The sequence below is a fragment of the Epargyreus clarus genome, unplaced genomic scaffold (assembly GCF_041222505.1).
Source record: "Epargyreus clarus isolate Ecla_fem2 unplaced genomic scaffold, WU_Ecla_fem_2.2 ptg000035l, whole genome shotgun sequence".
Taxonomy (NCBI): Eukaryota; Metazoa; Arthropoda; class Insecta; order Lepidoptera; family Hesperiidae; genus Epargyreus; species Epargyreus clarus.
The window spans coordinates 3951685-4095863 of record NW_027332240.1 but is presented as its reverse complement, the minus strand read 5'-3'; the positions used below and the strand labels follow the sequence as shown (position 1 = coordinate 4095863).

The following is a 144179-nucleotide window of genomic DNA, read 5'->3' as shown; positions in this document are numbered from 1 at the left end:
AAATTCGGTGAAAATCGGAAAAGTCGTTTCGGAGGAGTACGGTAACTAACATTGTAACTAACTTGTAACTAACAAACTGTGAGAATTTTATATATAAGATTATTATAATTTTCTGATCTAATTATTAATTTGGCCGAAGGAACCTTCCACGTTCGACATGCATTTGGCTGAATATTTCATAATATAAAAGTAGAAAACGGACATACAGTCCATCTGATGGTAAGTTGCTACTGCTGCACATGGACATCTGTAATCCACCTCAAATAAGGTTTAATTCCTACAAGAGGTCGGCCATAGACGCGTCGCTACCCCTGAGGATTAAGCTGGAACGCCTCGAATACGTCTTTCTTATCACACCCTTCAAAGCGGAACACAGCAGCGCTTAACACTGCTGTTATAAGGCAGAAACACGTGTGGCGGTGGTGCCGCCGGCGTCGAACCAAAGGTTCATAAACACTTCGTTTTGAATGAAAAATAACATAAGTTATTTTAAACCCAACTTGATGGAGCGGTATCATGCCGGTCTGACGGGCAAAGGGTTCCGGGTTCAATCCCCGGCCAGACAGACATCTGAATGACGAATTTGGATATCTGTTCTGGGTGTTTGTGTATTCGTCTTTGTGTGTCCATGGCACCCACGACACAGGGAATAGTAGTGGGAGGCTGTGAGTGTAGAATGCGTCTTTCATTTAAACTTTCTTTACAATATAATAAACACTCTGATCTTTATCTGCCATAGGCTGTAAAACCGGCTAAATGCCAGAGTAATGAAAGGATAAAGTTGCCTTACAACATCAATCACAAGGTTACGAATGCTTTGTACGCGCAAATTTAAACACACTTTTTTGTTTTATTATTTTTTATGTCCGTTTCTTTCATCGACAACCCATTACTGTCTCAATGATAGGCACGAGTCTCCTCTCAGAAAGAAAAGGATTAGGCCATAGTCCACCGCGCTGGCCTTCACATACTTTTGAAAACATTTTTTTAAGATAACTCAGGCATGCAATTTTTCTCATGATTTTTAACTTCAACATTAAAACACGTAATCAATTTATAATACGCACATAATTTCGAAAAATCAGCGGTGCGTGCCTGGGATTTGAACTTCGGACCCCTCGATTGAGAAAGTGCTTCTCAACCACTAAGCTATAACTGATATCTACACACCGCTTCTTTGCACGGGACAATGTTATACAGAATTTATAGGACCTTATAGTAGAACTGTTCTCGCCTAAAATTATTTGAGTTCCTGAATAACTTTACTCAGAAATACACTTTTCATTGCAGCTACTTGTACTCTTGGATGAGAGAGTTATTTTAAAGTTTGCAAGTTGCGTGTGTGCGGTAAAAAGACCCGTTAATATGTCTATTCATTCACTCTCTCAATTAAACAATAATTTTACTTATTATGATTACAAAATATATAAATGTGTACAAACATATTTGTTTATTAGGCCAACTTATCAACCTTCCTTGTTTCTTAATAAATATTTTAGGGACATAAATTAATATGCCAATTGAAAAATTCACAAAAAATCTTTGATTTTAATATTAAAGTCAAGGTACCAAGTGTTTTTATTTACACTTGTAAATTTTAAATGTATTCTATGAATGCAATTTAAGAAGCAATAAAACAGTAGGTATTTAACTAATTGCTTAGATTCAAATATACTTTGTACACTTACCAAAATACACTTGGTTTCGTTGTTATTCAAACACTGTTTTGCAAAGTCCACTTGATGTTTTATTTTTAGTCACTTTGTGTAATATTTCTTTTATTTACTGAACACTCATAAAAATTATGAAATTAATTCAAGTACATTATTTAATATACGGTATGGCATTTTTTAAAAATTCAGCTTTCTATACTGAGTAGGTAATGCATTTTATTTTTAAAATGTTAAACTGATATCTTCACATCACTTTTAGTATCCAATTCTGCCCGTATTTGAATGTCAATAATTTTTTATCGCACTTTTTATTTCCTCATATTTTTTATTAAATTACCAATATTTATTTATTTTTAATTTTGAAACTTTATTTTTATTTAATAAAATTTGAACACAACATTTTTTATTAAATGTTCATTTATCTTTCTTTAAATGTCAATCACTTTATTATACCGTGTTTTATTCTGAAATCTTTATTTATTTTAAACTTATTATTAATTTTTATTTAATAAAATTTAAGCACCTCACTTTATTTAATGTTCATTTATCTTTTTTTAAATGTCAATCACTTTTGTACCGTATTTTTATTTGCTTTGTATATTTTTGCTCACGATGCGTGCGATTCGTACCGCGTCGCTACCAAGTTTAAGGGCAAGGATGCATGCGTGGTGTTACGGCGGAGGTCGCCTAGTGTTACGTGGACTGATGATGATATAAAATATTTTAAAATTAATTTTGTGAGTTTAAGGTCGTTCGAATTTTTCATTGATAGTTAAATTTATGAACTTTGTCTTTTAATTTATACGACTTCTACACGTAGCAACATGACCAATTTATCTGATTGTAAATGGCCACTGCTAACCATGGATATCTGTGATCAGTTCCTTAGAATGGGTTCTACCTGGGGCTGATCACAGATCCGTTGCCACTTCTGAGGAATAAGGACGTCTCTTATGTACTTAAGTCAGCTGGCACCCATACCCACCAAAACGAAGAACTGCTTCCCACTAGAAATATGGGTGGCGGTTGTACTCCTAAGCTCTAATTCTAATTCTATACTATATGACAACTATATGAAATATAGTTGTTTATTAGTCAATCTATCATCCGTTGATATATTTTGTTGAGAATTATTTTTATAACTATCTGCCTTCAAAATACTATATTCCCTGACCCACTTACAACTTTTAGACAACTGTTTTAAATTTCAAAGTAGTCAGAAGTTGGTCAATGTCACTGATTAGTCTTCATTAGTTATTATGTAATATGCATTATTAGATTTTATAAAAGAACTTTACACATAATCTCCGTGGAGTCTCTATAGTTTTTTATTTCTGTATATATAAAATAGCAGTAGCAGATGAGCATGTACCACTTACCGTAGTACACTCACGGTAAGTGGCTACTGCCGCCCAAGGACATCCGTAATAAACCCCAGATAAGATTAGGTCTAGTTGAGGTCGGGCACAGATGCGCCGCTACCCCTGAGGACTAGGTTAGAATGCCTTGGAAAAATATGTCTTTCTTACCATATGTTTCAAACCAGAACACATCAGCGCTTAACTCTGCTGTTATTAGGCAGGAACAGACGTTGCGGTCGTGCCGCTGTAGTGTAATTACAGAGGCTTCTACCACCTTTAATGGAGGTATTTTATAATTTAAGTAGGAAAGATAGAATTGGGCATTATTTTTACAAACTTTTATTTTAACTTGCCTTGGTATTATGTATGTGAGGGTCAAATTTTGCAATTCTATTTTAAACCAGATAACCTAACCGATTGAGCTGAAATTTTGCATACACGTCTGGTTTGGATGATTTCGGGATTGCCTTAGTGACGTCATTCTAAATCCAACTAGACTCCCTTTAAACAGACTTCAAATTGGAACACAACAGCGCTTAACACTGCTGTTATAAGAAATGGTGGCAGCAAAGGGCAGTGGTACCTCCAGATTAGAACCACGACTGATTCCACGACCGGCTGACCCCATACTAACCATTTTTTTTTTTTGTTGACGAGGGGGAAACCCTCAAAAGGTACCCGACGCCATGGGAGTGACGCCGTGTTATGTGGGATTTTTACCGCACTAAAACCCCCCCGATGGCCGTCCTCAGCGTTTCGTGGAGAACTCCGGGATCTCCAACGGAACACAACCGGAGTCCTCCTAACGCGATGCCCTTCTATCGGGCTCTGCCCTGGGGGACCCCATACTAACCTATCATGGGTTCGATCTCCGGTTAGTCAGACATGAAAATAATGAATTTATTTTTTTTCTGGCTATCTATTTGCGGTATTTATGACGATCGCACACCACTAGTTTCATATTATGAATATTGTAAAGTAGACAGAGAGGAATTTTTCGTAAAGTAACCATAGACTTTTTATAGTTACTCGCTTCTCGTCCTGAATGGGACAACTACCTAATAAATATTTGTCATGAGGAAGTATGAACAACCGTTATGTTAATACCCTTGCATTACCGTTCATCTTGATTTTTGTTTTGTCAAAAGCTAACGGTATTTCACAAATCTAATGTACATTTAAGTAAATCTTGTCGATGCATTAGATATTTATACCTGAGGTCGGCCACAGATGCGCCGCTACCCCTGAGGACTTAGCTGGAACGCTTCGGAAAAGTATGTCTTCCTTACTACACCCTTCAAACCGGAACACAGCAGCGCCTAACACTGATGTTATTAGGTAGAAATAGGTGTGGCGGTGGTGCCGCCGGAGTCGAACCACAAAGGGTTCTACCACCTTCAATAAGTAAACAAAAATAACAACTTGATGTCGTTTTTTGTATTAAATGGCAGTAGGTAAGTTCATAACGACTTAATAATTATTATTACTAAAACTAATTAGATAATATTATAATTGATTTAATATTACGTTAATTACGGTATTGTTGTAGCATAATTGATGAATTAGATAATTACTAGAATATTTGAATTTTATTATTAAAATAACTTATATAATAAAGGAACTATATTAGGTAGTCTGTCTTACATATAAGGCGTCCCTAGCCCTCAGAAATGGATACAGATCTGTGATCGGGTAGGTAGAACCTATTCTGTCTCTGTAGTTCCGGGACTAGAAGACTAGAAGGGCTACGGTATCCCCTGCCTGTCGTAAGAAACTTTCGGGGTTGAGGGCGGCAAGAGTGGGAGCTCGAACCGTCTAGTAAGGTACCCCAGGAATGCGGTACGCGTGGCATACCGTCGTAAACACCAGATGTTGCGGGAGGAGCGAATGCTCCCTCAGGGCAGAACCCGATCGGGGCATCGCGCTTGGAGGACTCCGGTTATGTTCTGTCGGAGATCCCGAAGTTCTCCAACATGCGTTGAGGACGGTCACCCGGGGGATTTTAGTGCAGTAAAAATCCCACATAACTTGGCGTCGCTCCTACGTGGTCGGTTACCTTTTGAAGGTTTCCCCCTCGTCAACAAAAAAAGGTAGAACCTGCTTTATATGGAGTTGGTTATACATGTCTATGGGCGATATTAACAACTTACCATCTAAAAAGTAGGTAGTGTAGAAAAGTAGTCTAGGCGTAACAATATCGGTAAGATGCAAATATTACTTAAAAGTAGTAAATATTGAAGATAATAGAAACCATCCTAAAATCCACTATCGCCACACTTATACTCGTATAGTCCGCGCCAAGCTGCTTGTCCGCTCTGAAGTTGTTGCGAGCAGGTGTAGTCATACAATTTGCTATGGCGACGCGATTCATTTCTATATTCAAAGCGGACTAGCAGTTTTACGCGGTCTATGTCAACCTAATAACAGCAGTGTTAAACTCTGCTGTGTTCTGGTTTGTAGGGTGTGCTAAGGGACATACTTATCCGAAGCGTTCCAGCTCAGTCCTCATGGGCGGTGGCGCATCTGCGACCGACTTCAGGTATAAATATCTAATCTTATCTGGGGTTGATTGCAGATGTGGCAGTAGCCACGCATGGGCGGCAGTAGCCACTTACCATCAGGTAGACTGCATGCTCGTCTACTACTCCTATATTATAAAAATATATAGAACAGCCTTTTGTCCTTGTCTATTTATACATAAACGCCTTTGACCAATCGGTTACCCAAACATAAACAATTATCATCATACCATACACGAGTTTTTCATAAAACTCAATGCCATATGCTAATTTAATTGACTTCTTCTAACTACTGGTTGTCACACTTACAAATCGTGATTTTAAACAAAAGTTGTTATAGTTTAACATTTTAAACAATAGTTAGCACGCGTGGCGGAGAGATACCGGTCTGAAGCTGAAGGTTTTGGGTTCTATCCCCGGTCAGAGAGATGTTTAAGTAAAGAATGAATAGATTTCTGTCTGGGTGTTTATGTATTCGTCTATGTATGTGTTCATGGCAACCACAACGGAACTCTAGTGTGGGGCTGTGAGTGTAGAAAGCGTTTTTTTTATTAATTAGTAGGTATATTCAATGTTAAATACAACAATGTTAACTAACAATGTTTACTGTTAACTATGTTATAGATATTATCTTCAATGTTATGTTACATATGTATTATGTCATTGAATATACTAACGCATCAAAATACTAAGTATTGAATGACATAGTATGCCGTATACGCAATATGTAGGTATTTTATTACATATCAGTATATATTGTATAATTTAAATTTAAAAGATAGTGATTACATTACGACGTAATACAAGATGTTTTATTTTGTGGATTATTATTATTTTTGATCTTTTAATATTTTCTTTCATAAAAAGAAAAGTATTAAAATTGAAAGCAATTATGTTGCTTGCGACCAACAAAAATGTGGCCATTAAATTATCAATAACATTAAAAACCCTGATTTGGTTTTTAATGAACGAATTCTCTAATTATTGCTCGCTACTCGTCTTTCCTGTAAGTGTAAGTGATTAATCGCTACCTGGGATTTTCTTTAAGTTAGAAATGACCATTAGTGCAGATATACGTTCACTATTTCAAAAATTGAAAGGTAACTTAACTCTTAACTTGACTAAAATAAAACAAAATCGTTCGTGGTTTCCAAAAATAGCTCGTGCTGAAGAACATTCGAAATAAGTAAAATTAAATTTCTGCGACTAATACTTTTGCTATATAATATGTTACTACCTAGTAAATCTTCTTCTTAAAGTGCCTCCCCAACTAGTGAAGGATGGCTATCAGCCTTTTGCCCTCCTCCTTGCTTTTTAAAAGATTTCAAAAGGAGGAAGTTTCTTAATTTAACCGTATATTTTTATGTTTGTTCGGGGATAACTTCGTCGTCCATGAACCGATTTTGATGATATTTTTTTTGTTTGAAAGAAGATTGAACATTGAACACATCTTATTGTAAGGAAATCTGGGTGTGATATGAGCCTGATATGATGTGAGCCTTATATCGCTCATATTGGGCATGCTTTTTACGCGGTTATCCAACGCAATATATTGAGCGCCGACTTTAGAAATATGTACTAAACCAACATTTATTTCAATTATTGTGACATAGAAGTCGATTGTATTTTTTTGTTAAAATTTTTTTTAGCTCTGCGGAATAGCTCAGCGGCGCTGGCTAGTCCACTCTCGGATGTCGCATAACCTGGACTTCTTTCTCCTGCCAACGTTCCTTCTTCCAGCTCTCTCCCTCATTATCAGTTGGAGGAGATTGTATCGTAAGAACGTGGCTCAAGTAGATGTTCCTTTGTTTTACCGTAGATGTTCCTTTGTTTTACCATGAGCATAAGTGCTAGTAAATCTATTGAAGTGTAAGTTGTTGTGTCGATACTAAAATTCATACCTATGTCACTAAGATACAACTTGTGTTAAATGTTCTAATTATAGGATGTTAATTTAAATACAATAACTTGTGAAATATCACACGACCGTGGTTAAACCTATCAAAAAACCTTGTATGGATCTTCAAGATTTGTCTGCGGAAGCTCCATTGCCACACCTATCTTTTCAAAATTATCTTAATCTTTTTCATTTTGTCTTTTTCTTTGTTTTCTTTGTTTGACTCATGTTCCTAAGGTCACGAGGCCATGGCAATATAATCGTTACTGAGCATAAATTTTGTATGATACCATTGCAATTCTTTCGGCTTTACAGATGTGTTGTCATTCCTGATGATTAACATAGTCATTTCATATGTAAGTATTATTTTATAATATTGAAGTTGCAAACCACCATGCAGTCTACCTGATGGTAAGTGGCTACTGCCGCTTCTGGACATCTGTAATCAACCCCATATGAGATTAGATTCCTACCTAAGGTTTATATCATAATATGCGTTTCTACCCCTGAGGACTAAGTTAGAACGCCTCAGATAACTATGTCCCATGCGGCACTTTTCAAAGCGTATTAGGTATAAATAGGTATTAGGTATCATTAGGTATTAGGTATAAATAGGTATTAGGTATCATTAGGTATTTGGTATCATTAGGTATTAGGTATAAATAGGTATTAGGTATCATTAGGTATTAGGTATAAATAGGTATTAGGTATCATTAGGTATTAGGTATAAATAGGTATTAGGTATCATTAGGTATTAGGTATAAATAGGTGTGGCAGTGGTGCGGCCGGAGACAGACCACAGGGTTGTACACCAATCCTCGATAGGAGACTACGTCTCAGCAAAAGGAGTACAGGACGCCCCCCGGCCAGGTGGACTGGCCTGAAGCGGACGGCGGGTAACCCCTGGATTCAGACGGCTCAAGACCCGTCGGAGTGGCGCAGATTAGGGGAGGCCTATGTCCAGCAGTGGACTAGTAAAGGCTGATGGATGGATGAATAACCAAGCAATAACCAACTCAATATAAAACAGCTGTTCTACTTGAAACCACAGATGCATTGCCATTCATGAGTACTAACATGGTCGTGTCATACATAAGTCGGTAAAGCACAGTAAATACACATTATTGATATTTATAAACTCGCAAATCATAACTCCATTTTGCATGACGCCATTCACGTATCATTTATCACAATTGGGTACTTGACAGTTATAACAATAAAATATGAAATATGTTGGATATGATAGCTTATAAGTAAACATAAATTATGCAGTATTTCGTTTATTTTTTAATACGTTCTAAGTATTTTAATTTTTAAAAAGAAATTTTCGATTTTTTATCTGTGGAATTTAAAGCCCAAAACGGCGACAGTGCTGCCTCAAATGTCATGTGACGTCATTACATCGAAACCAAACAAGACAAATAATAATTAAATCGTTTGCTGTTAGAGTTGCTTGAATTTATGTTGTGAATCGAAATGAAGCCATACTATATTAAAGCTGATAGCGTGAACCTGCTTAAAGAATCTCCATATATGCAGTGCAATAAATCAAAATGGATACAAAAACTTCCGTGAGATAACCTATGGAAATATCAAATAAACAACGTAAGTAAAACATTCTTTATATTTACATTTAATCATATCTGACAATTAAAACATTTCTTAACTGACTTCAGACAGAAGAAAGGTTGTCTTCAAGTGATTATTAAGATTTTTTTAAATATACTTATATTCTTATGTGAACTGTTTTAAGGTTATTAATTGGTTATATTTATATTTACAGATCTTCCCGACAATCGTATAGTGACGACGTTATAGAGTATGTGCAGTTTAAGAGGAAGGCAAGTTTGTGTTTCATGAAAAGTAAAAGTTGTCCTGAACACAAGGTACATCAATGAAAATGAAAATGTGATGACTGTCCTGCCTAGAAGAAGTGACGAGCCAAAAGTGGGCACCAGTCTGAAATACATAAAGTAAAGTACACGGGAAATAGTACTTCTTTACTTGCGTAACCAACCCAACAAGATGAAGGAAGAAAAGTGACCATACAGTTCCTATTATTGCATTGCAATTTAATTCTGAAAATGACAGTGATAAAAATATATATCCATTTGTTACGGAAAATAATTTTAGTAATGAAGAAAAGCAGACACGCAAGCAGCACAAAAATTTAGCTTAGGTGATCTGTAGTAATTATTGTAACTGTAACATATGATAAATATATACAAAAGTTCTACTGTGTGTACTCACTAATAGAACCATATAAACCAAATAAACAAAGAAATCGGTTAATAAAATACTAATATTAGCAAATCATGTATTTTTAATTATACAGTCATGTAACTTAATCAGTGCACATGCACCATCAATAATAACACAGTCATGAAATATTTTAATTGTGTCCTATTAATTACAGAATGGGCCCTTAAAATAGAATTCTCATAGACGTCTTATAATTCTATTCTTATCATAGACATCTATATAATATATTAAATATATGAATACTTCCACTTGCTGTTTTGTTTTGATTACGTCCCGTTCCAATGATTTGGAATTGACGAATCACTCGAGAGTTACTAAATTTATTCCTTTTTTCAATAATACTTCTCTTACATAGATAGTATAAAATATCATTGCTTGCAAACAGAGGATTTAAACATATAAGAATCTGCAAGTTCTTTAACGTTTATGAGATTTGGGTTTAGGAACTTGTATAAGCAAATTTGTTAGGATATTTAGCGATCGTACTTGAACACATCGTCACTGCACACGCCTTGTAATTTGACATTCTTGCAATTGTACTAATAAAAGTTAAATAATTCCCAAGATTTCCCCTGAAGTAGCGTCGAAGTTTATTTCTATATTTTCAATGTTTTGACGTCACGCTACGAAATGACACTTGACCGCCTGTTTTGGCGTAACGTTCCGTTTACCGTAATAAAAATATGTTTTTTATTAATAAATAGCCCTTTTTTCGAAAAAATGATCAATGAAAGGCATATATAATACGTATATGAATTCATTAAAACAGTTTCCCAAAAAGTGTCAAGTAGCCAATTGCCTTGATCGCTAGGGACATTTATTCTACTAAACACTTTGCACAATAATAAATAATGATTGATGGATACTTGTACTAGTAGCTATAATAATATGTTCGTTTTGTAATTTAAATAGTCTTCAAAGAGTGAATCTGTATGTACCCTTAGTATGAGTTTTTACGCCCATACATTTCCAATCAGCGCCCCCAGAGGATTGTATCGGAACTGATTAGAAATGTATGGGACATACGTAAACAAATAGTCATTTTTGTAAAAACGTAAAAACTCATGCTAAGGATACTGGGCAATAAAAGGAAGTAAATAAACCATAATTTTAAAGCTTAGAACTCATGGAGCGTTTTGCTTTGGTTATGAAAATTTAGGTAGGTAAATTATAGTTGTCATTTTCCAAACAAAACATAGCTATTCGCCCGCGAGTGGAAGCGAAATAAAAAAACTGCCTATGAGTTCTAAGCCTTATTGATACTAGAATTCTGCGTCATTGACTGGAATACTATCTTCACTCATATTTCTGCCTAATAACAGTAGTATTAAGCGATGCTGTGTTTTGGTTTGAAAGGTGTGGTAAGGAAGACATATTTTTCAGAGGTCTTACAGCTTATGTCTCAGGGCTATCTGTGGCCGACCTCAGATAGGAATCTAATCTTATCTAGAGTTGATTACAGTGTGTAGTAGAATTAGTCTTCAAACGGTACGCACCAAGACTTCTCAATGTCGATCGCTTGCCTGCATTACGCGAGTCGTGTGCCAATCGGGCGGCAATTCCATGTATCGATATATTAAAATAATAATTATGACGTGTTGCGTGATAGAAATAATGTATTGTACAGTTTAAGACCCGACTGTATTATGCCCATCCGCTCTTAAATGAAAATATGATTAAATATGAATAAAAGGAACCCACAGTCAACTTGTATGGACCTAAGAGTCCTTCCTGAAGTCTTTTACACGTGCTTTGATATAATAATATAAACCCGAAACAGGACCGACCGAAATACTAGAAGAAGCAAACGACCATGCAGGCCACCACCTTGAACCACAAACGGATCTACCCTTTATAGTAGCTATTTTGTTACTTATAGAATTAAACTCCTAGTATACGGGTTTTAGGTTTAAGTCTTTAAATATGGATTGGTATACTTCATATATCTTTGAGAATTTTCCTTTTAAATTTCTCAGGTAGATGCAGCCGTTTTCTTCAAGTTTTTTTTCCTACATCGTTCAACAAGCAAGCGATAGTTAATTTCTAATTGCCACACATAGATTAGTAAAGATGCTTCGCCGCCTTGAAATTGAATGAAGCCACAAACGGCTTATTTTCGTAAGTTCTTTTTTTGAAATCTTGATAAATAAAAACCTTTTTAGAGAAAATTTACGAACAAATAACTAATACTGCGTAATTTACCTACGTAATAAATAAATAATTATTTCAAATATTTTAGGGACATTTTAGCACGGAGACGTGTCAAAACTTTTTTACGCAACTATTTCAATTCTCAAAACTGAGTACATTTTCTTGTTAGGAGTGAGTAATCTTTACTAATCTATGTTGCTACATAACTGTGAAAAATCGAATTCGTCCTTGTGATTCGAACCTGGAAGCCTCTATCGAGAGGCCCAGTCTCGACCATAGGCTATAACTGCTTAAAATTTAGTTACATGGTAATGAGTCATTTAAATTTAAAGTATAACGTAGCATCAACTATAAGGTAAATAATGTTACATGTCCTGATTCTTAAACATACACAAATGTCCAAAAGTTGTTTTAATGCGAGTAATTTTAACTCGAACGGGTAATACAGGAAACACTAATAATCACCAATTATGATGTTTATCTATCATAAAAGATATCTTGGAGTCTTGAATTTAAACTACCCGAATCAGGAACCAAAGCACGACCGCTAAGTTTACTTGCACGTGGATATAAGAAAACTAATGTGGCACGTCGAAATATATTAACTTATCTACTATTATTAAGGTGGGAGAGCCCTTTGTGGTCCGACTTCGGCGGTATCAGCGCCACGCCTATAGACCAGCCTCATAAGCAATGTAAAGCACTGCTGTGTTCGATTTGAAGTGTGTGGTAAGGGAGACATACTTTCCCGACGCGTTCCAACGTAGTCTTCAGCGGTAGCAACATATTTGTGTCCGACCTCAGCTAGAATATAATCCTATCTGGGATTGATTACGGGGTAGATAACCATGGGCGGCAATATCCACTTACCATCAGGTGGACTGTATGCTTGTTAGCTTCTTCGATCTTATAAAAAGCTAGTCTGCTCAAATCACTTCTAGCCTTCTACATCCATGTTTTTGATCTTGTTAACTCAACTACATTGCCAGACACTGTCACTTCAGTATTAAACTAATTCCACGAAATTATCCAATTTACGAGATCAAAGAAGTTTCGGGTTACGTCTTCCCGTAAGTACCTGAAGTTTTGCAAAAAGGTCTAGCACAAAAAAGGTTTTAGAAGAGATATTTACATAATTATTCTGAAACCTTTTTACCTAATTTGCTTGAATATATGTCATTGACTAATTTTCTAGGCACATCCCAAAAAATTACTTAGTAAAATAAAATTATGCTTAAAATAAATGCAACCCTTTGTGTTGTCTGCTGGGCAAGGGTCGCTGCCTATAACTCGGGAAGGTTTGAACTATAAAACTCTTCCGAGGCATTCCAGCTTAGTCCTCAGGGGTAGCGGCGTATTTATGACCGACCTGAGGTAGGAATCTAATATTATCTAGGGTTGATTACAGATGTTCATGGGCGGCGGTAGCCAAGTTCAAGTACGAGCAAATGGACTACATAGACGTCTACTACCCCTATATTATTAAAAAGAAAACAATAACAATGTAAATAACTTTTAATTAGATTTCAAACTACTCGAATAATGCCAACTCCAAAATCGTTTTCGAACGTATTCAAACGGCACATAAAATTTGCATTGAAAACTTCAAGTTTTCTACTTCGCACGAATTTTTATTCTAGTTGATACAACTTTCTTTACTTTTTCCATTTCTAGTTATGTTTTTGTTCTAGTTTACTGTAGTACCCAATAGCAGTTCCACAGCAGTGGCAGTGGCCACTGCCTTCTGATTTTAAAGTGTTGCAACGGATAGCAGTTTGACCCGATACCGGATATCCGGGAAGCCTTGTGGCCGGATATTCGGTATCCGGTATCCGGCTATTGTGCTACTATCCGGTATCCGGCCGGATAGTGTTTAGGTCGCCGGATAAGCCGGATACTGGATAGTAGCCGGATATCCCTTGTATCACTAGTCGTCAAAACTCAGAAAACCATCGAGGGGAATATTGCACGCATGTCTGATTTTTCAACGAGGTTTTGTACGTAATATAATTTACTTATTTATCACTTGCTTATAAGTTTTCAAGGGTGTGAGAAGTGTCCTATGGCAGTAAGGGATAAGTACAATCCACGAACCCTATTTTCCATGGATTGATTACATAGTTAATTTTATTATTTCTAGGTCATAAAAAAATTAACGATATAACCCTATCATCACTTTATTAATATGCATTAATTACCTTTTAAAGATCAATACTCTCTCTCTGATTTAATTATCAAGGTTACAAAAACAATGAAATTATTGATTACAACTACATAAAGAATATCTGTGTTAATGTGAGATAAGCATAGTTATGTCATTATACACAGAACACACATGCTAAGATATATCAACTATCAATAATTACAGCATTAAGTTACTACTTGTCAATATTACTAGACGTCAAGTACGAATAAACATGGCTAATAAAGTTGCAATCGTAACAGGCGCAAATAGAGGACTAGGATTCGCTATTGTAAAAGGATTGTGTTTAAAATTCGAAGGAACAGTGTACTTAACGGCAAGGGACGAAAAACGAGGCGTGGAAGCCCTAACAAAACTCCAAACAGAAGGTTTAACCCCGCAATTCCATCGACTTGACGTAAGTGACATTGACAGTGTAAGAAACTTTGCTGATTATATTAAAACCAAACATGGAGGATTTGACGTTCTGGTAAACAACGCAGCCATCTTAGAATGGGACGAAGTTTACCCAAGTTACGAAGCCGCGAAACGGAATGTTGACGTAAATTACAAAAGTTTGCTCACAATAGAAGAGTACTTGTTCCCCTTGCTAAGAGATGGCGCTAGGGTCGTGAGCGTATCGAGTGCGTGCGGCCATCTTTCGAATTTGAAAAATAAAAAGTGGATCGAAACTCTCAGCGACACACACTTGGAAACGGAATCGATAAATAATTTTGTTGATGAATATTTGAACAGTGTGAAATACGGAACGTTTGATAAAAACGATTTCGCCGATGAAGGTAAACATGCAGAGCATAGAGTTTCTAAAATCGCTCTAACAGCATTAACGATGGTGCAAGCAAGGAAATATAAAAATCGAAATATTTCTATAAATGCGGTACATCCAGGACATGTTAAGACTGACATGGCTGTCGGTGGTGGAGAAATAGACCCTGATAAGGCAGCTGAAGTTATCCTTTATCTGATACTTGATGCTTCGCCCAATTTAACTGGCACTTTCATGTGGCACAATAGAAAACTTGTCGATTGGTTAGATGCTGAAGGAGATTATTATTGCAAGGGTTTGTGGTGAAATCATCTTTGAGAGCTTTGCAGATATTTTTACACATTACAAAAACTTAATTAATTAACGTTGAATTCAAGTTACATAAAAATAATTATTATTATCTGATTAATTACTAATTTAATAATTATTAATGTTGTGTGACTTGAATTCAACGTTTATGTTAAGTTTTTGTAATTGGTAAAAATGCCTGCAAAGCTCTCAAAGAATAATACATAAATCATTTTATATTTTTTTAAAGGCACCTATTGCCTAACCATTTGTTTTATAACTTTAAAATTTAAATAAAGACGAAAATATTTATAATGTGTTGTTTTTTATTTGCGCTATACCAAGAAGAAATATTTTTATTACTAAAATTATTCCCACAATATACAAAATTCAAATATTAGATTAGGTGCACTCACGGAACAGCTGAACTGATTGTGTACCCTGCCATCTATTGCGCAATAGCCGAACTGTTTGAGGTTTTGTTGCCCTATCCAAAAACCCATTTTGCTTTTATTAGCGATTTACTTTAAAGCGTTAAAAACTCATGAATAATCAGGTTAGGCTTTTGTATAATCTTAAAAAAAACTGCCTTTAAATCAATAAAACGTTTTTTTCATGATATGATTCTTACTTATATTGTAAGAAATTTTAATAATTAAAACGGAACGTTTTTGTGTCACACATTCGAAAATGGGCGATCGAATTTCGGAATTTGACATTTACGTTTGACAGTCGTCTTTGAAATTCCGTTCATGGGTGTGCTTGAAGTTTCGATTTAATTCTTAAAATCGTAATTATTTAATAAATTAAAACCGTGTTAATTGTTCATTATCTGAATGAAACTCGTCAAGTTAACGTGAAAACCGGCATCTCATTCACTGTTTCTTCAGTTAGCCTGGTAAGTAAAATAACTTTTCATTTAAAATCTTATTCAAACGAGTATAAACACGGAGAAAAGGAATATGACTCGTTTAGTGGTAAACAAATCGTTGCATTATGTCCTCGAATTGTCAGAACGTTGTAATCTCGCTCAGTAGTCGTTGGAAGACTAAAAATGGTTGTATAGATGCCAAAAGACGATTTTCGTGCGCCTTGACCTAGCAAGGGACATTGGCATTCACAGTGCGGCACTGCGCAGTCCCAGATATTCCTAAAACCGCCATCCGTGTAGTGATATCCGGAAGAAATAAAAATATAGTGTCTAGACAACTTTTTTCGTAGTGGAAAGTGTCTCAGTGTAAACTGTTAAATCGTTGGAATGTGACAAAAAATCCCGCTAGTTTTATGTGACCTTCGGTGCCGCGGTTTCGGTCTAAAAATACTATAATTTTAGGTGTCAGCTGATATTATATTAGCAATATAGCTCAATGCCTTGCTAATGCTTCAACCTGTCAAATTCAAGAACATTACAAAAATAATTTCGAGAAATAATGTAATGTGCTTGTTGCAGTCTTCCAGAATGTGATTAGAAAGTGATATTTATCAATGAGAATATACACATACATATGTTAAACATAAGATGAATACATAATATTAGATTAGTGTATAAAATTAATTATGAAAATATGAAATAACTGTTAAACAAAAAAAAATGTACTAATGGAAAATATTTTTACAAAACTAATGAATAAGTAACAGAAACAAAGAAGGAGCAGATGAAATAATATGCAACAATAAAAAAAAACATAAAATATATTTCATTGAAAGGATGAAAGGAAAATCCAAATCCAAAAATGCAATACAAAAGCTTTAAAAAAATGTGCAATAATATTAAAATATACAATAAATAAAAAAAAAACCTAGAAGATATTATTTACAAAAATATGAAATAAAAACTAAAATAAATCTAAAAATGCAATATACTGCAAGCTTTAAAGAAATGTGCAATAATATTTAAATATATACTAAATAAATAAAAAACGTAGAAGATACTATTTACATATATAATATATAAAAATGTATATCTATAAATAAAAATAAAAAAACTAGTAAAATATAAGAAAACCTGCAAGATACAATTTAGACATAAAACAAAAAAATGTATATCTAAAACGAAGGATAATAAAAAAATGGTCATAAAGTATACAATTTCCAAAATGGTTCTAGTGCATTCCGTACGTATCATGGCGTCGTTCGCGGCGCAGGCTGCGTTGCGATCTCGCTGGAGTTCGTTGATAGAGTCTACGAGTGTGGACGTCCCGGGAGAAGTCACTGACGGTGTCCGCTCCGTCGTTGGCTGGCTGAAACAGGCAGGACGCTTGTAGTTCTAACTGGGCTTAATGTTCCACTCATATTTGACTGTTAATCCACAGTCATTTTGCTTAAAAAGTGGTATAATTATAGGGATAAAAGCCTTAACAAAGCATAGTTGATAAAACATATATATTGGTAAATTGTGTAGCATATTCCTAGGGAAAAAGACATTAAACATTGTAGTTATAAGGCGAAAAATTGTGGTAGTAATGCCATTCTAAAAGTAATGGTGTGGGGAGCTTTCTTAAGCAAACTAAATAAGCAATTATTATAAAAACTAAATCCCAACTACCAAAAATTATAGTCTACTGTTACCTGCCACAATTTAGACAAAATCAACAATACCCCATATTTTAGAGTTGTTTAGGCTAGATCACAGATTAATACAGTAAGCTAGATGACATGCCAAAGAGAATGAAAAATATTATCCTTCTCAATCGGTAAAAAGAAGCAGGTTTTTTTTAAAATATAATTATCTATATAGATAGGACAATTATTAGCGTATATAATTTTCTACATAACATTTTATCACTCACTTGTTCATTGCAGGTTAAGGTAAAATATAAATAATAAAATAGTCATAAATTTGACATATTCCAGAATTAATAATTTAGTAAATTATTCAAATGAGTGAAATTTTAAGCCCAGTTAATGTAGTGTAGTAGTGAATATCATAGTATACATATAAAATACACTATTTATATAATTGGTTCATTTTTAGTTTACATTAATATTTATTATTATTAATTATGTAGAACTTTATTGAAAAATATTTATTGTAACTGTTTTCATGCAATTTATTTAAACACACATATTATTTTATGAAACATTACATATCCAAAGATACCTAGAATAATATATTATGTAGTTATTACATAAAAACAAAGTTTCGACTGTGTACTAGCAATAGACGGTACACGAGGAGGAAAGTTTCATCCACCAATTAATTGGTAAATAGTTCATCTGAAATGTATGGCAAGTCTCAATCAATCGGAAATGGTGTCAATTATATATTTTTTTTTTTATAATATAGGAGTAGCAGACGAGCATGCAGTCCACCTGATGGTAAGTGGCTACTGCCGCCCATGGACATCTGTAATCAACCCCAGATAGGATTAGATATACCTACCTGAGGTCGGCCACAGATGCGCTGCTACCCCTGAGGACTAAGCTGGAATGCCTCGTAAAAGTATGTCTCCCTTACTACACCCTTCAAAACGGAACACAGCAGCGCTTAACACTGATGTTATTAGGCAGAAATAGGTGTGGCGGTGGTGCCGCCGGAGTCGAACCACAAAGGGTTCTACTACCTTAATATAAAGAGGGTTAAATATTATTCTATGAAAAATGCACACTATAACCACTTTATAATATTAATATATTTAATGTCTTCGCAGAAATGCATTTTTCTCTATATTTTTTTACATTTCGAAATTAAAAAGCTCAACATGAATATTTGAATGATGAAGGCTTAAAGTTTATTATATTCCAAAATAAATCATACTTATATTCAACAGATAAGTTTCACTCTAAGAGAACTTAGAACTCTATAAATTGTCTAATAATTCTACTGATGCAATTCATAGCAAGCTTGCAACTTAGACTAAAAATCTATTTCAGTCAAGGTTAGATGCAGTTAGGAACATACTGCAGTGACCATGATCATGGAAACCTGCATTATTTTACTTGCCATAACTTGATTTAAATTATTGCATATTTTGATTACTCATAATGTTTAACATCAAAACAAATTGGTTTAAGGCTGTTTTTATTACTACAATATATATTTTAAGTCACACTGCTGGACATGTTTCGCCTCATAACTGGAAGAGGTCTGAAACATACTCTATGCTTCTGTAATTCAAATAGGTGGTGACATGGGTATGTGGGCAATGCAAATGTTTCCAAATTTCCAACAGCCCATTAGGCCTTCAACAAGGTTTAAAAACTAATTTTCAAAGATAACCGGCTAAAGCCTTTGTAGCATAGAAACGTGCATTTTACCCACTAGCGGTCACCCATCCATTTTCTGACCGCACTCGGCGTTGCGTAACTTCGCAGATAGTAGTCATTTTTACTATGAAAAGATTTATATTTATTTATCGTATCGTATTGTATCTAAACATTACATATAGCTTCTAACATGTATAATTTAATAAGAAAACATTCGACTCGTGAGGACAGGTGTATAATCAGACAAACAGATTGTTCTATATTTAATTATTTATATATCGACAGCTGTAACTAAGTGATGCGTATCGCATTTGTATGTATCCGAATGAGACTATATTTTACGAGTGTACAACTTTATCGATTTTTATGTGTAGGTAGGTATTTCTTCATATACAGGGTTACTGATAATTCGATACATTCCCTTGGAGGGGTAAAAGTAGAGCTCATTTGCAATAGGTTTTGTCATTAAGTACCCTAGCCGATAGTGATTTGTTTTTGAGATATTCAAGTTTTTGTGTTTTTATTTCTAAGTACCGATTTCAGCCAAAAAATAAAATGCTCCTAAGTGAATGTCCTATTTTGATCCTATTTTTGTGCATAATCTTATACTTAACATCGCAACACTTCCTTAAAATGACAATACGTTGTAGTAGTACCCTTAAACTTTACGTTATGGAGGTCAATTTGCTAGAGTTCAATAAAAAAAACCCTTTTTATTTCCACTTCAGAGTGAATTTGCATATAAAGGATGTATGGAATGTGTCGTACAAATTATTAAAATAATAGCCCTATTTCACTAGCTATCCAAAATGGCATTAAACTTTTATCTACATTGACAATCACAACAATAACACAGTTTAAAGTGTTAACTAAGATAATGTGCTTTACCTGTGGCGAACAGTAAGATTCTAGTGCAGTATGCGAATCCGAAAATTACTGATGTTCTGAGTAGTTGTTTCTAGCTAATAACTTTTTTATTTAAAAAAATACCGTAATATTTCGTAGCACTTTGGATAGCTAGTGAAATAGGGCTATTATTTTAATCATTTGTACAATACATTCCATACATCTTTTTTATCCAAATTCACTCTGAAGTGGAAATAATAAGGGTGTTTTTATTGAACTCTAGCAAATTGACCTCCATAACGTAAAGTTTAAGGGTACTACTACAGCGTATTGTCATTTTAAGGAAGTGTTGCGATGTTAGGTATAAGATTATGCACAAAAATAGGATCAAAATAGGACATTCACTTAGGAGCATTTTATTTTTTGCCTGAAATCGGTACTTAGAAATAAAAACACGAAAACTTGAATATCTCAAAAACAAATCACTATCGGCTAGGGTACTTAATGACAAAACCTATTGCAAATGAGCTCTACTTTTACCCCTCCAAGGGAATGTATCGAATTATCAGTAACCCTGTATATGGCCTGTTTAAAATGTAGTAATGTTAGTATATGCCATCATGGCAGCCCTAGAAGTATATAAATGTATTGTGAAAAGTTGAAAAATAGCGGTTTGTTGTATGGCGACGCCATTTATTTATTTCCTTATGGCTCCATATGATCAGTGTCCTCAAAATGGCTACCGACCGCTAGTTTAGAGTAACGAAAATTGGATTAGTGGGCAACTTTCTATTCGAGAAATACAATCAAGTAACACTTTCGATAAAACGTTAGTTTGCACGCTTGGGAGCGTTCAGCGTTTGCTATGCATTTGTGTGGCAGATTTCGCATGAAGGCTGTATGTTTGGTCACTGCATCGACTACAAAGAATTTCGTGTAGTAATTAGAGAAAATATAAATAGAAGCAAATAATTGAAGGTGGTAGAACCCTTTGTGGTTCGACTCCAGCGGCACCACCGCCACACCTATTTCTGCCTCATAATAGCAGTGTTAGGCGCTGCTGTGTTCCGGTTTGAAGGGTGTGGTAAGGGAGACATACTTTTCCGAGGCGTTCCAGCTTAGTCCTCAGGGGTAGCGGCGCATCTGCGGCCGACTTCAGGTAGGAATATCTAATCCTATCTGGGGTTGATTACAGGTGTCCTTGGGCGGCAGTAGCCACTTACCATCAGGTGGACTGCATCAAGCATGCAGTCCACCTGATGGTATGTGGCTACTCCTATATTATAAAAAAAATGATTAGAACAGAAAAAAAGTCATATTACGCAGTCTTCATCAAAAAAAGGTTGTCCTATTTCGCCGATGTCCATAATTACCTTTAAAAATATGATATTTAATACTGCGCGGGTTTCTCAACTTTGTGGGCTTCTTCTAGTCCTGCTGCCGACCACCAATGGCCATGGACCATGAGTTCAAAAACCATTTTAAAGTTCTAAGTATTATTGTATGCTATGTGTTTCATACTTTTAATGGCTAAACCTCGTGTACCAACTCGCACATAGCCAGCGCTGAGGACTATGGCCTAAATCTTTCACTCTAAGAGACCCGTGCCCAGCAATGGGACAATGTGACGACGATAATGGCAATTTGTACTGCACAGTTTATGTATCATTTGTTATCAAACGATTAATTTACTTTCCGGTCTAGGAGTCATGGACACACAATGATAAAACTTCCTAATTTAGAACTGACCTAAATTAACCATTTTTTATTTATTTATTGTATCACTAACACAAAGTTATGTTAACACTATACAAAAGTGCAAACATAATTACTCTTAATTTAGGTCTAATTAATTTTAACCAATTTTGTTCTTCTACGGTTCGAAATTTGAGAATGATTGCGTAGATTTATTAAACTCGAATGTTGGCAAAATGGGTTAAGATTGATTATCAAATTACAACAGAAATGCTTACATCTTCGAGACTGCTCAACCGGGAATTGAACCCGCATTTGTATTCCTTTTTTACGTACATTTCCTTTAATTTTTTTGTCGAAAACCCATTAGTGACCCAGTGCTGGGGACATCCGAGGTTCACATCCACACTGGGATTCGAACCTCGGACCTCTCGATCGAGAGGCCAATTTTCAACCACTAGGCTTTCACTGCGGTATTATTTTAAAATATTACATTTTCATATTTAGAAAACCCGAGTGAATATATCTTAATAAGCTGTTCTACCGCTCAAAAACCCTCCAATCATGCCATACACATCCTTTGACACATTTTATATATCGTCGGTTGTTTGCAAAATCCGATCCCAGTGTGCCAAATTGCTTTGGCATTGCCTTTATTCAGCGTGAGAATGAATATCAAATTGAGTTGACCTTCCCACACCCCAGTGGCAATCAGAAGGTTTGTTGTCAATCAAATTTATTCCATTTGTATCCTTTTGGCAGTGATTCTCAACTGGTGTTTCGAATAGAATATGGTTTTCAAATATGTTTATTTTTTTTTGTTTTTATGTTGTCGGAAATTGTTATAATCATGAGCTGGCCAAGTGCGAATTGAAAGAAAGAAAGAAAACATTTATTTCGGTAAACATCCTGTTACATTAATTGGTAGACTTCACATAGCATTAAAAACTTTAAGATTTCTCTGGTATGCAGGTTCTTCACGATGTTTTCTTTCACCTTTTAAGCAAGTGATAATTAATTTCTATATTTCTAACACGCACATAACTTTGAAAAATCAGAGGTCTGGAATTTGAACCTCGGCTCACTCGATCAGGGGGCCTAATTTCTTAACCACTAGGCTATCACTGCTTTTTAAATTAATAACAGATTATACTAACCATTAACTGGTATTTTCTAGATACCGCACAGGCCTCTAAAAAAAATTCATTGAATTTTCTCTAAATGTTTCTAAAGCTATTTTGTTATCACTAAATAAAGGTAATCAAGAAATCCATTCTGGCTCTAAACCACTTCATTCTATTACAAGTTTTATAGTACTGTATCAATTTAAAACTAGTCGCGCTAATTACGCTAGACAATTAACTTTCGTGCTGAAAGAAAATCCGATCGGTAACTGTTTGATACCGATATGTCATATCGTAACTAACACTATATATAATTATACTTCGCTGCTCAATTCTCGCGATTAATATTAACATATGTAGTACTGTTTCAGTTCTACGGCCATTTACACGATGAGTTTAAAAAAATAACGATAATATTAATCTGAAAACAGATAAAAAAACACTAATAAATAGGTTTTACTTTGATATACATCACATTTCTTCCTTAGTGACAGGTTGACATATATAGCTTCATATTCTGTTTTCGTGTCGCGGCCTCAACACGCAAAAAAGTAATAGTGCTTTAAACGTGGGGAAGAAACACGGAAGATACCTAGATACTGATGGATATGCATTGAGAAAGATTCGCAAGCTGACAAAAAATAGTAATTATAACTGATACACACTTGGTAAGTGTTCAAGAGTTTTGAGGAATGGAAGGAATGTTGAAGTCTTATCTTTCAAAATGATGCGAACAATACATTGGGATTGTTACCTTCACGAAATACGAATTCTTACTTTTCCTGTATCGACTATTTATGGTGCGAGCAGTACATATGGGGACTGCTACCTCCATGGTAAAACCTTAATGGTTTATTGGTCGTATACAGTAATGTGATGCGAATGATATAATAGGATCATTGCCTTCACAAATCCGTACTAGGATTACTGAAATCGAATAAAATGTTAAAATAATCGGAAAAAATGCTGCATCCTGCACCTGTCCGGTACCTGGTACTAATGACAGTCAATGTTCAACTGTAGAGGAATATCCTCTTGATTATGGCACATTGCTCTTATTAAACAAGTCACCTACTGAACATTGGAACCTGTAATTGGAAAAGGGCTTCATAGTGTCATACCTAACAAACTCATAAAGCGTACTTTATGCCATGCAGTTTTTTTGATGTCAGATAAATCTGACACTAGTTAACATTAAGGAAGTACATATAACGCCTCTAGGCTAATATGTGATTCCCATTATATCGATACAAAAATGCGGGGCGTTTTTTTTCTTACTTCCACTTTAAATAATAAATTTAAACGAGACCAAAAGGCATTCTTTCCTATTTGGTGAAGCCTTATCCTGTCTTAGAAGTAACTAAGGTAGAAAAATAGCACCGGAGGTTCATCTGGCGGCGGAGACGACATCACCATCGCATCGACAGGACTTTCACGCAAAGAGACTGCAATAGGTTTCAATCTCAGCTATGTCCCTTACGGGACGCAAAAAAGGATTTTTTTGCCTTAGCCCCGCACTAGGTGCAGGGGAACCATGCCATGAACAGGCATGAACAAATATACAAATACCTAGATCCAAAACGTCAATTTGAGTTCATCCTTTGGATATGTGCTTGGCCAGGAACGGAACCTGGGACCTTCTGCGCATCAGACTGGTAACCATTTTGCCAATCGGGTCGTTATGATCCATCTTAGATAAAATCACAATAAATAATTTATTAGATAAAGACGCGATGTCTCCATGTCGCCGAGTAGATGCTGACTTTGAAGTTGTATTACATTTTTAATTAATCATAAACCTAATGACGACCTTAGGTTTATTTTAAGTTTGAAAACACTCAACTAATTTATTTAATGCATTACATTTCAAAAGATAAACATACCTGTGAACATATTAAAACCTAACAATAAGTCTTTATTGTTATAAATACGAATAATAATCCATACTTATTATTTTAATAATATTCTGTAGAATGTAAAAGACGCATTTCCATTTATTCGGAAAAATATTTGAAGTTACTCGAGATATATGTAATGAATTTTAATTTACATTTGGCTAAAATGTAGAGCCACTGGTATTTACTAAACTGATCTAATCTGTTATTGAATATAAAACAAACGTAATAAATACTATTCAATACAAAGTAATTTCGGTTTAATTATCACTTAAATAGCAAAAGTTATTTGAATCCGCATATGAACATTATATATTATATATATATTATATTTTACATAAGTCTACTTACAGGAGAGCATAATTGAAGTCAAGACGCATATTGGAAAAAAGTTGGTCTCTGTTAGATTTATAAGAATTTCAATATGGGTTTGTAATGCTGTAGTATATGGATGGGATACATTCGGAAGATTTTAAAATGTTGGTTACTGGAATTATAAACATATTTTTTTTAAATTATGTAACGAAAATCTTGAGTATGATATGGGTGGTATAATAAATATACATAATATAATCTGCATAATATATTCTTCTGTTAGTTGCGTTCGCAATACAATGTATGCAATACTGATATTTTCAGATGCTTCCAAAACTGGATAGGATAATGACCTATAGGTAATGGTAAAAGAGGTTATGGTTTCTTTGGAACAATGAAGAGTGTTGCTATTACATAAATGTTTTAGAGTTATTAATAACATTATTTACCTTTAATATTTTGGATAAAACATTCCTAATTGTCTTTTTTATTGATAATTAATTAATAACTTAACAGCTATCTCATACATTTATTACATGGGTAATTTACAATTTCCCCATTTTCTGTTGCCTTAAAAGTCAAGTATGTCTTTGTTTCCTACATATAATCTAATGATAATTTATTGCAGATTTTGAATTCCGAAAACACAATATCGATTCGGAATGGGAGTAAGCGACTTACGTTTTTTTTTCTAGCATTCTAGTAAATCTATATATAATACTTTACACATGACTGAACTAGTTTTTTAATTACAATTTTTGTAGTTCCACAAATAGATTTGTTTGCAATTACTTAGACGTAGTAGACGCTAAGTGTGACAAATATATGTCATGGAGACCTGATTGATCCATACGCGTATTACATTGATGCTTTCATAGCAATTCGATCGAATTTTATTATTTCTATGCATTTTCATATTCGATATTATTTTACAAAATGTTGAACAAAATTATAACGGATCTAGTAAAGGATAATATATTGTAACTGGAGGTACCAAATTTGCCTACTCGGCCATGGTCCCTTATTGTCGCTCCTAAATCGTAGCATTTATTCGAATTAATGATTTATTATTTTCCATTTACCTATTTCAAACAGCTCCCTCAGAAATCTTATTCTGGTGGCATGCATATTATCCGGGAATAATTAGTAAAAAGAATTGTTGCACCCTCTACAATTGATATAATGTTTTTCAAATCAAATATATATTTTTTTATTCAACATTGGTTCTTTATAAAGCTCCTTCGATGACAATACATCTACCGCCACTTCGCAAGTTGCAAGCGGCGAAATATACTCCATAACACATAACACATAAATGTTATTTACTATGATAAACTTAACCTAATGGTACACGTGTAGCTGGAGATACTTCAGACCACACCGTATTAATACTTTTGTCCCGAATACTCGGGAATAATTCACCTGTTACAACTATATAGCTGCTGTTATTTCACTGTGTAACGCAAAATATAGTTTAATTTCATGCATAAGTTTGAAACATTATAAGTACTAGTTTTTTACAAAACTTTATATTTCACGGAGGTTACTACCATCTCTTAAAACAATATTATTTTAATCATACATTGAAATTTCGTACCACGACCTCGTTAAAGAAAGTTTACTTTTTAAGCATAATATGGCATTTTCAGTTGTCAACAGTACTCAACTATAATGTTTTTAAAAGATGGTGGTAGGCCCCCAGGATGCAAACATGGTAGCCTTAACGGCTGTAAAAATCGTAAGATTTATGAAAGAGGTATCATTATAGATCACGTCCGCCGTACCCAAAAATACACTTTCACTTAGAACAATTTGTACCTCAAGTGACATGGAACAATATTTATTTATGTTAGTCTACCTGATTCCGAACGTAGAATCATGTTTACAACCGCTATTAAAGAAATTAATTTGCTAGCGCTCGTTACCAGACATAGAACGCAAAGATTTATAAAAATCAGTTTTTCCAATAGTATGCCCAGATTATTGCGTAGGTAATTACTAAAATATCAGAATTTAATTAACAACTAATGCAGTTCGCAAATTATAGCGTGATCACTATTTTATTAGTTTTGAAAACTCGGTAAAGGTTTGGGTAAAGGGCATTATTTCAATATGCTTAACTCTAAAACTGCTAGCATCGTCAACTTAATGTTTTTTAGGAAAATAATTGCACATAATTATATATCTGTGTGTTTCAACAACTGTGATAAATAATTAATGACTTTTTATAAATTATCGTCTTGTGTCTTATAGCATACGCCACGCGTCTATTTCAAATCCTAAATATCGGTCTAACTTTTCACGTTATTCGAAAGACGGCTTGATGGAGCTCGGCTTCGTTAATATTTTTCGAAATTAAATAATAGAAGGTTATGAGTACCTTAACAACATTTATTATATGCTCACTCGATTCGTAATAAAGTATTTGGCATATTATGATATGTAATAGTATAACTTAATTGTTAAATAAATCAAACGTTGGCGTTCTTAAATAAAATGAATTAAGTTACATTTAAATAAAGTTATCATTATAATATATTAAATTCTAATGTGATGCCTTGATTAACTTAAGAGTAACCTAAACTAACCTTTAATTATTTTGTACTTCATTGGATAGTTTGGGATCCTAAACCTAAACTGTTTATTTATATCATTATTGAAAAGTTACTTACGATGGATACAAACTAAACCTCAATTGTCTCTAAACATCTACATATGTTAATATTAATCGCGAGAATTGAGCAGCGAAGTATAATTATTGATAAAACGAACTTACCTGTATGTGAAGTTCTATCATAATTATGCGAGCTGCTCAATTCGAAGCGATTAATATGGTCTCCCTCCCAAAACCCCCCCTCGTGGTATGCGTCTAGTTTGTATCCTAAATCTTTAAACAAAATGAAGCTATATATGTCAACCTGTCACTAAGGAAGAAATGTGATGTATATCAAAGTAAAACCTATTTATTAGTGTTTTTTTATCTGTTTTCAGATTAATATTATCGTTATTTTTTTAAACTCATCGTGTAAATGGCCGTAGAACTGAAACAGTACTACATATGTTAATATTAATCGCTTCGAATTGAGCAGCTCGCATAATTATGATAGAACTTCACATACAGGTAAGTTCGTTTTATCAATAATAAATAATAATATACGAGTATCGGTATATTAGACACTCAACCGTTATAACAAAACCAAAGAATTGACAAAAGTTTGTTACTTAATTAGATACTAAGGGGAAAAATTAAAGTTGTTTTCATTAATTTTAAATTCGCTGTCTCTTTTCAACTTTGAAGACACAGTGAGATGAGAAAAAGACGACTGAAATTACTGACTTTGTGTCAAAACGAATGCGTTTATCGGTCATTCACAACTGAAAATATCAACTCGACAGTGATAACAAACTGCGCTTCTCATATCGATATCATACAGTTTACCATCTTTATATATATATATTTCTTATGTGCGTGTGTATGTCACTGAACTCCTAAACGACTGGACTGATTTTGATGAAATTTGTTGTGTGTGTTCAAGGGGACTTGAGAATGGTTTAGATTCACAATTTAGTCCGTGGGAAAAGGTTTTTTAATCAATTTTTAATTCGTAAGTAGTTGTTGATTTTGGAATGTTTCACATTGGATTCGACAGACTTCGCTAACACCGCAGTTTCAAATATTCTATCTATTTTTCAAACCCATAAGTAATAAGGGTTGTTCACCCTTAACATTTTTTTTATTTATATGGCAATACAACGTTTGCCGCGTCAGCTAGTATCGCTATAAAAATCAAATAACGGTAACCGTTAACTGTAACGCAATGGGACATTAATGGGTTAATAATGATACTTACTTCAGTAATTATACACTTAAGTCTGGACTCTGAACTACATAGTTACTGAAAACTCGTATCAAACTTGACAAATTAGATGTTCATTTAAAAACAATTAACCGTGAGAGAAATAACTGTTATTTAAGTGATTTGTTTGGTTAATACTCGTACTTATAATGCTTATAGTTTTTGAAGAAATATTTTTCTCTTGCGTGAATATTAAAGGCTGTATGTCTGTCTACATTAAATTATATTAAATATGAGCTTTTGCCCGCGGCTTCGCTCGCGTTACGAAGTAATATTTTCATCACCTATTTTATCCCCTTAGGGGTAGAATTGATCAAAATCCTTTCTTAGCGGATGTCTACGTCATAACATCTACCTGCTTGCCAAATTTCAGCTCGATCCGTCGAGTGGTTTGGGCTGTGCGTTGATAGATCACTATGTCAGTCAGTCAGTCACCTTTGAGTTATATATATTTAGAAGATTTTAGGAACTTCCTATATATTTTTTTATTTTTTTGGTTTAGTAGTTACCAATATAATCGCTTAAATAGGTCTAACAGACAAAAAAACATATCATATTATTGTTCTGTTTTTATATTTTACACAACCCACGTATTTAGACAATAGTTGCGGTCACTATACCGGGCTGACACACAGTGGTTTCGGATTCGATCCCCGGGCAGGCAGACATGAAACTGATGAGTGGTATTAGTGTAGTGTATTTTTATCTGTCCGTGGCACTTACGACACGGGAAAAATTCTAGTGTGAGACTATGAAAGTAGAATATTTTATTAATTTTTTTGTCATGGACAAACATATTTTTTTCTATTAAATAATTAGTATTTATAGATTTTTATGTGTAATATGCATGTTTGTAGATTATTTTGTAGTATTTATTGAGCTCATTTTTTGCTTAAAGTAGTGTCTTTTGGCCAATCGAATAATTGCTTAATTTTTATTTTACAACTCTTCTCTTATTGATTTTTTATCAACGCTATTTTTATAGTCAGTGAAAAATTATATGAAATTGATGATTGGTCGATTTTAGCTATATCTTTGAATGAATAGTTTTCCAGTACTACGCAGATCAATACTGGTCACAATGACTTATATATAAACTTGCTGACTTATATAATAATGATGAATTTCTCTTTCAGGCATCACTAGAAGTGAGGCAAGTGGGCAGGCGAGCTGTAAGCCAGTTGTCAGGACGAGGGATGGGCGATGAGGTGGTCATCATACACTTCAATGATGTGTATAATATCGAGCAAACCACAAGTAAGTTTTATATTTAAAGAATAGTAAACGAGCATGCAGATCGGATAGTAAGAGTTACTGCATTTCATGGACATTGTGTAAATAGCAATGTGAGGTTTACTGCAAATGCTTTCTATATCTAGTTTTAAAGGTGGTAGAATCCTTTGTGGTTCAATTCACCGCCACATCTATGTCTACTGAATAACAGCAGTGTTAGTCTCTGTTGTGTTCTGGTTTGAAGGGTATGGTAAGGGAGACTTACTTTTCCGAGGCATTCCAACTCAGTTCAGGAGGAGCGTCGCATCTATTGCCGATGCCCATGGGCAGCAGTTGCTACTTAACATCAGGTGGACTGTATGCTAGTACGCAGACGCAGAATAATAATCTAAATACGTCATTTAGATCTGTCTCGTTGGGTATGGAACCCGGAACTCCTAACCTGAACCTGAAACTCCAAGCCTGTTAGTCGTCTAAGCTTAATAATGTAAGTTCATTATGCCTGAAATACTATTTTATATAATAAAAGATTCAATTACAACTCCTTTATTTATTTTCTCTGACAATACATTCCATGACATCTTATTTCTGTAAAACATAATATCCTTCTTTCTTTTTATTTAGTTTCCCGCTACATTGCTTCCCACCAGCAATTAAATAGACTCTTATTAACATAAATTAACTAAAAAGTATTGTAATGAAAACATACCCTTACAATAATGTATTAATTATTTTCAGATACAGAGCCAGTGGGTGGTGCATTGAGGTTTAGTACAGCGGTGAAGGCCCTTCAACACTTGAATCCGTTGGTACTCTTCAGCGGCGATGTTTTCTCGCCTAGCATGTGTATGTATAACAATAATAATTATTATTTATTTACGTAACAATATTCTTATATAACAACAACACGTAACGTTACGTAACAATATTATTATATTTAGGAGACTCTTTCATAACCTATAAACAAACTTAAGAATAATTTGTTACAAATATAGTGATATAATTAACTTATTATAATTAATAACAATATTATTAAAAACATTTTAATTAAACAAAATTATACGTAGGTATATGTGTGTGCAAGAATGTAAATTAATGCGTGTGCGTATGTGTTTGTATGTATGCAGAAGTACTTTGCTTTGTATGTATAGTCGGCGTAAAACTGCTAGTCCGCTCTGAATATAGAAATAAATCGCGTCGCCATAGCAAATTGTATGACTACACCCTCGCAACAACTTCAGAGCGGACTAGCAGTTTGACACGGACTATACCTAATTACATCCTACGTAATCGTAAGTGGTAAGGATCAAGAGGACGGGAGTCATGTTATTTGAAAAATGATAGAACCAGTATGATTTGACTTACAATGAACCATTTCTAGTATGAAGTAGTTGTTCCGTTTCGGTGGAAAGGTGTGGATGCTTAAAATTCTATAAAACATGGTTTCAATTTTATTTGTAAGTTGGACCCCTTAGGGGATACATATTCAGTAATCCTTTAACACCTATATTCTATAATGAATTTCAGCAAATTTGAATGCTCCAAGATCGATATTGTGAGCTTGTTAGAATTATGAGTAGATATTATTATATTTTATGTTGTAATCGATAGTTTTTGTGTTTTTACAGTAAGCACATTCACAAAAGGAGAGCAGATGGTGCCAGTGCTAAACGAAATTGGAACACATTGCGCAGTCTTTGGGAATCACGATTTTGGTAAGATATCTTATGTAATAAAGGAGTTTATGTGAATTACATAAATATTTGTAAATATATTCAAAATCTCTCTATTTGTGCCCAAAGAAGCTTTTAAATGCTATAACTTTATGCTATAACTTTTTAGTTACGTTAAATCAATATGTTAAAACTCAGATTATTCTTTTAGATTTCGGCCTCGAAGTCCTCTCAGGATTAGTGGCTCAATGCAACTTCCCGTGGTTGATGTCGAATGTGATAGACAATGAGACAGGACGCCCCTTAGGGGACGGTAAGATCACACACGCGCTCATGTGCAACGGACACAAGATAGGTCTTATAGGGCTTGTGGAGCAGGTATGTGATTTGATAAATTGTTATTCTTTAATAAGATTGATGTAAAAATGAGCATGCATTCCACCTGATAATAAGTAGTCCTTTCCGCCCGTGGACGTCTATAATCAATCCGAGATAAGATTAAATTTCTTCTGAAGTTGGTCATCAACGCATTGCGTTGCTACCTGTGAGAGCTAAGTTGGAATGTCTCGGAAAAGTACGTCTCTCTTACCACACCCTTCAAACCAGAACAAAGCAGCGCTTAACACTATTATAAGTTCTTTTCCTTGTGATTTTTGTCTTAATAGTTTAATTTTGCATTACTATGCACATTTACCTATGTCTTAGTGATTAGTGAAAACTTTACTGATTTATGTATCATTTTTAAGATAGAATAAATGCACTATGTATTCGTTTGTTTCCTAAATAAATAACTAAGGGAGACATAGGTTATACAAAGGGTTCTCTCACTGTTCAACGCTTAGGACGCCCCTCAGGGGATGACAAACTAATTAAAGTCTATTTGATTACAGGAATGGTTGGAAACGTTAGCGACAATAAACCCGGAAGAAGTGACGTTCATAGACTTTTTGCAAGCTGGCAGTAAGCTGGCATCGCAGTTGAAACAAGAGGTAAGCAATGGATTCTACTAGTATTATGAAAGTAGAAATTTATAATTTTTTAGGGGACGCCCTTGGTAGTGAAGGTATGAAAAACTCCCCCGTCCCTTATGCTAAGAGACATTATACAGTAAAACCCGTTTAAGACGATTTCATAGGGACCCAACCAAAAACGCGTCTTAAGCGAGAAAACGTATTAAGCGGGATAAGGAAAATGAAAAATACTAATTCTAATTTAATATACCTAAATACATATTGTAAGGATCTTGATCCGTCGGTTGTAATTTGCTTGTCGCGTTTGGAGGTCAGTAAACAAGCTTGATTCTTTAGTTCAACACCTTTCGGATGAGCGGGACAATGGTCAACGAATAGAATTATGCGTCCAAAGATTTTAACCAGTCGATGAAACGAATGCCGGTCGAGATTGTGCATCATAAGTTACAGGGAGCAATCTTACGTTTTTAAAGCAACGTGGATTTTTAGCCTTACCAATAACTAGCAAACGTAGCTTTTCTATCCCATCAGAATTGGCACAGCCAGAACAGTCAGTCTCTCTATATTTGCTTTACCACCATCAAGCGTTCGTTCGGCCAGTTACAAATTAGGCGTATTAAACGGGATGACGGAGTGTGAGACGGGACGGAGCGGAGCGTATGAAAACATGTCTCAAAATGCAGGGACTGGCGTAAAATGGCGTACTAGGCGAGAAATCGTATTAATCGTGATCGTATTAAGCGAGTTCTACTGTAATTAGTCTAAGTTGTTACGAAATATCCAGACCATCTCCCCTTCGGTCTTGTCATCAAGTAATTCGGCCCCCATGTAATCAATAAATTTGAATATTCACTATTCGAAGTTATGCACTTGCATACTAGCAATAAAGGATTCACCCGCGTTAAAAAGAAAACTGCGGGGCACAACTAGTTCTAAAGCATAAGTAGCCTAAGTTACTCCTTATTGTATCACCTACCTGCCAATAAAAGTCCCGTCAAAATCAGTCCAGCCATTTTAGAGATTAGCCAGAACAAACAGACAGTCAGACAGACAAAAAATGTAAAAAACATATTTTGGTGTATGTAGCATATGTATATTCATATGCATGTAGTAAAGAGCGGTTATTTTAATATTAAAAACAGACAGTCCAATTGTATTTATATGTATAGATTTTTTTTTTGTAGTAAATCTCGTTTAATAACTGAAAAATATTTACAATTATAATTAAACTTACAGAAAAAATAAAAATAATAAATTAAACTATAAATATAAAATAACTTATTTATTTTATATGCACCTATAGTTTAATTTAAATTTCATAGAAGCGTGAAGCCAACAATCCTTTAACCCTCTGATCTTTTATATTTTAGGGTTGTGAATATGTGATAGCTCTAACACACATGCGGACCCCAAATGACATAAAATTGGCCGAGGGTCAAACGGAAATTGACCTGATTTTAGGCGGACATGATCACGTTTATGAGGTTTTGGAGGTGAGTCTTTTATTCTTAAAGTCATAAAAGTACTTTATTCTGTGTGTTTTATGGTATAATTCTTTTCGAGTGTTATTTTTCCAAAAAATCATTAAATTGTCATGAAAAATTGGCTACTAAATATTGCTAGTTTAGCAGAAAAAATATTTTGTAGACACTTTACGATTAAAAAAGATCTTATTTATTAGACACTACACGACACGATATAGTATGTCGTGTCGTGTTTCATTTTGTACCAATGTTTTTTCATATAGTTTTTTTATTAAACGCTAAAGAATTATAACTTCTCGCGTGCCGACAAGAGAAACATCCTTTTTTTGTTTGAAATGTGATCCGAAGGATATCCCTTTACTATGGCTTAAGAATATCTGTTATGCTATTTAAAATCATCAGCCATAGATTAGGAAAGATACTTCGCCGCCTTGAAATTGAATGAAGCCACAAACGGCTTATTAGTAACTTCTTTTTTTAAATTCTTGACAAATAAAAACATTTTTACAGAAACATTACGAATAAATAACTAATACTGCGTAATTTACATAATAAACAAATAGTTTTTTCAAATATTTTAGGGACATTTTAGCACGGAGACGTGGCAAAACTTTTTGACGCAACTATTTCAATTCTCAAAACTGGGTACATTTTCTTGTTAGGAATGAGTAATCTTTACTAATCTATGTCATCAACTTTGTACTTGAAGACGAGATTTTGTTGTAACTCTTAATTTAAATTTTAATAAATAGAGTTTAACGATTCGCAGGTGAACAACAAATACATAGTGAAAAGCGGCACGGACTTCCGTCAGTTCAGCAAGATAGATATATGTTTCGGTGCCGAGGGTCCAACTGTGGAGATAACTGATATGCCAGTGGATAGCACGTACGCTGAAGACCAGGTGTTGAAGGCGAAGGTTGAAAAGTATTCTTGTAAGTATACATTTCGCGTGGAAATTGTCGCTTTATTTGTTTAACAGTTTCTCAAAATTGTATCGTATAATAAATATAATCATAATCAAATAAATTTGCGACAGCCCTATTCCAAAGGCAGCCTACAAATCTTAACTACAGGTCGAATAAATATACCTGAACGGTTTTTAATTTGACTACCTGACTAATACCATCTTTCCCTGGCAGTAATTCCAAAGACCGACCTAATTTCCATTTTAAAGAAGGAAAATTTTCTTCTTTCAATAACACTAAATTAAGTTAAGTAACTTCTTTCAATAACACTAAATTAAGCAAGTTTAATATGAAAAGGATTTTAATGTTTCTATTTTTGTGAGTACCATTAAACCGTAATAGGTGGGATTTTAATCTATTTTTAGAATCAAAGATTGTAAAAATGGGCCCGCGGATATTTCCTTGCGGCCCGCAGACTTTCCTATAACCTAATTTCTCACTTGCCTTATTTAGAATTATAGAGACCATTTATTCTTGACAGCAGTATAACATTATTTTGGTCAAAGAGCAAGACATTCTTTCGTCGAAACATTTTTTTATAATAGTTTGGTATGTTTATACTTCACGACTTTTCAACAATTTCATGGACTTAAATTATGATGGCAAAGCAAGACTGAATATTCCAAAAATATAGAAATAAAAAAGTATGCAAACGTGTCATAAATTATTAATAACTAACAATTATGTGGTCTTTACATGAATCAGTGTGATGTGATTGTAACACTTTAAATACAAAACCTTTTATAATCCAATCTTTGTCCCCAGCTATGATAGAAGGTAAAATGGACGAAGTTCTGGGCAAGTTCTGCGTACCTCTAGAGGGAAGGTTCTCGTGCATCAGGCGGCAGGAGTGCAACCTTGGGAACTGGGTGTGTGATGTACTGCTGGCGGCCACCGGAGCTGACCTGGTCATCCTCAACTCTGGTACCTTTAGATCTGATCAGGTAAACAAGGGTATAGTTTTTGTTTATAATATAGGAGTAGCAGACGAGCATGTAATCCATCTGATGCTAAGTGACCACTGCCGCCCATGGACATCTGTAATCAACCCCAGATATGATTAGACTCCTATCCGCAACTATTTTTGCCTAAAAACAGCAGCGCCAACCACTGCTGTTATTAGGCAGAAATCATTGCGGTGGTAGTGCCGCAATGATTTCTGTATGAAGATGTATATTATTCATAAGGATTAATAACTTAATAAGTTTCACGTCTACTTCAGAACCTCCGAAGAGCCTTTTTGTGCATGAAATCCGTAATTTTCTTGAGTTATTAAATTATAATTTCTAGGAAGAACCTGGTTGTCAAACTGATTAAATATTGATAGATAGACCTGTATACGAATGTATGCCTGCTGTTGATAAATACACACAGGTGCACACGCTACTAGTGTATAATAAAAATGTTGGGGAAACTTCGATAGCGTGATTCAGAAACATATAGCGCCATCTCTTGACCAGTTTCAGAAAGTTACCATAATTTATGAAAACTTTTGCATTTCTAGGTACACGCAGCTGGCGATTTCACCCTCCGGGATTTATCCACGATCATCCCCATGCGAGACCCGTTAGTAGTTGTGGAGGCGTCGGGGTCCGTTGTGCTCCAAGTACTGGAAAATGCTGTGAGCAAGTATCCCAGCTTGGAAGGCCGATTTCCGCAGGTAAGGCTCTGTGCGTGAGAGTGGTTTATTTTTACCACTTGTATTTTTTTATAAATAATTATAATTTTAGAAATAATTGAACAACAAATGCTACTAGATAGTCGTTGTCTAGAACCCCTTGTCGTTCTTAATAATCTAAATAATCCCATAAAGGTAGCAAAGTTCCATCCATATTATTTCTGTGGAATAAATAGAACTTTATATATTTTTGATTTTATATATTTACTAACAGAACTTTGGCCTGGCTATAACTGTGACATTTTTATATAACATATCAACTTACTATACAAGAATAATTCATATTAAAATTGATAAAACATGCAATTTCATCTGTAAATTATAGTACCTTTGGTTTATAACTTACTCGTCTCAGTGATCATTGCTATATTATACATAATGTTGTTAAAATATATTCTTTTAAAACAAATAGTAAAACTAACATCCATTGCCTAATTATATCAAAATATACCCTTACAACAAAACATTCCCTTACAGGTAGCAGGAATTTCCTTCGCATTCGACCCCACGAAGCCACCGGGGCAAAGGGTAGCGGAACACGTGGTGAAAATAGGGGATGAATATTTACATAAGGACCAGAAGTATCGTTTGGCTGTCAAGCAGTACTTGTACAGCGGGAATGATGGGTTTAATATGCTGCCTAAGTGTAAAGTATTGGTAAGTATTGTTTAATGATTAAAGGTAAAAACTTAGAGAGAGTATTAGCTGGAACGACTGACAGAGGATGCATGTGTGTGTATGTACGTATGTATAGTCTGACAACTTATCTGTGTGTGTGACGAATTTCCAAAACAATTAAAGCTATGTTTTATATTGTCTACGATCATTTATCATTTTGCACACGTAAATCGTTTTTAAAATTTTACATTAATTTAATAAGACTTCTTAGTTCTTAAGTAGTTTTACATCCTAATAATACTAAGTATGTAGGAAACACACCCACAGATAAATTTAAAATTGTCAGAGTGAAGTATTAATGTATTCCTGCAGATATTTTTTAAAGATGTTAAATAATAGTTTGCTTAGCACAGTTGTTCCTAGATGGCATGTGATGTAGATTTATGACGTCACAACACGATCGCGGTTTTCGTACCAAATGGCTCTATATTGTATAGGTTTGCTTTACTCGCGGTCAGAGGTATTTATCTATCGCTGGGGGTCGGTAATATATTTTCGGTAAAAAGTACAGGCAGGTTACTACCATCTCTTAACACAATATTATTTTAATTATGCTTTTACTTTTTTGGGAGGAAATTTAACTTTTTAAGCAAAATATGACAATTTCAGTGGGTTTTATACAATGGATAAGCGAAAAATTAATAAGGGTTTAAGTTTGTTCAACTGTGTATGACGGAATATTTTACTGTTTTAAGGAGGAAATAAAACTTTCCTAAACTATGATGGTTTTTAAAAGATGGTGGTTTTATAAGATAAGGATTAAGATTAAGATGTCCTTAAACTTGTGGTTAAATCAAACTTAATATTAACTGTGTTTGCAGGTGGAAGAGGACATGTGCCCAGAAGTGGGCATGGCGGTGCAGAACCACTTCGCGGCCATCAATGTTCGTACCGGCAAGTCGCGGCCATCGAAACACCGTCAATCCCTAGTCACTCTCAGTCGGAGGTAAGAAATCAATAACAGTATAAACTTGATTAACAGGGCCAATTGCAATGAAACACTTGAATATGTCTACACAAAGATCTTCAAAACCAACATTGGTCGCGGTCAGTAGTAGGATGGGTTAGTACTTGTGGCCAAATACCATGCGTGGTTGTCTTTCGTGGTTCCAAGGGTTTCTTAGCTTGGTCTCGTTTGCTATGATCGAATAGCACTCACAGCTTAACCAAGGCCTTATTAGTTATCAGAAACATTAATTGAGAACTTTGGAATAATAAATACATAAAACTCATATGTTATCAGATATAATAACAACTTTAAGGTAGAGTCCGCGCCAAACTGCTAGTCCGCTCTGAATATAGAAACGAGTCGCGTCGCAATAGCAAATTGTAGATATTAGCGGGACGAAGACAGCGCGGAGCCCCCGGCATGGCTGCGTTAGTGTGTCCTTACGTTGCTACGGAGTATATGCTTGTAGTTGTGTTCGACCGGATTGGCTCTCTGACTGACACCTGCGCGCATTAACTTCAGAGCGGACTACAAGTTTGGCGCGGCCTATACTTATTTACATCAATCCCCATTTATGCTATTTAGAGTGCGTTCTAGGGCTTAGCCTTTTTTTGGAAGGGATCTAGACCTAGCAGTGGAACATGAAAAAGGTTGTAACTAAACGTTATCATATTTACAGGCACAGTCTGGTGAAGATGTTGGATGGTAGCGAGCTGGACGGTCCTCCTCCACTGCGCAGGGCATCTTCCGCCGCGGTGGAACCCACGTCACACAACACACATCACAGGTATGCTAATGCGAGTATTAAAAAAAATAACAAAAAATACAACCGACTTCTATGTCAGTACAAAGTAAAAATAATACAAATAAATGTTGATTTAGTACATAATTCTGAAGTCTCTAAGTCTTTAACGTCCGTAACGTTCTCTAACTATGAGTTAATATCCACTCAGAGTTGGTTTAGCTTTTTCCAACATTGGGCCAACAGACAGATAAAAGAAAAAACCGTAAAAGTAATTTGAAGTAATTTGAAAAAGTATTTTGAAGTCGAGGAAATAAATATGTTTTGAAAACCCTGGCATATTAATTTTTCAACTATTCGTGAAGATAAACCTAAAAATTATTTATAACATTTATCTATAACATAATTAAATATTATTGGCCGCCTCAGCGTAACGTTTCCATAACGAATAATATATGTTTCCAAGACACACCTAAAAAGTATAACTTTAAATATATTATTTTTATTTTCTCAGATTAACACGCAGAGCGTCTCTAGATGATTTGGAGCAGAACGCGTGCGAGTTGGCTCCTAAAATTGAGAACAGGATAATTGTTCTCGACAAACCAGAGGTATGTTTTATTTTACGTATTTTAATATTGATGGTAGTGATCGACAGAAGTTTTTGTTTCGGTGAAGTTTCGGCCAAAAAACGGGCGAAAATCGATCTAAACTTTTCGGCGCATCCAAAACATATGTATGATCTTTGTTATTGTGTTTTACTATAATCGGAATTTTGCATAGCATACGTTTCTTCTCTTCTTTACCTTCAGTATGCCGACGAATTGCATCTCGCAAGTCAGATTGAATTGAAAAATATAAAATTTATATAGGACACTCGTCTAAATGCTTAATAAGCGTAAAAGTCTAAATTCCAGGAATGGTATATTTTTTTGGAAAGTAAAAAAAAGTTACAAGGTTTCGACCGAAACAAGAACGGAAATTAAATGTTCGGTTCTAATTGAAAAATTATTGTTGTTTCGGTTGGTCACCAATTGAAGGTAGCACTTCGTTTTATATCCGTTGCGGTTCCCACAAAGGATTCTGCCACTTATGTGGTACCTATGTGGTGGTATTTTTTTAAAGGTGGTATAACCCTTTGTGGGCGACGCCGCCGGCACCACTGCCTCACGTATTTCTACCTAATAACAGTGTTAAGCGCTGCTGTGTTCTGGTTTGAAGGGTGTGGTAAGGGAGACTTACTTTTCCGATGTGTTCTAGCTTAGTCCTCAGAGGTAATGGCGCATCTGTGGCCGACCTCAGGTAGGAGTCTAGTCCTATGTGGGGTTGATTTCAGATGTCCATGGGCGGCAGTATCCACTTACCATCAGGTGGACGGCATGCTCGTCTGCCACTCCTATATTTTAAAAATATACGTTTAGATAAAGGTGAAATGCAAAAAAATGTATTCTTTCAGAAACTCCAAGCGCTGTTAGCAGAACGTGCAAGGTGGGAGTCCGACACGGTTATAAAAGAAGTCGACGATGAAGGCTCACCTTAAATGATTACAAACACTGCCAGGTTTCGTTCACAATTTTATTATATTTCACGTGTAATAACTACTGAAGTTTATTTATGATCTGATGATTGACTTACAAGCCAGAATAGAATGGGTTTGAAGCAGTAGAAAAATCAGTTTTTTTAGACTAGTGTATATTTTTTTCCTAGCATTTATTATATTTTATGATTTATGAGTTCCGAATAAATTGACTCGTAGTCTATGTAAAATTGTCAGATACAAACTTAATTTTGCTGTTTCCTTCGTATAATTTGTATGAAATAAGTCACAAATTTAAGTTTGTCAGTAGCTTATAATGGAAGTTACACATGGAAAGGCTTTGTCGATGAGGCTTGATGAACTTCAATAATAGCTGCCCTATTTATACGTTTTTTGAGTCATTTCTTATGTATTCACAATTGTGTGTCACAATGTCAATATGACACAATTTATTTATAATTAGAACATTTCAATAATAACTTTAGCATCTCTTACCATATTCAAAACAGTCTACTCTTTATTAAAGAAGCAAATCTATTATCCAAGAATTTATTAATTTTGTGAACAGATATTATAAGTGGACTAAATTTTACATTTTTACTTGTACTCAATCAAAAATATGATTATTTCTACTGTTTTAAGTTAAAACAAATTAGTTTTTTCAGCATATTTAACTTATACATTGTCAATATGATTTTTAAACCTTATTGTCCTTAAGGTTTTATTCACATACTTTTATAAAAGTTGATTTATAGTAATGGTTGTTTATAAAATCAATGTACTATTATGTACAAATAAATTATTTAACTCAATTTACTGATTATTAGCAGCACCAAAACATGTATAGTCCGCGCCAAACTGCTAGTCCGCTATGAAGTTGTTGCGAACAGGCGTAGTCATTCAATTTGCTATGGCGACACGATTCATTTCTATATTCAGAGCGGACTAGCAGTTTTACGCGGACTATACAATTTTAATCGTACGTAATATTTGTACGATTAAGTATGAACAGGTATTTATATTAACATTTACAAACTTAATTTATCTTTTTGAATAATTCAATTGCATGCGTGTAATTTAATTAATGAAGTCGAATTAAATTATTTTTCTTTAATGATATGAGAAATATTTAAAACGGTCTATTTATTGTTTTAATTTATATTTTTAATGATTTATGCAATCATTAAAATAATAATACATATTCATTTATCATTACTATTCAAATATATATACGCTAAATAATTAAACTCATTATTTGAAATAAAAAATAATATGTACACTTATTAAAAGTACTATTAATGTGTTTTAAAAAATAGGTTCGGTAGTAGTTTATGAACAAAATTAGTTAATTATATTAATTCAATTAATAGTAATAAAAATAGATACCAAGACAAATAGAAATATTTTTCCAAAAATATTTTCCATTCAATATTTAGCTATTGTACAAATTCGTAAGGGCATCTGACTTTTTGGTATATTTATAAGTTCGGCTATTTTGAAAAAATCCAGCGGTCTATGAGTATTATCATAGATCAATCTTACACCCATTATTTATACTCAATCTATCGAATTTTGCTAACTAGAGATCGACATTTGACAGGATGAAGTAATTGTCATTGGAAACACATTGAATAGATTGGTTTATTATTATTGAGCATAAGTGATTACAATGAAACAGTATTCAGTGATGATGTGTTGTAAATAATAATAGTCTCTAAGATATAGAAGTTCAAACTCATACAAAATGAAATCATACAATATTTCAGAAAGTATATAATTTACACCACTTCGTCACTGAATACTTTATGGTTATCATAGACTATCGGTTGCCACATGTTTAACAATGACCCCCAAAACATATTTTTTTTTTCAAAATGGCGGAACTTGTGATATGCGATCCCATAAAATGTTAGATGACCTTCATTATGCCCTTAGAAAATAAAATATACTTAATCTTCATCATATTTCAAACAAGATGAACTTATATTTTCATAGCCAAAAAGTTTAATATCGTCCGCGATGAACAACCTGCCAATTTTATTGAAATGATATAGATATAATTATTCAGTAGAACGTCTACCTCATTAGCAGTATTGTTTTCAAGTAGCGCTTCTAGTATTAAAACTGGCTTTAAAATACATTGATTTAGTAACAACTTTGAATTTGAGTCTAAACTTGGATCTAGAATGAAAAAATGTCTAAAACGAACATCTTTTTGTGTTTTCAAAATATGTTTTAAAACTAAAAAATATTGAGACATTATCACTATAATTATCAAATATTTGTAAGTTTGACAGTAATCATAAACGCCTTCTACGCTCACAGCCCCACACTAGGATTCCCTGTAGCGTGGCCGCTATGTACACACACATAGACGAATACACAAACACCCAGACCCAGAACAGATATCTAAATTCAACATTCAAATATCTGTCTGGCCGGGGATCGAAACCGGAACCCTTTGCGCGTCAGACCGGTATGGTGACCGCTCTGCCACGCGGGTCGTCACTTTAATTAAAAAAAAATACGATGTATTTCATATTTGGTTGTAGAATTAACGTAATGACTTCCCCGTATTAACTTCAATCTCATAAATAATAATTAACCATCGATATATGACCCAAAAAGAGTGACATTTCTCACATGCGCTGTGTCGTTTTATTAAATAAAATATAGTTAAATTAAATTATGGTGTATCAGTATTTACAACTAAAGTTGATAAATCGCATAGCTCCTATTTGTAGCAATATTTAAATATTTTAAAGTTTCATTTTTAATCATAATCTTAGGCACAATTCGTGATCAAATATAAAAAAATAAATATATAAAAATTAACCCGGATAAAGATAAAGCCGGCTTTGTAGAAACCCTTTGTACACTCACAACCCCACACTAGGGGTGTGGGGTTGTGAGTGTGCGATTCCCTATATCGTGGTTGCTATGGACACACAGAGACAAATACACAAACACCCAGACCCAGAAACAGAAACCTAAATAGATCATTTAGATTTCTGTCTGGCCGGGGATGAACCCGGGACCCTCTGCGCGTCAGACCGGTATGGTGACCGCTCCGCCACACGGCTTGGATGTAGTTTTCATTATTCATACGAGCTTAGTAGCCGTTATTTTCAAATTATAAATAGATATTTAAATTTAATTTAATATGTATATAGCTTTTTTTGTTAGTGGCCTATTATACAACTTTACAAATATTTAATAATCTGAAATAATATTTAGATGACGTAAGAGTATTAGTAATAATAAGAACAAATACTTCGCTTCTTATATTTTCCTGTATAAGAACTATTTCTTACAGCTAGTAACCCTATACCAATGTTACCATATTTAATAATAATATTACGTAATTAGATTGTAATGTATGTGTAAAATAATGTATATTATTATTATAACATATCAGTTTGATCTGAAATTATTAAATTAAAATGCGAGAACATTTTATGCTAAGCGCTTTGTTGCTGCTGTGGATTTTTCGGGATGAGAGTATATAAAAATACTCATAAATAGATATGCAAAAATTTTAAGTTTCGAGTTTTGTGGGGCTCGGTCATGATGAATTTAAAAAAGTAGGTAATTGTAGTGTTTAACCTCAAGTTTACATAAATAAAATAATATGGAAAACAGATTGAAACTCATCAGTTTCCTTCCTTTATATGATTCGTGCACACAACGCTCGAACACACATAAGCGTAATTAATGCGTAGGACATTAGCCTATTGCACCCACACATTCTCACTTTCTTGAGTCATTTTATTTGACAAAATCGCTTAGTCAGATTATAATCAGAAATGGCAGCATTTCTATTTCCCTCTTGCTTCTCTATACTGTATGAGGGAGAAGCTTATACAAAAGAAGGAATTTTGGACTATACTGTTTTTTTAATATCTACTGGCTGTTAAAATGTTGTGTATGAAGTAATATAATAATATGCTTTAATTAATAAGTTTTAAGCTGTTTTTGTTTCTATTTTTACTGTTTATACTGTTTAATGATCACTCCGACGTTGTTTATAGTTTTATGGTGCCTTCTAAATGTTAGTTTTTAAGTGTTTTTCGCAGATTATAATTATTATTGTGTTTTTGAAAAATGTTTGATGTTACACTTCAACAATATTGTAAAGAATAATTGTTTAATAATTAATATTTATTTTTCAATTATTATTTATGGTTACATATATTCATTATTGTTAATTATTAATATATTGTTCATTTATTATCCGATTAATTGATATTATTTAAATTACTACTCATTTATTATCCAATTTATATTGTTAATTATTTAATGATTCATTTATAATTCGACTATTAACTTGATTATTATTTTGTTAATTATTTACTGTCGTTAAGCTATTATGTGATGTATTACAGTTACCAACTAAATATTTAGTAGAATTGACGCTTAAGTTCAAATAATGCGCCTTATTTCGTGAGCAATAAGATTGCTTTCAGTGTTGCTATAAATACTTGTATGTGAAGTAGTAGTATTTTAGAATTGTGCGAGAGTAGAATGGATTTCTTCTAAATTGACGGACATTTAAACTGCATTAAATATAATAATGCGATTTAGCAACTTAAATAAAGGTGCTGCCACACTGCTGTTTAAAAATGTTTCCAAACATTTTCTATTACAATTTGTTAACTAGTTTAGAAATGTTTACTAACATTATCTAGTACATCTAACATGAAAATAGTTTCTAATATTGTGATCATATGTATCTTAACAAATGTTCACTAACGTTTGTAAACATTTTAAACAGTAGTGTGGCAGCACCCTAAGATTATCTTGCTATTAAAAATCGTAAAAAAATATATTATACAGTTTATATGGCCGTTAGTTTCTTTTATTTTAGCAAATTGTTATGTTGTGAATAGGACTTTGGTGTTTAAATAAGTTATTAAAATGGTTGTCTAGAACTTAGTGGAGATTACGTTGTATATTATCTTTAATCTCGAAACGTTTTTAATTTTTATAAAACAACCCTAAATATTTTCAAGATAAACTCAGTAAAATTTTACCCTTAGGTAAAAATCTTATTTATACAGCCGTTTTTTTTAATTAAACAGTGTCTATAGATAAATTTAAAAATACTATAATTGATATAAATTTTAAAAATACTGAAACACCACTTTCCGCACACGTACTGTATCTATAAACATATTATTAAAAAATAAGTTCGCATACTTTGGTGTAAATCATATGCTTATTGAACTTAAAAATGATAGTTATTATAAAATTGTACACTGCCTTTAATTTTTAATAATAATTGAATATTACATTTGTTTTAATATCCATAACACAGTATTAAGCTGTAAACAAAAATGGGTTTAAAAAGTTATACCTTTTTTAATTTGGGCAGTTTGAGAATTGTCATCAGCTTTGTGGAGTAAGGTTCAACTTTGCGTATTTATGTTAAATACATTTTTTAAAAATTTTTGTTTCTTACTCTGAAGTTTCTAAATCTTATTGATATCTCTAATATCTTAATTACATTTTGAAACAATAATAACATTGCCATAATATACTCGTATACGTAATAACGTGATTCGAACATTTAATAATATATAATGTATTTATAAATGTGCTTACAATTATATGTAACTTTTGAACAAATCGCAAATATAACTACGCAAATAATATAATTGAGTATTATTATAATAAACATAAAATAATATATAGCATTGTTTATAATTAATTATATTCTTCGGTTTAATATTATCTGTATCTGTAATTAAAAAATCTAAGGTTCTAACTTCGATAAACTGAAACCAACGCCATCTATACAAAACACCAATATACAAAATCTATGTTGCCTTTTTATAAGCTAAGTCCGCACTTGCTTTTTGCAATAATCATCATTTTATTCGATCATTATTTTAAAGTGTCACCAAAACATTACGTTAAAAGGTAATTTTGTTAATAAATCCAAGAAAAGACTACGACATAAAATCGCAAAACCACAAACGCAAGTGCGAACTTACCCTTACGAATAGCTCTTAATCTGCCGCGTGTACAAGCTCTAATATATTTGACTTTTGCTAGCTATATTTTTTGATAGATTATTTTTGATTAGCGGTACAATAGGTTTATTAAATGAATGTAATTAGATCGTATAAGTATAAAAAGACAAGCACTATGTATGAGTATGTATGGTTCGCGCAAAACTTCAAGTCCGCTCTGAAGTTAATGCAAGCAGGTGTCAGTCAGAGCGCCAATGCGGTCGAACACTACTACAAGCATATACTCCGTAGCAACGTAAGGGCACACTAACGCAGCTATGTACCCGTGGGCGAGAGCGGGCAGCGAACGGGTCCCGTGTTATCTTCGTCCCGCTAATACCTAGAATTTGCTATTATGACGCGACTCATTTCTATATTCAGAGCAGGCTAGCAGTTGGGCGCGGATTATACATATGTATGTATGTATGTATGAGCTAGACGCACTCGGATAAAGAATACATTTGCGTGAAAATTTAATACTTTTTAAGTGACGATTGTTAAGCTTAAGAATGTATGGATGTAGATTTAAATTGTTATGTATAGTCTATGAGTGTACTATGGCATCTTATTTATAGAGTCCAGAGTTCGAGTTTAACATATTATGAGTTGTAACTAGGGTTGCCACCTTATTTTTCGACAGATAAAGTATATTGATTATTATAGGTAATAAAAAAAGTACATAGTATGAAAATAAAGTACACTTTATTTTTCTCTATTAATATGTTTTAAGTTAAGGGATGTCGCGCTGGCGAGTGACGAAATCGATTCAGCACCAATCGATACATTTCGTTTAAAGAAAAAATACTTACGACTAAACTTTTAAATCAAATCATGCGAAATAAAGTATTTCCGTGTACTTTATTGTTCTCATAAAGTATAGAGTACAATTACCTGAAATAACGTACAATACTTTATTATAAAGTACGGGTGGCAACCCTAGTTGTAACATATTATGGGTTTCTTTAATGGTGACACTTTTACCATTAAAGAATTGATTTACGAAAAGCTTAAGAACACATTGGAATGGTGGATTATAGCCTAGTCTTCAATTCTGACAGGAAATGTAAGTCCAAGGGGGTTACTACCATCTCTTAAAACAATATCATTTTAATCATATTTTTAGTTTTTTTTTGCAGGAAATTTAACTTTTTAAGCAAAATATGACAATTTCAGTTGATTTTATACAATGGATAAGCGAAACATTAATAAGGGTTTAAGTTTGTTCAACTGTGTATGATAGAATATTTTACTGTTTTAAGGAGGAAATAAAACTTTTTCTGAACTATGATGGTTTTTAAAAGATGGTGGTAGGCCCCCAGCAATGGAACAGGTTGATGATAGACATTTTTTTTTGTGATTTAAAAACTTTTCACAATTTTCAATAATATGGTATGTGAGGCTGTATCTAATGATTTAAATCTATGATGTTTTATCACAATTATGGTGCTATTTTGTTTTAATTTAGTACTTTAGTAATTAACACAATTTTGGACTGAACTATCATCAGCTAAGTACAAAATTTAATCAGGTTTTTTCAAAACTATTATATAACTTGTTCCAATAAAAAATGTATTCCAAATTGGCATCATTTCTATTTAGGTCTCGTTCTTCTATGTCAAAACGAGACAAAATGAAATAAACATGCTTTTTTAGAATTCACTCATTATTGACACGAGTTATACACGCAAATGTATTCCCAATTAAAGTAACTATAGTAAATAGTGTAGTATAATTTATATGCACGCCTCTAAACGAAAATAACTCAAGCCTTAGTTATTCTTATGCTAGCTGTACTGTGAACTTGTGATAATTATATTAATATTGTGTTGCTGACTGTACGTTGATTTGTCTATGAAATATATTATGAATAAATTAGTGTGACGGTGATTTATTTGTTTTATTAGGAACGCTTCTCAATTTGATGCTAATGGTTTGATGTAAAAAATATTGTTTTGACGTTGCTAAATCATATGGAGTTAAACTGTTTCATTTTGAGACGATATTCTATTAATTATTAAATAATCCTAATAATAAGTTAATAGTTCTGATTTTTTTGTAATATAAGAGCAGCAGCCCATGGTCATCTGTGATCAACCCTAGATACTATTAGATTCCTACCTGAGGTCGGCCATACACGCGCCGTTACTCCTCAGGACTAAGCTGAAACGCCTCGGAAAAGTATGTCTCCCTTACCACATCCTTCAAACCAAATTGTAGCAGGGCGTAACACTGCTGTTATTAGTCACAAAGGGGTCTTTTTTATAATATGGAGTAGCAGACGAGCATGCAGTCCACCTGATGGTAAGTGGTTACTGCCGCCCATGGACAGCTGTAGTAGCCTATAGATAGGATTAGATATTCGTACCTGAGATCGGCCACAGATGCGCTGCTACCCCCGAGGACTATGCTGGAACGCCTCGGAAAAGTATAACTCCCTTACCACATCCTTCAAACCAGAACACAGCAGCGCTTAACACTGCTGTTATTAGGCCGAAATAGGTGTGGCGGTGGTGCCGCCGGAGTCGAACCACAAAGGGTTCTACCACCTTCCAACCTGGCTCTACCCTCTTAAGGCCTTTAAGGGTCTATTTTTATCACATTTTATATTTTCAGTATTTTAGCCAACATTATTTTATCATTAGGTAGTATCTACAATGAAACTCAATATATAACAAAGTAACTATATTTATTTAATATGTAACATTGTTTTATTAAATTATAATTAAACAATTATCTCACTAACCGAGCACTGAGTAATGTGTAAATTATTTAAGAAATTTAATGAACAATAAGATAATTGGAGTAAGGTAGCTGGAGTAAGGGCTCGTACACAAAACTGCGATGCGAATTCGCAACGCAGAAAATTGCGACACGAATTGCTGCGATGCGATATCGTGCGGCATAGCGTCTCCCAGGGTGACCAACAAGAACAACAATTGTGACGAAACGTCGCAGGAATGCGCGATGCGAATCAATTCGCAAGTTTTTGCGATGCGTTGAGGGAGCTCGCAAATTTTTACGATGTGTACAAGCTCTAAGGTCGTACGATTGAATTCGTGGCTATATTTGGTCTTTTTAAATAATGGTCACATTACAGGTATAAATAATTCCATAGAGTGTGGCTCGATGTTGCCAATTTAAATAAAAATAATGTTTTCTTCTCAAATAGTTAAAAAAACATATTATTGCACAGTCCTCTATTTAAGTGAATTAGTACTTTTGTAGTTTCTAGAAACAGAAACATATATTTATTAAATATCATATTAAATATTTACTTTTAATTCATTATGTTGTTTTTCGTATTCTTGTAAGAAAACCCCTTCATTTGATACCCATATCGCGGGTGTGCACAAAAAATATCTGCTCCACCATATAGATTAGACTAGACTGTACTAGTCTGTACTAGATTTAGACTGTACTAGTCTTATGTATTGTCAACCAAACCAAAGATGTATGCAAAAGTTCAGTCCAATTAGTTGAGGTAAACTGGTTTAAAATCCAGTCACCAGATTTGATCCTCACATACAAACAAACAAACAAGGCAATTTAAATATAAGCTTATAATTACATGACCTACTAAAGCACAGACTGTCTGCTGAATTATTTAACTCAGCAGACAGTCTGTATTGTAAATACAATAATTATCCATTTTTGCATTGTTTATTCATCTTATGTTGCACTTGTTTCAATAATGAATAAATTATTCTACATGTCATATGAAAGATGTTGCATAAGTAATATGTTATATTATAACATTCATATTTGAAAGGTGTGTAACATTACTTAATACCCTAATCACTTATAAAAATTATTATATCATGTTTTTTTTACAATCAATATGGAACTTATCATTACAACTCTTATTTATAAATCTTTTATACAATTTTAGTACACATTTAAGTCTAATATAACTTTAAGATCATTTTTGATTAAATTTAAACTGAAAGCAATGGTTTTACCTTATTAATTCTAGTGGGCTTAAACCAAAACAATAAGTTTATCTACATAAATTAATAAGCAAATCATTATTGATGGATTTTGAAGTCCATTTAACCTTTAAAGAAATCACTAGACATAATTTGTAAGCAATTGGTGTAGAAACTTGCCACTTTAATGGCAATAACGTCAAAAACCTTTGGAGTTATATATTTTTTTTAACAGAAGCACTTTTATTTTTTATTAATGTAGTGCAATAGTCCTTTCCTGTCTTTCGAAAACGTAACCAAACATCCAATATTCACTCAACCTCAAACAAAATCAGTCAACATCTTAAACAAGATGATAGTACCCAAAGTCCTTGATATTATTGACGATGGATTAGCCTCATAGGTGGAAGAGCATCATCTATAGTCGCACAGATGACTTCCCAGTGATGTGCCACTTTGTCACGAATTTGTCACTTTGCAATGACAATCACTCCAAATCGTTAGACCAACCGACTAACACACAGCATCATCAGTGCATTAATCCATAATTCACAGACACAGAACCCACTGTAACATTTCAACAAACTATTTTACACTTTCACTATGCACTATATGTGTTCCACTTTAGGCATAACCAACTTTCATAAGTCCACCTTCGCACCAATATTACTGAGCGGTATCGCTTGCAACTCTGTCCGGAGACAGAGGAACTCGCCAGCGACACACATGACCGCTGCGCAGGCGATGTTAAGTGCCCACCAGGAAAACGTAGTCGGAAAGGTGCCATTGTAGACCCAGCAGAAGACTAAGTGCAGGCCGTAGAAGGTGCAACTGGAAAAATGGTAAATATTTCGGATTAAACGTCTCTTTTTTATAATGTAGCATGTAGTCCATCTAATGGTAAATGGCCACCAATATAGACATCTATAATCAACCCTAGATCAGAAAATGTCCAAACTGAGGTTATCCATAGATACGTCGCTACCCCTGAGGATTAAGTTAGAATAGAACGTATTGGCTAAATATGTGACTTAACACACCTTTGAAACCAGAATACATCAGTGCTTAAGAATACTGCTATGATTTAAAATTTGTTGTAGTCACCGGAGTCGAATCACAACGTCTTCTATCATTATTGACTATATCAATTATGTTATAACAGTGTCAAGCACAGCTGTCAATTTTTAATTTTAAGCTCAAACACTTCCAATAAGTTTGTCTCCTTTACCACACCCTCCAAAGCGAAATACAGCATCTGCATTGCTGTTATTTAAAAAAAGGCAAAAATAGATGGAGTACCTCCAAAGTAAACACAGAGTAAATCTTATATATAAAATTCTCGTGTCACAATGTTAGTTACCATACTCCTCCAAACCAGTTTTACCGATTTTCACCAAATTTTATATGCATATGCAGTAGGTCTGAGAATCAGCTACTTTCTATTTTTCATACCCCTAAATGATAAGAGTTGTTCATCCTTAACATTATTTTATTTAAAAGGCAACACAATGTTTCCCGGGTCAACTAGTAATATGTATAATATTAGCCAGTTACCTGAAATCCAAGCACAGCTTAGTTCTACCGACTAGGAGCCATAGTAGAACCGCACCAATAACTGCATTAATTACAAATCCCGTTATCACCGAACGCCCTTCATTGTCTCTGACATGTATCTCCTGAAAAACAATGTTTTAATAAATTAAATATAGATAGGATTAAAATGGTGTCTGATTAAAACTAAAGAGGTGACGGGGCAAACTATTCATTAATGTTTAACATAATCCAAAATGTTTCTTTAATTACAACTCTTTACATTAAATGGATATGTAAGATACTATATCAATGTTAATTAATAAATTAAATAAAAAATATATAACCACGGTATAATTAGATATATTAAACAAAATAGGAATATATTTTGGATTAAAATGTACCTTTAACATCATAATGATTTTAGAGTTGTGCGGTTATTCATGCAAAGCAAATAAGTAATTTAAAGTGAACATACATGGTACTCGAATATGTGGTCCAGCGTCCTGGCCGAGCCCGTGAGGTCTTGCATGATAGCGATCAGCAGACACAAACTCAAGTACAGCAACGACTGCATAGCCACTATCTGAGACGTGATGAGACACGGGTCCCAATGGGTATAGCGAAATGAGCCAGTAAGCTTCTTAATCTTCGTCATTTTTACAACAAACACAACAAGTTTTAAACAATATTAATTGTTTCGTAACGTAATGCGAAGTTGTAAAGTAAACATATGGGTGACGAATCGTTCGAAATTTAGTTACAGGTGCACTGAAAATCACTTTGTTAAAATAAATCGTAATCGTATTCGTAACTTGTGAAATGTATGTCAGTTGTCAGTGTCAATAATTAATGTCAAAGTCATGTTAGCAGTGTTGCCAATCTCTCAGAATTAAAAAGTGGTACAGATCGTGGTTAAAAACAGTTAGTAAACAGTAAACTTTATTTTCTGAATTAAATTAAATGTATAAGCAAACGAAGAAATAGTCGAGGAAAAAAGGTCGTAAGAATCAAATAAAAATTTCGCACCTACTCTAGCGACTATTGACGTTGAGCCTAGTAACTTCTAATTAGTTTCCTCGTTTTGCGGTTTATCGCCAGTCGCCAATTATTTCTATTTAGTATATAGGGTGAATTTTTTAAATGGGCCTTCAATGCTAAATCCAAAACCACAACGATTAGGGAAAAATGCTGAAAGGCGAGGCTGATTTTAACAAAAACTGTAACAGCATCATTAGATTTTTTAAAATATTTTTCCTTGGCTGGGAATTGAACGAGTTCATTTTAGAAAAAAAACACCCTGTATTATTCCACAATCAAATAGCGTCGCTTAAAAGAATCAAATTCTGGGAAGTAATGATGAATGAAAAACTAAAAGCAAAGGCTATTTTTTTCCTTTCGGCATTTTTGGCCTTTGAAGGCTCATTTGAAACTCACCCTGTATATTTATAATTAGTACAATATAGGTATTTTAGAGAAAGTGCAAATTGCAATTAACAGTTTTAATGATAATCCAGACCAGTTTGAAACGGAAATTACTAATTTTTTTATTGTTGTTGCATTTTTAATTACCTACCTATTATTGAATTCTATATTTATATTGTATTATTACTTCCAAAAAGTAGGTAATAAATGAGCATTCGGTCTATTAGCACATGGGAACCCATTCTTTCTAGAAAAGGGGTTCCACCTAAACCAGGTTACTGATACTTTCTCCCTGTAGTTCCGGGACCAGAATAGGGCTACGGTATACCCTGCCTGCCGTAAGAGTCGACTAAAAGAGGTTTTCGAGGTTGCGGGCGGCGAGAGTGGGAGCGCGAACCGCCCAGCCAACGACCCCGGGAGGGACGTCGGTATGTGTGGTCGCATACCGTCTTGTACACCGGACAGTATGGTGATTCAATCTCACTTGGGCGGAGCCCGATGGGGCAGTGCGCTGAGAGGACTCCGGTTGCGCTCCTTCGGAGATCCCGGAGTCCTCTATGCAGCGCTGAGGACGGCCACCGGGGAGGTTTTAGTGAGGTAAAAATCCCACATAACTCCGTGTCGCTCCCACGGCACGGGGTACCTTTTGAAGGTTTCCCTCACGAGAAGAAAAAAAAAAGGTTACTGATACTTTACCACTTTGGAGGGGAAGATCGTCAACACATAAATATTATGTATGTCCATTCGCCGAAACACAAATGCTGCTTCATAATAGAAATGGGTGTGGCGGTAGTACCTTCTCGGTGACTATACCTACTGCTTTTACATTCAGGATTATTTCTATTGCGAAAATAACCGTATGATCAGGGCCGAATATGTAGAGGGCACACGGGTTTCTGCCATGGGGCTTCGAACAAGGGAGGCCCCCACAGTAGCAATAAAAATATCCATATTACGACGGACGGACTTATATTTTTTCAAACATTTTTTTGTATTTTTAACGACATTCTTGCACTAAATTAATTACTACAATGTTTGTTGAAATAATTGTATTTGTTATTAAAAAATTTTTAGACTTGATGGGAGAATTTAATTATTATTTTCGGAACGTAATTAGGCTCCTTCGTTGCTCCGGGACCTCTAGACCTCCAAGGCCTGCAAATGATTATAAACAAAAATGGAACTTATTATCAAATTAAATAAGGAAAAATTATATTATAAAACAAGTTTCCTATTTAGCCACTTTAAGGAAAACAATTAAGTCATCATTTTAAAAATAAATTACTTTATACATATGCTAAATATTAAAAGTTGTGTGTGTAAATAAGAAACGTGTAAATTATTAATAAATTTATTAAAATAATAATAGTTCATGAAGTTTTACATAATATTATACGTCATTAGGAAACCGTGAAAATGTGCTGATTTGAAAATACAAAAAGAATGTATTCTTATGTTTGTGCAGCTGTGACTTACACCGTTATAACAATCTTTTTATTTATCTACCTATTGGATATGATATGATGGTATAATTACTGACTCATCCTAATTTGTGGCAATTTTGGCGTAGAAATTAATAACTAGAATACGCATATTTTCCTTCTAATGATATATAACAGCGTTATACAGTGATAGCCTAGTCGTTAGAAACCCAGACACGAAACTGTATTTTCAAAATTACATGTGAACTTCATCATCATCAACCCATTACTGTTCCACTGCTGGGCACGGCTTTCCTCTTAGAATGAGAAGGATTAGGCCGTAGTCCACCGCGCTGGCCAAGTGCGAATTGGTAGACTTCACATAGCTTTGAACACTTTTTTTTTAAGAATTCTCAGGTATGCAGGTTTCCTCACGAAGTTTCCTTTCACCGTTTTAAGCAAGTGCTAATTAACTTATAATCTAATACGCACATAACTTTGAAAAATCAGAGGTGCGTGCGTGCCTGAGTTTGAACCTCGGACCTCTCGATCAAGAGGCCGCGTTTCTTAGCCACTAGGCTATCACTGCTTATTTGAACCTATTAGGAACTAATTATAATCAGAAACCTGCATACCTGTAATCTTAAAAAAAGGTTTTAAAATGTATGTGAAGTCTACTAATTCGCACTTGGCCATAATACTTTTCATTCTGAGAGGAGACCCGTGCCCAGCAGTGGGACAGATAATAGGTTAATGATGACTTCATGATAACGAAACCATAGGTAGCATTTATTCCTTTAATAACATTCAAATCCATTCCAGGTTACTGATACTTTCTCCCTGTAGTTCCGGGACCAGAATAGGGCTACGGTATACCCTGCCTGCCGTAAGAGTCGACTAAAAGAGGTTTTCGAGGTTGCGGGCGGCGAGAGTGGGAGCGCGAACCGCCCAGCCAACGACCCCGGGAGGGACGTCGGTATGTGTGGTCGCATACCGTCTTGTACACCGGACAGTATGGTGATTCAATCTCACTTGGGCGGAGCCCGATGGGGCAGTGCGCTGAGAGGACTCCGGTTGCGCTCCTTCGGAGATCCCGGAGTCCTCTATGCAGCGCTGAGGACGGCCACCGGGGAGGTTTTAGTGAGGTAAAAATCCCACATAACTCCGTGTCGCTCCCACGGCACGGGGTACCTTTTGAAGGTTTCCCTCACGAGAAGAAAAAAAAAAGGTTACTGATACTTTACCACTTTGGAGGGGAAGATCGTCAACACATAAATATTATGTATGTCCATTCGCCGAAACACAAATGCTGCTTCATAATAGAAATGGGTGTGGCGGTAGTACCTTCTCGGTGACTATACCTACTGCTTTTACATTCAGGATTATTTCTATTGCGAAAATAACCGTATGATCAGGGCCGAATATGTAGAGGGCACACGGGTTTCTGCCATGGGGCTTCGAACAAGGGAGGCCCCCACAGTAGCAATAAAAATATCCATATTACGACGGACGGACTTATATTTTTTCAAACATTTTTTTGTATTTTTAACGACATTCTTGCACTAAATTAATTACTACAATGTTTGTTGAAATAATTGTATTTGTTATTAAAAAATTTTTAGACTTGATGGGAGAATTTAATTATTATTTTCGGAACGTAATTAGGCTCCTTCGTTGCTCCGGGACCTCTAGACCTCCAAGGCCTGCAAATGATTATAAACAAAAATGGAACTTATTATCAAATTAAATAAGGAAAAATTATATTATAAAACAAGTTTCCTATTTAGCCACTTTAAGGAAAACAATTAAGTCATCATTTTAAAAATAAATTACTTTATACATATGCTAAATATTAAAAGTTGTGTGTGTAAATAAGAAACGTGTAAATTATTAATAAATTTATTAAAATAATAATAGTTCATGAAGTTTTACATAATATTATACGTCATTAGGAAACCGTGAAAATGTGCTGATTTGAAAATACAAAAAGAATGTATTCTTATGTTTGTGCAGCTGTGACTTACACCGTTATAACAATCTTTTTATTTATCTACCTATTGGATATGATATGATGGTATAATTACTGACTCATCCTAATTTGTGGCAATTTTGGCGTAGAAATTAATAACTAGAATACGCATATTTTCCTTCTAATGATATATAACAGCGTTATACAGTGATAGCCTAGTCGTTAGAAACCCAGACACGAAACTGTATTTTCAAAATTACATGTGAACTTCATCATCATCAACCCATTACTGTTCCACTGCTGGGCACGGCTTTCCTCTTAGAATGAGAAGGATTAGGCCGTAGTCCACCGCGCTGGCCAAGTGCGAATTGGTAGACTTCACATAGCTTTGAACACTTTTTTTTTAAGAATTCTCAGGTATGCAGGTTTCCTCACGAAGTTTCCTTTCACCGTTTTAAGCAAGTGCTAATTAACTTATAATCTAATACGCACATAACTTTGAAAAATCAGAGGTGCGTGCGTGCCTGAGTTTGAACCTCGGACCTCTCGATCAAGAGGCCGCGTTTCTTAGCCACTAGGCTATCACTGCTTATTTGAACCTATTAGGAACTAATTATAATCAGAAACCTGCATACCTGTAATCTTAAAAAAAGGTTTTAAAATGTATGTGAAGTCTACTAATTCGCACTTGGCCATAATACTTTTCATTCTGAGAGGAGACCCGTGCCCAGCAGTGGGACAGATAATAGGTTAATGATGACTTCATGATAACGAAACCATAGGTAGCATTTATTCCTTTAATAACATTCAAATCCATTCCAGTTTACTAGTAATTTGATATACTTAACGAAATGTAATCCTTATTCCACTGTTGGCCTCAAAACAACTTTTACTTACCATATAAAAAGTAATCCCCCTTACATTTTTTAACACGCAAAAGAAGTCATAATTCCCAAAAAATATGTAGTTACGTGAGCATTGATAGCAATCGCTAGCTTTAGGCCGAGTTAAATTCAAGCATGCACTTCAGACTTTTCGGACTTATGAATTAGAAATTACCTATCAGTCTTAACTTATGTATACAATTTTATATGCATATTCGGTGTGAGAAATTTTAAAAAGGTGTGAGAATCGGCTACTATCTATTTTTAACCGACTTCAAAAAAGAGGTGGTTATCAATTCGGCCGGTTTTTTTTTTTCTTTTTTCTATGTATGTACACGAATTACTCCGCCGTTAATGGACCGATTTTAATAATTCTTTTTTTATTGTATAGAGAGGAGCTGGAAGTTGGTCCCATTTAAATATGGTTAGGATCCATCGATTGGTTCTGGAGAAAATGAGGGGAACTCCTTCACCCATGTAAATATAACAGCCGTAACTTTGCCGTTTATGAACCTATTTTAATGCCTTTAATTTCATGTGTGGACAATTGCTACAAGTTGGTCCCATTTAAATATGATGAGGGTCAGAGTGGGTTCTGGAGACAAAATATATAACTCCTCAACCGATGGGTATAATCGAGTTTTGTTTGAAGATATTTGGCGTAGGTTCTAATGAAATTACAAAGTCAGTTCATCATTGACTATTTAAGGGTCTGATAATGTGGCTTTGAGACAAAATATGTAACTCCTCAACCGATGGGAATAATTTAGTTGTGTTTGAAGATATTTGGTGTAGGTTCTAATGAAATTGCAAACCCAGTTCATCATTGACTATTTAGTTAGGTTAGGTTGGAACATATAAGACAATATAAAACTAAGCGAGCAGGGCGCGGCAGGGCCCTGCGAGCGGGCGGTTCCAATCAATGTAAACTCAGACCTTACCTTCATTCATGATCACGTTTTTACAATTTTATATTGTATTAATATAAATGTTAGTATGTCATCACTGAAAAGGGTGAAACATTTTTTTAACAAAAAATACAACCGACTTCTATGTCACTACAAAGTAAAAAATGAAGTCGGCGCTCATATTAGACACGCTGTTTACATCGTTATCCAGCGAAATATATTGAGCGCCGACTTCAGAAATATGTACTAAACCAACATTTATTTCAATTATTTTTTACTTTGTAGTGACATAGAAGTCGGTTGTATTTTTTGTTAAAAAAAATTTCATACCCCTAAGTGATAAGACTTGTTCACCCTTAACATTTGTTTATTTATATGGCAACACAACGTTTGCCGGGTCAGCTAGTCACTTTATATAAGAGTATTCACTTTATATATAAGGAGAAAAGTAAGTTTTTAGATTAAAATTTCTTTAGAGGCGTTAGAAACCTATAAATTGCCTAGCGTAGTTATTCTATGTCTTAAACTTTTTCTCTGAGAGGAGAGTTTTCACTCCATTGGAGTAGCAATTGATTAACGAATATTGTGGATTATTGTATTTTTTTATTACAATAAGAAGCGTCGCTAATCATTCCTGACTCTTTCTATAATTGGGCTAGCAAATGAGCACACAATTCGCCATTAGTAAGTGGCTACTGTCGGCCATGGACATATGTAATCACCATCACAAAGTACTGGAGTTCTACCAAAAGCCAATCACAGAAGCCTTATTGCTCCTGAGGTAGATAGTCGTATCCTGTATAAGTCGCCCTGCATTCACTTTAATTAAATAAAAATTGTTTTAACTTTCTCCTAACGACTTCTACTACAATATAACTTCGAAGAAATTCGATTCGTAGGTGATGCATAACTTGTCCTTGTAGTCTCGGGACTAGAATAGGGCTACTGTATCCCCTGCCTGTCGTATGAGGCGACTAAAAGGGGGCTTCTGAGGTTGCGGGCGGCAAGAGTGGGAGCTCGAACCGTCCAACAAGTAACCCCGGGAAGGACGACGGTGTGTGTGGCCGCATACCGTTGTAAACACTAGTGTGTGGGAGGAACGTAAACTGCTCCCCCAGGGAAGAGCCCAATTGGGGCATAGCGCTCGGAGGACTCCGGTTGTGTTCCATCGGAGATCCCGGAGTTCTCCACCAAGCGCCGAGGACGGCCACCGGGGGGGGGGTTTTGGTGCGGTAAAAATCCCACATAACCCGGCGTCGCTCCCACGTCGCCGGGTATCTTTTGAAGGTTTCCCCCTCGTAAGCAAAAAAAAAGGTGAAGCATAACTAAAACAAAAGTATGGGAATATCTTTGAAATCTGTATAAATATTTGCACAACATTATACCTATTTTATAAATTTTTGCATGTCATTGTGAAAATAATTATAATTATTGTCTCGCTAGGTATGTAGGTATGTTTTCGACCTGAAATAACAACTTTCTTTTGTTTTTTTTCTTCAATGAATATATTCAATGAAGCATATTGTTTTTGGACGAAACTAAGTGTGATGAAGAGTAATGTAATATGTATATAAATCAAGTTTAAATTTAAATATCGACATAGATTGTGAAAGAATTTATAAATTCTAAAATATTGAAGAAGCGGATTTCCAAAGATGTAATATGTTTTGAAGTCCTCGCTAAGAGCTTGTACACAAAACTGCGATGTGTCGTCGCATCGTCAAAATTTGCGAGCTCCCTCAACGCATCGCAAGAACTTGCGAATTGATTCGCATCGCGCAGTGGTTGTTGTTGTTGGTCACCCTGGGAGACGCTATGCCGCACGATATCGCATTGCAGCAATTCGTGTCGCAATTTTCTGCGTTGCGAAGTCGCATCGCGTCGCATCGCAGTTTTGTGTACGAGCCCTACAGGATACGGGTGGCTTCAAACAGGATTGTATATGTAAGTTACATATTTTACTGTTTGATGATTTTACGAATTATATACAATGGTTAAAGAAAGGGAGAATATTCTAATACACTAACACTTTTTAATCAATGTTTCAATCACTGCACGGATATTGTTTTTAGGCGTTTTAACTTAGTCCTCAGGCGTTGCGACTTAGTCCACCTGATGGTAAGTGGCTCCTGCCGCCCATGAACATCTATAATCAACCCCAAATAATATTAGATTCCTACCTGAGGTCGGCCACAGATGCACCGCTACCCCTGAAGAATAACCTGAAACGCCTCGGAAAATTATGTCTCTTACCACGCCCTTATAACTAGAACACAGCAGCACTTAACACTGCTATTATTAGGAAAAATAGGTGTGGCAGTGGTGCCGCTGGAGTCGAACCACAGAGGGTTCTATCACCATCATGACACATCATAATTTCTATTATTGCAAAATAACTATATTTTCCTTTTACCCATATGTAATTTAATAACAGTTTAATAGAAAACCATTTACGTCAATGAAAATAAAAAATGAAGATAGCAACCACACTGGCAAATAGGTACTTGATTATTAATTTGAACGAATTGACTATATTGGTTCAGTCGCTCAGACGCTGAAATGTCGCAGACGGCGACGTTCGTATTTTGGTAAGTCATTTTAATAATTTAATAAAAAAATACTTACTATTTTTTCCTTTTCTTTTGTTTATGATTATTTGGATTATTTCTTTTATAAGAAAGAAAATTGGTTAATAAGCAAGAGAACTAAGTTTAGTAGCTATTAAGGATATTTTTTGTTATATTTTTTTGGGGCAGCGAATTATCTTTTACATTATGAAATAATCAGTACTTAGTTTAGTACATACTAGTGATGATATTAAAGTATCATATTAGAAAACTATATTTAGGTATTACCACTTGTTATTTTTATTTGGAAAATAAAAGAATCGTGCAATTTTTAGCACATTTGTTAATGGTTTATGTCCGTTAAAACGATTTTATAATCCATTGCTGGGTATATATTATTCCACACCTTTTTTTTTATTTTTTTATTCTCGAGGGGGAAACCTTCATAAGGTACCCGGTGCCGTGGGAGCGACACGGGGTTATGTGGGACTTTTACCGCACTAAAACCCCCCCGGTGGCCGTCCTCGGCGCTGCGTAGAGGACTCCGGGATCTCCAAAGGAACGCGACCGGAGTCCTCTCAGCGCACTGCCCCGTCGGGCTCCGCCCAGGTGACTTTGTGTCACCACACCGTCTGGTGTATACGACGGAATGCGACCACACATACCGTCGTCCTTCCCGGGGTCGCTAGCCGGGCGGTTCGAGCTCCCACTCTTGCCGCCCGTAACCCCGAAAGCCCCTTTTAGTCGCCTCTTACGACAGGCAGGGGATACCGTAGCCCTATTCTGGTCCCGGAACTACAGGGACAATATTATTCCACACCTGGAAAACCTGAAGGATCCTTTACCATGCCGTTCCAATAATAACACTAGATTTTATCTGTGAATTTTCTTTCAATAATCATAAAACAGCGACTCAGAACCGATATTTTAATCATCTTTATCTGTCTGGGTATCGAACCCGGATCCACTCAGGTCCGCTGTCATGAAACTATTGTCTTCTTTGCTAATTAATTCCGTGTTAAATAAGTACCGGTAAAACAAAACTCAGTTTAGAATGACAAACGAGAAACACTATTAAGTTTTTATATACCATGAATAATCTAAGTGGAGCAATAACCTATGCTTACAAGGTTTTTGCCTTTTTTGTGTGTTTTTTGTGCATTCTTGTCGCGGATTTTAGTACCTCTACGAATTTAATGTTCTTAAAAGATTCAAAAGAACAAATTTTAACTTAGGTATTACCAAATTTGTGTATTTGAAGTTTTATCGTCATTATCCAATCTTATACAGGGTGTTTTTTCAAAGGGTACCCAAATTTTTTTACCATATTCTAGACATCAATAATGTTATGTACAAAATGTCAAAACTTTAAAATCCCTCTTAATTATTTAATTACATTAATTCTAAGTTATTCCAAATTCTGCATACATTATGGACAACCGTTGCATAGTACGCGCAGTCATTGATAATGACACTAGCACTAACGCACACAAACTCGTAATACAAGTATGCCGACGCGCGGTTCTTCATTGAGACTGACACGCACACAAGGCCTTAGGACCGTCATAATGAACAAATACACACTACCCACATTACGACTTTATTGTTTTAAAACGAATGTATAAATTTTATGGCGTATTTAAAAAATTGGAATCAACTATTTACAGCAAATTAACTTACCTAATTACATAATTATTGAATGTCCCTTATAAAACACACTGGTATTTACATTGTCTACATATCACTGGTATTTCAAAAACTGTTCAAAGTGGAGTCCATTTCTCTCAATATAAAGCTGAGCACGCTTTCTAAAATTGTTTTTTAACATTATTTGTGTCTGGACACTTTTCACTTCACTAAAATCTGTAATTATTTTATTGCGTAGGTTCTCATAACTCTGGGCTTCCTCAACGTAAACAAGTCTTTTAATTGCTCCCCATAAATAAAAGTCTAAAGGAGCTAACGGAGTCTAACGGAGCTGCTAAAATCGTCGTCGTATTAGGTACTCTTAAGTTATTTCCATGTATTTGTAAACGCGGTAAAGAGTCACTTTCATAAAGTCTTTGCGCACCACGTAAACTTTTACCATTTAAAATGTAGCACCGTACCATCTCATAATACTCGCGGTTCGTATAACTTATTTGATTTTGTGCCGCCATTTTCACTCATAAAAAATAGCAAACACATTCGAAAATCGGTCACGGTCGACTGGCGCCACTGGCGGCCGGCGGGCGGCGGGTGCGCATCACAGGTGTCTGCGAGGACGAGGGGGAAAGGGGTTGTACGAAACTAGGCGATCGCTAGCCGAATATTACCGATATCTCCCTGCATAGTTTTTATGTTTGTGTGCGAGCGCTCAGAGTAGTGTGTGATAATAAATAGCAGAACTTATGAATGATAGTTTTCGTTGTTGAAATCATGTTCATGAGTTCTGTATTTAGGGGATAAAATGGTTCAATATTTCTTAACATTTTTTTTATTATTTTATTTCAAAAATCGGTTATTTAACCGCTTCTGAACCATCTGTGTCAATTTGGGTACTCTTTGAAAAAACACCCTGTATATAAAATTCTCGTGTCACAATGTTAGTTACCGTACTCCTCCGAAACGGCTTTACCGATTTTCACCAAATTTTATATGCATATTCAGTAGGTCTGAGAATCGGCTACTATCTATTTTTCATACCCCAAAGTGATAAGGGTTTTTCACCCTTAAGATTTTTTTTATTTATATGGCAACACAACGTTTGCCGGGTCAGCTAGTTTTTTATAATATTAGGTTGTATTAAATATACCTACCTACCTTGCTATATGCTTTCTGATTTATCTGCATTTTTTTTAATAATACAGAAGTAGCAGACGTGCATGAAATCCACCTGATGGTAAGTGGCTACTGCCGCCCATGGAAATCTGTCATCAACCCCAGATAGGATTAGATATTCCTACCTGAGGTCAGCCACAGCTGTGCCGCTACCCATCAGGACTAAGCTGGAACGCCTCGGAAAAGTCTCCCTTACCACACCCTTCAAACCAGAACACAACACTTAATACTGCTGTTATTAAGCCGAAATAGGTGTGGCAGTGGTGCCGCCGGAATCGAACCAAAAAGGGTTCAACCATATTCAAAATTATTGTCCCACTCTGGCAGTCTCCGTTCAGAATGAGAAAGAATGAGAAGGAAGGTGTACTACGAAGATTATGAGCGGGTTGGTAGACTCCACTTGCCTTTGAAAATATTTTATTTGGATAACTTTTGAGTTTATAACCTTACAATGTTTTTCACCATTATTCATCTAAAACTCAAAGGTGTGTAACTGGGGGTCCAATCCCGTGCTCTTCACATCTGAGACCGAAATTAACTAGATTATTACTCATTACTTTTAAATTGATATCAAAAGGTGGTACCATCGCTGTACCTCTTTTAATCTAAAGCAATTGAGGTTGCTGGAATCAGAGTGGTCTAAGTGCATTTTAATTATTTTTGACCTAACTGTATTTTCATACTTTACAAATGTTGCACACTTTTCTCCACATTGTTTTGGTTAGGCTACTCTGGTTCTAATAGCCTCAGAGGCTGCCTCAGACTAGGTGGTATATTGGACTAGGTAGTTTATCGGATTAGGTAGCTTGCGCTTCTGTTTTTTTTTTGCTCGCCACGTTGGTTCAGATCATGTTTCCCGTTGTTTTTTGCTCGCCCCGTTGGTTCAGATCATGTTTCCCGTTGTTTTTTGCTCGCCACGTTGGTTCAGATCATGTTTCCCGTTGTTATTTTTTTTTGCTCGTCACGCCAGTTCATGACACGCTTAAGGCATGAACGAACTAGCTTCCTAATTAGCAAAAAAACATTCGGTCACCAAATTTGCCGCCCCAAAAATCTGCCGCCCTAGGCTGAAGCCTACTCAGCCTTTTTTTTTTTTTTTTGTTTACGAGGGAGAAACCTTCAAAAGGTACCCAGTGTCGTGGGAGCGACGTAGGGTTATGTGGGATTCTTACCGCACTAAAACCCCCCCGGTGGCCGTCCTCGGCGCTGCGTAGAGGGCTCCGGGATCTCCAAAGGAACGCAACCGGAGCCCTCTTAGCGCGTTGCCCCGTCGAGCTCCGCCCAGGTGAGCTTGGCGCTCGCCACACCGTCTGGTGCGTACGACGGTATGCGACCACATATACCGCCGTCCTTCCCGGGGCCGCTGGCCGGGCGGTTCGAGCTCCCACTCTTGCCACCCGCAACCCCGGAAGCCCCCTTTTAGTCGCCTCTTACGGCAGGCAGGGGATACCGTAGCCCTATTCTGGTCCCCAAACTACAGGGACAGAAGCCTACTCAGCCTGCTGGTAAATCCGCAACCGCAACTGGGTACATCTTGTTTTAAATGAAATTGGTCGCAGATGTCCATCAAGTGGATTGCTCCATTGCATCTCCAATCTTAAAAACATGTATTGATAATAACGATGTGCAATGTCAAATCACATATAAATGTACTTTATATTAATATAGTAAGGGTTTACCACAGATAAGTAAACTCTCACCGCCTTGTAATTGAAGGAAGCCACTAAATGGCTTAAAGGGATGACAATTCTGTCAGCCATTGAATGGCTGTCATGGTGTAATTTATGCGGAACAATGCCGACATGCGCAGTTAAGTGGTGCAAAAACACGAAATCGAAGATAAGGTGCGGAAAAATATCGTTTCATTCGTAAATAATCTCAAAACTACATTTTTTACTATTATTCAAACACGAAAATAGATAACAGTGACAATTTCAATTCTCAAAACTGGTTAAATTTTTTTGTTAGGAGTGAGTAATCTTTACCAATCTATGGGGTTTACGTACTAATTTAGTATTCGTTTTAGGATTTAGCATACAAAGGCTAAAAACCTCTAATAATTGAAGTCATGTACCTCTCAAAACATTACATCATCACTTGCTTTAACAGCGAAGGAAAACATCGTGAGAAAATAAATATTTAAGAATCATGCTAAATGTTCTAAAATGTATGTAGTGTAGATAATTACTTACAATTTGCATATCTACTGACTTACATACTACTAATTTACATTATAATGGTAGAAATTTTTGTGACTTGACTGAGGTATCGTCGTCAACCCATTTCTATTCCACTGTTGACGGGTCTCCTCCAAGACCAAGAAGAGTTGAGGCCATAGTCATAGCCATAGTCTACCATGCTGGCCCAGTACCTACGAATTGGTAGGCTCAAAAAACCCTTGAGATTTTTTTAAAGGAAGCGTAAAAGTTTCCTCGCAATGTTTCCCTTTAGTGTTTATGCAAGTGTTAAATAAAAAAGGCCTTAGCTTATGTACTTAAATCCCACAATTTTGGTGAATCCAATGACACTTCATAATATGTTAAAATCCGTCCACCCTTTTGGACTGTAGGGCGTTGAAAACATTACCCTCCTCAATAGGGAAAAAGGCACTATTTTTCACTTTGCCTTTTTACCTATATATAGGTATAGATTATTATTTAGTGAAAACAGGTATTTGAAATATTATCCTGTATTTATTTAGGCTGAGTCTATTAATACGGGTACTGTACGAACAATTTATAATAATTAATACGGTTACCGTACGAATAATTTATAATTATTAATACGGGTACTGGACAAACAATTTATTATTATCCGATTCGAACCGATAGATTTTGAGAAATCTCAAAAAAACTACAAAAAATTTTTTTTACAACTTTTTTTTTTTTTAATAACTTTTAAATGGCTCTACCGATCGATTTTAGAAACTAAGCTCTTAACATCAAAAAATGACGTCGATCGCCATCAGCCCGTTCGAAATCAATTTAAAAAAAAAAAAAAAAAACCTAACCAAACCTAACCTAACCTAACCTAACCAATTGAATAAATGTACGAATAAATATTTAAAAAAAAAAAAACTAAAAAAAAGACCTAACCTAACCTAACCTAACCAATTGAATAAATGTACGAATAAATATATTAAAAAAAAAAAAGTATTTGTCACATTGTTTAAAGAAAAAAAAAATAACTGTACAAATAAATATAATTTATTAGTCCAGTACCTGTACAAATAGTCACATTGATTTATTTAACCACAGAATAAATGTAAATGTTGCTCTTATTACCTCATCGTGACAAACGTGTAGTTAAATTTTATTTTCACGTGAATTGTTGTTTCAATGTCAGTGTAAAACAGTTGTTGTGTTGAGAGCAAAGGCAACTTTGAAATGCAAAAAAATGAACCAAAATCTATTTTATTACAACTAGAATGTATTTCTATTACTTAACGAAACACCTTGTGAAGTGGTGGTAGTTGTATTGACATTAAAAAAGTGCTCTTTAAAGAACCTATTTTGAATAAAAAAAAATTGATTTGATTTGATTACACAGAGGAATATTGAATTATCGATTAGTCGATACTATTCGATATTCTTCTAAATAATAATGTTCAAGGAAGAATATTGAATAGTCGATATATACTATTCGATATGCTTATTAGGTATCGATGATACGATGTTATTTTTCTTTCATCAAAGATGGTAGAACCCTCTGTGGTTTGACTCCGGCGGCACTGTGACGGCGGCACAAATAGTAATCGGCACACATCTATTACTATTTGCCTAATAACAGCAGCGTTAAGCGTTACTGTGTTCTGGTTTGAAGTGTGTGGTAAGGGAGAAATAATTTCCCGAAGCGTTCCAGCTTCTTTTACTTTTCGCATTTGTGGCCGATTTCAGGAATATTATCTTATCTGGGATTGATTACAAATGTCCATCTGGGGCAGTAGCCACTTACCACTGGAATATAGGCTTGTCAGCTACTCCGAAAATTAGTTATCGACGACACCGCCAACTATTGAGTTCAAAAGCATGTTATCTTTAAAGTGGAATTAACCATACACAAACAAAACTTCATTTAAATTTGTTAAGCGATATTACATAAATAAGTTAACAAATACTCTGAGACACTATATTTATACATATACGATATTCATGTTAAGACTATATTTGGTTAGTTCTTTTGTAATTTAGTTAAATAGCAGGTTTACTCGTATGTTTAATAACTCTATGTCCCTTATCATAACCTGTTTGTTAATTTTAAAACCATGTTTTATATTTGTCTAATAATAAAACTCAATGAAGTGACGACTATTATTTTGAAAGGTTGAAATTTAAACGCGCCACCAACAGAATTATTGTCTAGAAGCAGTGATAGAGTAATGGTCAAAACTCGGCCTCTCGAACGACGGGTCCGAGGTTCAAACCCCAGGCACGCTTCTGATGTGCGTATTAGAAATTAATTATCACTTGCTAAAAGCGCTGAAGCAAAACATCGTGAGGAAACCTGCATACCTGAGAGATTTATATAAAAAAAACTCAAAGGATGTGAAGTCTACCAAGACGTACTTAGCCAGCGCGGTGGACTATGGCCTATTCCATCTTATTATGACAGGAGACCCGTGCCCAGGAATGGGACAGTAATGGGTTGATGACGAAAGCATTTGAAAGAATTTGAAGGTGGAAGAACTCTTAGAGCATTCCACTTATTTCTTCAGGGGTAACGGTGCATCTGTGGCCGACCTCAGGTACGAGTAGGAATCGAATCTTATTTGGGATTGATTACAGATATCCATGGGTAGCAGTAACATCGGAAAAGCCATAAAAGATCATATTCTGATCACCGGGCTGTCCTAGTAGACATTAAGTGTTAATTATGTTTATATGAAACACGAAATTTACAAAAAAAATATTTATTTTCAGTGCCATTTTGGCGACTGCCTATTCTGCTGACCGTAAGTTCCCTCCAGGGTTCATATTTGGAGCTGGTACATCGTCCTATCAAATAGAAGGAGGGTGGAATGTAACTGGTAAGTTGACTTATACACGTGCACCCCCGTGCCTCAAGATACGTTTAGTGACATCCAAGTCGGTAATATTTTTAGGGTTCCGTACCCAAAGGGTAAAGATGGAACCCTATTACTATGCCTCCGCTGTCTGTCCGTCTGTTACAGACGTTGACATTTTTTAGAGTATATACCGCGGTGGTCGCTGTAACAATAAATACTAAACATAAAAAAATAAAAATAAATGTTCCATACAAGACCGCTATCATTCAACGTTTTTCGCTTTATCTATTGAACCGGTATTGAAGGGGTAGGCACTTCAAATTTTGTTGTTCAAAATGTTCAAAAATACATTTACTTCAACAGCTGCTATAATAACAAATACTAAAATAAAAAAAATATGAAAATTTGCTGGTACTGATCCAACAATGTTCTAGTTCGATTTGCACTTGGCCAATTATTTGTTAATTTTTTTTTTGATCCCCGAAATGCTACATCTAGTTTCGTATTCAAATCTGATTCAAGTGTACCAGACACTACGTGATATTGTCTCTCAATTCGACATTTATCTAACGAGTCATGTGCGTAATTTCAATTCAATATCGGCGGTGCGGTGGGCGGGGAGACCGAATCGTAACCGACAAACTATTAGAAATATAAATAGCTGTTTAACTTGATAGCAATATACATTCGCATTACTCCTAACAATTCTTAGGAGGCATCCATTAATTACGTCAGACATTTTTTGCAGTTTCTGAATGGAGATGTCGTGAGATTTGGCTAAACGCCCTTTGCATCCCATTATCTCACGAACATTTTCAAGATGTTTGTTTCTACTGAAAATGCGTTATATTAGTTTTAAAAAGAAAAAAACCTGTCGTATAATTTTTGTTTAATAATAATTAATAATAATAGTTACGATCATTTAAGATTGCTTATAAAGAAAACTACAATTAATAAGGAAACCTGCTTTAAGTTAATACTATTTTCTCGTAATATTACTTTGTTTTTTCTGGAATTTACTGCTTTCCGCCAGGTAGACCATCTGCTTTATGGTTGGGTAGTACTTATAAAAATAATAATAATAAATATTGGTCATTTAATTTGCAGATAAATCAGAAAGCATATGGGACGTGTTCGCCCATACCCCTGGGAAGGTCAGGAATGACGACAACGGAGACATCGCATGTGACTCCTATAATAAGTGGAAGGATGACGTCCAGATGGCTGCAGACCTTGGGTTGCACTTTTACAGGTAATTGTATAAGTCAGTGTTTGTCAGTCATCCGCGACTAAACTAATACCTTTAAACGAGCGATTCTTGTATATATGCATATATATACCAACGATCTCGGAAACGGCTCGAACGATTTTCTTGAAATTTTGTAGTTAGGGGTTTCGGGGGCGATAAATCGATCTAGCTAGGTTTTATTTGCCTGTCGTAAGAGGCGACTAAAAGGGGCTTCCGGGGTTGCGGGCGGCAAGAGTGGGAGCTCAAACCGCCCGGCTAGCGGCCCCGGGAAGTACGGCGGTATGTAGGGTCGCATACCGTCGTACACACCAGACGGTGTGGCGAGCGTTAAGCTCACCTGGGCGGAGCCCGACGGGGCACAGCGCTTAGAGGACTCCGCTTGCGTTTTGAAGTACCTTCACGAATCAGCAAGGGTTAATCACCTTTAAAATCCTGTTTTGTTCCCAGATTCTCATTATCATGGCCACGGTTGCTACCAACGGGATTCCCGAATGAAATCAGTGAGGATGGCAAGAATTACTACAATAACTTGATTGACGGGCTCTTAGAGAAGGGGATTCAACCTGTCATTACCATTTATCACTGGGAGTTGCCACAAAGGCTACAAAACTTAGGTAATCATTATTGATAAATAGAAATAAGAATTAAAGGCGTTTCCTGTCACGCATGTTTACGCACACATGCATGTTCCTCCGCCTGCGTGCTACTTGCATCGTTTTATACGCATATGCTCACGGTTTGTGAAAAGACTGAAGTAAATTCATGTGCTGGTGGGACCCGTGTGTTGATATTAACACGCGTGAAAAGAAAAGCGCTATAAGACCACTAGTGTTTCTCTATTGTAGGTGTATGCATATTGCATGCCTTTATATTTATTTATGTATGCTCAACATAGACGCGACAACGCAACGGTAGCCCAACGTCATGCACAATCGTGTTCAAATTTCCCTTTTTTGTAACGATTTTCTTAGAGATTGAATTAAGAAACAGCAACCAAGTACTCCTCTCCATGTAGCACGTTTAATGGTACAAAATCGCGAGTGTGCAGGAGCCCTAATGGTACTATGAGTAACTCTATCCTAGTTGGTTTTTTCAGTTTTTCGATGATAGTACAAAATGAAAATTTAATTGAGGATAACCTCAATTAAATTTTCATTAACCTCAATATTAAGATAACCTCATATTAAGTAATTAATTAATTATGTTAATTATAATTACGACCTAATCTAAGAACTTGTTAGTACATGTTTTTTGTACAGAGCTGTTATTAGCGATAGCATTTTGTGGTATACTCGTTTACTTATCAACACTGTTGCCCCTTTTTTCAAAGAAATTGACAATAAAATATCTGTGATAGAATATAAAGAATCGAAAGTATTCAATTCCGTTAGTCACAACACCTAATACAATTTTATTTCAGAAAAATAAATAACGCCGTAGTAAAACAAACAAAAAAAACAAACAATTCAGAAAAAAAAAACAAAAATGAATATTACATAAACAAAAAAACAATATATTTTTTAACCATTACTGTATTTAGAACATTATATTATTAACTAGCTGACCCGGCAAACTTTGTACTGCCTCAAAATCTATTTATCAAATATATTTTATATAAAATATAGCCTATGTTAGTCCAGTAGTTTTTGAGCCTATTCATTACAATCAAACAAACAAACAAAGTTTTCCTCTTTATAATATTAGTATAGATATATGTCGCAACTCGCAGACAACTAGCATAACGAGCCGTTCAATTAACTGCCTAGCCTCTTTACCAAACGATATACATTTAGTTATTTTCCCGAATATATTTACTTATTTTGTCCTTAATCTTTTCAGGGGGCTGGACAAACCCTTCAATAACAGACTGGTTCGCGGACTACGCCAGGGTCGTATACACCCTCTACGCCGACCGTGTGAAAACCTGGATCACTATAAACGAACCTATAATCATGTGTGACTTGTCCTACAACACTGGGGTCACTGCTCCGGGGATAAAGGATCCATTGGCTAGCTACATGTGTGGCAAGCATGTGATGATCGCACATGCGAAGGCCTGGAGGATCTATGATAAGGAGTTCAAGCCTAAGCATAAAGGTAACATTGTATTTATATGGGAGTAGATATATTCTTTTTTATAAGAGTTTATAAGAGGAGCATACAGTCCACCTGATGGTAAGTGGCTGCTGACACCAATGGCCAACTGTAACCAACCTCAGATAAAATTGCCGCAGATGCGTCACTACCCCTCAAACTAAGGTGGAATAACTCGGAAAAGTATGTGTCCACTCTTCTCGTCTCGTCACTCGTCTTACCACACCCGTCAAACCAGAGCACAGCAGCGCTTAACGCTGTTATGAGGTAAAAATGGGTAGGGCGGTGGTGTCGCCGGAGTCAAACTACAAAAGGTTCTACTACCTTCATATGATCTTTTATTGGTAGAGTTACAGATTTTTGGCCCCATAAAATGTATGTTAAAAAGAGGTAGAGACCTTTGTGGTTCAACTCTGAGAGTTTTTAAAGTAAGCTTTCACTGAGAAAATTCTTTCATTTCATGACTGTATGAGTAAGATTTAACCCTCACATACATGAAGAAAGTCTACTAATTCGCATATGACCCACGCGGTGGACTATGGCCTAATCCTTCTCATTCTGAGAGGAGACCCGTGCTCAGCAGTGGGACAATAATGGGTTGATGATGATGATGACATTCAAAAGGAAAGGAAGGAAAGTTAAATAAAAGTTTGCAATAAAGATTAATTTTATAATCAGGTCGTGTAAGCGTCACCAACCAGCTGATCTGGTTTGAAGCGAAGACTCCAGAAGAAGAAGAATTAGCGAAACTAACGAGAGATCTTTCTGTAAGTTACTTCTTCACTCTTTCACTTATACAATTGTAGTAATAGCCGAACATCTGATGGTAAGGCATTGTAAATCACAAACTTCTTTAACGAAAACCGAATAAGAATAAGTACCATTTGAAGGTAACACCTTTTTTATAACAGATATAGGAGTAGCAGACGAGTATGCAATCCACCTGATGGTAAGTGGCTACTGCCGCCCATGGACATCTGTAATCACCCTCAAATAACATTAGTGTCCTGTCTGAGGTCGGCCATTGATGCGTTGCTCCCTGTGAGGACTAAATTGAAACGCCTCGGTCCCCTTCACTCTTCAAACAAGAACACAGCGGCGCTAAACACTGCTGTTATGAGGCAGAAAAAAGTGTGTCACTTTCGGAGACTAACTACGAAGTGATCTACTGCAAATAGCTTTGCCACATTTGTCTGTTTTACAATACCCTTTAAACTAAGACATAACACCAGTTGTTTTTAAAAATTGTCAAAAAAAGCTTTTGCTTCACTTATTTTTTTCATATTTTCCAGGTTGGTCTCCATTCTCACCCTATATACTCAAAGGAAGGTGGTTGGCCGCCTGTGATAGAGGAATATATAGCAAAGAAGAGTAAAGAAGAAGGATACGCCCGATCAAGACTGCCCGAGTTTACTCCAGAAGAAATTGAACTTGTTAAAGGTATTCTTATAAAATTAAATAAATAATTTTAGGGTATTTGTGACAAAACATTTTCGACTCTCATAGTTCCACACTAGAACTTTTCAGCTATCTTGGGTGCGATATATCTTGCCGGGAATTGAGCCCGTAACCCACTGTAAGCCCGACCGATCCATTAGATTTCGGAATTGGTTTTTCTTTATAGCTCATCGTAATCTTCTGTGGGCTTCAGTGTTAATTATTACAACATAGGAATTGCTTCGATTAGAATTAACTTAGGTAATTAGGTAGGCAGGTATAAGTAAGCTCGAGGAACGTGTGATAATTTTAGTGTCCACACCGGCCGACCACCAACAGTATGATATGGTTGCCGCCTATGTGATCAACACCAGATAGGATTAGGTATTCCTACATAAAGTTGGCCACAGATGCGCCGCTACGTCTGAGGACTAAGTTGGAACACCTCAGAAAAGTATCCCCTACCGCACCCTTCTAACCAGAACACAGCAACGTTTAACAATTTCTACTATATCCGCAGAAAGCGTCAGCGAAAGCGCCTGATTTATATACCTGATTTATCTTCTCATATTCTAAACCTGTGCTCATCAATGGGACAATAGTGGATTGACGGCTAATAATTAACAAATTACAATGTCTACAGGTACATACGACTTCTACGCCCTAAACTACTACACCGGTGGCACGATCCGAAAGGCAAGGGACGGCGAAACTATTGACCCTTGGCCGTTAAGTGGATTACCAGAATTAGAAGCTGTGATTGAAAAACGACCGGAATGGAAGAAAAGCGAAGTTTATTGGTTTAGTGTAAGAATGTTTTTATCACTCACAGAAATTATGTAAAAAAAGGAAGGAAGGAAGGAAATAACTCTGGAGGCCCTACCTGATAACAGCAGTGTTAAGCGCTGCTATGCTCTAGTTTTATGAGTGTGTTATAGGAGATACTTATCCGAGGGTTTTCAGTTTAGTCCTCAGGGGTATCGCCACATCTGTGGCCGATCTTAGGTGGGGGGATCTGTTCTCTGGTCTAGGCTTGATTACAGATGTCCATGGGCAGCTGTAGATACTTAACATTAGATGGACTGCATTCTCAACTGCTACTTCTATATTATAATTATACTAGCTGACCCGGCAAACGTTTGCCATATAAATAAAAAAATGTTAAGGGTGAACAATTATTATCACTTAGGGGTATGAAAAATAGATAGTAGCCGATTCTCAGACCTACTGAATATGCATATAAAATTTGGTGAAAATCGGTAAAGCCGTTACGGCGGAGTACGGTAACTAACATTGTGACACGGGAATTTTATATAAATAAAATAAAAAATAAAAATAAAAAATGATTTATTGCATCAAAAGTAGTACATTGTTTTACAATATTGTTGGGTACCCTCTTTTGAGTACGTTAGTACCTGTAGTAGAGGGTCCCGCTCTTCCCTTATACAATACTAAGTACTACTAAATACAATTTTCCAAATATATTATAATTTAATATAATTATTTGAACAATGTTGAATTTATTTTATTTTATAATTAAGAATATATGTATATAAAATAAATATAATATAATATAGTGGATATATAGTGAATATGGAATAGTATCTGTGTATTATGTGTGTGTGTGTGTGTGTGTGTGTGTGTGTGTGTGTGTGTGTGTGTGTGTGTGTGGATGTGTGTGAATGTGTGTGTATGCTTACGTATGTGTATATGTAAGTGTAAGGTGCATCAGGTGAAGGTACAAAGAAGAGATTCTGTTTCTTCATAATTAAGTTTTTGTAACCAATCTTTTAAACATTTTTTACAGTCATAGTATTTCATAGTGTATATATCTACATCCTGGTTTATTTTATTAAATAGATAGTCTTACGTATTGTCTTGATGCAAATTTACTTTTAAATAGGTCGGTATAGGGCAATGTATACTTTCTACGTTTATTCGCCACTGGAGGCTGATATTTTAAGCTTTTATGAAGTTTTAGAATAGTTGCTGATACGTAAAGTTTTCTTACCGAGAGCAGGCCAGACAATTTGTATAAATCAGAAGTGGGGAATCTATACGGTTTGCAGTACATCACTTTTATCAGGCATCTTTGAGCTCTTTCAAGTTCAAGGAACCTTGTCTTAGCTGCTCCGCCCCATATAGGAATGCAGTAGCTCATCGTAGATTGGACTAGGGCTATGTATACTTTATTTAGCAATGATTTTGTACATACATGCCGCAGGGACTTAAATATCCAGATTAGTTTCCTAATCCGGGTTGCCATCAAATCCAGATGCGAATACCAAGTTAACCTCTGGTCAATCATAACCCCAAGGTATTTTACATTGGATACTTTATTTATTTGAGGACAGTCACAGTCAGAGTGTAAGTCTGGACATCTATGAATTTTTATTTTAAAGTCCGGTGGTGGTTGTGTTTTATTAGATTTCGTAAAGCAGACATAATTTGTTTTAGAGATGTTCAAAGTTAGTAAGTTCTCATTTAGCCACTTTGCTACCTCGGCCAGACCTAATTCTGCTGTTTTCTTTACAGAGGACCACGTATCTCCTGCGAAAACAATTGCAGTATCATCTGCGTATGAAAACAGCTGCCCGTCCCTAAGTTCCATATTACATAATTGATTTATATATATCAAAAATAGGGTCGGGCCAAGCACACTTCCTTGGGGGACTCCGTAATTGACCGTTATAGGATCACTTATGAAACCTCCAATTTTGACTGACTGTTTCCTATTTTCAAGGTAGCTTGCAAAAAGAGACAGAGATTTCCCCCTTAAGCCCAGACTTTCTAATCTCCACAACAGAATCGGTACAGATACTGTATCGAAGGCATTTTTTAAGTCCAAAAACACCGTCAAACACTTTTTATTTTTATCAACATGTTGAACAATTAATTTACTGAGATCCCCTACAGCATCCTCGGTGGATAAGCCTTTACGGAAACCATACTGTGACTTAGAAATAATGTTGAATTTGTCAAGATAGTTAAGGAGTCTTTTATTTATTAGCTTTTCCATGATCTTAGAGATAGAAGTTAAGACCGATATTGGTCTATAATTAGTAATTTCTTCTCTAGTTCCGCTCTTATATACCGGAGTTATAATCGATTGCTTAAAAGCCTCCGGGAATACACCTTTTTCGAAACTTAGGTTAATTAAATCGCTAATTATAGGCACAATTATTTCCTTCGACTTTTTCAGGAAGGCGGTTGGGATATTATCCCATCCAGAGGCGCTGTTTGAATCCAAGGTCATAAGGGTACTCTCTACTTCAGATGCATCTGTATCTAATATACCAAAAGATCGCAATCGAGAATCCAAATTAACTAAATTGGTGTGGGTAGGCGAGTTTCCACTATTTGTAATCGACTGGGCAAGAGATCTACCAACACCCGAGAAGAAATGGTTTACCTGGTTTACTGATTTTAAGGGGGATTCCGTTATGCTGAGAAGATTAGTGTTTGGCACTGCTGGGGCTTTAAATCTCGTTATGTCATTAATCGTATTCCAAAGTAACGTAGTATTATATATAAGATTGAATAAAAAAACAATGTGAGCCGTCACGGGACGCCTGGCAGATGTGAAACATCGACATTATTTTGTAAAAGTAAAATTCAGAAAATAACATATTGTGATAGGAACTAAATATGTCATAATGATAAAATAAAATATACGATTTTTGCGCATGGCGACGCGTCGCCACACCGTACACACTACTGCATATAGACTGTATATTCATATGTATATACCATCGTATAGCGTGGCGACGCCATTTCGCCACGCCAGAAATCGGTTTAACGTACGGCTATAGATGTTTCACATCAAAAACTATAACTTCTATTTCAGGTATACCCTGAAGGACTACGTAAGCAATTGGTTTGGTTGAAGGAGAACTATGGCGATTTGGAGTTTTTGATTGTGGAGAATGGCTACCCATCTATAGGTTTAAACCTACAGGATCTGAACAGGATAAGTTGTATTGAAGGTCATCTAGAACAGGTACTTCGAATATATCATTTTAAAATGAATAATCAGTTTTTAATAAGCTAAAAAAAATTTAATAAGCTAAAAGCTTGGGTTGTATCTATGTATGTAACGGAATCTTTGAGCTCAATTTTCACCGATTTCCACGACTCTAATTCATTTGAAACTTTGTACACGTATCAAGGACCGATGACAATGCAATCATTTGATAACAGTTTCCCATTATCCTTATTAGATTAATAAATTCCCCAATTTATGAATTTGTCACAGACTAAAAAATGAAAAGTAAATATTTTTAATCTGAATTTAATTAATATTTTAATAACTTAAATTATTTTTAAAAGCGTGTTTTTTTAGTTTTTTAAACTATTATTTATTTATACAGAAATCTGTATGAAGGCTAGGTGATAAAAATAAATAAGATGAGTAGATATAAGCACACAGAGTTAGAACAGGAATGTATAGTCATTTTTGCAGAGTTTTGGCCATGTATATTTTGGTAATTGTGGCTGACTGCGGAGGGTAATGTTTTCCGAATGTATGTATGTAGTTATGCATGTATGTATGTCTCATCTAAACATATGAGGTGTCAATAAGTTAAGATTAAAACTACTTCGCAACAATCCGCTACAAATATGTATGATGGTGTATATTTTAAACCATGCAGTATGTACCACCCCTCTCCCACAAAGGATACTTGCAGATGCAAAAAATTAAAAATATATACCACCATACATACCACCATCAACACGTGTTTCGCTCCAAAACGGAGCATGATCAGGGTAAGTTGAATCTACGACGGTTAATCGCTAAGATTAACGATTAACGTTTAACGATTAACGGTTAATCGTTAAGGTTGCACTGCATACTACATGGTTGCGAAGTTACTGCGGATTGATGCGAAGTAGTTTTAACCTTAACTTAATAGCATGGATTTCCGCAAATTAACACCTGATACAATTAATTATATGAGGTGTCGTTGGATTCGTCAAAATTGTGGGAGTGACATAGGCTACATTACTTGCCTTTATAATTAATTATTTTTAAGAAGCCGGGTTTTTGTTTTCATAATAATTACTAGTTTACATGTACCTGACCGACGATCAAACCTAGAACATTGCGCATTATGAACAGCGCCTATTTTCAGCTTTATTAAGATTTTATAGTAAACATAAAGCCTAATTATTTTATATATTTATTTATCGTTACATCTATCATTACAGTTTTCTTACCCTAAAGCGATAGAGTAGCTTAATTATAGCGTTACATATAAGATATTAAATAAACGGACAATTTTGCGATTTCACTCCAGTGACAACAAAGGACATCACTTCTATTGTGGACCTCATTAAGAATTCGAACAGCTCGATGATTGATGTATTTGTTTCAGATTTTACTAGCTATAAAGGAAGATGGTATAAATATCACAGGTTACACAGTTTGGTCTCTCATGGATAACTTTGAATGGAATGAAGGATATAGGTTAGTATATACTTTATATCATGGGTTGACACCATATACTATCCTTATTTTAAGAGGTTCGGACTTGCCTCTTAGTATAGGCGAAGAAAGATTAATCTTTAAACAGAAAAACCATTAAGATCAAGCGAACAGATCATAGAGTTTCTTTATTCAGAAATAAGTACAAAATAATTTGTTGTACGTTGGCAAGATTATACGATCTACCTACATACTACCTGTATCTGTAGTAAAAGAACTTGAAGAACAATTGTGGTTGGTGTCCCATGGACCCTTGTTATCATATTAAAATAAGAGTACTTCCACCTAATTTCACCACACATGCGTTTTTACCCGTAAGAAGGTAACGTGGTAAGGTTTTAGATGGTGTGGTAGATGGTATCAGGCTTTTCTATGATTAAGGTCAACTTGATCAAAAAATCATTATTTATACATAATATCTAGGTACATCATTTTTTCATGCTATCTACCTCGGTAATTTTCAGTTGATGACACATAGCCGGTAGATGGTGCTAGAAGACAACAAATAAGATTAACTTTTACTAAGTATATTTGTGCTTCTGTCTCTTTTTACACGACTGCAGAGAGACTTCTCACACTTCATCTTTTACTACATTTAATCTGTTTAGTTTTTTTTAAAGAATATGTTTTTTTCAGTATCAAATTCGGTCTTTACGAAGTTGACTTCGCGGACCCGGCTCGAACCCGGACCCCTCGCGCCTCAGCCCACTACTACGCCAGCGTGATCAAGAGTCATACTCTAGATGTAAACATTGTAGAAAATAAGCATATAACTGATGAGCTTTAATATTTTGTTAATATATATTTTAATATATTAATTTTTTTAAATATAGTTTTCCTATCCTTTAAAATATACCTATTGCTTTTTATTTTTTCTTCCTTTATATTCCATCTAAAATAGGTCATAATTACCATTGAGGATTTACGTTTGTAATTAATATTAATTTTATCCGATGTTTTGTCAACCAAATACAGACATTTGACATTTTCCGCCTACTACAGTTGACCAAATATCGATCTTTAGTAGGTAAAAAAGGATAGATTGTTTATCAATAACGGGCGTTAGTTGAGACGCCTGGCGTGCGTGTCTTTGCCATACAAAACTCTTTAGAATAGAACAAAACAGCAATATTGCCAAATGTAAAAATAGGAGCCGCCACATTTGACTGACAACTGTACTGTCTACAATTTCTTGTTAAATTGCTATTCCTATGTCTTATTTAATCAATTCATTTTAACTCAGTACTGTTTATTAAAAAAATTGTCAAAACGAAGTAGTAAATAAAGAATAAGTCATAATACAGTATCAATCACACACTTAATCGTGTGTGATTGCTACTATATTATACTTCTGCCTGTATAATTACTGTTTAATTGAATTCTAATCGTGTGTAGTTGATATTATCATGACATATCCCTAACCCTTACCGCGCGGCCACTTACTCGTCAAGTGGCGAGGGATAAAGCGAGGGAAGTGGGCAGGGACGTCGTGGCAAGGGTTAGGACAAAAACTGTATTATTTTTGTTTACCAGGAGGAAACCTTCAAAAGGTACCCGACGACGTGGGAGCGACGCCCCACTAAAACCCCCCCGGTGGCCGCCCTCAACGCTTTTTGGAGAACTCCGTGATCTCCGTGGGAACACACCGGAGTCCTCCAAGCGCGATGCCCCGATCGGGCTCTGTCCTGGGGGAGCACTTTTGGCTCCTCCCAAACCATCTGGTGTTTACGACGGTATGCGACCACACATACCGTCGTCCTTCCCGGGGTTGCTTGCTGGACGGTTCGAGCACCCACTTTTGCCGCGCGCAACCTCGGAAGCCCCCTTTTAGTCGCCTGTTACGACAGGCAGGGGATGCCGTAGCCCTATTCTGATCCCGGTACTACAGGGACAAGGGCAAAAACTGTACGTACTATATTTGTAAGTAGCAGCCCTACCGACGCGAGTAGGGCACAATGGAAATAATCGCGACAACACGACGAGCAGCGTGACGAGCAGTGCGAGGAGCAAGGTGTAGCCGCATCATTACAGTTAAAATAGTCACAACTAATAGCATAGAAAGTCGCCCAATCATGACTCTGATATCCGAGCGACAGCCCGTGACGGTGCCCGTCGCTAAGCGTCAGTCGTAGTCGCTAACGACAGATGCCGACACTCCGCGCAGTCGCCGGCCACTATTGGCGACTGTCGTCGTCGACTATCCTCAGCGAGCGAGAACATGATTGTTAAACGGAAATTGTGTTTTTTTTTCTTGTCACTGGTAATAGGTGGCAAAAGCTGATAACCGTCACCAATGGCCGCAGACTGAAACAATGTGTCGCTGGCTACCGCCGCTTGTCGCCGCTGAGTTGTGACATTGCGCAGTCGTCAACGCGACGAGCCGCTGGTAATAAAGGTTACTGTGCTTCAATTTTCTATGCGCCAAATAGTTAGCCTGATAGAGCCTGAAAACGACATACAAAAATAGAATTGTGTCCTCCAATTTCTGCATGCTCAGAATTATTGTAATATTTAAATAGACTAATATGTTAACTGTCTTAGTTTAAACATCGTTTAAAAAATAAAACAACAATCACAGTTCATCGTATTCGTATTTATTGACATCAAGTGAGTGGTTCTTGATGATCCTAGCGTAGTACTTGGCGGAGGCCCGAGGGGTCCGGGTTCGAGATGGACTGGTGAAGTCCACCTGGTACAGGCCAAACTTTACCCTGAAACCAATAAGTAAAGTATGAAATCTTCATCATCATCATCAACCTATTACTGTCCTTTTGCTGGGCACGGGTCTTCTCTCAGACGACCCGTGCCCAGCCTGAGAAGAATTAGGCCACCGTGCTGGCGAAGCGAATTGGTAGACTTCATATACCTATAGAAAACTTGTTTTTTTCTTTAAGATTTTGCAGGTATGCAGGTTTCCTCACGATGTTTTCCTTCACCGTTTAGCAAGTGATAATAATTTCTAATACGCACATAAATTTGAAAAATCAGAGGTACGTGCCTGGGATTTAAATCTCGGACCCCTCGATCAAGAGGCCGAATTTCTTAACCACTAGGCTATCACTGCTTATTGTACATTCAAATTATGGAATTTTCATACATTGCTGGACAACTTAGGGGTATGTAGCAAAGTAAAAAAAGGAAACATGGCAATGATAATCTGGTGGTAGAAATGTATCCTCTCAATCGAGGTGTCCTAAGATCGAATCCCAGGCGCTTCTATTTTAGAAGTTAGTTTGAAGTCATAGGAAATTATCCTTAGCGTTCATGGTGAAAGTAAATATCATGAGGTCTTTTTCACCATTTTTGAAGAGTCACAAGTCAGCGCTTAGTGATATGACAGATGCAACTATAAAAACGAAGGTGGAAGCCTTACTCCATCTTCAATCCAAAGTTATACTCGTACTTCACTTATCCTTGAGAACCCGATAACCGTCGAGTTAATATCTCCCTCATATCTGTTACCGAAGATAAAATACAGTTTCTAAAATTTTTGAGTTTTATGGATACTTTTCAGTGCCGAAGACGATCTTCATACCAAAGGACTACCATTATATGCTCAGTACTTACTTGTAACCGCTAACCCATTCGAAGTTATCCATCAAAGTCCACGCTGTGTACCCCACGACATTCACGCCATCTTCTTTTATAGAGAGTAGTATCTAAAATAAAAATGTTTAGCTAGACTTTCAAAAATTCTGGAAACGGTCTTAGAATCTATAGAACTGATATTATGGGCAAGATTTTCTAGGGTATATTTTCTTCTGATAATATGTTTGATTCTTGCCTAAGGTCAATATTACAGATGTTTTTGAAAAATAAATCGTGAGCATTTTTTAAAATATTGAAGTAACAACGTGGAGTCAACCTGATGTTAAGTGGCTACTGCCACCCATGGAAATATGTAATCAACCCCAGATAATATTAGATTCTTAGGCAAAAATAGGTATGACGATCGTGCCTCCAGAATCGACACACAGAGACCTCTAACTTCAAATGTAACTTCTCATACTCGTAAACTAGACTAGTCTAGACTAAATTGGAATGTCCCGTGTCCCTACTTTAAACCAGAATACTTGCGCTTGACACTGCTGTTGTAAGGGAGAAATAAGCGTGTCAATAGGTAAAAATCTTTGAAGTAGCTGATTTTAAAGTAAAATAATTTATCTCACTTGTTCCAAATAGTTATAGTAATAATCTATTCTGTCCTTATCGACTATTTCAAGCTTTTCTGTGCAATAACCGTTTTCAGTTATCAATATTGGTATGTCTCCATATCGCTTTTTCAGCCAAAGCAATTGACGACGAATGCCTTCAGGATATACCTGTAAAAATAGAAATACACCATAAACAATATAAGATACTAGATACAATGAAATTTAAATAAATATACATTTTCAATGAATTTCAAAAAGCAAAAAAAATGCCTTCCTTCAAAAAGTTTACTTCATTTTAATCGGTAACTCGGTAACGGTAGCGCACATATGGATTTGTTTTGTAATATAGAAGTAGCAGACTAGCATGCAGTCCACCTGATAGCAAGTGGCTACTGCCGCCCATGGATCCCAGATAGTTATAAATGTGGTCGGCCCGCTATCCCTGAGGACAAAGTTGGAACGCCTCGAAATAGAATGTCACCCGTACCATACACTTCAGTCCAGAACACAGCAGCGCCTAACACTGCTGTTATAAGGCAGAAGTAGGTGTGGCGGTGGTGCCGCCGGAGTCGAGTGTACCACAGAAAGTAAGAGTAGAGAGAGAGAGAGATAGAGAGTCGAGTGTAGCTTTAAAATTGAAACTGTAAAAGATGGACTCATTTGCTATTTTAATCTTTTGAAAAACTTACGAAAAACCATTTAACAGCAGCTTGTTTCCACTCCGGCCGCACGCTTAGCCTTATGCCCAGCGATGGAGATCCACTGAGTGGCCACAGAGCACTCTTTCTGTCATTCAGTTCTCTTACAGTACGGCTGGTATAATGATTAAATCCCAAGAAATCTGCGCTTCCTGGAAGTAAAGGAATTTATTTGTAGTATCTACAAATAATCAGTTTCTGTATTTGATAGAAGTTGTAAAAAAAATGTTACAAATATTCTATTAAGTTGATGTTTTTATAATTATTTTTATAATATAGGAGTAGCAGAGGAGCATGCTATCCATCTGATAGTAACCCTTTACACCCGAGATGATATGAGCGTGAGATTCACTTTAAAAAAATTCCCACGTGATAGCTTCTTATTTTTCGAAACGCAACCGATGCCGATCGATCGTGAGGAGAGTATCGCACGTGCTACCGGCTAAGTTAGCGGGGTGCAGGCGGTCAATTGTGCTAGGGACTCGTCCAAAGATGGCAGATTTTTTCGACCCGCGCACTGTCACAGGTATATAATTATTTTTGGTATTCAATGTTTAATATCTATTATTAATTATAGCTAATTTGAAAGCTAAAAGAACACTAAATACGTGGAATTTAGTAGTTTATTCGATTAACTTGCAATTTAGATACAATTAGGTTGCAAATTTCAACTGTTACGATCCTGTGCCTACGGTTGTTGGTGCAGAATAACGTTTGATGAAAATGCTTTATTGCTATTACCAGTTATGTGTAAGTTTCGTCAAAATCAATTTTGTTTGTTTCAATTTTAGGGGTACATTTAAATGACGATCAGATTTTGCCAGTGCGGGGTGAGGAGAAATGTATCGGACATTGAAGATCTTCATGAAAGTGAAGAGCTTCAACCAAATAGATTAGAAGAGTTTCAATTTGAAGAATTGTGCCCTGAAACAGATCCAGAAGCACATGCAGACCCTCAAATAGAAACTGACCTAGAATTGGATCTGAAACTTGAGTCTGAACCTCAACCATCTACTTTAAAATCATCCCTAGAAATTTCTTGCCGCCGAGCATCTTCACGTCCAACACATCGAAAAATAGCTTGGAAAAGAATACGTTTTCTGTCTTGAAAAGGTCTACACATCCCTACCAACATCGCCAATCAAGTTTCCAAAGAAATATTTTTCTTAATATTTTAATTATGAGGCTCTTGATATGTAACCAGATGCACAAATTTATATTATCTAAGAAGAACCGGTCGAAAACTTAATTTAATTGAAATAGATATGGCTAAAGTTTTCTCCATCTGCATTATCATTGGATGTATTCCCTAGCCAAGAATACCTACGCCTTGGAGACCTGGATTTAAGACGGAGGCAATAACGGAAGAAAGAAGAATGTTGATTTTCATAGAATTACGTAGTTTAGGTTGCATTGCCAAGACAGATTTTTTATAAAGACTAATGAAAATAAAGACAGTGATGTTAAATATCTCCAAATTGTTTTAATTTTCTAATATTTTTTGATAAAAAACTATTTTTTTTTGCAATTTTCACGATCGTGAGTGTGACAGTTCCCACCGGAGACTCACGATCGTGCGGGTCGATTTCTGGATTACGTATAAACTCTGGATTTTTTTTCGTATTTTTTGTGGATCCCTTAAGCTATATAAAAAGCCGTAATAAACGTTTTGAATCGGAAATTGCGAAAAAAAATCTTCGGGTGTAAAGGGGTAAGTGGCTAGTGCCCATGGTCATTTATAATCGACCCCAGATAGGATTAGGTATTCCTACTTGAGGTCGGCTACAGATGCGCTGCTACCCCTGAGGACTAAGCTAGAACGCCTCGGAAAAGTATGTCTCTTTCAAACCACATCTTTCAAGCCAAAACACAGTAGCGCTTAACATTGCTGTTATGAAGTCGAAATAGGTTTGGCGGTGGTGCCACCGGAGTTGAACCACAAAGGGTTCTACTACCTTCTATTGAAATTGTAGAACCTTTTATGGTTCGATTCTGGCGGCACCACCGTCACACATATTTTTGCCACCAGTGATAGGCACTGTTGTGTTCTGATTTGAAGACGTGGTAAGGGAGACATACTTTTACGAGCTTTTCCTGCTTAGTCTTCTGAGGTACGTCGCTGTGTTCTGATTTGAAGGGTGTGATAAACGAGACATACTTTTTCGAGCCGTTTGGACTTAGTCCTCAGGGGTAATAACAAGGTAATAACGCATGTGTCACCGATATCAGATAGGAATCTAATCTTATCTGAAGTTGATTTCCGATTTCAATTAAAAATTTTGTACGTTTAGATTTGTCGTTATTCTCGTTATACTTAATTCTTAATTTGAAGATATTTCGAAATTATAAAATATGTAATGTACTAAAAAATTAAACACAGGGACACTACCTCTCACAAGTTCAATCTCTTCTTTAGTAAAAGCCGGTAGTCTCGAGCGTGTGTACCCTTGTCTCTTGCTGTACTCCGCCAATTTCTCTTCCAGGACCGGTGGCCACCCCCCTTCTTTAGAGAATATCGCGTGGGAATATAATCCGACCTTAAAGGGAAATGTACTTAACAATTTCTTGTTCAGTATATTATATAATACTGCAGCTGGGTTTTAAGCACAAAGGAAGAAATATTTATTTCGATGTGTATGGTTTGTAATATTTCAAGGGTTTCCCAATATATTTCATGTACCAAAATTATGTAAAATAGTGTCAAAAGCCTTATTATACAAATAAATGTTAGGTATGTGAACTTTAAACCTCGCATTCTACGACATCTCTCATTAATAATGGACCTTTAGAAAATCATGAAGACGTCTTATCTACAAGTAAATTAAATTCTAGATATAAATAATACTCGTATCATACAGCAAGTTCTCTAGCAAGTTCTGCCAGCTCCTCGTCTGCTTCCGTCTCTGGTTCCATCCAAAGAAAATGATTCGTGATCCCCACTTTACCTATTTGAAACAGAAGAAAAAAAAGATTAATTGTGAAGGGGCTATGAATATACACAAAGATGGACACATACTCCAACACTAACGAAAATTAAGCAGAAAATTAAGTCTATAGATGAAATATTCTATATGGAGCTGCCCATTCGATCTGTCTTTGGAACTGTCCATTGACATGCTCATTTATTACTTCAATCTTTTAAAAAACTTACGAAATACCATTTAGCACCAGTAGTTAGCTGGGCGTTAAACCAGATATGGTCTGCTAAACAAACTATTATGTCTGTCTTATTTTGACAGGAAGCTTGTGGTAATAAAGTCATAGTAATGAATAGATGGGTACCATTAAACTTAGCTCTAAACTCCCGATCATAGACCCGGAAAGCCTTCGCATGAGCCACCAGGATATTCTTCGCACAGATGTAGTTGCCGTACTCCAGACTTCGTACTCCTGGAGCAAGGATACCCAATCCGTAGCTAACATCGCAAATCGACGTCGCTTCATTGATGGTGATCCAGGTCTTCACTCTGTCTCCGAAGAGCGAGAAGACTACTTTTGAGTAGTCAGCGAACCAGTCTGCTATCATTGGGTTAGTCCAGCCACCTTTAAGAGAAGAATTGTATTATTTGTTGATAAAATGGCTCTGCTTAGAAGTATTTATGTGAATTGACGAAATCAAACAGATTTTAAATACTTTCGAAAAAATGAAAATTTTTCTCAGAAATCTTGAAAAGCTAATATTCACCATGATAGATACCACCACCACAACCATTTCTAACGTGAAGCAGTTCTGTGATTCGGTGGAAGTGTATGGATACTGTGAATAACGACTGACTTTCATAGGAATCGACCATCTTAGTATCAACAAATGGCAACGCATCTATGATCGGATTTAGGGCAGTGAACATTTACCATCAGGCGGACAGCAAGTTCGTTTAGTACTCCAATTGTATAAAGCGTTATGACATGGGGCTCTTCAAAAATGGAGCAAAAAAAGCTCTCCTTCAAAGCCGGCGATGCATTGGCGACTCCTCTGGTGTTGCAAATGTTCATAGGCGACGTTGACTACTTTCCATCAGGCAGCACGTCTGCTTTATCGGTAGGCTCAAATATAAAATGAAAAAAAGCGGTGGTATTTCTCGATTTGAACGATGGAGAGTTTAAACACCTTCATACTAATTATTATTTTTAATTGATTACGATTACTAGTTGAAGATCAATTTAATAGTTGAATCACTCATAAAGATTACCAAGATCTTGCAGACTCTGCGGGAGATCCCAATGAAAAATCGTAATAACTGGCTCAATGCCTTTAGCAAGTAGTCCATTGATAAGGTTGTTGTAATATTTCACACCATCTTCACTTATCCTATCCGGGAATCCAGATGGAAGTATTCGACTCCAGGAGAGGGAGAATCTGAAATAATCAAGAATGTTTTACTCTTCTTTATTTTATTTTTGTTCTATAAATTCTTCGTTTCTGATAAACAGGATTTTTGTCTGTATTTTAGCAATTTTATATTCTGGATAGATGGCTATGGTAAGGTTTATATTAGTGGTAGTTAAAGTGGTGGCTCAGTTTCTCTTAGCTGAAAACCTAATCCGAACAGAAGTACAGCACAAGTCATGTTCCACTCGACATAATTTTGGTGTAAATACTTAGTTATCTAAGATTACGCCATACAATGACATGATCAAGAATAAATATGAAAATTCATCATTACTTTTGATTGATAAAATCTAATTTAAAACGCTAAGACCAATTATTTATATATATGCTATTTCATCATTAAATCATTTAAAAAAATACTGTGTGATATATAAAGAATTGGAGGCGCCTTAGGTTAAAAATTTAAGCTATCATGTATATTAACGGTGGTGATTATATAGTTTGAGATCAAAATTCATATCAATGCTTAGGGTATTGGCGTTAACGATTGAAAACAGCGAGATACCGTTGACATCAGAGAGCATACGATTAGCTGAAATGATGCCAATTTAGAAAGGTTTCCAACAGCGGATCAAAAGGTTGATTGATGTTATTTAGAACACATTTTACCTGTAAAAGTGCAAGCCTAATTCTGAGGCCATCTCGATGTCTCTTTGCCATTGGTTGTATGAATCGCAAGCTATATCACCGTTGCTGTTGTCTACAATCTTGTCAGACATGGTGTGAGTGAACACATCCCAGATGTTCTCGGATTTGTCTGGAAGCGTTATAATTCCTGTTATTGTGGAACTTAATTCTCTTCTAGGATTCCATAGGGTTAGTCGATTCTACTAGCTGATGTAACAATTGCTAGAATTCATACGAGTATACAGAACTCTTTCTTTATGAAATTAATGGCGTAAAAAATCACTCCGATGTTAAGTGGTCCGTGGACGTCTGTAACTGCAAATAGGATTAAAGTCTTAACGGGGATTGGTCACAGATAGATTGCTGCTCCTAATACGTTAGGTCTAGCATTGCGTGTCATAAATGGATTTTGATCTACTGTTCAGGGGTTGACAGACGATCATTCATCATCTGTAGTACCCCCAAATTACCATCATTAATTCGGTTTGTGTACCTTAAGTACCCTTACATACTCACCACTAGCATTCCAGCCTCCTTCTATTTGATAAGAAGAAGTAGCTGCTCCAAACTTGAAGCCTGGAGGGAAGGTCAAGTCGATCCCGTACACCACGCATAATGATGCACTGGAAATATAACACTAAAAATTATTTTATGAAACTAAAACAATAGGTAACTGTGATAAGTCTGTCTGCCCGGGATCGAACCTGGGATCCTCTAGGCATTAGACCGGTATGGTGACCGCTCCGCCACGCGGGTCGCCAAATGACGTGTAAGTGACTACTGCTGACCATGGACATCAGTAATTAACCCTAGATAATATTAGATTCCTACCTGTGCTCAGCCTATGCGCCGCTATCCTTGAGGACTAAGCTGGGTCAAGCTAATATTTCGGGTCAAATTTGCATTCTACCCAAGTAAAAAGCAGTGATAGCGTAGCGGTTAAGAAACGCGGTCTCTCTATCGAGGGTCCGAGGTTCAAATCCCAGGCACGTACCTCTGATTTTTCTAAATTATGTGCGTATTAGAAATAAATTGTCACTTGCTTAAACGGTGAAGGAAAACATCGTGAGGAAACCTGCATACGCGGTGGACTATGGCCTAATCCTTCTCATTATGTGAGGAGACCCGTGCCCAGCAGTGAGACGATAATGCAATCATTATAAATTATGTGCGTATTAGAAATAAATTATCACTTGCTTAAACGGTGAAGGAAAACATCGTGAGGAAACCTGCATACGCGGTGGACTATGGCCTAATCCTTCTCATTATGTGAGGAGACCCGTGCCCAGCAGTGGGACGATAATGCAATCATTATCAACCCATACATCTTGCACATTTATCAATGGATGATCCTTTTAATTAAACCCATTATAATTTTCCAGTCTAGACGCACAGAAATAGCCGGAAATACCGTAAGCGTAAGTATATTTAGCTTGCATGTTCATAAATATGTTATCTTTTAATGTACATTCAGAACATGCATTCCCTATTTTATCAAGATACAAACAAATATAATAGTTGGAAATACCGCAACCGTACGAAATGCGATTAATTAGATCAAAGGTTAAGAATCGATAATCGGAATCGCGTAATCGCAACTTGTAAACATAAATCTTATCTCAATTGACAACTTCTGTTTTATTGCTTTACTATATGGAACCTCTATGGAATTTCCAGATTGTGGCTATGAATGTGGTAGGAATTAATTAAAAATGCTTAAGTAATATTTAGATAATACTTAAAAGGGTTAATTAAGGTACAGACATTTTGTAAAGCCGAAACAATCAATTTGGGTTTCTGGCGAAAATGTTTATTTATGAAAGAAATCTTAAAGTCGCAAACTTAACAGAGATCTGTTAAGATTTTTCTCCAATTATTTTTTGTTAGATTGAAAGGGCCGATAAAAAGATGGAAATTAACCGTCATTTGGTTTTAAACTGAAGAAGAGAACATCGTGAGGACACCTACACGACTGAGAGTTTGTAAAAAACCTAAAGGGCTAATGATCCAAAGTCGACCAATCTGCATTTCATGAAAAACTAGGCATGCTATAGGTATTCGCTACTGCAATAAAATACCCGATTATATCTTTAAATTAACAGAAAATATATTTAAATAGATTGTTACACAAACGCTTTGTTGCCGGGAGCGTTGGCCGTATAGTTTGAGCTCACATTCTTGCCGCTCCTAAAAACCCCTTGTAGTCTCCTCTGGGTCGTCCCTTTTAGCCCTAGACTCGGAACTATAGGCACATCTTTGGCTTTCCCTACAGTTAAAACGACTCAATAGGTTTTAACATATTATGAGGTCTCGTTGACTCAACAAAGTTATAAGAGGAACATAATAATTCTCTAGTTAACCTCCTAAAGATCCATTATTCTTTCGAATAATATTATGTACGAAGGATATATAAATATAACTCACCAAAATACAATATGAAACAACGATACCATATTTATAACTGATGATAACTTTCTTTGCAAATGCTTTAATAATATTACCTTATCTTAAATTACTTATCTTTTGTAAGATAATGTAATTCATCAGATACCTACGTATCCTAGGGCTGAATAGCTAATATCTAGTAATTTTCTTGCTGTATTAATATTCTCAATATGTTTGTATGTATGTTTGTTTGCGGTCTTTGGTATGCTTTGCAATCCAAAAGACTTGAGGGATTTTAACATTGAGGAGTCGCTGGATTCCTCTGACTTGTGAGAGTGACTTGTTATTAGCATTTCAAGAAGTTACGTTTTTGATTTTTATGATAATTATAATCACAATTGAACTAAAAATGAGCCGGCAGTTCAGCTGGTCGTAAGTGATCACTGTCACCGATGGACATTTTTAATAAAGTTCCTATGGAACATCCTATTAATTCTACTTCAAGTCATATTCTATAGATGCGTGATATTCCTAGGCTCAGGTGATGGATTTACACGTAAGTCAGTTGTGTCAATGTCTCATCAATGATCAAAATTTAATAGGGACATTTTGTCTTTATTAGTAGTATATTGATGGCTGCACTACTTTACTACGTAATAAGTAGTACGGTGTAGCCTATTAAATTTAGCGTAGTAGTAGTACTACCGCGAATACTACTAACGGTTACTAGGCATATTTTTCCAGTGCTACTAATGGTTACTAGGCATATTTTACCAATATTACAGTGTTACATTTAGGTGGTAACACCCTTTGTGTTTCGACTCCGGCACCACCGCCACACCTATTTCTACCCAATAACAGCAGTGTTAAGCGCTGATGTTTTATGGTTTGAGGGGTACGGTAAGTGAGACTTTTCGGAGGCGTTCCAGCTTAGTCCTCCGGGGTAGTGCATCTGTAGTCCACCTAGAAATCTAATTCTATCTGGGGTTGATGTGCATGGACGACATTAGCCACTTACCATCAGGTGGACCGCTCGTCTGCTACTCCTATATTATTAAAAAAACATATCGTCACCGGAGAGGCTCAAAATCCACGCAAGGAGTCTACATTGCGGGTTAGATTTTTAGCTTTTTCAGAGACAATGTGTTGGCCATAGGTCTGCCAATTCGCCCTTGCCCAACGCGGTGGATTATTGACCCTCATTCTGAAAGAAGACGTAGCCGACAGTAGATCAGTAACGGGGTCAGGAGGACGATGAAATAGAATCAGAGTCTTCGTCGTCGATGTCGATGATGTCGATGTCGTTTCCGGGTATCAAGTATTAGTCTGGAAGTACGTTAGAGTAGAAATTAATATACATAACGGAGTATCACTGACCGTAGTATTTTTAAAAGGGCGTGACGCACCGCTGACGTCACAATTGTTGTTGTGTTGATGGTGTTGGTGATGACTCATGTTCAAACATTCAAAGAAAATTACACGACAATTGTTGAGCTTCGCATATTCTTCGGGCAGCGTAACGACGTCCTAAGGAGTTCGAGCAGTAATGCCCCGATGTCGCCGGTGCGGCCATTTTTATATGCCGCCGCACGTGTACTTGTTTTCATATTTTAAGAGGCAGGTGTTTTATCTCAGGTGTTTAATCATTTCATTTTATCATAGGAGAACTGCTGTATTTGCTCCGACATATAAGTTTTACAACATAGATTATTAAAGATTACTCACTCCTAACAAGAAAATGTACCCCGTTTTGAGAATCGAAATAGTTGCGTGAAAAAGTTTTGCCACGTCTCCGTGCTAAAATGTCCCTAAAAAATTTGAAATTATTATTATACATTGTTTATTTATCATGTAAATTACGCAGTATTAGTTATTTATTCGTAAATTTTCTCTAAAAATATTTTTATTTGTCAAGAATTCAAAAAAAGAACTTATTATAATAAGCCATTTGCGGCTTCATTCAATTTCAAGTCGGCGAAGTATCTTTACTAATCTATGTTTTACAATTAAATGAGTTATTAATAGTTGTTTGTATCATATAATCTCCCGCTAATATTACTTAACTGGTATTTGCTCTAGCTAATAATCTAGATAACGCCAGTCTCTTGCATCATGTTAACCAGAACAGTAACTTTAAGGTAAGTTTAATTATTTTTGTTGTGAAATATCTATAGCCGCACGTAAAACCGATTTCTGGCGTGTCGACGCATGCCGTATATATATACGATGGTATATATATACAGTCTATATGCAGTAGTGTGTACGGTGTGGCGACGCGTCGCCATGCGCAATCGACTGTGCGATAATTAAGTAGTCACGATTTAAAATAAATTCGTAATTTTTTGTATTTAATGAAAATAAATGTTTATTCAATAAATAGTCATCGTTATCTGGAAAAAATCGTAATATTTTATTTTATCATTATGACGTTCTTTTCTGCATATTACTTTTACAAAATAATGTCGATGTTTCACATCTGCCAGGCGTCCCGTGACGGCTCACATTTTTTTTTTACACTCAGTATCTATGACTTTTAACTCAGTGCTGCATGTTTGGGATTTGAACCTCGGACACCTCGATTGGTAGGCCAAGTTTCGATAAATCCTGAAGGGTATTTACTACCTTATAACCTTTTTCCGGGCAAGAGGGCACCATCGAGAACAGAATTTCCTTGCCCACCTTTATCTTGATGCCCACCTTTATCTCTACCATAGTCTTAGCATGAGAGATGTTGAGGATATTTCGATCCCCTTAATAGACGGTTTTTGTCAAGACAGAGACCAAGCAAAGTAGTGTAGATAATTGTGGTCAATTATAACTTCATTTCGACATAAGTGTTGGCTATCTCGTGTATGAAATATTTACAGTGTAGAAACAATGAATTTCGACTGGGGAGGTGCCACCGCTACACCTCTTTCTAGCGTGAAGTTGTGCGTTTCGAAACATAGTTATAGATGTCGGCTGACTTACATACGAGTATAACATCTTAGAGACAACATATGAGCGACAAACCAAGCCAGTGACTGTCGACAGTCACTGGCGACGAAAGGCGACAGAGACATCGTCAATGAAAGGCAACTGATTGAGAAGAGCGACGACAGTCTAAGATGATGGCTTGCGACAGTCTGCAACCGTCGTCACTGGTCGTCATCTGTCGCCGCCTGTCGGTACCTGACGACAGTTTGCGATGGTTATCAGCGCGGACTGTTCCTTCACACCACCCTTAGTTCTTAGCTCTTACTTTAATATACTATTTTCAGTTTTCTATTATGCACCGTCTGTGGAAAAAACCTGACGTTTCCAGCTGGGTTTAAGTTCGGGGCAGCCACATCTGCTTACCAAATCGAAGGCGGATGGAATTCCGATGGTTAGTTATTATGGCAATATTTTGTTTTCATGCAGTAGTGGCATCTGTTCTGCCTCGCTTTAAACTTAATTACATGATTCCTACAACCTTTGGGAGGAAGATGTGAGAATTGCAACTGAATTAGGACTAGATTTTTATACCTACTGTCAAACAAAATTATTAAAATGGGTTTTTGACAAACGTTTCATTAAACAAATTGCAAAATAAATAAATTATAAAATATTTTCTAAATTCGTTAAAATTCATATCCTTATTTTGAACCCTAATATATTGACCCTAACACGTAATAGTTACACGACGCTGGACAAAACGATGATGTTTGCGTTTAAAATCGGTTTTTATATTTAAATATTACTTATCATTTATTATACAATCTATATTTACAATGATTATATTAAGAATGCTACTAACTCTGAGTGTGATAACCTTTAAATGCCATTTATAATTTACACAATACTAAAGCAATTTAAAAATTTCGATTTTTACTACGAAATAATAATGGATAGATTGAGTATTAAAAACAACCGGTAATCAGAATCGAAATATATAAAGATAGTAAAACCCAATGTAGTTCGAATAAGGAGGCACCATCGCTCTACCTATGTAGATACTACCTTATGATAATTAAGCGCTTGCGTTTTTGGAAGGCACCGACTTTTGGGAAGGCAGTATATGGGTCGGAGAGGTTATCTATTCGACACGTATATTTGTTTTTTTTTGTATAGGTACATATTTCTGAAGTCGGCGCTCATATTGGACGCGCTGTTTACGCCATTATCCAACGAAATATGTTGAGTGCCGACTTCAGAACTATGTATTAAACTAACATTTATTTGAATTATTTTTTTCTTTGTAGTGACATAGAAGTCGGTTTTATTTTTTGTTAAACCTTTTTTTTTTTGGATTGTCTATACTTACCCGAGGCGTTCTAACTTAGTTCTCAGGGGTAGCCAAGAAATATGTTACCGACGTCTGCTAGGATCTATCTAGCATCTAATCTCATCTAATTCTATCTGGGGTTGGTCACAAACGTCTTCGCGCGACAGTGGACTCAGTGCCGGACTAAGTTCGTCGAAGGCCCAGGGCGGAAATTGATGGAGGCCCCCAGTGTAAAAAGTTCGCCTGTGATTCGATAACCGTTGTTTTTTTCACTGACGGATAAACAATTCATAGATTGTTTGGTTTTGTCGACCTTTCTTTTAGCAACTGTGTTTCCCCCCAAGATCGGAGGTCTAGAGCGGACCGCCCCTTACGCCCCCCGTAAGTCGCTAGAGAATGGTTTATTTACCATCGGATGGAGTGCAAGCTCTTTCACTACCCTATCTTATAAAAATGTAATGCTTAGTAGAACAAAACATTTAACATTTTATTATGTAACGGGTACTCACGATATGCGTTTTTTATTGCCGATATTGGATGTCGCATTAGAGGCCCGCCCTGATGGTACATTTAGTCACGCAGTTTACCGGAAACCTGCTCACACGGATAGATACTTACACGGCACTTCACACCACCACCCCAGACACTTAGCTTCGGTTGCAAAGTCCCTCACGAACCGGGCCTATGAATTATGTGACAATGACCATTTGGCGCAGGAGTTGGAACACCTGGAGAAGGTCCTGCGTCTCAATGGCCACGCAACTATAGCCAAACGAACTGAACGGAAGCATAACACCACCAGCGTAGTAGAAAGGCATTCCGCATATTTCCCGTATGTGAAAGGTGTCACGGATAAGATAGGGAGGATTTTAGATCGAAAATATAACATAAAAAGTATATTTACGCCTTTTAAAAAGCTCGCGGCCTATCTTCGTTCCCCCAAGGATACTATTCCATACCAGTGCCCAGGGGTCTATAAGGTTGACTGTAGTTGTGGTAGCTCGTATATTGGGCAGACAAAACGAGCCATATCACAACGCATTAAGGAACATATCAGCGCAGTCAAAAATAATGACCCTAAGAAATCTGCGGTAGCCGAACACATCCTCAGTTCAGGTTGTAACCACTGGATTGAATTACACAAACCTCAGGTGATCTCCACTGAGCGTCATTACTTTCCTCGTTTAGTAAGAGAAGCAATAGAGATCAAGAAACATCCTAGGAACTTCAATAGAGAAGATGGTTTTAAATTAGCCCAAACGTGGAATCCAGTGGTTAGTTTATGCAAGTCACAAATAGTGCAAAGTACGGTGCGTAAGGATATTGTCAGTGTTGTGTGTCGTGATATGAAACCTAGAAAAGAAAAACGAACTAGACGTAGGGTAGATAGATTAATCTACCACTAGTACTTGTCAACGGTTTCTCCCCTCCACTTCAGTTTTGCCGTGACCACGATCCATGCAACTGGGTCGAAATATCGGCAATAAAAAACGCATATCGTGAGTACCCGTTACATAATAAAATGTCTCAATTCCGCGATAATTTTAGTCTAAAATCATATAAAACATTTAACGCCTAGTCATCAAAAATGCTTTGAACATCAAAATGAAGAATAGAGAAGGTAATCATTTTATTTTGGTTTAAATGCAGGTAAAGGCGTGAACGTATGGGATGTATTCGTCCATCACCACCCAGAGATGACAGCAGACCACTCTTCAGGAGATGTGGCGTGTGACTCCTACAACCTTTGGGAGGAAGATGTGAGAATTGCAACTGAATTAGGACTAGATTTTTATAGGCAAGCAATATCATTATTTATTAGTATTACGCAGTGGATTCCGGGTTCGGTTCAATCCCCGGCTAGACACATCTAAATTATTAGTTGATATTTCTGTTTTGGATGATTTTTGATGATGATGGGTAATCATGGTGATGGGTATTTGTCCTTGATTCACCCGCAATCCCTTTATGGCAAGAGGACAGTCAGTAGCTGGGTCCGCAACATTCTGTCCTTCCAGTGAAGGTAGACGGACTAGGGATCCGGCAACGGTGACCAAAGCTATCCCTCCCTTCCAGCCCATAGTCTTCTTGTCCCGGATGAGCCTTAGGCTCGCCTCCCAAGCCCGGTGAAGCTGTACAGATCGCTAGGGCCAACAGTAACTACACTAATCGAAAAAAAAAGAATGAAGTTAAATACAAATTTCTGGTGCGAAAACTTTGTCATCATCATCATCATCAATCCATTATTGTTCCACTGCTGGGCTCGGGTCTCTCTCAGAATGAGAAGGACTAGGCCATAGTCCACCGCGCTGGCCAAGTGCGTATTGGTGTCTACCAAAAAAAAAATCTTAAAGGTATGTGAAGTCTTTCACATACCTTTAAGATTTTTTTTTATAAATCTCTCAGGTATGCAGGTTTCCTCACGATGTTTTCCTTCACCGTTTTAGCAAGTGATAATTAATTTCTAATAACTTACCATCAAGTAATTGCTCGTTTGCTACTACTATAATTACTATAAAAATATCATCCAGTTTACTATTTTTTACAGGTTTTCAATATCGTGGTCAAGAATTCTGCCAACGGGGCTATCTAACAGAGTCAATGAGGCTGGCGTGAAGTACTACAACAATCTGATCGATAGTTTGCTAGATAGGGGAATAGAACCCATTATAACACTATTTGATTTTGACTTGCCTAAGAAAATCCAGGATCTTGGTAAGTGGTGCTAGGAAAAGTCATCTAAAATCTAAAAAGGGGGACGATAGATTAAACATATCTATTTACCGTCACCCTTTATTGACCTAATACCTGCTAAATACGGGTATTGTCTAGGCAGTAAAGAGTTTAGACCATAGTATGAAACGGTGATCAAGTCTGGATTGATAGACTTCACATATTTCTGGGTATGTTATGGAGTATCATCTAGGTAAATAAATATATAAATCAAATGTCATCTCAGTTTAGAAGAAAATGGGGGAGAATAGTATTAATATAAATAAAGAAAAATGGCACAAAGACAATTTACGAAAATATACCACTGACCACCTAATATACCCAAAAACACATTTGTGAAAAAGGCTTTATTAATAGTTAGCAAGAAAATCTAAACAATAAACTATAGCTTATTAGCCACTGTACCTAAACAACTAAATCTGTCCTTACACTCAATTATCTCAGGTGGCTGGACCAACCCATTAATAGCCGACTGGTTTGCTAACTACGCAAGAATAGTCTTCACCCTCTACGCCGACCGGGTTAGAACCTGGATCACCATCAACGAACCAGCTACCATCTGCGACTTCGCCTACAACACTGGGACTGTGCCACCGAGGGTACACGACCCTTATGTAGCCCCTTATCTGTGCAATAAGCATGTGCTGGTAGCCCATGCGAAGGCCTGGAGGATTTATGATGAGCAGTTCAAACCTTTGTATGGAGGTAAGTAATGATCCATGTCGTCATCAACCCATTACTGTTCCACTGTTGGGCACGAGTCTCCTCTCATAATGAAGGATTAGGCCATAGTCCATCGCGCTGGCCTAGTGCGTATTGATAGACTTCACATACCTTTGAGATTTTTTTTATAAATCTCTAAGGTATGCAGGTTTCCTCACAATGTTTTCCTTCACCGTTTAGCAAGCGATAATTAATTTCCAATACGCCTGGATGCCTGGGATTTGAACCTCGGACCCCTCGATCGAGAGGCCGAGTTTCTTAACCACTAGGCTATCACTGCTTTATTTAATGATCCATATGTAGTTCCTTATCTGTGTAATAAACATGTGCTGGTAGCCTATGCGAAGGCCTGGAGGATTTATGATGAGCTGTTCAAATCTTTGTATGGAGGTAAGTAATATGTAATGATTCATATGTAGCTCCTTATCTGTGCAATAAGCATGTGTTTGTAGCCCATGCGAAGGCCTGGAGGATTTATGATGAGCTGTTCAAATCTTTGTATGGAGGTAAGTAATATGTAATGATCCATATGTAGCTCGTTATCTGCGCAACAAGCATGTGTTGTTAACCCGTGCGAAGGCCTGGAGGACTCATGATGAGCAGTTCAAACATTGGTATGGAGGTAAGTAATAAGTAATGATCCATATATAGCCCCTTATCTGTGCTGGTATGTGGCTCATGGGAAGGTTCAGTTCAAACCTTTGTATGGAGGTAAGTAGTAAGTAATGTCGAACCCGTGGCTGAGTCACCGTGGCGGTCTGACACGCAGAGGGTTCCGGGTTCGACACCCGGTTAGACAGTTATCTAAATGATGGATTTATATTTCTGTTCTGGGTCTGGGTGTTTGTATCTATGTTTGCATGTGAGCATAGCACTCATGACGCGGAATCCTATGCGGCTGTGAGTGTAGAAAGCGTGTCACGTTTTTCATATCTTTCTTCATCTAGCGAATGTCATTGGCATGCCTTACAATACTTGTATTGCCTTGTATTTAAGCATGCGGTGCATGCAAACGTTACGTTCTACCGGAAGTTGATGCGATGTTAAGATTAAAGACAAAAAGGACATCATTTATTTGCCTTGACACATACTTAAAATAAAACCCCAACTGCTTATAAAACAGAAAAATAAGTGGCGTGTACACATGAAAAAGTACACTACTATAATATATAGATAGTGGTGTACACTGTGGTCATACACCGCTTGATATAGATACCATGATTATGGGACCTGACTCTTATAATTTTGTTAGCTGCACTACGAATATTATGTGAAATAATTATTATTTCAGGAAGAGTATCGATTGCCAATAACTTAATGTGGATGGAAGCGAAGACAAAAGATCAGGAATCTCTCGCGGAATTAACGAGACAAAACATGGTAAGATAGAGATCAATATAGATATAATAAAAATAATAGATTTAATGATTCAATTAATTAATGATTTAATTTAATTATTCAATTTCAATTAATCTTATATATAAAAAAATCTCGTGTCACAATGTTAGTTACAGTACTCCTCCGAAACGGCTTTACCGATTTTCACCAAATTTTACATGCATATTCAGTAGGTCTGAGAATCGGCTCCTATCTATTTTTCATACGCCTAACTGATAAGGGTTGTTCACCCTTAAAATTTTTATATTTATATGGCAACACAACGTTTGCCGGGTCAGCTAGTAAATGTATAGTTTTCTATTTGGGACAACTAAAGTACTTATCCAAAACACAAAGTATTTTTTTGCCGTTATTAATAAAAATAGAAGAAAATCTATAATACTAAATATCATTACCAATTCTTCATCTTCAGGTTGGTCGCTACTCCCACCCTATATACTCTGCTACGGGAGGATGGCCGCCAGGGCTTGAAGCACTCCTAGCTGAGAACAGCAAGAAGGAGGGATACAAGAAGTCTAGACTACCAGCTTTCACTGAACAAGAACTGGCTTTGGTCAAAGGTAACTCCGCTTATATCATCCGGTGGACGGTAAGTGCTCGAGAGGCCGAAGTCTACTAAGATGGTCTAACTAAATTCGAGCAACTCACGACACGAACCTGCACGAGGCTCTCCAGCAAGCTCTCTAGCAAAGGATAGGCGTAAATGACGTGACATCATCCAAAGGAAAATTACTCCATGACGGGGGAGTCACGACCCTCAGTAATGAGGAATACAACGAGAGGAGGAGGAATTTGTTTTAGTGGCATCATCAACTCATTACTGTTCTATTACTGGACAGAAGTTTATTCTTGATATGACACGAATTCATGTGATTTTAGTATAAAGAATTGATTCAAAAATGTAACTTGGTAGAGGTTAGAAGTAATTTAGAATGTTGAGGAGGACTTTCAGATACATACATTTCTTTATAATGTTTTTGAAAGTAATGTTTAATTTCTCTTATACGTGTAAACTTACTTCACGAACCCGGACTGAAATATAAAACTTCATTATTTAGTACTCGTATTAAGTTTTTATAATGTTTATTTAATCCGATCCCTCGTTCGACTCATATATTCTGCATAATGGTCAATTTAATTTTATTTCTATTTCTTATTTCTAGGTAGCTACGACTTCTACGCTTTCAACTACTATAGTAGTAGGCTGGTACGACAAACAAGACCTGGGGAGTCGTCTGGAGTGTGGTTCTTGGATGGAGCGCCAGAACTCAAAGTCAAGCTTGACGTGGACAGAAACTGGCCTATGGGTGCTTTTAAAGACTTACCGGTAAGACTGGCAGTTACTTTTGTGTAGGTACTCTAGTCCTTAAGTTCTTAAGTCCCATTGGAAAGCATGTGTCTTTCACACTTTGACAACTGTACACTTTGACACTTTACAACTTTGACAACTGTATTTTGTCACTTTAACACTTTCAAGTGGAAAACTTTGGAGATCACTTTGGAGATCCTTTAGCACAGCTCAAACCGTTTGTTAAAAAACGGAGCAAACATTATTTTTTGTTTTTAGACTACATGAAAGATAAGAATTTGCACATACAGATTAAGTACCAGGATCACAAATTGAGCTTATGAGTACATTGATTATAGTAAAAAGAATCATGTTAGGTTATACATCTATGATTTTAGTCATATATTCTTCCCTTATAGGTAGTAAGAGTACATTGATTATAATAAAGATAATCATTTTAGTCATATTTTCTTCAAATATTTTATTTGGGATATGGCTCAGATATCCTACATGCTGTTATTGACTTTGCTGCAGTATAAGATAACACTTATTTTGTTCCACCAGTCATATCCCGAAGGTCTTCGTAAGCAAATATCCTGGCTGAGGGAGGAGTATGGAGATAATTTGGAGATAATCATCACTGGCAATGGGTATACCAGCTTTGATGACGACCTTTATGATGAGAATAGAGTACAATACCTCAAGGACTATTTGGAGCAGGTGGGTTACTAAAAGTAGATTAAATTACACTGTTGATCATGTAATGATCGAAATTAAAATATGAGCACGATTTTTTCAATTTTTTTTTATAATATAGGAGTAAAGGATAAGAATGCAGTCTACCTGATGGTAAGTACGGTCCCCGTCTGCTAGTCCCATCTGAAGTTGTTGCGAGGAGGTGTAGTCACTATTTGCTATGGCGACGCGATTCATTTCTATATTCAGAGCGCACTTGCAGTTTTACGCGGAATGTATCTACTGCTCCCCCATGGACATCTGTAATCAACCCCACATAAGATCAGAATCGTAACCGAGGTCGGCCATTGATACGCAGCCATGCCTCGAAAAAGTACGTCTCCCTTATCTTCAACCCTTCAAACCTGGTTCGAACGGTGTGGTAAGGACAGAGCAACGCTTAACACTGCTTGTATGCACTGTTGCACGACTCATGATGCGAAGCATCAGAGAGTGCTTTACGATCGAAAAATTTTTTTCGCTTCATTTTGGCGGCTATTTTTATTATTATAGCCTTGATAGTTCACGGAATCAAGATATTGCACGACTCATGATGCGAAGCATCAGAGAGTGCTTTACGATCGAAAAATTTTTTTCGCTTCATTTTGGCGGCTATTTTTATTATTATAGCCTTGATAGTTCACGGAATCAAGATATTTTGCATACTATTGTCGAGATAATTTAATGGAGATTAATTCCATACTTTTTAAAAATTGATTTACTGCAATAGAATTGGAAAAAAACACCAAAATAGGTCAAAAAAATTTCCTGTCCGTCATGTGTGAAACCTGAAAACACTGTAACTTGTGAAAAAATCCATCATTTGAGTTAAATTTTTTTTAAAAAAATTCTAATCGTCGATTGTAGGTCACTGAATGCGAATGATTAATTAATTCAGTGTCGTTTAATTACAATTAATAAAAAACGAAAACTACAAGACTGTATATCTATAGATATTATGTACATTTATTCCACCAGGGGCGCTTGTGCAGTACCTTCTTCCTACTACAGCTGTTTTTTCGGCAATTCATTTTGAACGACTTAAGTTTTTTTTTTTTTTATATTTCATAATTAAATGAGCATTATGAGTCGTGCACTTTTGGATTTTCCAAACGTTTTTGTTCTGATTTGAAGGGAGACAACCCACGATATATTTGAAGTGAGCATAACTATGTATAGTTAGTTATAATTTAGTATTGACGACCCGCGTGGCGGAGCGGTCACCATGCCGGTCTGACGCGCAGAGGGTCCCGGGTTCGATCCCCGGCCAGACAGATTTCTAAATGATGAATTTAGATTTCTGTTTCTGGGTCTGGGTGTATTTGTCTCTGTGTGTGTCCATACACCCACGATACAGGGAATCCTAGTGTGGGGCTGTGAGTGTAGTAAAGCGTTTAGTTTTAGTTTTTTAGTTTTAGTATTAGAAGGAAGATAATAATATATCTGTTATATTTAAATAATTAAACTATATAATGCCATATTTAATAAGCGGACATTGCAAAAAATCCTAATATAAAATAATTTATTTTACTTAAAGATAAAGATAAAGATAATCAAGTTAATAAGATAATTAATAAAATTATAATCAAGTTTGGACTGAAAAAAAGCCACATGCTCTATTATTATTTTTTCTTATACTTATTTTTTATAGAAAACATGTGATTAATTAAAGAAATAATTTATTAGTATATAAATACTAATAAATATATATAAATATGTATTGAGTATTTCTTGTATCTATCCTTATAAGCAAAATGCCTGGGTAAACACAGTAGGTACATTTATTTTCAAAATAAATAATGTAATGTTATATATATAAAATTCTCGTGTCACAGTGTTAGTTACCGTACTCCTCCGAAAGGGCTTTAACTATTTTCACCAAATTTTATATGCATATTCAGTAGGTCGGGGAATCTGCTACTATCTATTAAGGATAAGGGTTGTTCACCCTTAACATTTTTTTATTTATATGGCAACACAAAGTTTGCCGGGTCAGCTAGTTTTTTTATACAACTGAAGTAGCAAACGAACATGCTCTACCTGATGGTAAGTGGTCACTGCCGCCTAAGAACATCAATAATCAATCGCAGATAACCTTAGACTCCTACCTAAGATTGGCTGTAGATGCTCTACTACTCTTAAGGACTAAGTTAGAACGCTTCTGATATGTACCTTACTACACCCTTCACACCAGAACACAGGCTCAGCACTGATCTTATAGCAGACGTAAGTGTGGCGGTAGTGCCTCCAGAGTTGAATCACAAATGACTCTACCACTTTCAAAGCTATTTACAAAATTGCAATTTACCTTTATAAAAAATCTTTTTTTATAATATAGGTGTAGCAGACAAGCATATAGTCCACCTGATGGTAAGTGGCTACTGCCGCCCACGGACATGTGTAATCAACACCAGATAGGATTAGATATTCCTACCTTAGGTCGGCCACAGGTGCTCCGCTACCCCTGAGGACTAAGCCTCGAAAAAGTATGTCTCCCTTACCACACCCTTCACAACGGAACACAGCAGTGCCTAACTCTAATCTTATGAGGCAGAAATAGGTGTGGCGGTGGTGCCGCCGGAGTCGAACCACAAAGGGTTCATTAGGTACTTGTTCAGCAGTGATAGCTAGTGATACCTTAGTAGTTAAGATCCTCCTCTTGATCGAGAGTGCCAAGATACAAAACCCAGGCACCTCTGATTTTGCAAAGTCGATTATAAGAAAATAATAATCGATTAAAATAAAAATCGATTATTTTTTAACATCTCTAGTGAGAAAGAACGAAGACGTTCGTGAGGAAACCTTCATACCTGAGAAGGGTTGATGATGATGAAGGTACTGGTTCTGTACTAAAATTACATTTTCAGGTGGTGTTATCTATAAATGAAGATGGCGCAAATATTTCTGGTTACAGTGTTCGGTCACTAATGGACAATTTCGAATGGAGGAGGGGTTATGTGTAAGTACCTTTAGTTTTATATGTATCTAATACCTTTAAACGAGCTGTTCTTTGTATATATCGAAATATAGAAAACAGCTTAAAAGATCGTCATTAAATTTAGTACAGGGGTCTCAGGGGCGATAAATCGATCTAGCTAGGTTTCAGGTTTAGAAAATATAATTCAAGAAATACAGAGCAAATCTCGGTTATGCAGGTATTATTTTTATATGCTACTCTTTTTATGAGCTTTTAAGTGTCAGTTTAGTTTGAGAATCGGCCTCCCTTTGGCGGTCGGAGGTTCAAATCACAGGCACCTCTGATCTTTCAAAATACGGTGAAGGTAAACATCGTTAGGGAATCTACATACCTTTACAAAAGGGTCAAAGGTGTATATAGTCTACCAACACACACTTGTCCAGCACGGTGGGCCATTTCCCTCAGATTGAGAGAAAACTTAGGAATATTGAGTTGACCCTAAAAAACTTTTATTAGTTAAAAATATGGCATGAATCTGCAGATTAATAGAGACTTATGTAGAAGTAGGTAGGTATATAGATCCTCTACGCAGCGCTGAGGACAGCCACCGAGGGGGTTTTAGTGCGGTAAGAATCCCACATAACCCCGCGTCGTCGGGTACCTTTTGAAGGTTTCACCCTCGTAAACAAAAAAAGGTATATAGAATTAAATTTGTAGATATTTTAAATCAGCAGCACTACTGCTGGTCATAAACTTCTGTCACCAAATACATATACATAGAACCGTTTGTACCTGAAGTCTATCACAGATGTGTTGTCCCTCTTGAAGACTAAGATATGCCTTATACGTAAGTCAGCCCGCACCACATCCTTCCGTAAGAACCGCGTCACGCTAAAAATAGGTGTGGTAGTACCTTTCCGGTCGAACCTTGCTTTTATTTTCCTCATCATCATTATCAACAAACCATTACTGTCACGCTGCTGGGCACGTGTCTCCTCTCAGTATGAGAAGGATTAGGCAATAGTCCACCGCGCTGCCCAAGTGCGTATTGGTAGATTTCATATACCTTTGAGATTTATTTTTTTATAAATCTCTCAGGTATGCAGGTTTCCTCACGATGTTTTCCTTCACCGTATAGCAAGTGATAATTAATTTCTAAGACGCATATAACTGAAAAATCAGAGGTACGTGCCTGGGATTTGAACCTCGGACCCCTCGAACGAGAGGCCGAGTTTCTTAACCACTAGGCTATCATTGCTTTTTATATTATTTTTGACCGCAGAGCAGATGACCAAGCAGTCCGCCTGATCGTAAGTGGCTACTGCCGCCTGTAGACATCCGTAATCAACCCCTGATAGGATTAGATATTCTTACTTAAGGTCGGCCACAGACGCGCCGCCACCCCTGAGGACTAAGCTGTAATGTCTCGGATAAATATGTCACTCGTACCACACCCATTAAAGCACAACATAGCATCGCTTAACCGCTGTTGTTAGGTAGAAATAGGTGTTGTCCCTGTAGTTCCGGGACTAGAATAGGGCTACGGTATCCCCTGCCTGTCGTAGGAGGCGACTAAAAGGGGGCTTCCGGGGTTGCGGGCGGCAAGAGTGGGAGCTCGAACCGACCAGCTAGAGACCCCGGGAAGGACGGCGGTGTGTGTGGCCGCATACCGTTGTAAACACTAGGTGTGTGGGAGGAGCGTAAACTGCTCCCCCAGGGAGGAGCCCGATTGGGGCATCGCGCTCGGAGGACTCCGGTTGTGTTCCATCGGAGATCCCGGAGTTCTTCACCAAGCGCCGAGGACGGCCACCGGGGGGGTTTTAGTGAGGTAAAAATCCCACATAACCCGGCGTCGCTCCCACTTCGTCGGGTACCTTTTGAAGGTTTCCCCCTCGCAAACAAAAAAAAAAAAAAGGTAGAAATAGGTGTAGCGATGGTGCCGCTGGAGTAGAATTATAAAGCATCTACCATTTAAAGGTAAAGGTTAAAAGATTTGAAGCCATTTACAGGTACTGGTTAACACGTTCACTGCGGTTCACCCACAATCGGCCCGACGCGGTGCCAAACCAATATGCGCACAGGAAAAATAGGTCTTTCTCGCTAGTGCGAAACCTGTTTCTTGGGTATTTTTACGGCAGGCCTTTTTCGACCTCCGCCGCATAGAACGTAAAAAAAGTTATCTCAGTGCGGGGGCAGGCCTGTTTTGGTGGATGACCGCTCGCGACCTGTTGCCGCACTGTGTAGATGCGTACGCGTTGACCCGCTAGTAGTGTTGTGCTAGCTTCGAGAGGAGGACGCGCTCGCGCTACTCGGTTTCCTGCAAGCTTCGTTACAATGGCGCATTGTAAAAACAAAATAGTACTAGAAAATGATAGTGATAACGAAGAAGAATACGGTGGTTCATATTTCGAAATCCCTAAGAAAAATCTTTGTAATTATATAAAATTTTGGTCTACCTTTATAATTACTATTTTTGACTTATGTGTAACACATTAAAAAGGCTCGGCTTGTGTTTATTAAAATTTAATAAAATTAATGACTCGATATTTTCTTTTCTTTTACTATCCCATCACTACAGAAATTACACTCTAGTGCGGTATCGGGCCTTATCGACCAGACATTTTTGATTGCTAATTTCTAATTTTCTATTTGGAGGAGCCAGGGGCGGGACTAATGTATAGACAAGTGATTCATGAGGATTTTAAAAGTATAAAAATTTATAATGTAAAATGCGCCTTGACTAAGATAATAGGGCTTCAATACCACCCAGAGGTGTCGGGTCGAAAAGGCCTGCCACGCACAATAAGAAAGTCAAGTGGATGCATTTTTGGACTGCCGTCGCACTAGCTGAAAGTTACTGTTTTTTTTTACGCAGCGAACGTGTTAAAGATTATATAATTATCTATATACACGACCAAAAAATATTAATTACAACGTAAGATGGTTATTTTTTATTACCTATATTCTAAGCAATTATTTGTTATCTACGTGCAAACATTATGAAAACTATAAAGGCCGTTTAACATAATCTAATAATAAATTTAATTTATAATGAGAATTATGTCTGCGATCATAAAATTAATGAAATACAGAGAAAAAATGTGTATATATTCATCATGTGATCACTTATTATTATTAAACGCTTAATAAAAAAAAGAAATATTAAATGTGAAATGAGTACGAAACGTTAAAAGAAAATTTGTATATGTTATTAATTTATAAAAATGAGGAAATCACTTGCGTAAAATATTCAAATTTAAAAGTTTGAAGGTGGTAGAATCCTTTGTGATTCGACTCCGGCGGCACCACCGCCACACTTATTTCGAACTAATAACAGCAGTGTTAGGCGCTGCTGTGCTCCGTTTTGAAGGGTGTGGTAAGGGACAGACTTTTCCGAGGCGTTCCAACTTAGTCCTCAGGGGTAGCGGCGCATCTGTGCCCGACCTCAGGTAGGAATATCTAAGCCTATATGGGGTTGATTACAGATGTCCATGGGCGGCAGTAGCCACTCACCATCAGGTGGACTGCATGCTCGTCTGCTACTCCTATACTATAATAGTACATTACGATACGCGTGGCCAAAGTAGCCTATTTTTGCACGGCGTGAAGTTAGCGCCCGAGCGCAGCGACGGTGGTAAACGCCGTGCAGATAATAGGCTACTTTTGTCACAAGTATCGTATACTATTTTATAGCTCGTGTGACATAAACCCGCTTATACTTGTGAAGAAATATGAAAAAATATGATAATTATTTTAAAACTTATAAATGATTGAAACTAAAAATTATGAACTAAAAAAGCAATAAAAATGTGACACAACCAAAACCATTGAAATTTAGAAAATTTAGTAATTATTTTGCACTTGTGATAAAGACAAATCTAACACCACACATACGTCGAAATCTATCAAGCCATTTAGGCTACATACAGGCGTATTAAAGAAACATATGATAAGCAATCACATAATGTACTAATACATAACTAATACTAGTGATACAGTAGAAAATCGATTATCCGGACCTTAGTTATAAATATTCGCGATTGTTCGGATTGTGAAACGTGAACAAGTAACTTTGTAATAACCTTTACAGATCAGCCACATTTTGTGTGACTTGTGCATTTAAATTCCGGAAAGTCGCCAAATCGCCACAAAATAGTTACTATAAAAAACAAAAACCCGATTGCTAAAAATATAACCTATGTTATCGCCACAATTTAGACGAATTCAGCGACACATCATGTATTAAAATTAATGAAGTCGTTTGAGTTTACCAAAGAATGAAAAATACATACGTAACAAACATATAGTCGAAAAACATCACCTTCCTAAATCGGTTTAAATAGCTTTTCTTCATAAACTCAATTATCCAAATTTTCGATAATCCGAATGCCACAAATACGACAACAAATAGGTCGCTTAGTCGAGATTCTACTGGAGTAGTATTATGGCTAATTTTGATAACGATTCCTAATTTAAATATCTCCTACTATGGTGTGTAGCGAAAATAAAACAAACACAGTCAAAACAAACAATAAAATTCGATAAAGCCCAATAGTTAGTCTTATAGCACTTTAGGAATAATGCATCAGAATATTGCAGGAGCACTAACTAAACAGGATGAACTATATTTCTGGATAAACAATCTAACTGATACTGGTACTTCCGTGGATGTCATATGTCTTTGTGAAACCAACTTACAGGCAGGCACAGAAAAAAACTTAAGAATAAAGGACTTTAGACTCGCTGCCTGGTATTCTAGGAATAAAGTAAGAAAGGGAGGGGTAGCCATTTTAGTACGAAATGATATAGAGTATCGGTGCATTACTAACTTAAATTCTATATCGAAAACATTTGTGTTTGAATGCTGCGGCGTAGAGCTTATAAAACATGGCGTAATAATTATATGCGTTTATACCAATAAAACGCCAAGCAGCATTAAATCAGAATTCTTCTATAAATTATCTGAATTATTATATAATTTCTGCCGTAACAAAAGAAAAAAATATGTCCTCTGTGGAGACTTAAATATAGATTCAATGAAGGGCTCAAAATTATCAACTGAACTTCAACAAATAATGGAAACCTATAAGTTAACACAGCAAATTACAGAGCCAACGCGAATAACGGCAACTACTAGTACTTGCTTAGATCATATCTATTCAAATATAATTGGTGGTCAAACTCAAGTTTATGACTTCAGCCTTTCAGATCACACTGCTCAAATTTATCACTTTCCAGTTCTTAAGAGGAGAACTAAATTAGTACAATGGTGGTATGAGCTCAAAAGAGATATTTCAACGCACAACTTAAATAAATTTATAGACTGCTTAACTAGCCCATCATTTAATGAAGTATTTAATGCACAGACAACATCACAAGCATTTAGTGAATTCTATGAACTATACATACTTTTTTTTGAATTATGCTTTCCTATTATTAGAGTGAAAGTAACATCATTAAATAGAACGTCGAATTGGATAACTAAAGGGCTTCGTATATCAACCAAAACTAAAAGAGCTTTGTATTATAAATATCGTTACAACAGGAAATACAAAGAAAAATATAAAACATATTCACGTCTATTAAAACGCTGCATGATATATTCACAAAAGAGTAATAATATGACATACATACAAAAACACGAAATAAATGTAAGGCCGTCTGGAAAGTCATAAAAAAACATAATAATATAAACATTAGCGATAAAATAATACCGAAAATAAATATAAATGATTTAAACGTAACAGATCCTCAAAAAATAGCAGATTCATTCAATAATTATTTTATATCATCTCTCACTGATCACTGTACAGATAATCATAATTTACCCGAAGCCCTTATGACCGTCCCGTCAGAAGAATCAACAATTTTTGTCACGCCTTTATCTAACTCTGAATTACTTAATATAGTAAAGTCACTAAATAATTCTAACGCAGTTGGATATGATGAGATTAATACCAAAATATTCAAAAGCTCAGTTAAAATAATTGCCTATCCACTTTTACATATCATCAATTTATCTCTGAATGAAGGGGTCTTTCCCCAAGAGCTAAAGAAGTCTGTAGTAAAACCAATATATAAAAAAGGTGACAAAACTAAGTTGGATAACTTTAGGCCCATTACACTAATTCCGATCCTCTCAAAAATTTTTGAAAAGGTTATGTATCGGAGGCTACTACATTTCTTTGACAAGAACAAAATTATCAAAGAGGAGCAAAACGGCTTTCGTAAAAATAAGAACACATCACTAGCAGCATTTAATTTGGTTAAATTTGTGACAGACAGTCTAGATAAAACAGTACCAATTTCAGTAATTCTACTAGATATGACAAGAGCATTCGACTTTGTTAGGCACGACATATTATTAAGTAAACTGTACAAATATGGCATTAGAGGGCCGGCCTTTTACTGAATCAAAACATATTTAATGAACAGAGTACAATGCGTCGAAACATATGGATACACTGAAACTAATAAAACTCTGGAACGTTATAGATCTGGATTTAAACTTAATAACTACGGCGTACCACAAGGAAGCATTCTAGGCCCTCTCCTATTTCTTATATACATAAACTACTTGCCTAATGCCATATCACAACGTTGCATTATGTTTGCAGATGACATTTCTATTATAATACAAGGAAAAAACATGCGTACCTACGAAACTGAAATACATAAAGCTTTGCATAAAACAATAGATTGGTTAACAATAAATAATTTAAAAGTAAACGTAGCAAAAACTAAATACATGCAATTTTATACCTCTCAAGGAAGTCCTAAAGCACTTAATATTACATATAATGGCATGAAAATTGAAATGGTAGAAAGTGCAAAATTTCTGGGTGTTATACTAGATCACTCATGCAGTTGGCGTGCCCACATAGATGAGGTATGTACAAAAGTTAATAGCTTCGTCTATGCCTTGAGAAGAGTGAGCCAAACTATATCGCTAGAAGCGGCTTTGATGGCGTATAATGGTTATGTTAGCTCTACACTTCGATACGCAATTGTTATTTGGGGCAACTCATCTGAATCCCTAAGAGCTTTCCGAATGCAAAAAAGATGCATACGAGCTATCTTCGGTCTCGCACAAACAGACTCATGCCGTCCATTATTTCTGAAATACAAAATATTAACCCTAACATGTTTATATATTTTAGATGTCTGTTTGTTCGTCTACAAACACAAAGATCTCTTCCAGGAAGAGAAAAATATATACACTCGGAAAGCGCGGACACTGAACATTCATAGATTATATCGACCCATGACAAAACTATCAGTGACTGCCAAAAATAGTTTTAATATGGCTATTAACATATATAATAAAATTCCGGATGACTTTAAAGACCACAACTATATAAAATTCAGGAAATTAGTAAAAAATTGGCTAGCTAAAAAATGCTTCTATACGATTAAAGAGTACTTTGATTATAAAAACTGACATAATTTTCCTAATTTTCTTATTATTATTATCATTATGAAATCAAACTCATCTTGTAGGTCTTGAAGTCATGTAATAATATAGTCACATAAACGGTACAGAGTAACGATATAACAATTATACGTAAGTAAGTTCACACTAGTGATTAGAAGTATTATAACTACACAAGTATCTCCGTTATTCGACTGCTCTTGCTGAAGTCTCCGACCAGAATGTCGCTCTCTGTTAATTCGAGCGCCGCCAAGGTGTCGTCCCCACTTCACCTACCCGCATCTGTTTTTAAACTGTAGTATCAAATGAGTCACTTATTACTTTAATGTAACGTTATAAAAATGTGATATCGTTAATATCCAAGCTTCTTATTAACGACGATAACATTCGGCCGTCCTGCTCACACGTTCGTCCTCGATCGTGTATGGTCTGATGCAAGAGCTGCAAAAGAAAACCAGTTGTTTAATGCCTAAGTCCAGAAGAGTTACACATTTTCTTGTAATACCGACTCGCACGTAAGAGGCCCGAACTGTTTATCAAAAACATGGCTTAAACTCTACGCATTTTCTTGCAATACCGACTCATATAGAATCACACTAGTTGTGTATTACCTAGGTTATAAATCTGCCCCAACAGTGTTCACCACGGATTTCTGTTGCAGGCATAGTTCATAAGGACTCTTTACATAAATGTCATATGCGCGACAGGTATTGAAGCGAATGCATTAGACCATTGTTAAATAATAAAACACACGGTTTAAACTAGGTGATGTTCATATAGGATCACTCTAGTCATGTATCACCGCAGTTTTTATACCTTGTTTACGATAACATTCGGCCAGTGCTCAACTCAAATTTACTCTAAAAATGCAATATTCACTCAATGTAATACATCCACCCAACATACATACATACATACACCCAACCATATGCATCACCAAGAGACACCCGCGAACATTACACTGCTCGAGGCATCTGCACTAATCCATCTTAACTACAGATAAATAAAAATCAAACTAAAAAAGTTTCCTACACCTACAGTAATGACAACATCTAGCTGCCCACTTTACTTATGTCTGGATTCTAAGTCCAATAGTTAAATCTCCAACAACTATTGATTCGATAAAGTTACGCATCAGAATAACGACGTTAATCTTATTAGTCCATTTCGGAATGCTCAACAACCTGTTCAATAACTGTTATACTGATAGATAGATAGATCTATAGTTGGCCACTAAATGAATCTGTGCGACTCAAAATACTATTATAAAATTATTTTATTACTACTTAGTACTTCTTTTAATTATTACAATGTTATTTTATACAAATAGTTGCCTTTCCAATGTACGTCTTTTATCAACTGATGAAGCAGTATCAAAATAATAATATATCGTGAATATTTGAAATGAATGATATCAAAGTTAAAGACTAAATAATGGTAAACAAACCATGAATTTCACACAATATAACACGTATAAGTTGTATGAACCCAATTTTTTTACGTTATTTATCACAAATTCAAATTATTTCTTTCAAAGTAGGGCCACATAACCCACTTTTGAAAGTCAGAAAGAAATTTCATTACATTAAATTGAATTTATATTCAGTTATAATAATACATACTATTACATGAATTTCAAAATTTAATTAACAAAGCAAAGGACCCATGCGTTCACGTCAGCGACATACTTGTCAATTGTGTATGGCTTAACTACTTAACTTTTTTTTTTTTTTTTTTTTATTTCACCAAAAGTTTTAAATTAAGATTCCCATAAGGAAGTTATAGTTTGGGCTATTTTACTGTAAAAGTTATGCATTATACTAAGGAAGATTTGCTAGACTTTACGCAAACGTCGTTTTTAAAAAAAAAATCAAATAATGTTATGGAAAGAATAAACACATTAAAATGGTCCGTTAATCTAAACGGAGTTTAAACAGACCTTGTCTTACATTGAGTTCCTCGGAAGCGGATTTTTTTTTCCGTAGGTAGTTATCAAACGGATAGTGTTATTGAATACACACTCGTAAACTACCTACCAAGAAAAATGACTTCAGAAACCGGCCATTATTTAACTATACTTATTTGTGTCTACAACTGATAAAAGATTTTTTTTTAAACACGCTTTTATTTTTGCCACGCTTTTATTAACTTGACCTGTATGTATGTAACGGAATATTTGAATTCGATTTTTACCTACTTTGAACGGTCAGATTTATTTAAAAATTTTGAAATACTTATGACATGACATGATTTTAATAATCTTGTCCGATTCTAATTTTGTCTCATCACGATCGTCAGATTTAAAACTATAACTGTTTTACATAACATGTGGCTCCTTATCAATCACAACCTAAAATTTCTATGACCTGAAAAAGGTCTATTAAAGTTGATCATGATTTTATACCAGCCAGCCAAACAAACAGTTAGTCAAACTATCTTATGATACACCTTATTACCGAACAAGTCATATTTATTATATATATTTCAAACGCCTCGGCTTCACCTGACTTTTATATAGTTTGTAATAAAAATTATTTTAGTGCGTAATATCTGTATAGATTATATTAATATAATATGTATCTATCATTTACAACCAACACTCTCAAGACGCTCGATGTTTCTATAGAGAAAACCTAGACATGACGCAATTGTGAACCGTATGAAATTTATATGAAAAGTAAATTATTGTATAAGAAAATCCCATCGAAATGTACCTATGCTTTTATTTGATTACATTATTATTCATTTGGCTATGATATACATATAATAAGAATGAAATCTTCACGTGTTTACATCGAATATATTTGAAAAAGAAAAATTGTCTGTCGGTTTGTATGTTTGAAAATGCATTAAAACCAAAACTACGAAGTTGATGTCAAAAGTATACATTTTTTTTTAAAAACATTACATGACCAGGTAATGGAGAATTCCAAATTACTAACGTACTCCGTGATCTTGACAGAGGGCATTGTATAATTCAAATTATATTTTGAATCCACATGAACAAAGTCGCAGGCAAGACTCGTTTTAAAAATGCAATTCAAATTATATTTTGAATCCACATGAACAAAGTCGCAGGCAAGACTCGTTTTAAAAATGCAATTCAAATTATATTCTGACTCCACATGAACAAAGTCGCAGGCAAGACTCATTTTAAATATGGTATACAAGAGACTATCTAAATTTATGTAGGCTTCAGTGACCGTTTCTCACTTAATACGTATAATAACTTAATTGCTGTAACTTGTAAATAGAACTAAGCTCAAGTTATAAAAGCATCAATTTATTATTATTATTTTACTTAAAATAATTTATTCTCAATCCCATACAAAGTGGATCCCGTTTATCATTTCGTAAATGGCTCACATAATTAATAATATCGATAGTCTAAGCGTCTCAACGTTTAAGGTACAAACTTCATTTACCAGTATTTGATAGTGCCCAATTTTCAAACCAAAAGGACGTGTAATGTGTCAAATTCAAATTGAAATTTAAAGATTTAAAATTACGAGATGTAAAGAAATATTAATACAAAACGAAACGTTGCATACTAAATTTAAAACAGACATTTAATATTATGTATAAGTGAGTCAGTCTGAAGTAGAATGGGAGATAAGAGAGATATTTTTATATATAATATTCCAAAGACCGCTGCGCATAAGTTTCTCAGTTTTCTTATAGATCATTAACTAATGTGCATTTATACTTTATGGGAGTCAAAACACAGTAGTACACAGTACTGCGTGAATTCGCCTAGAATTGATGGAAATCTAAATTTGGCAACGTACGTATGCTTCTTTCATAACAATTACGTATCAAGTATATGAAATCAAAAGGAAACTTTCATTGATTTATAAAATGAAAATGTGAACAATGTAGATGTGAATGCAAGTTTATTTTTAAATATAGTCAATTAATATCCAAAAAAAAAAACAATAAACCTTAAACTCATTTACCATTTCCCTCCTGGGTACACTCAGCCACTCAATACCGTGGTCGTGATACTTTTTTGCAGGCAGTTAAATATGTACCACGTAGATATTATACATTTCTGTACAATTATGAATAATCAAAATTTTGCAACTTAATAAACGTGTCACTTATATCAAGTAGGTATACTGTACTCTGTAACTGCGTTTGTTGCTACCGCATAGTCCCTTCCATACAATAAAAACAAACGCATATACGTAAACCCCGTTTGAAACATTAAAAGTTATCAAAAATAAATTCAAATCTAACCTGTATGCAATTTCTGGCGTACATTAGCCTATATTAACAACCATTAGGTTCCCATATCTATAAAGCCTCACATTTAAGATTAAAGATCCTTAAAATATTTTCATAAGTACGTGTATTTCTATATATTTCAAAGTAGGTGTAACTTTAGAACAATTAGGATTTACTTTTTACACCACAGAATTTAACCAAATGGACAGATTTACCACAAGAACTGCCTTGCAAAATTACTTTTAGACACTTCTTCACAGAAAATGCACTTATTTTGAAGTAAACACCTCAGTTTACAATGTTAACAAGTAATTTGATAAGAGTAAAGTTTGTTCACAAAATTTAAGTATATCATTTTCAGAGGGTATTAACATTTCATTGAATTACTAGTCTCAATCTATCCATTTTCTTAATTCAAATGAGTTTTCCCTTACATCAACGACATTATCTACCCCCATTTTTACTTATTCTACCAAGATGAATTCACATATGACATAATAATGTTTTAACTCACGGTTTTTATTCCTGTGTCAAGTATGTTCGTACTTACGAATCGCCGTCCATGATTGTGAGCTGGTTCCTGTACACTTCTGATGAAATCAAACTCATCTTGTAGGTCTTGAAGTCATGTAATAATATAGTCACATAAACGGTACAGAGTAACGATATAACAATTATACGTAAGTAAGTTCACACTAGTGATTAGAAGTATTATAACTACACAAGTATCTCCGTTATTCGACTGCTCTTGCTGAAGTCTCCGACCAGAATGTCGCTCTCTGTTAATTCGAGCGCCGCCAAGGTGTCGTCCCCACTTCACCTACCCGCATCTGTTTTTAAACTGTAGTATCAAATGAGTCACTTATTACTTTAATGTAACGTTATAAAAATGTGATATCGTTAATATCCAAGCTTCTTATTAACGACGATAACAATTATATAATGACTTGATTATTATTATTACTGATTGTTAATTTCGACATAATTGCATTCGTCTTAATCTAAATATCGGTTACCTTTAATACTTTATTATTAATCCTAACATTTTATTTAAGTTTGACATGTGTAACACCTGTAAAGGTAGCATTTAATTGAACTGTATTGTTATTGACTATTGACCTATTGTACTAAATGCTTTACACAATAAAATAAATAAAAAATAAAATAAATAAATAAAAATATAGTGATGCTATTGCTTAGTATGTACACAATGGCAAAAACATTTATAAATACGTCCAAAATAAAATATTATAATAATTGTAGCTTTAAACAAAATACTCATTATTCACTTTTAATTTTTAAATGGCATTTAAAAGTATGAAACGTTCATAGCTATGTTTATTTTTTTCAACTATGAGGGTAGTGTATTAATATTCGTACGGTGTAAAAATCGGCTACTTTGGACACAGAAATGCGTGGCTAAAATGCGGGTTTAGGTCACAGAGTGCTATAAAATAGTACATTACAATACGAGGACGAAAAATTTTTTTCTGACAAGTGTGAGTTTGCAGGCCGAGCCGCAGGCGAGGACTGCAATCACACGAGTCAGAAAAACATTTTTCGTCCGCTTGTTGTATAAAATTTTATATTACGGGGTCGGAAATGGGGGTTTTGCGCACGCGAAGCGTGCGTAAAACGTCCATTTACGCACGCCGTGATATAAAAATATATATATGTTATACCTCTTGCAGGACTACATTATATAACAATTACATAATTAACTTAGCATTATTTTTATAACAATTACATAATCGTTGCTATTATTACGTTATTTAATTATTACATTTTCTATTTAGAATAAGCCATTGACCGTATATTACAATGACAAATAGTTTGAAAACGTCCACCAGAGGCTCTGCGAGGCGATTAAGTTGTCGAGCTCTCGATTGTATTACAGAGTCCTCGACTGAAAACTTTGGGTATAGACAAATATTAAAAACCTCTGAATGCGAGTATTGCTGTGGGTAAAAGTTAGATACAAGTGTACATAGACTTATATATTTTAGGTTATTACTTTTTTTTAACCTCCGCGTTAAAAAAATGCGGAAGGGAATCCTCATGGATTTCCTTCCGTCTTGGAGAACGACAGGGTTATGTCGGATTCTGACCGACTAAAACTCCGCGGAGTTCCTCTCAACGCTCGGTGCCGAGTTGCGGCAACGTCGGCCGGCGCTGATGTTAACGCCAGCCACGTCCCGAGAGCGAGGGGCCTCTCTCAGTGATATTCCTAATGTGATGAGATATCTTGAGCCCTAAAGACCGTAATTGGATTCACCCGAATCCACCTCCTTGTGCTCAGGAAACGGGGAAAGAGTGGCTTTTAGCGAAAGCCGCTCTACGGCGTCCCGTACGCCTGCGACGGATCGGCTGGGCAACCATAGAAATCAGGTTATCACTGACGGATTTTGCTCTATATTGTGAGATCCAAAAGCTTACTGTGTTTGAGATAATTGACTTAAGATCTATTTTTTTTAATTCAAATAGTTATTGAGAAACCACACACCGTTAACGGTTGTGTTGAAATTTAATAATATTTTTATCAATTCAAAGACGGCTATCAGGGTCACAGATTTTTCTTTAGTTTAAATTTGAGTGAGAATTATAAAAAAAAATCATAAAAATCAATTATCAAAAACAGTAAACTTTTGAACAGCACATTATAGGGTCAAATCCGTCAGCAATGAATTAATAACTTCCTTAAATATATAAGTCGACATACCCTGTAACCCTGTATTTATAAAAAAAAACTTTCAGACGATACGTTCTAAGTCTTCTATTTTACCACGCTTTTATTAGCTTGACCTGTGTGTATGAATGTATGTATGTAACGGAATCTTTGAACTCGATTTTTATCCGCTTTGAACGGTCCGATTAATTTAAAATTTTGAACACTAAAGATTTAGCTAAAGATTTTACTATCGACCTTTTTCATGATGGACTTGAAGCCTTTAAAAGAAAAATATATAGAGTCTTGCACCCCATTCCCAGCCATCCAAATCTAAAAGCTGTGTAATACCTGTTCTTTTTTTTTCTTTTTAAACTTTAGGCAACCTTATAATTTCCAATTTGTAATATATTTTTTATCATGTTATTAGTTGTGTACATCTATGTGTGTTTATGTACTCTTATATGTTAGCTGTCTTCATTTCTAATTGAAATTCCATGTTATTCTTTTTTGGCCTGTGTTATCTATAAGTTTTGTTGCATGTAATTTTGTTAATGAAGCAATAAATAAATAAATAAATAAAATAAAATAAAAAAACACTTATGAAGAACCGATGACAATATACGATTTTAATAATTTTATCCCATTCACCTCATGAGAATCGTCAGGAATTAGGATTAACGATTTTTCTTGTGCAATTTTAGTGTGGTTTTTAGTTTTTAAACAATGATTATAGAATTAATAGATCAAGTTCCTCATAATTTTTGACATTAAGTATTTTATTTACAGCACAAAATCAGGTCTCTACAAAGTGGATGTCAAGGACCCCAAACGCAAGCGGACCCCTCGATTATCAGCTTACTATTATCAGACTGTAATACAAAATCATACTTTGGAGATCCCTGAGTCGGCCTACACTTCATACTTAGCGAAGAGGAATAGTGCTGGAACAATGAAAACTGTTGAATTAGTTGTTGTATTAAACTGTATGTTGATTATGATTATTTTATAAGTTTTAGTTACAATAAAAATATAAAAGAAAAATATATATATATATTTATGAACAAGGTTTTTGTATTATAAGTAATTTTGTATTTACCCGACGTCACAGGGTATTTTCAACCTATATATTTTGATGTGAAACATCTATAGCCGCACGTAAAACCGATTTCTGGCGTGGCGACGCATGCCGTATGACGCATGACGCACGTCGCCACGCTATACGATGGTATATATATACAGTCTATATGCAGTAGTGTGTACGGTGGGGCGACGCGTCGCCATGCGCAATCGAATTCAATAAATAGTCATCGTTATCTGGAAAAACGTAATATTTTATTTTATCATTATGACATATTAAGTTCTATCACAATATGTTCTTTTCTGCATATTACTTTTACAAAATAATGTCGATGTTTCACATCTGCCAGGCGTCCCGTGACGGCTCACATTTTTTTTATTGTATGATACACCCTAGAGCCCAAAGGGCTTGACGCATTACCGAAGAGTCATTGGATTCGTCTTAATTTTAGGAGTGAAATACGCGTAGATGAATAGGAGTGAAATATTTTGAAGGTGGTATAACCTTTTGTGGTTCGACTCCGGCGGCACCACCACCACACCTATTTCTACCTAATAACAACAGTGCTAGGCGCTGCTGTGTTCCGTTTTGAAGGGTGTGGTAAGGGAGACAGACTGTTCCGAGGCGCTCCAGTTTAGTCCTCAGGGGTAACGGCGCATCTTTGGCCGACCTCAGGTAGGAATATCTAATTCTATCTGGGGTTGATTACAGATATCCATGGGCGGCAGTAGCCACTTACCCTCAGGTGGACTGCATGCTTGTCTGCTACTCCTATATTATAAAAAAGGCTATATTTGCTTTTTTTTATAATAAGTCACTAGTTTGTCGTATTACCAGAAAATCCTTTCAATCAATAACCATATCATTGAGGTGAACAAAAATAATTGGTCAATGAGTTCATATTATAGTGTTAAATATTTTATATTACTACGGAACGCTCCCTGTGCCAGTTTGGTTTGCATTTGCTAATTAATAATTAAAATAGACATTACCTAACTTAATCGTTTATTATTTCCTACAACAAGAACAGGTCTCTTTTAAATACGAGAGCCGCTTCTGTCTTAGGTATATGAATACAGTGGCCAGTAAGTGCAAAGATGGCTTACAGCGCGCTCGTGCTAAGGTAGGACTTTCAAATACCTACTAGTAAAAAAATCTAATTTATAGAAAATACCATTAATTACATTTCTGATCTGTACTAAGACGCTAATTTATACTATTAAAATATAAAATATACACTAAATAAAGTTAATTTATAATTTAAAGTTCTAATATATACTAAAAATCTATATTACAAAACAATTATTGAATTGTGAATCAAAATTTGTTTTTATCCGCAATACATAAAGAAATCAAAATAAGGAAAAAAAAATACAGGTGGTACATCAAAATAAGGAAAAAAACCGCTCCGCCACGACCCGCGTGGCGGAGCGGTCACCATACCGGTCTGACGCACAAAGGGTCCCGGGTTCGATCCCCGGCCAGACAGATATCTCAATGATGAATTTAGATTTCTGTTTCTGGGTCTGGATGTTTGTGTATTTGTCTATGTGTGTGTCCATGGCACCCACGACATAGGGAATCCTAGTGTGGGGCTGTGAGTGTAGAAAGCGTTTATTTATTTATTATTAAATACAGGTACATACAAAAAAATAGTAAAAATAAGGGTGGATTAAAAAGCCTCACTGTACAGCAAGGTAACGCTGCCAGCGTTCTGGGCACTTTGCCACAAGTAGGAGTTTTGGATGACGTTCTTATTTTATAAGTATAATTTTATTATTATTTATATTTTAATTTATTATTATTTTAATTTATTATATTATTATTTATATTTTATTTACTGCTACTTCAATTTTAGTTATTTTGATTTTTTACCTAGTTTAACTTTTTTTTTAATAAAGATGTTTAGGGTGGAATAAAAATAGTGTACCTATTTTCAAATTCAAATTCGAATTCTTTATTGCTCATGCTTATTATCATAGGTCTTACAAATTAATTATAGTGCAAGCATGCACCCTGCTAGGGTATTGCAATATAATACTTGAGATTCGGTTATTAACAACGGATATTGAAATTAAAGTAAGAATTCTCGAATCGTATAAGATGCACTTTTATTGTTCATACTTGGAAGTGACACAGAGTACAGTATATCCACAGAGTATATCAAAAATGCAGAACACAGATAATAAATGCAACATAAGCTCCTCTAGCGGCAAGAAACAGAATATTTTGACATAATACAATTTATAATTTAACACTCCCACTTAAATTGTATTACAATGTAACCTATGCTTACAGTTTTTGATATAATAAAAACTTTACCACACTTTGCCTTGCATTTTAACATAACATATTAATATTACTGGAGTATTTAACATACAATAAAACAGCCTATATATTAAATACTTGATCTCTTATATAACTAAATTTACCAGAAGGTAAAGCCTTTGTTAAAAAGTCTGCAAATTGATTTGAGCTTTCTACATATTTAATGCTAATGATATTTTGTTCTACCTTTTCTCTAATGAAATTATACTTTATATCTATGTGCTTTGTCCTTCTATGATAAATTGGATTATGAATGAGTTTAATTGCACTGTGATTATCAATACATAGAGTCACCACCAACTGTGGTTCATGAATATCAATTAATAACTGTCTAAGCCATAAAATTTCTTTGGCAGCTTCACTTGCAGCCATATATTCAGATTCTGTAGTTGATAAAGCAACAGTATTTTGTTTTCTGCTAGCCCAAGATATAGGTCCACCATTCATCATAAAAATGTAACCAGTATTAGATTTTCTCGAATCAATATCTGAAGCAAAATCAGAATCAGAATAGCCTATTAATTCACTATTACCATTATAAGTAATACAAAGTTCTTTTGTGTTTATCAAATACCGAATAATTCTTTTTACAGCGTTCACATGTTCCCTACTAGGATTATTTAAATATCTACTAACAATGTTCAATGCATAAGAAATGTCAGGCCTAGATACAGTTGACAAAAACATTAAGGCTCCCACTGCTTCCCTATAAGGAAAATCTATAACACACTTATTCATATTTTTCTTTAAAATAACATTATTATCAGCAGGAGTACATGGATATGCCTCTGACATGTTAAATTTACTTATAATTTTCTCTATGTACAATTTTTGACTTATAACAATTGATCCATTAATTTTAATTATCTCCATACCAACAAACATATTTAAACTCAACACTTTTATCCTAAAACTTTGTTCTAAATCCTTAATTATGTGCAATAAAGTATTATGACTTTTTGATAGTAATAACGCATCATCGACATACAAAATTAGGATTACTTTATGATTATTAAAATTACCTACAAAAACACAATTGTCTGAGGGACACATTTCAAAACCATATGTAGTTAAGAAAGAAGAAAATTTCCTATTCCAACAGCGTGATGACTGCTTTAAACCATATAAGGATTTTAACAACTTACAGATCTTTCCTGGCTTAGCGTGGACCCCCTCAGGTATCTCCATATAGACATCCTCCAATAACTCACCATACAAAAATGCAGTTTTAACATCAAATTGTTGTAGTTCATAATTTTCTCGAGCTGCAAGAGATAATATTATTCTTATGGAGTCATACCGTGTAGTCGGTGAAAATGTTTCTTTGTAGTCAATATCTTTAGTTTGTGTAAAGCCTCGTGCACAGAGACGAGCTTTGTATCTTTCTATATCACCATTTGAATTTCTTTTTACACAAAATACCCATTTAGAAGTCACTGTCTTCTCATTTTTTTTATCTATTAACTTCCATGTTTTATTTTCTTCCAGTGAATGTAATTCTTCCCTTATAGCTTCCTTCCACTTATCACCATTTTTACAATTTATAGCTTCTTCATATGTAGTGGGTATATCATACTCAATAAAATTTGCTTCCTCATTTCTGATTCTCCTGGGTCGCAGAGTAATATTTCTTCTATTACATTCAGAAATCATTTGTGGAGGCTCGTAACTCACATTATTAGGATCCTCTCCTGATTCTATACTTTCAAAACTAGACTCTGAAGAACTTTGCTGTTTGCCTGGTGAAGAAACTGGCACAGTTTGTGTTTCTTGACAGTTTTCTTTCTCATTTGTGATAGAAATGGAAGTGATGTTTCTTCTTTGTATTGGTATGTTGTTCTCATTAAATCGTACATTTCTACTCACTGTTATCTTCCCAGTTTTACTATCAAACATTCTATAATTTTCATGTTCATACCCCACTAGTATCAGTTTTACACTCTTTCTGTCTAGCTTTCTTCTTCGTTCATCAGGTATATGGACATAACCTTCGGAACCAAAAACTCGTATGTGTTCAAGGGCAGGTTTTTCTCCATTCCATAGCTCATATGGAGATACATTTTTTGTTTGTGTAGAAGAACTTCTATTTAATAAATATATTGAACAGTTTACTGCTTCAGCCCATAGATTTAATGAGATATCACGAGAGTACAACATAGACCTGGCGCTCTCCATTGTTGTTCTCATTTCTCTCTCGACTCGACCATTTTGCTCTGGTGTGTATGGTGCTGTACGTTCATGCACGATCCCTTCATTTTCCAAATAAGTTTTAAATTCATGATTGATGTACTCACATCCATTGTCTGTATGCAATATACGAATTCCGTGGCCAAATTTATTTTTTACAATCGCATTATATTTCTTAAAGTAATCAAACACATCACTCTTGTGCTTCATCATAAATACATGTCTGTAACTGGTGGCTCCATCTTTAAATAAGACAAAATATCTTGCTCCTGATACTGATGTGTGTTCCATAGGACCGCATACATCGCTATAGGTTAAGTCACCAGCTTCACATTGTCCTCTAGCAGATTTATGAAAGGGCAGACGGCTCTGTTTACCATAGTGACATGCCTCACACATAAAGTTATCATCATCAGTCACAGTCACAGGAATTGCACCATTTTTGCTCATGTTTTGCACCTCTTTAATATTCAAATGTCCAAGACGCTCATGCCAGATTTTTAAACTTGATTGCACTACATTACAACTTATTTGCACTTTCGTTTTTATATTTACTTCATAAAGGTTGTTTTCTTTCAATGTTGCAGTCATAACCACAAGATTGTCTTTCATTATTAAGGCTTCACTGTGTTTCTTAATAATAACATATCCTTTCCTTGTTGCCATACCTTCTGAAAACAAATTTCTGTGCAAATCTGGTACATAAAGTACATCCTCTATAATACTTTGCTCCCACTTTCCATTCACACATCTATTAATCAATACATTTCCATGACCTTTCACCATAAGTTCCTTCTTGTTTCCCAATCTCACAGTTCTGTCAACATTATTTGGACCATATTCTTGTAATTCACAGAAGTAATCATGTCTATAAGACATGTGTGCAGATGCACCACTGTCAAGAATCCATACATCTGTATCAGCCTCAGATTGTAAACACTGCTCCGCACTGAATGCTAGCAACTTTTGCTCTTGAAAGGAAACCCTCTCAGACTTCTTTGGGGCTCGACAATCCCTTGCAAAATGCCCTCTTTTGTTGCAATTATAACATACAAATCTATGCCGATTATGTTGGCCCGGTGTAGAACTTTTGTTTTCATTTTGGGACTTATTTTGCTTTCTAGTTTGTTTTACAGTTATTAAAGCACTCTCAGATTCTTCTTCATTTGTTAAGCTTGCTTCCTCATCCAATAACCTTGCTGTTAGGTTCTGTATAGTTTGTGCCTCTGGGTTTAATGACAACCATGCTTGACGCAGAGAGCGGTATTTAGATGGCAATGTACTTAATATTTTGGTCATTACAGCAGTGTCACTTATCTTTTCACCACTTTCTTTTAATTGCTTAGCCAAATTCTCCACTTTGGACACATGTTGTGCGATATTGTCAGTTGGTGACATTCTATATTGATAAAACTTCTCATGCACAATCATTTTATTGAGTTCGGATTTCTGTTCATAAATTGATTCTAGTTTGGCCATCACATCTTTTGCTGTGTCGCAATTTTCAATTAGGGAGATTTGATTTAGTTCCATAGATGAAGTTATAATGAACATGGCCATACCGTCGTTTTTCTCCCACTGGTTTGTATCACCCGTTGTGGGTCTAGCTGCATTGATATTTAAGCCTTTCGCTTTTAAGGCACAATTTATTTGGAACTTCCATTGCCTGAATTCTTTGCCATTAAACTTCTCAACTCTCATTGAATTTGAGACTTCCATGTTGAGGTTACGTTGTAAAATCACGATGCCGGCAATTTACAATTTTTAACTTGTATATACAGATATACACGTATATTTACTTTGCTCTTTACTTAATCCGTATTTTTGAACGTGCCTGGGCACATAACCACTTGAGATTCGGTTATTAACAACGGATATTGAAATTAAAGTAAGAATTCTCGAATCGTATAAGATGCACTTTTATTGTTCATACTTGGAAGTGACACAGAGTACAGTATATCCACAGAGTATATCAAAAATGCAGAACACAGATAATAAATGCAACATAAGCTCCTCTAGCGGCAAGAAACAGAATATTTTGACATAATACAATTTATAATTTAACAATAATATTTACAATTTTATTTTTTAACACCGAAATATCTTTATCATTATTAAACAAATATTTTTAAATTCATAGCCAAGATAGAATTAATTATACAATGTCAATTATTTTAAAGAATTAATTGGTCAATTATTTGTATAGGTCAGAATTTCAATGTCAGTTAAGTAAATAATATTATTTAATTGCCAATTTGGTTAAGATTTAATAAAGATAGTACATTACGATACGCGTGGCCAAAGTAGGCTATTATTGCACGGTGTGAAGTTAGCGCCCGAGCGCAGCGAGGGTACTACACGCCATTTTAAAGACCACCCTCCCCCCCCCTAAATGGGTCACGTAGTATGGGTACGTTCCCTAAAAATAATTAATCTAAAATGGATACAAGATAGAAAGGAACTTAGAATACATAAAAATAAATTAACGGTAATATTTAATAGCCTAGATCAATTTGAAGTTTTTGATTAAATTTATATAAAGGTTCTGAAAAAAAAAAATATAAACATTATGTTTTCCACATTGTTATAATCTCTTAATGCAAGGTTTAAAAGCGAATTGTATGCATATTGGAAAGCAGTGATAGCAAAAAGCAGTGAGCCTAGTGGTTAAGAAACTCGGCCTCTCGATCGAGGGGTCCGAGGTTCAAATCCCTCTGATTTTTCGAAATTATGTGCGTATTAAAAATTAATTATCACTTGCCAAAACGGTGAAGGAAACATCGTGAGGTAACCTGCATACCTGAGAGATTTATAAAAAAAAAATCCCAAAAGGTATGTGAAGTCTACCAATACGTACTAGGCCAGCGCGGTGGACTATGGCCTAATCCTCATTCTGAGAGAAGACCCGTGCCCAGCAGTGGGACAATAATGGGTTGATTATGATGATGATGCTGATGCATATTGACATTTGTTGTAAAAGGTATAAAAAGGCTTGTGATTACTTAGTCGTGCAGAAGGTACACAAAGATACCTATGATTTATCTTAAAAATATTACGGAGAACTTTAAAATCTTAATTCATCAAGATTCTTTAATGTTTTCTATAATAAGGAAGTGACATTTATTATCACGCTTTTATTAGCTTGACCTGTATGTTTGTATGGCACGGAATCTTTGAACTCAATGACATTATCATCATCAGGTGTCGAGTCAGGGATCGTGAGGAATTAGGATTAACGATTTTCCTTGTGCGATTTTACCTATGTAGATTATAGGCATTAATCATATGCAAATATGGCTAGTTTATGTTATATGTTAGCAAGGGAAAATGAAGCCTACAAATTAAAGAAACGTAAGAACTACTTCACACTAGAAATATAACCCGGAGCCTTCAGCTCTTCTGTTGAATGAGAATTTATCATTCGGATTGCTAGATTTCACAAATGTCTGAGAACTTTTGTTGTAGCATCTTCTTCGCTATGTCATAATTAAATCCTAATACGAACATAATTTTCATAAACCAGATATTATAAGATTAGAGTAGTTAATGAGCATACATTCCACCTGATGGTAAGTGGTCACCGCCCAACGTCATCTATAACCAACTTTATATAATAATAATAATAACCATTTATTTCAGACAATATAAACAAAGATACAAAAGTATAATTGAAAACAGAGGTCCATATCAAAATGATATATAATGATGATGATATTATATGAAAGATTTCTACCTGAAGCCAATCACAGATGCATTACTACTCCTGAAGAATGAAATGGTATTTGAAGGTGGTAGAACCCTTTGTGGTTCGATTTCGGCGGCACCACCGCCACACCTGTTTCTGCCTCATAAAGGCGGTGGTAAGGGAGACATACTTTTCCGAGGTGTTCCAGCTTAGTGCTCAGGGGTAGCGGTGCATCTGGGGTCGACTTCAGGTAGGAATATCGAATCCTATCTGGGGTTGAGTACAGATGTCCTTGGGGGCAGTAGCCACTTTATTATATCAGGTGGATTGCATGCTTAGATACACGCTACTCCTATATTATAAGAAAAATGTCAGTTGTTAAAATTATAATGAAACGTCATCACATGCGGTATATAACTATCAAAAGTAGGTCATATAAATCATGTAAAAAGAAAAGTCTACAAGAAATTACAATTTGAAATTATTTTTTAATGACCCATTAAATTAATTATGCCTGTGTGAAACAAATAATTCTATTATTTATGTCATTCTGATGTGCATATTTTTAAAATTATTCTTATAATAATACTGGTGTTTATATGCATTGAATATGTTAGAATAAAAATAGTACTAATAAAAATAAATTAAAAACGAGTATTTATTATAAAAATCATTTCATACAAATTAGTATAATTTTTTAAAGACAAGTATCTATTATAATTTTTTTCATACGAAATAATGTATTTTTTTATATAGGAGTAGCAGACAAGCAATCCACCTGTACCTCCGCCACGATGCGAAGAGAATTCATGTAAACAAACCGATTTTAGGGTCACCAAAAAACTGACACTGTAAAAATGACTAATTTCCTTGTTCTTATGTTTAATTCTACAAATAACCTCACAATTAAATTATATCCATTATTTCTATATCTCATTACATGCGATGCACTTTTACAACTTTTTAATTATTGCGTTTGGACAAATAAAAATAAAATATTCATATAAGTTAGTTAGTGATAACCCTAGAAATAGGCCATGTCATAGGAATGCCACGTTGTAAGAACATTTGGTCTCATTTTGATTTGGTGTTTTAAATACAATTTCAATTAATTTATCCTTAACCTTTCACCAATCCACAACGCAGCAGAGTGGTTTGTTGGTAGGATATGAGTATCTACTAATTCACAGTTCGTTGTAATATGAGATATGCATTTATATCATCAAAATAGAATTTCACAATTCATTATAAGTACAAGAAGTATGAATTTACTTAATACACATTAGAATACGAATTAAAAATAATAAAACATACGAGATTAATCTCGAAACTTAAAAGTAAAGTCAAGGTCAAATATTTATTCACAATATTGTATCCAAAGCAGACATAATGTGCCGAATAGAACAAGCAATATTGATAGAAAACAATTAAAATTTTACAATATTATTTGTAAATAAATTACACCGACGAAAAAAGGTTTTTGTTACATGCCCCTTATCGGTTGCTAAGCAACGATTGTTGGTAAACATTCTTCTTCCAATTTGGCTGGGGTATAACGGTAAGTGGCTGCTGCCGCCCATAGACATCTGTCGGCTTGACTTCGGCGACACCACCGACAAATCTGTCTGCTTAATAGCAGCAGTGTTAAGCTCTGTTGTCCGCTTTGAAAAGTGTGGTAAGACTCCAATCTTGGGATGACCGAAAAAAAGTTAGCAATATTGCAGTGTGTACACTTCGTTAGCGAAATAGCAAGCGCATACCTTGACATCAAGAGACTTGTTTTGCTTATCGCTAAGCAAGGCAATGGCGATCTACCAAGGTAATAAGGAATATTGTGTACAGTTACTCTATACCCAAAGTTCAATCCCAAACTTTTTATTATAACAAGATACCGTAAAGAATTTAAACACAAAAGGTTTATACCACGTTCCAAAATTGTAAAAGAAAGTTCTCAAAAGTGTGTGACGCCTGGGTACCTGACCTTTTATTTTATTTATTTATTTTAACAGACGAGCATGCAGTCCACCTGATGCTAAGTGGCTACTACAGCCCATGGATATCAGTAATCAACCCCAGATAAGATTACATTCCTACCTGAGCTGGGCACAGATGTGATGCAACCCTATAGGACGGCGCCGAAAGTTAGAGTAAAGATAGTTACAGCAATAGAAGTTCGTACATTCTACCATTACAATGGTGTGCAATAACTTGATATATATATATATATATATATATATAATGAAATGTCATAACTTAATACGATAGATATAGATATATATATATATATATATATATATATATATATATATATATATATATATATATATATATATATATATATATATATATCGTATTAAGTTATGACATTTCATTTTTATTCTTTACATTGAAAATATTCATTGATGCCATAAACGCAGTGTTGCATAAGCCATTCGGTAATTTTCCTCTTAAAAATGTTTAAGGTCAGATCTTTGTATTTGTCTGGTAAGTTGTATATTTTTATAGCTGTAAGATAAGCATTTTTCCTCTATAATTCTAGTCTCGATTTTGGCATGAATAAACTAAATTTATTTTTGTCTGCATTCCTTCTTACATATTGATATTGGATTTTAAAATAGTGTGGGTGCTGCCTAACAAACATCAATGCCAATTAGATGGACAGTATCCTCCATTCCTACCTCCATGTTAAAAAAGACTAGACTAAACTAGAATGTTTTAAAAAATATTTCAGTGTCAGTATACTACAATGATTTCGTCAATAATAAATACCCTGTTAGTTTCAGTGTGCTGTTACATTCGGCAGTGGGTCTTCATCACAAGAAGTTCCCACCTGATTTTCAGTTTGGAGCTGCCACATCTGCTTATCAGGTCGAAGGGGGCTGGAATGCGAGCGGTGAGTTCATAACTAATAATAATGGAATCTAATAATAATACATTTACTATTAGTAGATTGTCAATATAAAAATATAGCTATTACGTATTTCTGGTCTCTTCTAAAACGGTAACTCTTAAAGTGCGATATAATGGAAAACTTCTACTTACATAGGCGGACTGTCTTCCGTTTTGCAACGATATATCGTCTTCAACCCATTCCTGTCGTCGTCAACCCTTCTGGGCACTAGATTGCCTCAGAGTTAGATTATGGTCATCAGGGTTGACCATGCTAGCCAAGTGTGGATTGGTAGACTTCACATAATTATAAATACTATCGTTTTAAAGTCCTCAGGGGCGTACGATTTCTTTATCATTATTAAAAGTAATTTTATTTTATTTTATTTTTACATTCTTGGGAAACTTACAGCTAAATACAGTTATACATAAATTATAAGAGAAGAATAGGTACATAAAGGCCAATAACAAGTTTCCAGTGATAGTATACAAAATATTAACATACAAAAAGAAACAAGACGTAAACGGACACGCGCACAGATAAAAAAAAACGTAGTAGTAGACCCTAGTACAATAAATATGAGAAATATAGGTGTATATGTTATACAGGTAGTAAACAGATAAGTAACACTATAGTCTGATTCATAATTAGGTGTCCAAAATGTAAACAAAGAAATGTCACTGTCAAAATTAACACGAAACAAAAACTTTAACAAACTCAACAAAAAACGAAAATTTAACAAATATATACAATTTAACAAACGCGTTATGTAAACTAGAAACCATTCGAATTCAATCACAATCACGAAAATTAATAATATCAGTTACGAAACTTAAAAATGACAGGACAAGAAATGTCTTGGATTCCGATTGTGTTACCATTATCACATTTTAATTTTCTACCATAAACTTTGTTTTTTATTATTATTACTGTATGGGACGAAATTGAGGTGATATAAATATTAGAAAATGCGAATTAATCTTAATTTATTTAGATTATTATTTTATTATTGTTATATTACTTTAATATCGACAAAAATAAGAAACTACCATTTCTAACGTATTTTCTTGATAGGTCAACACCTTTGTTTACATTTTGGACACCTAATTATGAATCAGACTATATAAAGGAATAAGTGTAAAATAAGATATTTACCTATTATAGAGAAAAAAAAAACATACTCGTACAGCAACAAAAAAATAAAAAAAGTAAACAAAAAACACATGCTATGAATTACAGTACCTCGGACTCGTTAGTACCGAGAAACTGTAATAATTAATATCTAATAAGCACATTATTTTGAACCTGGGATTACCTATGTAGTTACGCGAAACCTATGTAAACGAGCTACTTTTTACCAATAGTATTAATCTATGCATATCATATGGTAGGTAGTCTACCTAACCCTTTTTTTCTTTTTTTGTTTTGTTAACGATGGAGAAACCTTCAAAATGTACCCGATGCCATGGGAGTGATACCGGGTTATGTGGAACTTTTACCGCACTAAAAGCCCCCCGGTGGCCGTCTTCGGCGTTTGGTGGAGAACTCCGGGATCTCTAACGGAATACAACCGGAGTCCTCCTAACGCGATGCCCTTCTATCGGGATCTGCCTTGGGGGAGCAATTTGCGCTCCCCACACACACACATCCCCTGGTGATTACAGATATGCGACCACACAAGCCGCTGTCCTTCCCGGGGTCGCTTGCTGGACGGTTTGAGCTCCCACTCTTGCCGCCCGCAACCCCAGAAGGCCTTTTTAGTCGCCTCCTACGACAGGCAGGGGATACCGTAGCCCTATTCTGGTCCCGGTACTACAGGGACAGTCATACCTAACTCTAACGAGAATACTTGCATTTTCAGACAAAGGCGTAAGCATATGGGACAAGTTTTGCCACGATCACCCAGAACTGATCATTGACAAAACTAATGGAGACGTATCATGCGACTCCTATCACCAGTGGCGACAAGATGTTCAAATCTGCCACAACTTGGGCTTGGACTTTTATAGGTAAATATGTCTGAGGCCATAAATTTTCTCTTGAAGTCTACCACTTCTAATAAAACCCCAATTTGGTCTGATAGATAGATAAGTTGATATATTTCTTTAATAAACATGAAACAGATATGCAATCCAATAAATGGTAAGTTACCACATGCGCTGATGAACACTTAACATCAAGCAATTTACAGATAAAATGAATCCAACATGAGACAAGCCAGAGACGCATAGCTTATCACTAAGAACTAAGTTAAAATTCCTTATATAAGCTTACAAGTTTACAACTGGTACCTGTAGGGAATACTAATTAAACTGGAATACCATATTAAATATATTATATCTACGGAAACAAACCTATAAAACTGCTATGAAACAGAAATTAGTACGACATAGGAGCTCTCGCAATCAAGTGTCCTCGCAATGAAGTGTTATATCACCATATATATTAAGTATTTACTTATTTGTGCTTAAACAAAACTTATTAACACAATCTTATCTGCTAATCAGGTTCTCAATATCATGGTCTCGGCTGCTTCCAACGGGATTTTCCAATAAAGTAAGCAAAAGTGGCGTAAAGTATTACAATAACCTAATAAATGGGCTACTGGAAAAGAACGTCAGGCCAGTCATCACGCTGTACCACTGGGACCTACCGCAGCTGCTACAGGAACTTGGTAACACTTTCGTACATAAATAATTCCATCATATTAATAAATTTAAGACAGTGATAGCCTAGTGGTTAAGAAACTCGGCCTCTCTATCGAGGGGTCCGAGGTTCAAATCCCAGGCACGCCCCTCTGATTTTTAAAACTTATGTGTATTAGAAATTAATTATCACTTGCTAAACGGTGAAGGAAAACATCATGAGAAAACCTGCATGCCTGAGAGATTTCCAAAAAAAAAATCTCATGTATGTGTATGTAAAGTCTACCAATACGCACTTGGTCAGCGCGGTGGACTATGGCCTTATCCTTTTCATTATGAGAGGAGACCCGTGCCCAGTGGGACAGTAATGGGTTGATGATGATGATGATTAATAAATTGGATTTAAAAGTTGCTCTATAACATAGTTTATCACAGTGGATGATAACGCTAGAGGCATACGGGGGGGAGGGGGGGGTGAAGGGCCCAAACAAAATAAAGGGGCAATTTCCCATCACATCAATGGTTTATGCGCTGGTATAATGGCCCCTGGTCACTGTCTGCCATGGACATCTGTAACTTTATATAAAACAAAGGCTCTACCAAAAGTCCAGTGCAAACGTTGACTGTGAGGATTGACTCTAAGGTAGATTCTGAAGAGAAGGTAGCTTTGTGCGTAGTCAACTAACATTCACAAGCTCAACGCAAGAGTTCGTCACGATGGAAAAAGTGTGACGATAGTTACTCCAAGATCAAATTATAGTTGTTTTTCTATCTTTCGTCTCATGCTGCAAATGAACCAAACATTTAAACCATAAATTCATTATTTCAGGAGGCTGGACCAACCCCTTAATAACAGACTGGTTTGCCGAATACGCAAGCGTCGTGTTCAAGTTATTTGCTGATCGCGTGAAAATGTGGGTGACGATTAATGAGCCGAATCTCATGTGCGATTTAAACTATAACACAGGCTTCTTAGCTCCACGAGTGAAGGATCCTACTACCGCTGCGTATCTTTGCAATAAGCACGTGTTGGTGGCACATGCGAAGGCGTGGAGGCTGTATGATAGGGACTACAAGCGTAAATATCACGGTAAGTTTCTAAAGATGCTCGGAGACACTTTTTAAGGTTCTGTAGCCAAAACGTAAAACCAGAACGCTATTACTAAGCCTCATTGTCTGCCTGTCTGTCACAGGGCTCTACCTCTTAAACTAGATACTTGATTTTTTTACAGAGTATGTTAAGCATCACAATTTCCTGCTTTTTTCTCATAAGTTCGTCGTTAACCCATTACTGTTCCAATGTTGGGTACGGGTCTCCTCTCAGAATGGGATGCACTAGACTATAATCCACCGCTCTGGCTAAATGCTTATTGACCACTTACCATCAGGTGGGCTGTATGCTCGTCTGCTACTCCTATATTATATTAAAAAAGTTTCTATCACTGCTATATTTGTAACAATTATGTATTTATTATGTTTTTCAGGCATAATGTCAATAGCAAATCACGCGGTCTGGATGGATCCGGTGAACGGAGACGAGGAGGACATTATTGAATTAGCAAGAGAACATTCAGTAAGTTTTTTATAATATAGGAGTAGCAGACAAGCATGTAGTTCACGTAATGGTAAGTGGATATTACCGCTCGTGTACATCTGTAATCAACCCCAGATAGGATTAGATATTCCTAGATGAGGTCCACAGTTGCGCCGCTACCCCTGAGGACTAAGCTGAGACGCCTCGGAAAAATATGTCTTCCTTACCACACCTTTCAAACCAGAACACAGCAGTGCTTAACACTGCTATTAGCGGTGGTGCCGCCGGATTCGAACTACAAAGGGTTCTACCTTCAAAACGTATAGTATAATGAAGGATCCTAAGCAATATTATAAATGCAAATGTGTGTTAATTTATTTATTTGCTACCCTTTCTCGTCTTTACTAGATAACTGAGTGTCATGAAATTTTGTACCCACATTATCAGTGTTTCGCAAAAGGACATAGGATACGTTTTATCCCGATAAAAAGCACCGTTCCCGAGGGATGGATAAAAACTTCGGAACGTCAACGAAGCCGTGGGTAAAAGCTTGTTTTGCTAAAATTATATCATACTGACTAAGTATTCTATTTTATTTATTTATTTCCTCTTTATGGACCATGTTAAAAACAGTGTGGTACAAAAGGCGGACTTAATACTAAATAGTAATGCTAATAGTATGAGTACTGAGTAAAGGTGCTTTGTCTCCAAACTCTTAAAAAAATGAATTGCATGGTCACTATATTCATCATCATAATATTGACCTAAAGCAACGCAAATATGCAAAGATATATGACAGAAATAAATTAATAATATTCTTTATTGTACCCAACAAGAATAAAATACAATAGAATACAAGAAACATACAAATATTGAACGATACAAAAGGCGCCTATCGCTACAACAGCGATTTCTTCCAGGCAACCTTAGGGTGAGGAGTTAAAGAGTGGATGAATTTAAAAGAATAGGTAGGGTGCAAATAAATAATAGTTAAAAGACTACCTTCATAATACATAAAACAGTGTAAATATAAAATATAATTATAACTAAATAAATAATTAACATACTTGATATATATAAAAGTAGAAATAATGTAATACTAAGATAAATTGTTTATGTCAACTTTAACAGATTGGTCGATACACACATCCGATCTACTCTAAACAAGGTGGGTGGCCACCGATTGTTGAAAAGAAAATAGCAGAGTATAGTAAAGAGAAAGGCTACGCCACTTCCAGGCTACCACCGTTCACTCAAGAAGAAATTCTTCTTATAAGGGGTAAGTATTTTTGAAAAGATGGAATAGCAAACGAGTATGCAGTCCGTCATCAACCCATTACTGTCCCACTGCTGGGCACGGGTCTCCTCTCGGAATGAGAAGGATTAGGCCATAGTCCACCGCGTTGGCCAAGTGCGTATTGGTAGACTTTACATACCTTTAAGATTTTTATTATTTAAATTTCTCAGGTATGCAGGTTTCTTCACGACGTTTCCCTTCGCCGTTTTAAGCAAGTGATAATTAATTTTTAATACGCTCATAACTGAAAAATCAGAGGTGCGTGCCTGATATTTTAACCTCGGACCCCTCATTCTAGAGGCCAAGTGTCTTAACCATTAGGCTATCACTGCATTAGCATGCTATCACTGTCAAATATCATCAGTTAGTGGCTCCTGCTGCTCATGGAGATCTGTAGATCCTAGATAATTAATCCTACATGAACAAGCCCTACGCGGCTAACCTCGAATGTATTTGCTACCCTGTGAAGTAAGTTGGCACGCCTCGGTGAACTGTCTCTCGTACCACACCCTTCAGTCAAGAATATAGAAACTGGTCTAAGATCCCGATATAAGACAACCTTTACCGAGCTGGTTAATGGATGAAAAGTATTTTAAGTTGAATTAAATATATCGATAATTAAGTATATTGCATATGGATTGTCTCAAAAATTTCAGTCCTAACCTTCATTTAATTTAGATCCTAATAGTAGATATTTTTCTAGGATCCTACGATTACTTGGCGTTAAATTATTACACCAGCCGTTTAGTACGGAAAGCTAGACCTGGCGATGATCCTGGCGTGTTCTTCGACACTGGGGCACCAGAATTAGGTCTCATTTTGGAAAAAGATCCCGAATGGCCTATTATTGGACATGATTTTGTACCGGTAAGTGAAAATATTAATGTTTTTATCAGACTAATATTTTTCGAGTCATGTATGTATATATGTATGTATGTATGTCTCATTCTTTGGAACACTCTACAGCCCAAACTGATTTAAACTGGGGGTTTAATGGCGATGCTTACACTGCATAGCAGTTTCTATAGATTTTAACACAGATTTCATCTCGTTTCACATTGACTTCTGCAATTGCAATCTTGCCAGTTACTCCCAACCGATTGAGATGAAATTTGCAACACATACATTTGATTTGGATGACAATACATGATTAGCTAGTGACGTCATTATACATTAAATATGACAGACGCTCCAATATGGTGGACCAGTTATTTTTTATACACCTCCATGAGAGTTATCAAATGAAAGGTTTTTTAAAGGAAAACAAAAAAATCGTGTTACAAAAAGCTTATTAAAAAATCCTATTTTAATATAAATTTACTTCAAATTCCAGTCATATCCCAAAGGTCTTCGGTCAATAGTCTCGTGGATCCGGCAACAGTATGGGGACTTGAATTTCTTCGTCACTGAGAATGGCTATGGTAATACGAACCCAGACCTCGAGGATTACGACAGAGTGGACTACTATAGACTTCATTTAGAACAGGTAAGTTTAGTAAAGGTAATATTGTCAGGAATATCGTTAGGAAATTATTTAAAAACAACGTTTATAATTTGTATGGTTACTTGTTATTTTCTTAACTTTGTTAAGAAACATACAAATTATTATAGATTCGACCACAAAAGTGGCAGAGTAACGTTCTTTACAACAATCGGAAAATAACTACCCAGAAGGCGATCTACAGAGCCTTTTTATACGCCCCTTTTTTGTTAATACCCTCATTTGACAATTAAATTTTCTGTCTTCTATTGACGTTCCTAACAATATAATACTTTGTGGTTTGACTGCGGCATCTCAACCTCTAACAATATTATTAAACACTACTGTCCCATATGGAAAGTCCCAGTACGAAATGGGTTACACATGTCCATAGACCACAGTAACCACATGTCATAATGTGGACTGCATGCTCTTTGTACTTGTAACATTTATTTGAAAATAATTCAAATAAATGTTGGTTTAGTACATAGTTCTGAAGTTGTAATGAGATCCCCTGTGAAACTAGCCGCATACAATGGTGTTTGAATCATGTCGATCGGTCGCGGCATCGCTAAAAATCGCTGAACATACATAAAATAATAATAATGAAAATAATAATAATACCCCACGAATAGATAACCTCTCTTCCTTTGGGAAGTCGGTTAAAAAGAATACTATAATACTGCTAAGTATTACAATATTTTATGCTCCCTTTATTGTATGTTTCTGTAAACATCACTACGACAACATCATGATTCAAGATGATTCAAGAGGGGCGCAAAAATAGTTCTCTTCTAAAGCCGGGGATGCATTGGCGACTCCTCTGGCGTTGCAAATGTCCATAGGCGACGGTGACTCTTTTCCACCAGGTAGCCCGTCTGCCTTATCGTTAGGTATAAATATAAAAAATGAGTATACCAATGTTACCAGGAAGTACTCAAGGTGTGTTTTTCTGATTTAAAAGCTTTAATAAGGCTTTAATAAGAATAGGGTGGCGCAAAATTAATCACCCTATTTTGATTAACTTTTGTACTGAATAAAAAAGTGATTTTTAGGAAAATAAATCACCTGTATTTTTTGCTTATTAGAAAATATGATATCTGTCGTGTGTCTTCCACTAGCGTTGACTTTATCTTATTATTGATTGCATTTATTTTGTTCTCAGATACTAAATTCAATTCACGATGATGGTGCGAATATCACCGGATTTACGGCTTGGTCTCTTATCGACAACTTTGAGTGGATATCAGGATATACGTAAGTCTTCTCTTATTCCATCCAATATCATAAATTTGGGGGTTTTAAGGCGATACTTACACTGCATAGAACTTTATATGTATATGCTATAGTATTTTTTTTATTATATAGGAGTAGTAAACGAGCCTGCAGACGACCTGATGGTAAGTAGCTACTGCCGCCCATGGACATCTGTAATCAATCCCAGATAGGATAGATAGGATTAGATATTCCTCCCTGAGGTCGGTCACATGTGCGCCGCTACTCCTGAGGACAAAGCTGGAATGCCTCAGCAAAGTATGTCTCCCTTACCACACCCTTTATAATACCTTCATAGTATGTTTGTAATTTAGGTGTTCCTAAGGGTGAATCCCATTGGCTACCATCTGAGGAAAAGTTTACTTAAGTTACGCTTAAGTAAACTGCTACCAGTAGAACATGAAACTTGATTTTAGCGACAATCAGTGGCATATGTATAATTACAGTCGAAAAATTAATCTGCAATAAATTGTCTATGCATAAAAATTGTCTATGTTAAAGGTGGTAGAACCCTTTGTGGTTCGACTCCGGCGGCACCACCGCCACACCTATTTCTACCTAATAACAGCAGTGTTAGGCGCTGCTGTGTTCCGGTTTGAAGGGTGTGGTAAGGGAGACAGACTTTTCCGAGGCGTTCTAGCTCACTCCTCAGGGGTAGCGGCGCATCTGTGGCCGACCTCAGGTAGAAATATCTAATCCTATCTGGGGTTGATTACAGATGTCCATGGGCGGCAGTAGCCACTTACCATCAGGTGGACTGCATGCTCGTCTGCTACTCTTATATTATAAAAAAAAAAAAAAATCGGTACCCTTAAACTTCTAAATAGTTGTTGAGCATCTGTTGACAGTCGCATTATTCACTGCTTTATTGCTAAAGATACCTTGCACTAGCGATAGAAACCAATGGGCCATCCTATTTAAAATTGACTGAGTATAAGCAATGATGGTAAAGACTACTTAGCCATCAAAGTAACTGCACTGCATATTTACTTTAGATATATAGATAAAATTCCTTCATTTCTTTTATCTTTTTCCCAGGCAAAAATTCGGTCTCCATCAAGTAGACTTCACTGATCCAGAACGCAAGCGGATCCCTCGGGCATCTGCGCACTTTTTCGCAGATCTCATCAAGAGAAGAACGCTCGACATCCCCATTAAGAAACATCTTCATAAACGGGAACACACACACAGCGGCAACAGCACTGTCATTAATGATTTGAACTGTCTCTTCATCAGCTTTGTGATCCTAGTGTACACTTTACACTAAGTTTTAACTTAGTGTTCATTGAATACCGTTGGTATTATGGTAATCTCATGTAATGGCAAAATCATGATCTGAATTGCTTCTTTATCGGATTTTGGCTCTAACTGCATTTGTATTTAATTTATACGTTGAAATTATCGTTTGGTGATGAAATTATAGAAGTCACTAGCAAAATCATGACTTGAATTGCCTCATGACCGTGTAGTCAAAATCATCATCAAATCATGAGTGATCTGAACTGTAGAATTGTATTTATATTTTATATTGTTACCTGACTGCGGAGGGTAATGTTATTCGAGCGTACGTATGTATATATATATCATATTTTAGCATACTCTATATAGTCTATATACGCTTGACGAATTTCAACAATATCGACTGCTGAAGATAGATTTTAATGGCTAAAAAATACGCGAGAAATGGCCTAGTACTATCAACTGTTATTGTCGTAAAAAAACTTAAATAAGCCAGAATAGTTCATAATGTTTTGTTACAGTGTTAAATAATATAATGTTCGAGTCGAAAATTAATTTGATTGTCTTTTTGAATTTATAGAAAAAAATCTAGCATTATTAGCTAAATTAAGTACGTAATTTTAAAATTACGCTAAGATTAACTTTAATGGTTATGCAAAAAATAATTTATATTATTTTTAAGTCTTTATATAGTGCTGATGTTTAAATTGTTATTAAATATTAAATTAATTAAAAACTATGAATGACGTACGTTAAGTGTGTTTTTATTTCTAATTTCATCTGCGTCGTCTTTTAAAAATCGTTGTTTAAACATTATCGTTAAAATATAGTAATTTGCAGGTAATACTACTGTGCGTTCATCATGATTTCCAAAATAGACTTCAGTCTTTCCTATTGTACTATTCGTTTATATTGAACAGACAAGCAAGAAAAACAGCAAATTAGAGAAGCAACCTTTTTCATAGTGAAAGCTTAATGCAACAGTTTAGTTTTTTTTAATTATAATACAGGATTAGCAGACGAAGAAGACCCTCTTTTATCCTGGAACTAGGTATATCAATTCCCATGGGCGTAAATAAAGAAAGATATAAATGTATTTTGAAAAGTAGTAGAGTTGTTTGTGGTTCGATTCAACCCGCGTTGCGACCCGCGTGCGTGGGCATATGAAACGATAGGATGCAATTGTCACGCGTGTAGCATGAGCGCGTGCGGGCGTAAACGCGTGTCAGGAAAGGCACTCTTAAAGTACAATTTCCCATAATTTATATGGAAATAAAAATTCTTTTAGCACACTTTTACTTTTAATGTTTAATTTTGTATGTTTTATTTTTTATGTTTTCAGTGTGTACTTTGTTATATTGTAGAACAGGGTTTCTCAATATTGTAGCATTAACCTATAACTATACTATGTTTTTAGAACGACGGAAGCCTTTTATAAATGACTTTAGTGGAACAATATAAGTTATTTTAATAAAAATCAAAGTATTGACACAGTCAAAAAGAGTAATTGAGACGTTGACTTATTTTTGACGCTAATTGAGCTCATTGATTCTATTAACCCTAACGTAAATTTTGTAGCATACCCACTATGGGTCATTGGTGCACCTCAACTCAAGGAGTATATCACTTTGAGAAACCCTGGTTTAGAATAATTAATGTTTTTTTTCTATTTCGTATTACTGACATGATTAATGAAAAACAATTTATTATTTTTAAATCACATTATAATTTTAGTCACATTCTCGTGCAATAACTTATTTTATCAATATGTTTTTATAGATTTATGCCGGAATATTAATGACATGATTCTATCTGTTACAAATAAAGTTTTAACGGTGTGGTAAAGGAGACATATTTATCCGAGACATCCCAAATTCATCCTCACGAGTAACAATGTTTCTTTGATTTATCTCATAATTATGGGACTCTTAACTTGGTTCCAACTTGAAAAATATTTTTTTAACCCGATTAATGTCATATGACAACGTTTGTCCTCGCCTTTTAATGTCTATACATTCTGTAAATGTTTTCATTTTTTACAAATAACGAAAATATATTTTATGATTGATAAGCTTTAAGTAGCTAAAACTTGGTAATTAGAATCAGCTATACTTGTATCAATGTGATAGCCTAGTGGTTAAGAAACTCGGCCTATCGATCGAGGGGTCCGAGGTTCAAGTCCCAGGCACGCACCTCTGATTTTCAAAAATTATGT

General features: G+C 35.6%; 8 protein-coding genes and 1 long non-coding RNA gene across 9 annotated transcripts in view; 6 read left to right on the top strand and 3 right to left on the bottom strand.

Moving 5' to 3' along the window:
- The window catches only part of LOC140756457 (lipase member H), a 31019-nt gene extending 29263 nt beyond the window's left edge, over positions 1–1756 (bottom strand). Inside the window, exon 1 of the mRNA XM_073091971.1 lies at positions 1689–1756. The gene's annotated coding sequence lies outside the window, so the exon portion shown is untranslated. The remainder of the gene's footprint in view (positions 1–1688) is intronic.
- A 12494-nt stretch (positions 1757–14250) lies between these two features.
- Positions 14251–15402, top strand: LOC140756396 (carbonyl reductase [NADPH] 3). Its single transcript, XM_073091872.1, has one exon. It carries the CDS (start codon positions 14281–14283, stop codon positions 15136–15138), a length of 858 nt encoding a protein of 285 aa, XP_072947973.1. The 5' UTR covers positions 14251–14280; the 3' UTR covers positions 15139–15402.
- Positions 15403–16074: 672 nt separating this feature from the next.
- Positions 16075–41376, top strand: LOC140756582 (snake venom 5'-nucleotidase). The gene is made up of 15 exons (XM_073092111.1): positions 16075–17369; positions 30195–30315; positions 31030–31137; positions 31920–32006; positions 32176–32342; positions 32855–32953; positions 34306–34428; positions 35189–35354; positions 36153–36331; positions 36892–37047; positions 37543–37722; positions 38565–38689; positions 39372–39479; positions 39949–40045; positions 40891–41376. Exons 1-15 carry the CDS (start codon positions 17190–17192, stop codon positions 40972–40974), a joined length of 1980 nt encoding a protein of 659 aa, XP_072948212.1. The 5' UTR covers positions 16075–17189; the 3' UTR covers positions 40975–41376.
- Positions 41377–50820: 9444 nt separating this feature from the next.
- On the bottom strand, positions 50821–53274 carry Sys1 (Sys1 golgi trafficking protein). Its single transcript, XM_073092031.1, has 3 exons — positions 52920–53274; positions 52466–52587; positions 50821–51742 (listed from the first exon to the last, which is right to left on the bottom strand). The coding sequence occupies exons 1-3, from the start codon at positions 53097–53099 to the stop codon at positions 51553–51555; spliced, it is 492 nt and encodes a 163-aa protein (XP_072948132.1). The 5' UTR covers positions 53100–53274; the 3' UTR covers positions 50821–51552.
- An 8295-nt stretch (positions 53275–61569) lies between these two features.
- On the top strand, positions 61570–80535 carry LOC140756545 (myrosinase 1-like). The gene is made up of 11 exons (XM_073092067.1): positions 61570–61636; positions 69355–69461; positions 70548–70692; positions 71137–71303; positions 72529–72786; positions 73462–73550; positions 74076–74223; positions 74864–75027; positions 78068–78220; positions 79596–79687; positions 80342–80535. The coding sequence occupies exons 1-11, from the start codon at positions 61608–61610 to the stop codon at positions 80490–80492; spliced, it is 1503 nt and encodes a 500-aa protein (XP_072948168.1). The 5' UTR covers positions 61570–61607; the 3' UTR covers positions 80493–80535.
- A 1742-nt stretch (positions 80536–82277) lies between these two features.
- On the bottom strand, positions 82278–92027 carry LOC140756719 (myrosinase 1-like). The gene is made up of 11 exons (XM_073092269.1): positions 91999–92027; positions 90091–90197; positions 89557–89704; positions 88748–88914; positions 87840–88100; positions 87414–87502; positions 86947–87094; positions 84549–84709; positions 83875–84027; positions 83273–83364; positions 82278–82416 (listed from the first exon to the last, which is right to left on the bottom strand). The coding sequence occupies exons 1-11, from the start codon at positions 92025–92027 to the stop codon at positions 82278–82280; spliced, it is 1494 nt and encodes a 497-aa protein (XP_072948370.1).
- A 2024-nt stretch (positions 92028–94051) lies between these two features.
- On the top strand, positions 94052–102784 carry LOC140756717 (myrosinase 1-like). The gene is made up of 9 exons (XM_073092268.1): positions 94052–94097; positions 95220–95326; positions 97856–98003; positions 98754–98920; positions 99383–99643; positions 100953–101041; positions 101472–101619; positions 102223–102386; positions 102767–102784. Exons 1-9 carry the CDS (start codon positions 94072–94074, stop codon positions 102782–102784), a joined length of 1128 nt encoding a protein of 375 aa, XP_072948369.1. The 5' UTR covers positions 94052–94071.
- Positions 102785–102916: 132 nt separating this feature from the next.
- LOC140756679 (uncharacterized) lies at positions 102917–121356 on the top strand. The gene is made up of 3 exons (XR_012103911.1): positions 102917–103067; positions 105950–106041; positions 121113–121356. It is a non-coding gene; the product is annotated as an uncharacterized LOC140756679 (long non-coding RNA).
- Positions 121357–122501: 1145 nt separating this feature from the next.
- LOC140756677 (myrosinase 1-like) lies at positions 122502–142646 on the top strand. The gene is made up of 11 exons (XM_073092236.1): positions 122502–122527; positions 132382–132497; positions 134356–134503; positions 135002–135168; positions 135969–136229; positions 136624–136712; positions 137805–137952; positions 138674–138837; positions 139304–139456; positions 140616–140707; positions 141764–142646. The coding sequence occupies exons 1-11, from the start codon at positions 122502–122504 to the stop codon at positions 141990–141992; spliced, it is 1593 nt and encodes a 530-aa protein (XP_072948337.1). The 3' UTR covers positions 141993–142646.
- Positions 142647–144179: the final 1533 nt, after the last annotated feature.

Bases quoted from the DNA above. Each gene is read 5' to 3' on its own strand.
- LOC140756545 (XM_073092067.1), top strand. From the start codon at position 61,608: ATGTCGCAGACGGCGACGTTCGTATTTTG. The intron at 75,028-78,067 runs GTAAGAATGTTT...CTTCTATTTCAG, and splicing joins GCGAAGTTTATTGGTTTAGT to GTATACCCTGAAGGACTACG. The intron at 78,221-79,595 runs GTACTTCGAATA...TATTTGTTTCAG, and splicing joins TTGAAGGTCATCTAGAACAG to ATTTTACTAGCTATAAAGGA.
- Sys1 (XM_073092031.1), bottom strand. From the start codon at position 53,099: ATGACGAAGATTAAGAAGCTTACTGGCTCATTTCGCTATACCCATTGG. The intron at 52,588-52,919 runs GTATGTTCACTT...ATTGTTTTTCAG, and splicing joins ACCACATATTCGAGTACCAT to GAGATACATGTCAGAGACAA. The intron at 51,743-52,465 runs GTAACTGGCTAA...CCATTTTTCCAG, and splicing joins AAGCTGTGCTTGGATTTCAG to TTGCACCTTCTACGGCCTGC.
- LOC140756677 (XM_073092236.1), top strand. From the start codon at position 122,502: ATGGCTTACAGCGCGCTCGTGCTAAG. The intron at 122,528-132,381 runs GTAGGACTTTCA...ATACCCTGTTAG, and splicing joins TACAGCGCGCTCGTGCTAAG to TTTCAGTGTGCTGTTACATT. The intron at 140,708-141,763 runs GTAAGTCTTCTC...TCTTTTTCCCAG, and splicing joins GAGTGGATATCAGGATATAC to GCAAAAATTCGGTCTCCATC.
- LOC140756717 (XM_073092268.1), top strand. From the start codon at position 94,072: ATGTTAACCAGAACAGTAACTTTAAG. The intron at 94,098-95,219 runs GTAAGTTTAATT...TACTATTTTCAG, and splicing joins ACCAGAACAGTAACTTTAAG to TTTTCTATTATGCACCGTCT. The intron at 101,620-102,222 runs GTAACTCCGCTT...TCTTATTTCTAG, and splicing joins AGAACTGGCTTTGGTCAAAG to GTAGCTACGACTTCTACGCT.
- LOC140756719 (XM_073092269.1), bottom strand. From the start codon at position 92,027: ATGGTATCGTTGTTTCATATTGTATTTTG. The intron at 88,101-88,747 runs GTAATCTTTATG...CTTCTCTTAAAG, and splicing joins GCAGAGTCTGCAAGATCTTG to GTGGCTGGACTAACCCAATG. The intron at 84,028-84,548 runs GTAAGTTTTTCA...CTATTTTTACAG, and splicing joins CTGCTGTTAAATGGTTTTTC to GTATATCCTGAAGGCATTCG.
- LOC140756582 (XM_073092111.1), top strand. From the start codon at position 17,190: ATGGTCATAAAGTATACAATTTCCAAAATGGTTCTAGTGCATTCCGTA. The intron at 35,355-36,152 runs GTAAGTATACAT...CTTTGTCCCCAG, and splicing joins GAAGGTTGAAAAGTATTCTT to CTATGATAGAAGGTAAAATG. The intron at 38,690-39,371 runs GTAAGAAATCAA...TCATATTTACAG, and splicing joins CTAGTCACTCTCAGTCGGAG to GCACAGTCTGGTGAAGATGT.
- LOC140756396 (XM_073091872.1), top strand. From the start codon at position 14,281: ATGGCTAATAAAGTTGCAATCGTAACAGGCGCAAATAGAGGACTAGGA.